The sequence below is a fragment of the Chionomys nivalis genome, chromosome X, assembly GCF_950005125.1.
Source record: "Chionomys nivalis chromosome X, mChiNiv1.1, whole genome shotgun sequence".
NCBI classification, from domain to species: domain Eukaryota; kingdom Metazoa; phylum Chordata; class Mammalia; order Rodentia; family Cricetidae; genus Chionomys; species Chionomys nivalis.
In genome coordinates this window covers 21,366,140-21,467,309 of record NC_080112.1, presented here as the reverse complement: position 1 = coordinate 21,467,309, position 101,170 = coordinate 21,366,140, and the positions used below count along the sequence as shown (strand labels likewise).

The 101,170-nt window shown below is 43.8% G+C and overlaps 2 protein-coding genes and 1 non-coding gene across 6 annotated transcripts; 1 reads left to right on the top strand and 2 right to left on the bottom strand.

The window, feature by feature from the left end:
* Window positions 1–6,924: 6,924 nt before the first annotated feature.
* On the bottom strand, window positions 6,925–15,098 carry Maged2 (MAGE family member D2). Of its 4 annotated transcripts, none has more exons than XM_057760403.1 (13): window positions 15,029–15,098; window positions 13,477–13,549; window positions 12,619–13,110; window positions 11,677–11,985; window positions 11,498–11,561; window positions 11,193–11,272; window positions 10,635–10,729; window positions 9,926–10,005; window positions 9,796–9,838; window positions 9,417–9,479; window positions 8,088–8,202; window positions 7,242–7,695; window positions 6,925–7,076 (listed from the first exon to the last, which is right to left on the bottom strand). In XM_057760403.1, the coding sequence occupies exons 2-12, from the start codon at window positions 13,519–13,521 to the stop codon at window positions 7,249–7,251; spliced, it is 1,833 nt and encodes a 610-aa protein (XP_057616386.1). In that variant the 5' UTR covers window positions 13,522–13,549; window positions 15,029–15,098; the 3' UTR covers window positions 6,925–7,076; window positions 7,242–7,248. The 4 variants fall into 4 exon arrangements, with proteins under 4 accessions (XP_057616386.1, XP_057616387.1, XP_057616388.1 ...); XM_057760404.1 differs by lacking the exon at window positions 15,029–15,098 and adding an exon at window positions 14,425–14,494; XM_057760405.1 differs by lacking the exon at window positions 15,029–15,098 and adding an exon at window positions 13,880–13,944.
* Window positions 8,375–8,501, bottom strand: LOC130868738 (small nucleolar RNA SNORA11). The gene has a single exon (XR_009056554.1). It is a non-coding gene; the product is annotated as a small nucleolar RNA SNORA11 (small nucleolar RNA).
* A 10,218-nt stretch (window positions 15,099–25,316) lies between the features above and the next one.
* Itih6 (inter-alpha-trypsin inhibitor heavy chain family member 6) lies at window positions 25,317–55,953 on the top strand. The gene is made up of 14 exons (XM_057760510.1): window positions 25,317–25,418; window positions 26,496–26,650; window positions 35,669–35,779; window positions 38,545–38,798; window positions 41,110–41,279; window positions 44,685–44,801; window positions 46,372–46,543; window positions 47,277–49,071; window positions 49,184–49,320; window positions 51,134–51,226; window positions 52,448–52,483; window positions 52,756–52,869; window positions 54,272–54,649; window positions 55,742–55,953. The coding sequence occupies exons 1-14, from the start codon at window positions 25,317–25,319 to the stop codon at window positions 55,951–55,953; spliced, it is 3,846 nt and encodes a 1,281-aa protein (XP_057616493.1).
* Window positions 55,954–101,170: the final 45,217 nt, after the last annotated feature.

Below are 101,170 nucleotides of genomic sequence, written 5' to 3'. Positions count from 1 at the left end.
TGTATCCTGGTAGATGGGGGTAAGTCACCCTCACCTGTATGGATGTTGAGGTGGCATGGAGAGAAAAGCCATGGAAGGGGGACAGTGAGAGGGGCACTGTGTGGAGGGTGGGGAGGCCATCCCTCACTCCCGCAGCTGCTCGAATTGCCTAGCGTGCCCTTCCAGCTCCCCATTGCCACTCTGTCACAAGCCCTGTGGCCAGCTCCTGCCCTTCCCACTCATCACACCCTGCCTGCCAGACCCAGCCCTCCCTCAGCTCCTGCACTGGAGGTGGAGGGTCTGTCCTTCACTCATAACCTCCCCTGCCTCACTTCGCACCCAACCCAAGTCCTGTCTCTGGAGGACTCTCTTGTCCCCAGCTCCACCAGGATCTCAGTGTCCTCCTCTAGAGGGACAGTGTAGTGGGTGGGGAGGACAGAGACAGACACAGGGCAGGGCTGGGCTCCTCTCCTGTCCTTCCTGCTGTGAGACAGGGCAGGATAGCAGGGATCTCCTCTGGGACACAGGCCTGGCTCTTCTTCTCCCTCTGCCCCTGCCACCCAGAATCATCATGTGAATGAGCCTTGTAGGGTCTCCTGAAATCACTCCTGCCTTTTGCTTCTGGATGTTCTCTGAACCAACTGCAAGATCAAGGCCTCTGGAATTTTCTTTCAAGATAAGTGTCCATTTAAAAATGTCTCCCTTTCTCCAGAAAATGGAGCCTTGGGACTTCTACCCCCCCTCCTTCCTGCTACAGCTGTCAGGAAGCTTAGGGGCAAACTGAGCCCCCATGCTCTGAGAAGCCTGCTCACATACATTCCCTGGGCTTCCTTCCTTCCAGGGCTCTTTGTTTTGTTTTATCCCCACAGGACTACTTCTATCCTCTGTTTTAACCTTTAAGGAGAAGGGGGAGGGAGCTGCCATTTATAGCTGGGGCTTAAGCATTCAGCCTGCAAGACTCAGCTGGCCCATGGGCCCAGGTCCCTGATAGTGCCCTGTTTGCCCAGGGCCACTTGTTCCCTTTCTCCTCCACTTGTTCTTTTTCTGAGCTCCAGTCTCCTTAGGAACAGCACAGTGGGGACAGTAGCTCTTTGATCAGAAGGGGTTACTGGAGGGTCAGATGTGAGCTCATGGGCAAGACAGTTGGAAGCACACCTGGACCTCCTTGAGTGTCAAATGGAACTGAAGGATAGCACCACAGCCAACATTCATTAAATCCCATGGAGGGAGGATTGGCCCGCATTTTCCAGTGGGTCTTCGGGAGTAGCTCTGTGGGAGAATGACCTCCTGCATCAGCACGGCCCTAGGATGCATTCTCAGCTCTGGAAAATAAACCTCTTCTTGTGGTCTTGGGTCATAGCTGTCTCTTTCATTCGACAGATCAACAAACTGAAGCCTTGATCACATGGCTCTGTCTTATGACAAAGTCCATCTTGGCTTGGAACCCAACTTGCACCAAGTGCACCATGTTGTGTTTCTGGCTGAGCAGGCTCCCATCAGTCAGATCTGTGCTTAAAATCTTTGCCAGGGTAGCTAGCCTCTTGAATTATGTAATTTCCCTGTTTCTGTCTACTCAACTCCCAGGGAAGTGCTTATATTGGTCTAGTGATACCCCAGCTTGGTGAAAAATCAAGTTTTTTTGAAGTGATTTAATATGGAAATTCTTAAGACAGGTGCCCCCATGTTGTGGTAAAAGGTGTTCATGGGCTGGGCATTGGTGGCACATGCCTCTAATCCCTGCACTTGGGAGGCAGAGGTAAGCGGGGCCTCTGTGAGTTCAATTCTAGTCTATAGAGCGAGTTCCAGGACATGCTCCAAAGCTACACAAAGAAACCCTGTCTCGAAAAAACAAAAGCATAATATATAGCTAAATAATAACACATGTTTAAAAAGCTCTTCCTGGTCATTGGTCATTACAGTGTTAGGAGTGCCATTGCTGGTCCCATATACCTACTGCTTCTGTTGCATGGTGCTCCAGGGCTGCACAAATCTGATTTCTTCTCAAGCTCCATCACAGTGACCACCCTTCCCCTACTGGATGTCTCTCCTCATCATCCTCACCACTCTGCCCTTTGCCCATGCCCACCTTGCTGTCCTCTTTGGTCCCTCTGTTAGCTGGTAACTGTCAAGTACATAGATAAGTCGCCTTTGGATCTCAGCCTGAATCCCTCTTCTTCATTGACTCAGTGTTGATGCTGCCCCCTAACTCATTTGAGAAACCCCACTGTCCTCACCCTCCTACTGCCTCTTGCTCACTCCATTCCTTCCAAGGCCCTGCTCCTGCTCCAAGATCTAGTCATCCAGGAAGTCCTCCCTATTCGTCCCTTAGCCTATGAGTCACTGGCCTTTGGACATCTCTTCCTTTTTTGTTCTGTTTCTGATTCTCTTATGTCATGAGAATCCCTTTCCCCCAGTCTAGTTCAGTAACATAAACTTTAGGTACTAGTTTCGTAAAGACATTCATTTTTCAGCATCTGATCCTTTGCCTGGGCTTGTGAGCATACATATTGCTTGAAAAGTCTCTGTCTGTGTGGCACAAATTGGGAATGGCTTGCAGGAAAGGCATTCGCTGTCCTTACTGTCTTTTACCAGACACCTATACGCAGTCATGGCACCATCAGCTTCCACGTGTGTGAGCCCATTTGATTGACATTGGCAATGTGAACTGGGAATAACTGCCATCGTTTATGGAGGAGTTAGCTGAGCCACGGAGGAACAGAGAGCAGCCCCAGGTCTCATGACCAGCACATGGCATCAGATGCAAAACTGAAAGCCAAGGCTTCATGCTTGACCTGGGCACTTCTGCTGGGTAGGTGGGAGATGTGCCGTCTTGAACTGCACCCTGAAGCCCTGTCTATGCTAGCCTTCTGCATCTCCCACGCTGGAGGTCTCCCCTGGAGGTATCCTCTGACTTGATTCTCAGCTCTCCCACTCTCTAAAGCAGGTAAAGAAACAACTTGACACATCAGTCTACCTCTCCCGGTCTCTTCACTGGAGCCAACCCTGCCCTGCCTATGCAACTCATTCTTCCGTTTGATGGCTGGCCATGCCCATATGAGTATATGAGTACCTCTTGAACATACAAATGTGTGCATGTGTACACACCAGACCTAAACCTTCAATTTACACTCCTCAGCACAGTGTACCAGGCCTGCTTTCTGTCTTTCATGTATGTGGAATGAGCATCCATGTCCATTCACAGGTGTGGCGGTGCATGTGTGGGAGCCAGAGGTTGATGGCAGGTGTGTTCTTCAATTGCTCTCTTCTTTATTTACTCCAGGTCTCTTCCTAAACCCAGCGTTTACTGATTCAGCCAGATGGCCAGCTCACCCAGAGGATCTTCTGTGTCTGCCTCTTGAAGCATAGGGGTTACAGGCGGGTTCGCATACCCATTAGGGTTTCTGTGTGGACGTTAAGGCTCCTAAGTGAAGATCTCACACTTAGACAGCAAGTGCTTTACCCACAGAGCCATTCCCACTGCCCCTCATTTCAAAACCCAATCATCTTCATCTGTAGAGTTCTCAGGTAAACAGTGCCGACTGTGACTCTGCTACACAAATCAGTGCCTGTGTGTATTTGTGTAGATGTTCCTAGCACATGCCACCTTTGCTTAATAATACCCTGTACACAGGAGAGCAGATCCCCCTCTGGGCTCCCAGAGTTCATGCTCTCTTCACATAACTGTTCTGTTTGAACTTAACCTGAAAATTACCTAACCAATTTAAATGATTGGATCCTAGTATATTTCAAATGCCTAATGCAGGAGCCCCCAAGTGACCATGCACTATAGACAACACATACAAATTTTGTTCTGTAATCCATCGAACATAAATGTGGCAGGCAGTGACCATGACCAGAGAGGAGTGGTGCATATGGGAATGGAGTAAGCCCTGAACTTGCTTGTGAATTACACTAGGCTCATGCTTCCCTGTTAACACCTACTTGTGCACTTCATTGTGTAGCTCACCCCTAGGGCCTAGTTCAGGACTCCTGATAACTAACTTCTAGGAGAAAAGAAGCTGGGAACGTGGTTTGTAGATGAAACATGACAAGGAGGACCCAGCTGGGGTTTGAGCTGTCACAGCCCTGCTCAATGTGACCCTGCTAGGAAGCACAAAGGAGCGATCCGTCTGGGGAATGCACATCTGCCTGGTCTCTTTATCTGGAAAGTACCCTGTTATCCCAGCACTTTAGAGGGTGTCAGAGGCAAAAGTATACGGAATTTAAGACCAGTCTAAGTTACATAGGGGTGTTCGAGGCCATCCTGGGCTACTTGAGACGCCGTCTCAAAAACTAACACAAAACAAACAAGAAAGCAACCTGGTCAGACACCCTAATCAATGACAGTTGAGTCAAGCTAGAGGGCCAGAAAATAGGGAGAATATTGGGAGAACCGACTGTGATGGTGACATTGGAACAGAATACTTCAAGGGCGCATGTTGTGTGCCAGGCAGAGTTCTAATTGCTTCGCCTGTCGATCTTTTGAGTAGTAAGCGAACAACTCTCTCAAAACGGGCTGTGTGGGAATATTGATGTCCTACCAACTTACAAACAGCTCTCTTCATACAACTCCGTGCTTGCTCACCAACTAGTGTACATATTGCCCCAGTGCGACAATAGTTGGTATGTATAATTTCTCTACGAGTTGTCACTCACGTTTACCTTTTCGCTTAAAACATTTATCTAATCATTATTAACCTTCTGTTGGATTTTTTTAAGTGGCGCTGGGGGTTGAAGCAAAGGCCTTGTACAGTGCCTACATTCTCTCCTCTTCTCACTTCTTATTGAAGACAGGTTCTTACTAATTTGCCCAGGCTGGCCGTGAACTCACTCTGTAAACCAGGCAGCTCTTGAACTTATACAGCCCTCCTACCTCAGACTCCTAAGCTGGGACTGCAGGCCATGCTTACTTTTTCTTTATACATGAATCATAACTATGTCACAATATTACAATCCACTATCAATATCTGCAGGCTTTTTAGAAGGTGAAATTGTTCAAAGAGCTCTTCCTACTCCTAGCCAGGGAGAAAATACAGGATATAATGTAGAATTTGGATTTAATTAATGATGCCCTAAAGGAAGGACTAGAAACTGCAGTGTCCACTTCTTATAATAATGGCATCTAGGCTGAAAAGGTGGCCGAAACAAGGTCTTCTGTCATTTTCTCTGCCATATCCTCTGCCATGCTGGAACCTCGCTTGCCAGGGATGATGTTTTTCTTCCTATCCCACCTGCCTTTAAGGCCTGACAGTTGGAAAAAAGCCAACCCTAAGTTTCCTGAGGAGTGGGGAACCCTACAAGCCCAGCACCCTGTGGAAGACACATAGCAAGGGCAGATTCTTCACGCTGACTCAGTCATAGCTTTGTCAAGTTCTTTAAAGTCCAGTCTTATTAGACCCGTAGTTCTTCAGCGCCCCCATTATCTGCTAGTCCCCATTTTTACATATGAAAGAACCTTTGACACAGTATCCACTGACTCCTTCCTCGGATGCCAAGGCTGACTCCAACTGCAGATCATAGGTACCATCCAGCCTTCTGAGAAGACCATGGCTTGTACCCCAATAGAAGGACCTGCTTCTAGTGAAGACCTCCCCGGGAGTGAAAGGAGATCTGAAGTGATGGTCATATAGGTAATACTGGTGCCTCTCTGCCTGGTGTTTTGTAGTTGGTTTCTTTTCCCCCAATCATTTTTCCTAAGCAATAAATGTTGCTTTAATTTTATATAGAATGGAAGAGGTGACGATTACAAGGGCCCCATTACCCACAAGAGTTTCTCAGTGACTGATGATCTATTATAGGGATTAGAGATGGTAAGTTTTCCCACAAAGAAAAGGACAAGACTCTTCCCACATTCACTCAAGTCAATCTCCACTAGCCCTTAGTGAGCAATGGCAGAAACCACCTTTAATCACAGGAGAGGATTTTGGATTTCCTGGTTCATAGTGGCCCCCTTCATCTGCACTCTTGTTACTCTACAGATGATCTGACTCCCATATGGATAACTCAGCTAATACCCTGGCCTCCAAGCCATCATATTCTTACATACAACTATCCTGTGTGACTAAGCTTAAGTTCTCTCCATACTCTTCCTCCCCACCCCCAACACCTAGAATGCCATCAGACATACAGCAGCCACCACGGATATTTATTTAGCTTGGTGCCCCATTCTTGGACTTAAGATTCCTAATCATAGACGCCCCCTCCCAACACACTGGTCCTTTTCTATCTCATATACTCATCTGTCTCCACATCTGTCTGGCTCCCACTGTCTAGCCTCCTCTGTCAGTCTTTGTAAGTACTGTTTTAAGTCAAGCACCAGAACACAGTAGCTAAGATGTAGATTCACACTCCCCTTGGTCCTGTGTTCTTATTCTAAAGCTGAATGACAAAACCCAACTCCTGGAGTAAATCAATACTTGTTTTCTTGTTTTCTATACCTGAAATGTCAGTCACACTGTTGTGTCTCCGCTGCTTCCCTGCCCCAATCCTGAGCTCTATGCACTATTAGGATCTTCCCATTCCTCGGCATCTCCTCTCCTGTCTAGACAGTGTACTCTCCCAGACTTCCCAGCAATCCAGGCCCTTTCATCTTCTCAGGGACTGGGACGCATGGATTTGTGTTCATCTTTTTCCTCTCCACTGGCTCCTAGCCCACTATATTACACTCTTCTTCCCCAAGAAAATAGTCTTTCATTTGGGTCTCTCTAACCACTCACCTTCCTCTACAGTTTTCAGTCACATTCCTCAAAAGAAGAGTCAGGCCTCTTTTTGAAACAGCATCTTCTGGAACCCCAAGCCCCATGACTCTACACCACAAAAATCCTACCTACTTTGGGGAGAGAAAAGCCTGACCTACTCCGGAGAGATGTACTAATTCTCATTCTCAGGAGTCCAACCACTGAGATGGAAACGTTGCCAATTGCTTTTAGTATGTGACAGTCTACCAAAAAAGGCAATAAACTGAGAAATGGCGAATAGATTTAATATAGAGTGTCAACTTCAAACGATTGATAGTAGCTGCCTAGAGTGCGGTGTTAAGTAGGTTTCTGAGAGCACACCCTAGCTTGAGAAGAAGATGCCGTGATTACGAGCAATATCTGCAAACACAAGTAAAGGAAAATCAGTCGATATCTAGCAAACAGGACCCAAGAAAATCACAGCAGTGTCTTTGTACATGCTTCATGCTTATCTCCAACCCAGGACTCAGCTCTCCATCCCACTCCCATGAGCCCCAAGTACTTCACTGGCACCATGACAGATACCTGCATCTCACTTGTAGGAGAAACCACAGGCACCAGAGCTGCTGCTGGTACTGGCCCCAGCTCCACTAAGGCCAGCGAAGAGCCCAAATGTGAGAGTGGCAGTCAAATTTGAGCTGGTACTGAAGCCACCACTGGCACCAGCACTGGCACTGGCACTGCCGCCAGTACCAACACTGGTACCGGTACTGGCACCAGCACTGGCACCACCACTTTCTTGGGCTTTGGCTTTAGTTCCAGCTCCTGCCTGGATCCGGGCCTTTGCCCAGGGTCCAATATCAGCTTCGTCCCAGTTGCAGGGTCCAGCGGCATTCTCAGAGCCGAGCCCAATGCCCATCTGAGCTCTAATCTCAGCTCTGGCCTTGGCTTCTGCAGCAGCCTCAGCTGCAGCCTTCAAATCTGCTTCCATCGCCTCTCGGTACTGAGCTGCCCATTCCTTAGGATCCTTCTTCTGCACCTGAAGTGGAAATAATAACCCTTAGAAAGTTCACAATCAGAGACCTGAGCATCTGCTGTTTGCAAGGCACCATACTATACAGTGTATGTCATGTATCAATACGGTTAGTGCTATCGTAATCTTGCACCACCTGTTTTATCCCTTCATCGACTCTTAACTGGCTCTATGATATGGCTATATCACCTGTCAACTTCTCTGAGGCTGTTTTCACATGTTATCACAAAGTCGTACCAGTTGTGAGGATTAGATGATATAGATACAGTGCTTGTCAGTGTTTGTCAGAAGCTTTAAAATGCCCAGATAAGAACATTGGGACACTCTGAACACAGAACACCCCATCCCAGAGCACCCTATAACCTTCACACTCCAAGTACAAATGGCTCCCCAATTACCTTACAAGCGAACTTGAGAACTTTCATCTTGCTGGTTTCATAGTAGGAGCGTAGGCCCCAGAAGAATTCATATTCAGGAGGATTGCTGTTGGGTACTTGGGCGTAGTCCAGGTACCTATAAAAGAGAGATTCAAAATCTATTTCGAGGGTCAAATGTGAACCACTCCTGAGTGGACTAGATGGGCTGCAAATACACATATTCCCAACTAAATACTTCAGCCTTTCCCCAATATTGAACCGCGTCCTATTGGTAATGCCCAGAACTCATGTGGAAGAATTGGGGAGAAACATGTAGGGCACTTGCTCGCAGGAGAACAAAGTGTTGTGCTCCTTGTCACAATGGCCCAAGATTCCTGTTGGGTGTGTTGTAAACAGAGAGGCCATTCTTCAGGGTCCCTGCTCTGAGCACACCACACTGCAAGGATTTGGAAGGAAGACTAGTCAAGCTCTGGAAAGATATGCTATTAAAAAAAAATGACTGGCCAGGCATAGTGGCGCAGGCCTTTAATTCCAGTTCTCAGGAGACTGAAGCAGGATGATCAGGGGTTAATGGTCATCCTTGGAGACATAAGTTTGAGGCCAGTTTGGAGTACATGAGGAGAAAGAGAGAAAGAACTGTTCTTGATTGACTTCCTTTAGTCTCTGTCTCTCATTTCTCTGTCTCTGTCTCTCTTTGTCTGTCTCTCCCCCCACGTGCATGTGTGTGTGTGTGTGTGTGTGCATGCTCATGCTTCTAAACACACCTGTTTCTCTATGTGAGCACATGCATAGTCTTCTCTGACACCCAATGATATAAGGTAAGCTTCTACTTACAAAGTTAACAGGTTAGGACTCCAGACCCAAGTGAGCCTTTTTAAAATCACCTGTGGGCCATGCTCAACCATCCCCTCTTAGGGATCAAATCCCTCACCTGTGAATGGTACACAGTTATGTAAATGAAATCAAATGCACAAGTCAGTACCCAGCACTGTCCTGGGTTGCTTAAGGGTACCACTTGAGGCCATTTTAATGGAAATTAATTTTTATGAAGCATTACTTAGCAGAGTAAAAGAAGCCATGTTCTAAACACAATTTTTATTTGCTACCTGTGTAACCAACCCTGAGCAAATGACTTTAATTCATTAAGACTGTTTCCATCTCTTTCACAGAGTTGTTCTGAAGCCATATTTGAAACCGAAATCTGTGACCGCTCCCGGAAATAATCTGTCAATAGCATATACACATGCACACATTCAGACCGCAAACACATGCACAGACTTGCAGGAACACATCCATTATCAAGAGAGACCAAATGCACGGAACACACCAACATTGGTCATAGGCACTTACTTCTGCTTCACAAACTCATCGGTAATGAGTTTCTTCACATCCCCAAAGAGTGAGTGATGGATGCTGAGGACATAGAAAGCTGAATGAACAAATTAATATATTCAGATCTGTTACACTTCCCAGGTACTGGCAGAGGCATTTCCATGAGAGAAAACAGATTTATAGTGCAGGGAAAGCTCAAGAGATGGTAAGAAGGTGAGGAGAGATGAGAGACACTTCCCCATCCATACAGGTCAGAACTCCGGGCCCACTACCCAGTCCAGTATTCCCCACCCCCACCCCGTGCTCCACCAGACCACCAGGTTGATGCAATCCTGGGACCGTCCTCTCTTGCCAAAAGACAACACGGACAGCAAGCGCTGAGAGAGCCCAATCATACCCAGGACGCAGCCCCAGCTTGCGCAGCACCTCCCAGATGACAGCTGCATGAGGAGACAAGGACAGAAAATGAGCACCTGGGATTCGGACACCAGCCACCTATTCAGCTGCATGCCCAGCCAGCTACTCACCCTCACTGGACCGATTGCCATTCATGAAGATGATGCTAAGAAGCACCATAAGGAGACCCAGCTTAGGTGAGTCCTTGGTTCTAAGAGAAAGTGTATGATCATAAGTCATCATCATAAGACACAGCTCATTAGACCAGCCTCTCCTAGATTCCCCAGATATAGAGAATTCAGCCTACTCTGTGGTCCCAGCTATCAATGACCCAAGGGAAGGTGCTTTCACTCTTGAGCCAAGGTCTCCAGTAAAATGGGAAACCATATACTATCCCTACCCAAGGTTACCAGGACATGGAAGAAGCCCTGTCCACCACATGGAAGCTCAGCCAACAGGAGTCTTTTCTTTCTCTCCCAAATTCCCCGGCCCTGAGAAGTTCTAAATGGAACCCTAGTGACATTCCTGCTCTCAAGCATCATGGTCCACACCAGAAGTCCCTCCCCCCTTTGAGGGACTTCCACAGCCAGGCCAGGCACTCCGAAGAAGAGATAAGTAACAAAAGGCTGATTCCCTGGGAGCTTGTTAGCAAGCAAACCTGACAGCAGCAAAGGCCACTCCAGGCTCTGAAACCCTTCTGCCAGTCATAATCTGGCACCACTACTGCTCACAGGGATCCAGCCATGTGTGGGAGCTGGGACATGGGCGTTTAGACCACCTTTCCTGAGCTTCTAAGAGGAAGCAGAAGCCCCTTCCCACCCTGGCACTGTCCCAGCTTACGTTCCCAGTATGCCTGCATCAGTGGGCTCTAAGGTACTGAGAAGAATATATAAGTGGTCACTCTTGTCGATTTCCTTCAGTTGAATTCCAAATACCTGTGGACGAGAAGAATAGCTTATAAACTCACAGCATTCAACTTTCCAGGCATCCTATAGCTCCTCATAATAGCTAAAGTGCTTTGGTGTGAGAGAAAAATGAATGGAATATTGTATATAAAGCGTATCGTGAAGTACATATTAAACAGATAACAGACATAGTGTAGTCATCCATAGTGTCTGTGGGCATTTGGGGAGACAGAGAGGTGAGCAACCGCAACACATGAGATGGTATATCCAGCAGCAGACAGAGGCCAGGGCTCAGCTGCATAGCTTTAGTACCAGCTCTGTTTCCACCAGTAACTTGTGATCAGTGGCTGCCCCTCCCTAGGCCACTGTGTGCTCATTTGCACAGTGATGGCAATGTATTCGGTCTCTGTGCTCCCCCCCAGGAGGGTGATAACATACCCTTCCTCTGTTTAAGGTTTCCCCAATGCACCCACCCCCAGGGCTGCCCCTTCACCTTCTCCAAGGAATAGCCTGCTCGCTCTATGATTTCAGGGTATACATCAGTATATTCTTTTATGATGTCCTTCAGCATATCTGCAAAAGGAGAGTGCTATAAGCATCTGCACTGTAGAGATACCAGGTGACCCTCAGGTCCAACCTACAGACCCTTTGTTGTCCACACCATGGGTGGGGCTTACCACTAAAGATGTCAGTACTGGGAGAACTTTGAAAGAAGAGACAGAAAAGAAGAGGGAAGGATGTCCCCCAGCACATTGCAGGGGAGGCAGAGCTCAGGCAAGGCAAAGTGTAGGACTCTACCTGAGCGCCTGATGGGAATCTTTGTCTGATCTTTAGCCAACAGGTACTTCACCAAATCATTTGCCTAAAAGAGAAGCAAATGGTGAGAAGCCTAAAAACTCCGCAGAGAACTTCAAAGCACAACAGAGACGTCGGCTGAGGCAGTGGGAAAGCTGGCATGTAGAGGGTGGAGTCCATACCCTTCCCTGTAAAAGGGCCACATCTCTAGGTGGGGGTGCTTCGGGTTCTTGGGATGACTGCAGCTTGGCAGCTCTTCTTCGGGCTTTGCCTCTCCGGGCTCTGGGTGACCTCAGAGAAAGCAAAGCTCTCCGAGCCCAAGCAGCCAACCGAGTCCTTGATGCTCTGCGGGCCCAAAAGGCTATGGGTCCCCTAGAAGCTCTGCGGGCCATGGAGGCCATGAGGGCCTTTGAGACCCTCCGACCACCTGTGGTCTCCGAAGCCTGACTCTGGTCACTGTTGCCGTCCTCTTCCCCATCCAGGTGTTTGGCCTGCATCAACAGAGAGGAGGGCCAACATCAGCAAATGAAGCAGGTGGTTCTTTCTCCTAATTCAGTCTCTCTGGAAATCACCCCTGAACCCCATCTCTTCCGGGATGTATCCCCGAACCCTGCCCTTTGTAGTAATAGTCTGCCTCACTGGACCCCAGCCATCCTGAGTCATGGGTTTATCACTGAGTACCAGTTGGCAATTTCCTCCCTGAGGGGATCAGGAACAACTCAGAAATAAGGCGTGATGCTTTTCTTCTTCCTATGCCCACCACTGACTCTGCTTATAGCACCCTGGTCTAGTCTGCTCTCTGGACATCAGTTCCCTTCTCTGGAGAAGAAAACCAGACCAGTTACTTTCAGATAGGAGACTACACATACGCATATGCCCAGCTCCAGGCCGAAAGTGGACAGCTACTGTGCACAGATAAACTGCACACAGTCAGATCGCAGCTATGTGTATTCCCACCTCACACCCCACCAGCCTGGGAGTTCTGTGGATTTAAGAACTACAGCACATTCCTCTGAGTGCTCCCTGTGTCTTTCATGAGCAGGAATCTCTTATATGTTTGCAGAGCAAATCAAATGGCATGATGAATGTGGGGAAACAAGGGTGGTTATGGCGGGAGGTCTTACCTTTTGGGTATTCTTGGGTTTGACCTTGGGCCGAGTATCCTGGTTCTCCTGAACCTGGACAGCTGCACCCTCAGGCTCCGGTTCATCTCCTCCAGCCTGAGAGGCAGCAGCCTCAGTCTCAGGGGCCTTTGTATTGACCTTCGGATCAGTAACACAGCTGACCTTTTTGGTCTGGGTTTCAGGCACCGTGGTAGCCTGCAGGTCAGCCTTTTGCGTCTTGGTGTCAGCTGCTGGGCTCTTCTTTTCAGCTGCGAGAACCTGGGTATCAGTCTGCTGTGTGGTAGGTGAGGCCTGGGTGACAGCTGTCTCAGAAGCCTCTGGGGCCTTTGAGACCTCTGTGGCTTTCGGGTTCCCAGAGGCTTTGGGGTCCTTTGGAGCCTCTGAGACCTCTGGTGTCTTTTCAGCCTTTGGTGTCTCTGAGACCTCCAAGTTCTGGGTCACGGTCAACAGGTCCTGCATCATGGAGCCGCTGTCCTTTTCTGAAGCTTTACCCTGCAAGGGAAAGCAGGGAAGTTCACTGACCTTCTCCCCACTCTCAACTATGAAAATGGTCCCCAAATTTGGAGGCAACACTTCTCTGACCTGTAAAGACTCCTATCCGCAGTGTGCTCTGATCACCTCATCCTAAAAAGGCCTCCCCTTCCCCTTAGTCAAAAGTAATGAGAGAACAAGGGCCCGCCCACCCTCTCCCCCTTCCTCCTGTTCTCCTGGCTTCCCCTCCACTGGGGAGAGGGGATGCACCCCGGCGAAGAAGTGGGTGGAGAATGACAATGATGGGAGGAGAAGCGCCAAGGGTTTGGAGCAGAAGCGGCTGGAAAGGCAAAGCAGAAAGAAAGAGGGGACAATTATCGGTCTTACCTGAAAGCGAGTTGGACCTGCACCACTCTCGCTTGTTTCAGACATGTCTCAAGTTCACTGGGCAAAGCTGAGTCTGAAGAGAAGGCCTGGGTCAAGTGGGGAGCCCGCTGAACGTCGTATCCCTTGCTCTGCCTAGAAGCTGATCCTCACCTTCTCTAGGGCCCCAATGCCCAGCCCCTCCCCGAGCCCCAACCAGTATGCTCTCAGATACAGAAATTCAGTCTCTAGGTCTCAGTTCTCTGCAGCCGCACCCTCCCCTCCTCCAGGAAGATGTGCCAGCGCGGCAGCTCTGAGGACCCCGCCCCCTTTTCCCAGCGCACCCCCCCACCAGCCGCAGGCCAGGAATGCGCATGCGCGTTTGTTGCAGCGCCCTTTCAACCCCGCCTGCTTTCCCAGTACAAACCCGTTCTTTGAAGTTCACCGTGCACATGCGCATTCAGCAGCTGGCCCTGTCTCCGTGCGAGCACTTCTCAACACGCCCCTTTCTAGCTATACATAAAGCGCCTGCGCAGTGGCCACGGTCTCAGTCCAGCACCCAGCCCCTACACACGCCCCTTTCTAGGTCCGCAATGCTGTTCGGCCCCGCCCCCTCCCCAACAAGTCTTCCTTCCAAATTGTCGCAGTGTCTGGTGGTCCCAGCCCCTCCCCTACTCACATCCACCCTATCAATTTCACAGAGCCTCCAGGTCCCGCCCTTTATCCTAACACGCCCCCCTCCAAACGGTAAAATCCAAATTGGTTTGGCTCCTTCCCTGTAACACCCCCTCCTCAACTCAGGACTGAACAAGTGATTCCATCTTGGGCCCAGCCAAACAGGGTCCAGTCCCCTCCCTTCCTAGATGGATGGATTCAGTAAGATTTGGCTCTTAAGGCAGGTTTTCTCCAGATCCCAGAGGGTGGGGCCGACCCCTAACAGGCTCTCATCCAACGCTGGGGCCCATGGCTCACCTCCTCCTCCAATTCCCGAGTGCAACCACTCTCTCCAAGCCCCTCCAAAACTCAGATACTGCCCTCCCCACTAAAGGCCGGAAGTGGTCCCGCCCCTTTCCGCCTCCCTAGGGGGCCTCCGTCCCAGCCCGTCTGCCCTTCCCCCCCCCCATCACTTCTTATCTCCCCCCCTCCTTATTCACTCTGCCTGACTCCGGACTCCCTATTTCCCATCGCATTTCCTATTTACTCTACAAAAATCTCTTCCCATTCCTTACATCCTCCTCTGTATTACCTATGCACACACACCCCCAAATGTTCCTTAACCCGTCTCTTCATACCCCTATTCTCTCTGGATCTCCTCTTCCCCCTCACATTGCCCCGTATTCCTCGTTCTCCTCCCAACATGCACAGTTCCCCTTTTTCTCTCCTCCACCTCCGCCAGTCTCAGCTGTCCAGTCCAAACACAGCCTACTACTTTCTTGGTCGTTCTCTTTCCCACACCGCATTAAATGCAGCACCTCTGCTCCAGCTACAGTAGTGAAATAAGAATTGTCCACCTGCCCAGCTGTAGCTTTCAGGGGGTTAGAACCACTGTCTGGTCTCCAGGAAAGTCCAGTCTTACCCGCACACCTTGTCCTCTAGGGAGTCTGGGATGCGTGTGACTGCTCTCAGTCCCTCTCGAGAAGTCTCAGCCTCCTGTACTAGAGCTGCAGACAGCCCAGCCCAGCCCCTTTCCGCAGCCCCCTACCCCCGCCTCCCTTCCTCGGGGGTGGGGCAATGGGGCCCTGCTCAATGCTGTCTGACGCCAAAGCCCATGTTTGTGCCTCTGTACCAGACTCAGTCTGAAGCCCTTCCAACCCAAACTGCCCCACGAAAAAGATTCATTCATTGAATTTATTTATTTTATATAGTTGTTTTTTCTTACTACAAGTAGTATGTTGTGTAAAAATCAAAAAAAATATGCGGAAATATGTAACGGACAATGAAAGACTCCCTTTAATCTCATTCCCCAGAAACAGTCATGATTAACATTTTGATAGACATTCCTCCGTATTTTTTTCTATTCATAGTCTGATTACTTGTGCTTTCTCTCCACACAGGCTACATACTATACCTACTGTTCCGTAACTGCTTTTTTCAGTTATGTATTCAAACCTCTTTTCCTTGGTGCATATTTTTCTTAGTAGCACACATTTTCTTGTATAACTGTCGTATAATTCATTTGTTTGATTCAGCTTGCATGTACTCCCTATTTTCGCACCTTTACAAACAATGCTACAAGAAACATCCTTGTGTCTATATTGGACTCTTGCGGTTTTATAATATTTTGCTGTGTTGAATAATTTGGAAAAACTTCCATTTTCAGTGTAAGTTAATTATGCAAAGTAATGAGTTTTATTATGGCATTTCCATACCCACCCTCATTAACATTTCTAGTTTGAGATGCCACTTGTCACCTAAGAAATTCACATAAAGAATTGGGTCTCTTCAAGAGAACAAGATAAAATATAAAAACAAAGAGAAGTAGACAAAATCATTATTAGGGATAGAGCATCTGAATGCTGACCCAGAAAACTGGAAACTGCAGACCCAGTAAAGTTTATTAGAGACTCCAAAGTACTACATGACAGTTAGAGAAATCAAATTCAAGACACACACTGGTTTGCTTCATGAGGTCACCTTTACCTTTACTAAGCAAAGCCCTGTGCTCTACAGACATTTGACACACCACCAAGGCAGGCTTATGGACTCCTGTTTCACAGTTTGTGAACTGCCGCTTCCCCAAAGTTTTTAATGTCGCACTACTGCTTTCTGGCCTCCTAGGCCCTCTCTCTGCTGACCACATTGGACCAGTCTCTCATCTTCTTCCAATTCTGGCACCCCAAATTCCTCTCCCTTCCAAATTATGACAAAGCTTCAATAACAAGATAAGAAAGTTCCCAAACCTGACAGACAGTATCGACGGTCTTTTAAGGAGCCCTCCAGCTGGAAACAGCATGGGTGTTATAGGTGCGTTTTAGCGAGAAGGTCTTAGATGTTGTGTGGGGATTAAGTGTCTTCTTGGAAATAGAGAGCATAGCTGTGACCTTGGAAGCCATCCAAGCAAGCAGTGCTTGTGGTTTGTCATAGAGTGCTAGCAGGGGAGATAGTGGGGAGATGGGTGGGGTGGGGCTCGCAGTGGGACTTGATGAGTCATTGGATTGTGTAGGGTTGGATTGGAAAGGGGAACATATTCAAATCTTAACAGTGTGAATGGTGACCCTTTCACTAAGACATGGAGGAATGGATTTAAGAGGAAATGAATGTTGATTTTTGAGGCACCCGTGGTACATCCAGGTGGAAAGGCAGTTGAATAAGCGTGTCTGGAACTCAAGAAAAAGATCTGAGTAGAGGCTGTCAATCTAGAAACTGTCATTATATAAAAGGGTCTTTCATTCACAAGAAAGTGCGCCCAGGAGGAAGAAACGCATCGAATTGGAAGATATTGTACCCAGAAGTGAGTCCTGTAGTCCAGACCCATGTATGGATGGTACGGATGAAGTAAAAGAAAAGCTGTAAGGAGTGACCAAGAAAAGACCAGATTTGAAAAGAATTTTTAAGATATGATTCTCAACCTGTGGGTCAAGAGGGTCGAACGACACCTTCACATGGGTCACATATCAAATATCCTGGATATCAGATGTTTACATTATGATTCATAAGAGTAGCAAAATTACAGTTATGAAATAGCAACGAATATAGAATTGTGGTCAGGGTCACTACACCTTGAGGAACTGTATTTAGGGTCACAACACTAAGAAGACTGAGAATCACTAGTTTACAGGATAGAGAGGCTGGGTTGGGGACAGTTTGAGTGTTAGAGCACTTGCCTAGCATGCATGGGGCCCTGGGTTTCATCTCTGTCACTGGTTTTTTTTTTTTTAAAAAAATACATATATTGCTGATTTTTTAATAGCTAGGCATGGTGGCACACAATGGTAATTCCAGAATGTAGGGGCCAAAGACAGTAGATTAACTAACCTGAGATACACAGGGGGAGAAGATGAGAGAAAGGGAGGGGGAGGAATAAATGGGTTTATGATGCAAATATTGCTGAAGTCTAGAAAAGCAAAGCATAGGAAAAAATCTGGGCATATTTACAGGTAAATCTCTGGTGACCTTGGAAGTAATATCTTTTGTAGAGTCAGTTGCTAAATGCATAACCTGATATCCAGTCTCTTCATTTTTTCTAGTCATAAAACATCTCATTTTAGGACACATAAGCTCTGCCCCAGACAAAGGCCGAGAAGACTATGGTTCTACTTTATTACGGCATCACAGTAAGTGAAAAGAACCTGGTTCCTGACAGATTTGAGGAACAGACTCTGGCTTTCTTCTAATGAGATGAATGAGTGTATGTCCCATGTAGCCACTGTTTCGTATGTATGTCTCATGTAGCCATCGTTATTTCAGAATCTGTCGTGCAACAGTTCCCTGTTGTTTCTGAATGTCTGGATGTTTCATATGTGGTATTCATGACAGTGAGTAAATTTTCAAGAAACACTTGAACTTGCCATCTATCCAATCTATTTGCCAGTCTTTTTTTTCTGCTGTTTTTTTTTTTTAACTTCTGAAAAGTATATCCAGTCGCCTATATTCCAGTAAACAGAGCACTTCACTGTCAACTCTTGCCTGGGAACTCCTCATGCAACTGCTCCCCTGTGCTCTGTCTACCCTCTCGTTCAGTTTCCAACATTTCAAGATCCACATTGCCTCATCCATGATCTCTAGAGGAACAGAATTAGAACTTTGCATATTATCAAATTTAATGAAGTAAGCTAAATCTCAGTCCAAGTTGGTCAGAAAGGTAATGAATGCCCTTCCTTAGTTTTACTGCTTTCCTAACACAATGCCATAAATGTCCTTATCTTAGGACATGGAGTTCAGAGAAGAGCAGTGGGGGGCAAACTTATCCGAAGGGACAGAAAAAAAAACAATTAGTTCCAAGTCTTTACTCTTTGACTAGGGAAGCTTCCTTCCAGTTCCTTCTTATGTACTGTAGAATCTTTTGAGCATCACCATTGATCTATAAAATCTGAAGAGCCTAAATCATTATGCCCAATGCCTGTTTTCAATAGCTACAAACCATCAGAAAAATACCTGAGATTATGGTCAGCAGGCTCACTCACTTGTCCTAGAGCTGATGACTCAAGTTTGATCCCAGGGTCCCACATGGCGGAAAGAGAGAACAGACTCCAGAAAGTTGTCTTCTGAAGAACTTCCACATGTGCACCATGGTACACTCACATGCACACACACACACACGCACACACACAACACAACGCACACACTCACACACACATGCACACACTCTCACACACACCACAACACACTCTCTCACACACACAACACACACACACTCACACAGACCACAACACACACATGCACATGCACACACACACACACACACAAAATGTGGAATAAAAAATGTTTTAAGAGAAAAGAAAAAGTAACTGAGATTACATAGGTCCCAATACCAACTTGGGGAAAACATGAAAAGTTGATTTACCGTTAGACACTTCAATTAAGGAAATGCAGAAGCCTGACTATGTTTGTTTAGCATAGACCAGCTCAATGAAACTGTCTTATGCCGGAACTCTGAGGGTCCAGAGCCCTGAAATTGAAAGAGGGAGTGCAAAAACGCCCTGCCGCCAGTCCTGCCTAGCAAACTCCTCTTCCCCTGCACTGTAGAGAATCAGTGTTTATGAATTTTGGAAAATTCAGAGACAATGCTGGAAAAGAGTGGCAAAAATTCCTTCCAGAGCTACCTATTATTTCTATTGTGCACAGCAAACTATCAATTAGTGATCAGACATTCTCAGTCTTTGGACTCCACAGCCTCTCTCAGTACTGGGGAAAGCCATGCTTGGTGGGCCTTTTCTGTCCTCTACCCTCATTGGCAGCTTACTCCTCTCCATTTCAAAGTCTCCCCCTCTCCCTCCCCATCTCCTTCTGCCTCCTCATGTCCCTCTTCCTCTCCCTATTCCCCACCTCCCAATAAGGTTTCACTGAGTAGTACTGACTTTGCTGGTACTCAGTAAATAGACCAGGCTGATCTTGAACTCACAGACACCTCTGCCTGTATCTACTTCTAGAGTGCTGGGATTAAAGACATCATGACACCGCTGTTCTCTCTTTTGATCTCCTGGGGGAATCCTGTTTTAAGACAATTTAACTCACTTTGTGTTGCTCTAAACTCTGAGGACTGTCTATGCAAAAGAAGAGAGAGGCAGACAGACTACCCTTTGTTAAACAAAAGGCAAATTCCTCATATATTTGAAATCCTGATATCAACTTCTAGACTAATACTTCTCCCAGGTGCTTTATTCAAAGAAGCCTCCTAAACACAAACCTGTGGGAAAGAATTGGGCCATCGAAAAGAAAACGGGGACCAACTATCTACTAGGCACCATCACAAAGGTGACCCTTGCTCATAACAGGCTTAGATTTGAGCAACTCGTTTTGAAGTCCTCTTCTGGCTACAGGGAGCTGTTTCTTTACTCCCCAGAAAACTTTGCAAAAGCACGAAGGCTTACATTTATATAGTGTGAGCACCAGCCTCATTGGATAGAGGACAGCATTGGGGGGATGAGAAATATAACTTACCAGAGGCAAATTATTATCTAATGGATATGGAGCACAGAGGGGATTTGAGCCCAGCTCAATGGATGTCAAATACCAGCATTTTAACCATGATACTACATTGCCTGTGAGCTGTTAAGTCTCATGTGCTTTCTAAGTACTGTGATTTGCTTTGTATGTTGTTTATCTCCCAAGGGTTCATGTGCTCAAAGCTTGAGACTCAGTGGAATGATTTGAATTAGTGGAATCTTTCAGAGATGGGGGCCCAGTAAAAAGCGACTATGTCACTGGGCTAATCCCTTTTGGGAGAAAATGGTGTCATTTTCTTGGGACTCAGATGAGTTTCTATAGTTGTGAATTGGTATTAAAAGCCTCACACCTTACCATTTGACGGCTCCTTGCTTGTACTTCCATCATGATGCTATTATTCGTGTTCAAATTCAGGCAAGGCTGTAAGAGATAGGTCTTGGACTTTGAACACGCAGCCCCAGGCACTTTGCTATAGCAATAAAAAACAAAATAAAATGCCAGCACCCTTCCTAAATATGTTAAAGGCATTACAGTATGATTTCCATCTTTGGAAGCAAGTCTAACTGGATATTTCCATTTAGAAAGTGTCATGAGACATATACTTTTCGAACCAGGCTCGATGGTGGAAACCAGTAATCACCATACTTGCGAGGCAGAGGCAGGATGATTCCTCCACGTTCCAGGCCAGCCTGGTTTCCTTGAGGAGGGGTGAGAACCGTGCTTATCTATAAGTACCAGAAGGCACAATGCCGGCTTCGAAGGGAAGGAAGCAACCAGTACTACTGCACATCCATGATGTCTATGAACACACAGCTGACACGGCACTATAACGCGTGCGATAGTAGCATGAACACATTGGCCGTCACCACCATCTCTCTGAGAAAATCATGCATGGTACTGGAAACCTAGCGAACTACCAGGGTCTGGTGAAGTCATGGATCTTGGAGGAGAACCTACAACCACCACTTTACAAAGCCAGTGTTATTCCTAACTGCCTAAAAACAAAGATATTAGCTGCACGTCACCCACCAGTGCCCTGCATTATCTCTTTGATCTTTCCTTTTACGTTATACATATTATTGACATTTGTGTTCTGTTCTGAAGTATTAATGAGATCTTCCTCTCTTTGTCTTCCAGGATAGCTCTTAAACCTAAAAACTAATAAACAATATTTACATTGTCTTGACTTTGTAAATATTTTTTCCAAAATTCCAGCTAAGCAGTGAGCCAAGAATACACTTCCTTCTTTACAAGTCCAGTGTCATAAACCGTGGGCCTCTTAGAGGAGATTTTGTTCTAGCATTATGTTCTCTTATACTCCATTAGTTGCTTATAACCATATTTATCTTATTTTATATTTGAATCACTACTTTCATATATATATATATATATACTTTATAACAGGTTTTATTCTTCCATAAATGATGTGCCTTTATTATGTTAACTCATTGAACAAATATTTGCTGAGTGTCTGCTAGGTGCTAGATGCTGTTCTGCGAGCTGGAGCCATAGCAGTGGAGAAGACAGACATCAATACCTGCTTCTCACAGAGCTGATTCTAGTATGGGAAAGAGAGGAAACAATCAGATCAAGAAATAAGATCTGAGCCAGACGGTGGTAGCGCATGCCTTTAATCCCAGCACTCGGGAGGCAGAGGCAGGAGGATCTCTGTGAGTCCAAGGCCAGCCTGTTCTACAAAAGCTAGTTCCAGGACAGGCTCCAAAGCTACAGAGAAAACCCTGTTTCAAAAAAACCAAAAATAAATAAATAAATAAGATCTGTAACAACTTAAAGTGTTATGGAGAAAACAAAATTCAGGTGTATTGGTGCACTCCTTAATTCCAGCATTCAGAAGCCTAAAGAAGGAAGATCTGGAGTTTGTGACCAGTTTGAGTTACATATGAGGTACATAGAAATGAGGAGCAGGGGGACAGGGAGGGACTAAAAACCAGGGTAAAAGAGAGAGGGGGGATATCAGTGAAGAAAGGAGGTTATTTCAGTTTTAAATAGGTTGGTCAAGAAGTAACTCCCTGAAATGGCAAAATGTGAACAAATCTTACTTAAGGTGAGAGAGCTAAGTGGATATCTAAGAAAAGGTTTTCCAAGCAGAAAGGTCAGTGCAAACACATATCCATGGCATCTTTGCCCATCCCTGGCATTTTGGAAGAACATGGAGCAATAGAAGGAGAAGGGAGAGAAGTAGCAGGCTGAGTGATGAGAACGGAAATGAGGGCTTGCCTGCCTGGCCCCTCACATAAGGCTCTCTCAGTGAACCTTGGTGGCTTCCACCATTTTAACAGAGAGACGAAAGGATGCGGATTGGGTCTTAAGGGGACTTGGAAATACACTGGTGGAGGACAGAAGAAGAGAACCAGCACGGGAGCTGCTGCAGGGCTGAGATGGAGTCGCAGGCTTCTGGATTCACTGTTGTGGTGCCTACTCTAGATGCCTTTCTTCAGCTGTAGGAAATTAACGTCTAATACATTTTTATTTTGGTTTGGGGGTAGAATTTCTCACTATGTAGCACTGGCTAACTTGACACTCACTATGTAGACCAGACTGACCTCGAAGCTGCAGCAACCCTCCCCGGCCTTGCCAGTGCTGGGGTGGATGACAGCTATGCAGCACCATGCCCAGCTCCTGATACCTTTAAAAAACTTGTTTAAAATTTTTTCCACCCCTTTTCCTCATCCTGGGTCGCCTTGTCCAGCCTTAATAGGAGGGGAGGCTTAATATGCCATGTTTGGTTGATAGCCATAGGAGACCTGCCCTTTCCTGAACAGAAACAGGAGGAGTGGATGCCGTAGGGGCAAAGGGAGGAGAGAGGGACTGGGAGGAGAGAAGGGAGGGAAATGGCAGTCTGGACATAAAAATAATAATTAAAAAAATTTTTTTCCATACAATATATTTTGATCATATTCTTTCCCTTCCCCAAACTCCTTCCAGATCATCACCATTCAGCTGCCCACCCAATTTCATGCTCTCTCTGTCTCTCTGTGTCTGTGTGTCTGTCTGTTTCTCCTCACAAAACCCAGGAAAAACAACAAAAAAAATTAAGAAAACAGATTTTAAAAAGGGAAAAATCAATATGGCAAATATACCAAAACAAAATCAAAAACCACATACAATGTTTCTTTAGTTTTCCTTTAGTCTGTAACTCATTTCTCTGAATGTTGTGTCTGCTATGTTGATCTGTGTTTTTGACATTTTCTTTCATATTTCCTGTCTATTTTGTTGTTTCACTTTACATTCCAAGAGTTTTTCCTCTAGGTTATTTTCCAATCTTTCTGTTGACATTTTCATTTCCAGCAACTTCTTTTCCATTTCTGAGGTGTCTTTCTTTTCTCTGATTGTTCTTGTTTTGTAGCATCTAATTCTTGTTTCATACATGTCATATTTTCTTGAATGATTGGCAGGTATAATTTTTCACCTGAAGTTATCTTTTGTTAATCAAATTCCTGACTTTCTCTGGGTTCATTTGTTCTATTTGTTTGTTTTGGCTTCTTGCTTTTATGGTTCAGGCCTTCTTAATTTGTCTGGGAACCCTTGGTTATCTGTTTGTCTTTAAGAGAGAGTGGGCACCTGATGGAGTTTTCTCTGTTGCTATACAACAAAGCTTTTCTGAAGCTAGGAATGTCCCCTATGAGGAAAGTTTTTTCTTCTTCTGTTTTAAAGAGATGGTCTCACATATTCTAGACTGTCCTTAAATTCCCTATGAGATTCAGGACAAACTTGAACTTCTGATCCTCCCGCCTCTACCTCCTGAGTGCTGAACTTAAAGACAAGCTACACTACATCCCATTTGTACAGGGCTGAAGATCCGACCCAGCATTTCATGACTGTTAGGCAGGCATATTCCACTTACTGAGTTACATCCCTAATGCCTGCACCTGCACTGGGAAAACCACAATGGGAAGCTTTGAGTGGCCTTGGAGTAGGTGGCAACTAATAAGATTTGGGACCCCCAAAAGCCAGAATGAGACTTTGTTGTGCTGTGCTGAATGTCATAGAGCAAATCCAGGTGTCTTTGTCATCTTTGTGCCAGTTTATGAAAAGTCCTCAAAGGCTTTTGCCCTTGTAGATAGATGCTGGATGTCTTGGAAATGTAATCTATGTTCATATAAGTGTAATAAAGGATCTGATACATGCTAATGGCCCCTGTATGGGGACACTACTCAATCCACCTTCTACAGGACCTTCAGATACTGGATTCAGAGCATCTCAGCTCTGCTTCGTTCTGCCCCTTTCAATGTCCCCAATGGGACAAGGGGCTTCCCGTGCTCTTTTGTTGGCATTTTTGAGACAGGATCTCACTGTGTAGGCCAACTTGGCACGGAACTCACCATGCAGCATAGGCCGGTGTCAAATTCATAGTTTTTCTGGAAAAGTCTCCCAAATGCTGGGCTTATAAATGTGTGCCATTATACCTGGCAGCTGTACTTCAAATTTTGCCATTCCTCATCCCAGCATGCATTCACTGAATACCTACCAGATGTCAAACATTCCCAAAGAGCCAGCTCAATGCTGACACTTTCGGAAATGGCACTGTTACCCTCATTTCACAGATTAGGGAACTGAGGAAGCAGAGTGGTTAAGTTTCCTCGCTGAATATTATGCAGCCAGAAAGCAGCCGAACTGCAATTCCAACCCAGATGTTCTCAGTCCCGAGCCTCTATTTTAAATGACTGAATGGTCCTCTTTCTCATCTCTAGTGCAGCCCATCTTGACCTCTGGCTGTTCTTGAGATTGGAAATCGCATGTCTGGAACCCCTACACCGTTATAGTCCCTCCTGTGTCAAGACTAAAGTGAGCAACAGAAAAGACCAATGCTGGGTACTTGCCTCTCCAACCCTCTTTAAAGGTTGCTACCTTTTTAAGATGATCAGTACTCAGTGACCTTTCTCTGGCTCCAGTTATTGAGCTCCAGTGGATGTTTATAGGAAAGAAAAACCCCACCCTGAGCCAACATAGCAAACAGACAGACCCAGCACTCTAGTATGCTTAGTTTCCATTCATCTTACAGCTGGATGAAGGGGAAAAAGGAGGCACCGAGCTGGCCTTTCTCCAGGCAAGATGCCAGCCTAAGCTCTTGGACAATCCTGGTTTGTGTAGGCCTCAATGCCACATTCAGAGACTTCCCCACCCTTCAGCATGGTCCCTCCCTCTCATGAGAAGGCTACCTGCAGATTTAAAAGAGGAAGCCCTTGGGGATCAGACATTCTGGATGAGAACAGCAGGCCCAGGCCAGAAGTGGCACCATGTCTGAATGGAGGTGCCTCGGCCATGCCAGTGTTTTGCTGACCATTCTCCTAGACCTAACACACCAGGGACCCCATGGCTCTGCCTCGCCAACCAGCAAGGTCAGTTCTAGCATGAGACGACAACGCTCTGGAGTGTGTGAGAAAGGCAGCTCCTCGGGGTGGGAGGAGCTGAAGTTTCGCAGTCTCTTTCTACAGGCTTGAGAAGCTAGGGCCAGAGAAAAGAGGTACTGATTGCTAAGTGCAGCGCAGGTGATGTGCCAGGAGGCTTGGTTGTTGCCGTGAGCCTTCGCAGCATCCCTGTGAGCCACACTCTCTTATCCGCATTAGAGAGAGGAGGAAGCACAGGCTCAGGGCCCAAGACGTAGGAAGCAGCGGAGCCAGAGCTTGGGCCTCGCCCAACTGATTCCGGATTACCTCTCTGACCCACTTCCCCGCGCTCAGAACAGACAAGACGTACGTGATGTGTGCGTGGACAGAGGGATCATAACTTCAGGGAAGATAGGGAAGGAGATAATTACCTCACTGCTCGGTGACCTCAGTGTCTGAGCCTCAGTTAACATGTCTGCAAGATGTGGGAGATACTAGAACTTAACTCCTCAGACCGTGAGGATTAAATAGGATCACGGGTGCTGAATACTTACCATGATTGCAGTATATTACTGTACTTAGGAGGCTTAATCTTTACAGCTGAAATCATAAAAAACTAAATATTTATCACATCGCCTTGTAATAATGTAGGGCCCGGTGAATACATCTATTCTGTTAGATTCTAAAGCTTTGCTAAGATGTTCTGTTCATTCTAGAGTGAAATCCATGAACCAGCGGTAGCCTCAGCAGTGGGGGCTTCCAGGGAATTTGGAAGCAAGGAGAACATGAACCTCTTCCTGCCCCAGGGTTGCTAAGTTAGAACCCATATTTAACAAGATCTGGAATCAGAGAAGTGCTTGTTCAGAGGTGCTTTGATTTGGGACCATCTGGGAACCTTTAGTTCTGAGACTCACTTACTGGTAGTCTCAGGCAGGTCCATGCACCCCGACAGCTCACTTTCCCTCAAGGTACCTCAGTTTCTCCTCCTCCACCCTGAAACCAGTTCAGGAACCTTGAGCTCTCAAGTACCTGGCCATCTTGGCCAATGAAGAACTCTCTCTAACCCGGCTCTCTTGTATTCTCTCTCAGTTGTTGATGACGAGCTATTCCGTACGTTCCACGGTGGTGTCGCGTTATGCGCACACTCTGGTCACCTCTGTTCTCTTCAATCCACACGATGAAGCCCATGAAGCCACCTTTGACCTGGATCTTCCTCGCATCGCCTTTATCTCCAATTTCACAATGTAAGTCCGCTTCTAAACTAACGGTTTCATTCATTTGTTCATACGCTCATTCAGCCTGCTTTCTGCTTCACTAGTGCAGAGCAGTTAAGAGGATAAATTTTAAAATCAGACTCCTTGATTTTGATTTCTTCCTCTGCCTGCTGTGGAACTCAGAACAAGCTACCTAACTTTGAGTCTCATTTTACACATCTGTAAAATGCAGATAAAATTAGAAACCACTTGCAAGGATTAAATAAGTTAAGACATGTGGACATCTATGCTAACGTAAGTGCCTGGTGTATGATAAATACTTGATAAAATTAGCTTTAAAAAACCTTTTCCTGATACTGAGGGCATGCCTGACATGGTTCTGGCTAGATATGATGGACAAATGGACTACACACAGTTCCTGCTCTCATTCCTACTGTCTAATGGGGAACCCACAAAATGAGGAGGAAATAGAAATCTGAATGCAAAATGGTGGGGACTCCAAGGTCCAGCAGAAGACAGGGATCAATTCTGAACTCCCACCAGTGGAAGAAAACCTTGGATAAATGACACTCAAACTGAACTTCAGTCATGAGATGGTCACTAGCCAAGCACTATGGAAGTAAGCCTCAAAAATTAAGGCAATAGAATTAAGACACAAATGTTCCTGGATGAGGAGAAAGTGCATGTACCTCTATGTCACTGAAGTGCAGGCAACAGGCAGAGGGTAGAAGAGTGGTCAGAAATGAGAGTTAAGAGGTAGGCAGAGACTCAGCTCTCAGGGGCTCCAATGTGAAACCAAGTCCATGGGACACACATAGATTAAATATACTATAGAACAAATGCATATCTTGAGGGATGTACATATAAGTCACCAAAGAATAATGGAAAGCTATAGAAATAGACTGTTAATATTCTCCCATTCCCTTTCATTTGTCCCCAGCATCCCAGTGACCTATACAGTCCATGTTAGAGATAGTTGGGCTCTTTAGTGAAGAGACATGGCGATGTGGTAAGCAAGGAGTGACCATACTGATGCAAGGCTAGGCTGAAAGAGGCAGCCAAGAAGCTGGGAGGTTGAAGAGAGTCCTGTGCTAGAACATGGAAGGAGAACATGACAGTGGACCTTGAGAGATGGTTGGAGGGAGAAACAGCCTGTTCATGATGGGAGCATAATTGGCGATTGCCTTTTTTTGTTTTGTTTTATTGGATGGTATGAGATGAGGAATGAAGGAAGAGGAGTGGGTGAAAGGAAAGCTTTGTGTGGCTGCATTAACCGACATGTATCATAGTGTGAGTTATGAAAAGGCTTCTGGATTTGGGGTGTAGCTAGGATGTAGATGTTGTCCTAGTATACCCAAAACCTTGGATCCAGTTCCCATCACAGGGTAAAACCACCGTGGTGGCACACACTCGTCATACAAGCACTTGGGAAGTGAAGCAGGAATATCAGGAGTTCAAGGTTATCATGCGCAGCTATGTATAGTGTGCTCGAGTTCAATGCCAGCCTTAGTTACAAGCGAGTTTGCTTCAAGAGGACAAAATGAAAGAAGACGTCTGTCTCAGAGTTAATAGATCAGGAAGTTCAAGTCAAACAGAATTTCTGCCCTTGCTCGGTCACTCTTGCCCCATGACTGGGAGCAGGCTCGTGTGCTATAAACATTCTTTACAGCCCTAAGCCCATGTCCTGCCATCAAGAACCTCCGGGCTGCACGTTGGAGAGTGGCTAGGTTGAAAGAGGTGACTGGTGTGAAGTCAGTGTAGGGAAGAAGAAGAACAGAGATAACGAGGGGGGAACTTCCCTGCAATAGGACTTCCAAGTGGGTAAGACTTGAAGCAACCAAGATTGCTGCAAGTAGAGGACCAATGAACCAAATACAAGAATAAAAGTGGTCCCCCAAACAAGCAAAGAAACCCTAGGTGTGATAGCAAGTGTGGGGGCCGACCTGAGAGGTTGGCAGTCAGCTGATGTAAAGACCCAGCAACAGGCAGAATGGGGGTTCGTTTCAATAGAAAAAAAAAACAAAAACACCGAAAGGATTTTTTAAAAAGTTTAGCAAAGCAGGCTGGAGAAATGTTCCTGGGCAGACTGTGTGGAAAGTATGCTGGCTGGAGGCAGCATACACACAGAGGCCCCAGTGTGCTACTGCCAGAGTCGCTCCACCCTACCACCCCAGCCCCCAGGAGACCTTGAGGCCCAGCCAGCTCTGTCCACCCCCACACTAGCCCAGCCTCAGCAATACTGTTTCAGCTGCCTTGAAACACTCCCTGCCTAAGTAGCCTCTTCTGCCAGCGGCATATCTGCCCTCAGCATTCCTGGAAGCTGCGACTATCTGTGCCCTAGTTACTCCACTTGAGAAATGGAGACAGCTGTTCTTGCCTCCCACAGAGGTATATTAATGTTCTCCAGGACATCAAATTCTCACGGCTCAAAGGTAGCTCTGACCCCATCGCTTTCTTCCCAGCTTGAGATATATCCAACACTTCACATTCCTCCTTGCTGCAATATGAGCCCTTTGAGTCTTGAGTTCAAAGCCCTGGATTCTCTAACCTTCTTTCTCTAGCTCCCTTCTCTTTGATCCACTAGTCCGTGAGACCCACGGGGACTTTTCTCACTGTCCTTCTGGGACGCTCGTTGGGAAGGGATGGAGTAAGTACTGCATGCCAGGCATTAGCAGCAAACCAGGCAGACGTTTCCTTCCCCTCAAGGAGTTCGGAGTCTCCTGGGCAAGACAAGACCCAAAAGACATAAACTAATATGCATCCGTTTGTCTAGGAGAAGGGCTTCCATAAAAGAAGAGTAGCAAATAGAGCAAAGGAGACAGAGACTGAGTAGAGGGACCGGTCTAGAGTGGTCAAAGACCAAGTGACATTGAGCAGAGACCTGAAGAGAGTGGTGTGCAGACTTACAAAGATCTGGAAGAGGAACGATGTTCTAAGCAAAAGGAAGAATAAACAAGTTCAAAGAAAGAGCAAGGGACACTATACACAAGAGCTAAGAGCTAAGAGTACAGACAACCTAAGGGTCTAACTCGTGAGTGGATACCTACATGCACCATAAAAAGAAGTGAAGTCCTGTTACTTGTGACAACATAAACGGACTAGGCGTGGTGGTCCGTGCCTCTAATCCCAGCATAAGGAAGGCTGTGGATAGACTATGGGAGCTCAAACCAGCTTAGACTGCATACCAAAACCCTGTTCCAAAACAGTTGTTTGTCTTTTGTTTTGGGATTTTCGTCTTTTGTTTGTTGGTTTGTTTTTAATCCAGTTTTGAGCTGGGTACAGTTGTTCATGTCTATAATACCAGCACTTTGGAAAACTGAGGCAGAAGGTTTGGGAGTTCAAGGCCAGCCTAAGGTAGAGCAAAACCCTGTCTCAAAAACAACAACAAAACACCCTCCTCAAATTTGGGTTAGAAAGATGACGTGGCAGCTAAGACCACTGTCTGCTCTTCCAGAAGTCCTGGGTCCAAATTGCAAGTACCCACATGACCGAACACAACAACCTGTACCTCTAGTTCCAGGAGATTCAACACCCTCCCTGGTCTCTACAAGTACCGAGCATGTACGTAGTGTGCAGTTATATGTGCAGGCAAAACATCCATGCACATAAAATAAAATAATAAATAGAATTGTTTCAAATTCTCAAACCCTGCCAAGTGGACAGAAGGGGAGATCTTTTTTTTATATATCTATTTATTTATTATGTATACAATATTCTGTCTTTATGCCTGAAGGCCAGAAGAGGGCGCCAGACCTCTTTACAGATGGTTGTGAGCCACCATGTGGTTGCTGGGAATTGAACTCAGGACCTTTGGAAGAGCAGGCAATGCTCTTAACCACTGAGCCATCTCTCCAGCCCAGAAGGGGAGATCTTTATGGTAAGTGAAGTATATCGGGCACAGAAGGCCAATGCCCATGCTGTCATGCACAGGTGGAATCGGGATGGCTAATTTCTTAGAATTTGAGGGTGGAATGATGGTTTCTCAAGACTGGTAGGAGTTGGTAAGGGTTGAGAGAGGTGGGGAAATCTGATCACTCTTAGATAAGGACCACAGCTCTAAGACATTGCTATACAGTGTAGGTGACCATTGTGCACTACCCTTCAAAGGGTCAAAAATGGATTTTGAAAGTTTGAACACCAGTGATAAATGTTTGAGGAAACACATGGTTATTCTGATTTAAACAAGGTATACATGTATGATATGGGTATCAAACATTAAATACTCTTTAGGACATACAACTTTTATGGGTTTTATGTGTATGCATATGAGTTTATATGCATATTTGCATATGTTATGGAGTCCAGGGGTTAACTTGCGGTGTCTCTCAGGCACCATCTAACATTGTTGTGAAACAAGCTCTCTCACTCACCTGGAATCCGCCAGTAAGCTAGGCTGGTTAGCCAGTGAATCCCAAGAATCTACTTCTTTCTATCTCCCAAATTCTGGTAGTCCAATAATGCCCCATTATACATTGCCTGTCTTTTTTAGCATGGGTTTTGGGATTTTACTTGGGTCTTTGTACTTACAAGGTAAACATTTTATTAACTAAGCTATCTCCTGGCTATCATCTTGAATACTTTCAAGTGTAAGTTAAAAACAATTTTAATTTTTAAAATCATCAAGCGACAGAGACAAGAATATTAAGTTCAAGTCCTTTTTAGCTGCGGAGTAAGCCCTGTTAAAACAAAATAAAACCCCAAAAAACGAAGGAAAAGAGGCAAGAAAATCATGCTACATAGTGAGTTCAAGGCTAGACTAAACTACACAGTGAAGCACTGTCTCAACAATATGATGATATAGTTTGGTCACATAGAACCTACATACCATGTGCAAGAACCTAAGTTCCATGCCAAGCTTTGCCAAAAGAGAGAGGGGGGAGGAGAAGAGGGAAGATGGAGAGAGGAAGAGAGAGAGAAGGAAGGAGAGGAAAGAATAAAAGGAAGGAAGGAAGGAAGGAAGGAAGGAAGGAAGGAAGGAAGGAAGAAAGAAAGAAAGAAAGAAAGAAAGAAAGAAAGAAAGAAAGAAAGAAAGAGGAAGAGAGGAATGGAGGGAGGAAGGAAGGGAGAGAGGAAGAAAGAGGAAGGGAGGGAGGGGAAGGAAGGAAGAGGGAGGAAGGGAGGGAGGGGGAGGAAGGAAGGAAGGAAGGAAGGAAGGAAGGAAGGAAGGAAGGAAGGAAGGAAGGAAGAGGGAGGAAGGGAGGGAGGGGAGGAAGGGAGGAAGGAAGGAAGGGAGGGAGGGAGGGAGGGAGGGAGGGAGGGGAAGGAAGGAAGGAAGGAAGGAAGGAAGGAAGGAAGGAAGGAAGGAAGGAAGGAAGGAAGGAAGGAAGGAAGGCAGGCAGGGAGGGAGGGAGGGAGGGAGGAAGGAAGGAAGAGAAACAGCATGACTAGAGCAGGATGAGTGGCCGAAAGAATAGGAAGCCGCGGGGTTGAAGAGGTAATAGTCAGCCATAATGTGTAGACCACAAAGAGCCTAGGGAAGAGTTTTGCTTCTATTCTCGGTTGAGATGGAAGCCTCAGAGAATTTGAGCAGTGAAGATAAAGTGCCTTGATTTTATCTTCATAACACGATATGCCAGGTATCATGGTGAATGCCTTAACTCTCAGCACTCTGGATGCAGATGCAGGTAAATTTCTGTTGCTCTAGGCCAGCCTGGACTACACAGTGAATTCAGACCAACCAGTAGTATGTAGTAAGACCCTGTCTCAAATAAACAAAACATTAATAGATGTTTCTACTGCTATGAGAGCAATGAATAAAGAGCAAGGGTTTAAAGAGGAAGACCAGTTGGTAGGTGTGATGATTAGTTTTCTGTCAACTTGACATAAGTTAGGCTCATCTGGGAAGAGGGAACCTCAACTGAGAAAATCTCTCCATCAGATTGGCCTATCAGAAAATCTCGCCATCAGATTGGCCTATCAGAAAGTATGTGGGTCCTTTTCTTGATTCATGATTGATTTAGAAGGACCCAGCCCTCTGTGGATGGTCCCACCCCTGGGCTGTTGGTCCTGGGTTGTATAAGGAAGCAGGCTGAGCAAGTCGTGCAGAGCAACCCAGTAAGCAGCTACCCTTCGTGACCTCTGTATCAGCTCCTGCCTTAGGGTTTCTGCCTTGTGTTCCTGTCCTGGCTTCCCTTCATGGTGCATTGTTAGCTCGAAGCTGAAATAAACCCTTATTATTCCCAGGTTGCTTTTGGTTGTGGTATTCATCACAAAATCAAAAGGCAAACTAGGACAGCAATGGCATATTGGTGACAGACCTGGCCACATTGTTTTGGGGAGGACTGTGGGAGATTTTGAAACTTTGGACTGGAAAAGCTATTGAGTGATCAGATGGGCTGTCCTGTGGGAGTGGGGAAGAGAAGAATCCTGAGAGCAATATAGATGATACAGACCTGGACCTTCAAGTTCCCTAGGGAAACAAAGACTCTATCAGGCTGTTACTATATTCTAAATTAAGAGTCTTTGTATTTTTGGTCAGCTGGGGCTGAAAAATCAGATGTGATTAACAAGAGACCAGTATCATTGAGGTTAGCTTACAGAAACTGGGGTCCAGGAATGCCAAGGCTGCATCTCAAGCTGGTAGCTGAACTTTGTAATGTGTAAGGGTCTCCTGCATAGTGCCGTTTTTGAAACTGTGAACGAGTCATGGAGAACAGCTAAGGTTCAGCCCTGTGCAAGCCGGGAGAGGCCATTGGCCAAGATGAAACCTCAGCTGCAGTGCAGCCCCAGCATGCAGGTGCCAGGACTATGGCGTGACAAGCAAAGACAGTAGCAAGTGTAGTGTGTAGCTGGCCTGAGTCTAAGAGACTAGCTGTGGGTACCGTCGATGGCAGAGCACTCTGGAGCCCAGGAGATTGTGAGTAAATCCCCGGTGCTGGATTTTTTACACTGTTGGAGTCTGGTTTTGCTTTGATTGTAGCTGTGCCCTGGTTCTTCCCTCTTGGGATAAGAAATATGTAACTTTTTTTTTTAAATTTTACAAGAGCTCATAGTTAGGGGCTTTGGATTTGTAGAGACTTTAAATATCTTAAAGAGGCTGAACTTCTTAAAAAGTGTTTGGATGTTTTAAAGAATGTGAGACTTTTAAAGTTGTTCTGTTTTATATTATGATATTAACATGAGATCTTGGAGACAAACAAGATCTTGGAAAGAAATGTCACAGTTTAATAGTTATGTATTTGTGTGTAATGTTGACAAGAGGTCCTTGTGGTGATTGGTTTTTGTCAACTTGATTCAGACTGCAGCCGCCTGGGAAGAGGCAGCTCATCTGATAAAATGTCTCCATAAGATTGGCCTCCAGGCAAGTCTGTCAGGGCATTTTCTCGATTAGTGATTGATGGGGTGCTGTGCACTGTGGTTGGTGCCATCCCTGGGCTGGTGGTCCTGGGTTCTATAAGAAAGCAGGTTAAACAAACCATGGGGAGCAAGCCAGTGAGCAGCACCCCTCTAGGGCCTCTGCATCAGCTCCTGCCTCCAGGTTCCTGCCCTTCCTGAATTCTTGCCCTGGCTTCCTTCACTCATTAATAAGTACGAACTAAGAGTTGTAAGGTGAAATAAGCCCTTTCTCTCTTCCACTTTCAGCATTCCTTAGTTGCCTGTATTTCTTTGTATAGGGTTGAGGCCTCATGACCTTTCCTTCCATGTTAAAATATCTATTGATGTCTTCCTTGTTCGGGTCATGGTTAGGCAGGCATATTGTTGAGACTTCATGGGTATAGCTTCTCTGGCATTCTAGGAGACTTATGGCAAGCTTCACGTTTCTCTGGCTCTTACAATTTTTCCATCTCCTCTTCTGCCATGGTCCCTGAGCTTTAAGGTGCAGGTGTCATATTGTAGATGTACTAGATGGGAGTGGACTGCACAGCTCTGCATTTTCATCGGTTGTCATTCTCTGTAATGAGCTCTGTTTGTTACAAGGAGAAGTTTCCTTGGTTAGGGAATAGAACTACACGTATATGTGAGTGTAAGAATAAATATTTAGAACATAGAGATTCTGCTGGTTTAGTAAAGTGGCAGTTGAAGGTCCTCCTCCAAAATCCATGGTCATTAGCCCTGGTAGTTGGCTAGGTTTCTAGTATCAGGCTTGATTTCTCTCTGGTTAAGAAGATCTTAAGTCCAATTAGAGAGCTGTTGGTTAGCACAGGTATGTATGCCACTACTGCACTGTTAGAGTTATTGTGTCATACTGGTCATTGTTGTGGCTCACAGGAGTCATAGCTGGGTAGGGCTGTTGGTCGCTTCCCTACTTTGGAAGTTTTGTAGGCTGCATTATGGTCCTATGAACACTAGTACCCAGGGAGAGGCCATTCAGGTCAGAGCCAGCTCAAGTCATTTAGGACCTGTGTCACCGACAATTTTAACCACTACATCACTCATATTATTTACCTAATGTGTTTTCTTTAAAAAGGCACACTTTTAGGTTGTTCATAACCCAAGCAGCAGTGTCTGTGAGTTGTTGGAGTAAATAGTGTGTGTGTGTGTGTGTGTGTGTGAGAGAGAGAGAGAGAGAGAGCGAGAGAGAGAGAGAGCGAGAGAGAGAGAGAGCGAGAGAGAGAGAGAGAGAGAGAGAGAGAGAGAGAGAGAGAACCTCACTAAGTTGCGTAACTTGTCCTGGAACTCACTAAATACCCCAGAATGGTCTTGAATTTGTGATTCCCCTGCCTCAAATTCCTGAGTACTGGGATTATAGGTTTGCACTACCATGCTTAGCTTGATGTTACAGCAAATATACAATTATAATAAAAATGTTCAGCTATGTTACAACTAAAAATATTGTGTGTTAAAAGGCAAGCATGATTCAATACTTGGAGAAACACAAAACTCCAACATGTCTACAATATGTTGTGTGGTCTCTCTTTCCCCAGTGGACAAATAGATTTCAGGAGAATATTTCCCTCTCCCTCTCTCATTCACATTCATTCTTCCCACTCGTTCTTGAGTTTAATGACAGTTTTATTCTTTCTTGATCCTCTTATTTGTATCTATGTTTTTGACCATATATTTTCTTTCTCTGTCTCTGTTACACCTTCTTTATTTCTGCCCCATCAGGACCATCGACAATAAAGTCTATGTTGCAGAAATCAAGGAAAAACACCAGGCAAAGAAAATCTATGACAAAGCCTATCAGCAAGGAAAGACATCAGCTCATGTAGGCATGAGGTAAGGCTCTAGCTGATCTGAAATGTGATTTAGCTATCCTAGCTGTGTGACCAGGAAAGATATTCCTTCTCTCTGGACCTCATTCTATACTTCTGTAAAATAAAAACAATGATTTCTACTTCATAGGATTACATTAAGATTATGTGAGTCACTAAATATCAATGCCTATAACAGTAGATGTTTAATAACTGGGAATTTACTTCCCTAATTCCAGCTGTCTTTTGCTAGAAAGATGGGGCTTATTTAATAACTGGTACTTTGTGGGAAGATTATGAACAACTGAGTTTTTTCTCTTCTTTTCTTATTTTTTGTTTTTAATGTGGTATTTTATTTATTCTTGGAAAATTTCATACATTTATACAATGTATTTTGATCATATCCAGCTTTCATCCTCCATCCAAGCTCTCATATACCCCTTCAATGGATCTCTCTTCCAACTTCATATCCTCTTCTTTTGTTCTTTGTAATGCTCCAAATCCAATTACTGCTTCCCACATGCAAATGGGTGTGGCCCATTCACTGGAGCGTGGGCAGCCTACTAGTGACTACATCTTCCCAATAAAGATGACTTTCCCTCCCCCCACAGAAGCCACCAACTAACTCTTCGGTAAAAAGAGTGGGATCTCATGGGCTCTTCCCCCATTTGTGCTGGGATTTTGATTGACTTCATCTCATGCAGGTCTTGTGCATGCTGTCATAGCTGCTGTGAGTTGTTCATGAGTACAAAAGCCATGCCATATGCAGAAAGCATTGTTTCATAGGATTTCTTCAAATTCTTCGACTTTTGCATTCTTTCTGCCCTCTATTCCATGATATTACCTGGACATCAGAGGCGATGACATGAACATCTTATTTAGGGCTGGGTCACTTACTCTGAGCATTTGACCAGTTATGGATCTCTTAACTAATCATTATTGAATGCAAAAGGAAGCTCCCTGATCAAGGTGGAGAGCATTTTAACAATATGACCATTTAGTAAGGCAACAATAGTGGGTTCTGTTTTGGGGCCTATGACCTCCTCAGGCATAGACTTTTGACAAGGTTTTCAGTACCAGGCATGAAATTCCTCTTGTGAAGCATGCCTCAAATTCAATCAGAGAGCAGTTGGTTAGCCTAGAACAGTCCTACTCCCATTCCATATCTTGCCTGGTACTCTGATATTATAGTGCACTAGACACAGCTCTGGGAAAGACCATTGGTCAGTCTTCTGCCCTGAGCAGCCTACATAAAACCTTCCAGCACTAGGGAAGCTAGCTAGCAGGAAGGAAGTTTCCTGGTCACTTCGAGATTGATTTATCTATTCCCTGCCACGAAAGTGTGTGGTGTCTTCAGCAATAAGGTTTTACCATCTTTCTATAGTGAGAAACTCAGGAAAATGGTAATGGTCTATAGTATTTGGGGGCTTCTGGACCTCTTTGAATAACAATAACTCATACGGAGGTATCCCCCACCTCACATTAGGAATTTAGTTTAATAACCCTTGGCTTCTGAGAGTAGCATTTCCACCTATGTAGGACACCTCCATTAAAACTACTTTTTAAAATGCTATTTTTAATTAGCTGGCAAAGTAGTGGGTTTCCATACATTCTTAATTTTGGTTAACCCATCTGCCATATCCTCATCTCCTCCATACCTCAACTCTCACCAGTATTAAAATTTTAGACTCCCAGCACACATACTATGATTTCTGTCCATCTTTGCTTTCCTCTGTAGGCCATGGCCAAACCTTGCTTCCAAAGTTCTCTTAATTGGGCCCCATGAACTCTGGGTTCCATGCTCCCATTAGCTTTGCTTCCTTCCAGTGTCATCATAGTCAGTGTGGATAAATGCAGCCACGGGGGTCCTCAGCTCCCCCTGTCACCTTAGTGCTTTCCCATATGCAAATGATGTCCTTCAGAAACAAGACCAGCAGTTATCCCTCTTGTGCAACATTCTTCTATCCATCCACAAAAAAAAAAAGAAAGAAAAGAAAACAACAATAACTTTAGATTCTGCTCTCCCCCACTTCCTACATATGTGCTACTCATATGTGCTACTCATCCCACTAAGGCCTCTTACCCCTTCCCCCACATCCATGGACCCTTTCTGGCTTCCTGACTTATGCAGACACTTCAAGGTAAACATGGATATCTAAAAGTTTGAAGTTAGGATCCGCATGTCAGAGCTAAAATGTAGTATTTGTCTTTCTGGCCTGAATTAACAAGTGAAACTTGCCTAAACTGACCCTTATTTCTTAAATGGGTCCCCTTTGTCTGGTATGCATACTATGTTTTTAATGGGTTCCCCTCAGCTTCTAAGAGATTTTCATCTTGCAGGAATACTTCAGATTTTGCTGCTAAAAACTGAGTCGTTGTCATATAAACAAGCTCGGTTTAACACAAGGATCAGGCAGATTTGAGAGACTATTTAAAGGGAGAGAGGCATTGTTTGTGTACATTGAAAACTCTTTTTGTTAAATGAAACATTAGCCCCGAATTGTTCTGTTCAGAAAAATCTCCGTTCAGATTTTTATCAACCATGTTTCCCCCGTAAGGGGGAGAGCTACCTTTGAGATCATTTTCCAGGTAGAATGTTCGGGGAGGGGGGGACGAGGGAGGAAGGGAGGTTGGTGAGTAAATACCTGGATGATGGACTGTGGTCCGGGGACTTAATTGATCAGGTCAAGTTGGTTAAGCATGAGGCTTAGCAGAAACCTGCCATCTAATGATTCTGCTATGCCACAGGAGATCCAACACCCTTCCCATTAATTTCTACTTCTTGTCCAGGGACCGGGAATCAGAGAAATTTCAAATCTCCACTAGGCTGGCAGCAGGCACAGAGGTAACTTTTGTCCTGGCCTATGAAGAACTTCTACAACGACATCAGGGCCGGTACCAACTGGTGGTAAGCCTGAGACCTGGACAGCTGGTGAGGAAGCTGACTGTAGAAATCACTGTGTCTGAGAGAACTGGCATTGCCTATGTGCATATACCTCCACTGAGGACCAACAACCAAACAGCGAGCACCAACAACCAAACAAGTATGTGGGCAGTGAGAGGAAACACTAAAGATATTTACATTCTGTGAATGGAAACCTTGGACATTCTATGGAACAATCTTTCAGTAATGTCCCTGTATCAATTTCCTTCCCAAATCAGAGAGAAGGGAGCTTGTTTAGAGTTCAAGATTTTTAGAGTTCACTATCATCCCAATGAGTTCAATATCGTCCCAATTCCTGAAGTCAGTATGAAATTGGCATGAAGTAGAAGCTTCTAGAAGTATAGATTCAATTACTAAAAATAATTAATGGGCCAGGGTTGGTGGCACATGGTCTTTATCCCAGCTATCATGAGGCAAAAGCAGGTACTACTGTGAGTTCAAGGCCAGCGTAGCCTACATAGTGACTTCCAGGTCTAAGCGGTGAGACCCTATCTCAAAACAACAACAACAAAAAAAATTGATCACCATAGTGTATTAACAGTCTTGAAGACTGCAGGAATCACGGAGGATGAATCCTGCTTTTTCCTAAATGACCACAAAGAACAGGGAGAAAGCAGAAAAGCAGTACAGGATTCTAGGATGCAAAGAAGTATCTTGACTAAGAGGCTTAAAACCAAAAACGTTAGTGGGGTTATGACAGATACGGCTATAGTACAATCAGGATGTAATTTTAAAAAAAGATATGATCTAGGACCTCACCCTACTGCAGCCTGGTGTAGGAGGCTTGAGTTAGGACCACAAATCTCCATGTTTAACCAGTCCCCGAAGAAGTTCATATCCAACCAAGCTGGGAGAATCACTAAACAAACTTAAAACTTCCCTGGGAGTTGAGTAGACAGAAACAGGGAAATTACATAATTCAAGAGGCTAGCTACCCTGGCAAAGATTTTAAGCACAGATCTGACTGATGGGAGCCTGCTCAGCCAGAAACACAACATGGTGCACTTGGTGCAAGTTGGGTTCCAAGCCAAGATGGACTTTGTCATAAGACAGAGCCATGTGATCAAGGCTTCGGTTTGTTGATCTGTCGAATGAAAGAGACATCTATGACCCAAGACCACAAGAAAAGGTTTATTTTCCAGAGCTGAGAATGCATCCTAGGGCCGTGTTGATGCAGGAGGTCATTCTCCCACAGAGCTACTATCTAAGACCCACTGGAAAAAGCGGGCCAATCCTCCCTCCATGGGATTTAATGAATGTTGGCCGTGGTGCTATCCTTCAGTTCCATTTGACACTCAAGGAGGTCCAGGTGTACTTCCAACTGTCTTGCCCATGAGCTCACATCTGACCCTCCAGTAACCCCTTCTGATCAAAGAGCTACTGTCCCCACTGTGCTGTTCCTAAGGAGACTGGAGCTCAGAAAAAGAACAAGTGGAGGAGAAAGGGAACAAGTGGCCCTGGGCAAACAGGGCACTATCAGGGACCTGGGCCCATGGGCCAGCTGAGTCTTGCAGGCTGAATGCTTAAGCCCCAGCTATAAATGGCAGCTCCCTCCCCCTTCTCCTTAAAGGTTAAAACAGAGGATAGAAGTAGTCCTGTGGGGATAAAACAAAACAAAGAGCCCTGGAAGGAAGGAAGCCCAGGGAATGTATGTGAGCAGGCTTCTCAGAGCATGGGGGCTCAGTTTGCCCCTAAGCTTCCTGACAGCTGTAGCAGGAAGGAGGGGGGGTAGAAGTCCCAAGGCTCCATTTTCTGGAGAAAGGGAGACATTTTTAAATGGACACTTATCTTGAAAGAAAATTCCAGAGGCCTTGATCTTGCAGTTGGTTCAGAGAACATCCAGAAGCAAAAGGCAGGAGTGATTTCAGGAGACCCTACAAGGCTCATTCACATGATGATTCTGGGTGGCAGGGGCAGAGGGAGAAGAAGAGCCAAGCCTGTGTCCCAGAGGAGATCCCTGCTATCCTGCCCTGTCTCACAACAAGAAGGACAGGAGAGGAGCCCAGCCCTGCCCTGTGTCTGTCTCTGTCCTCCCCACCCACTACACTGTCCCTCTAGAGGAGGACAGTGAGCTCCAGGTGGAGCTGGGGACAAGAGAGTCCTCCAGAGACAGGTCATGGGTTGGGTGCGAAGTGAGGCAGGGGAGGTTATGAGTGAAGGACAGACCCTCCACCTCCAGTGCAGGAGCTGAGGGAGGGCTGGGTCTGGCAGGCAGGGTGTGATGAGTGGGAAGGGCAGGAGCTGGCCACAGGGCTTGTGACAGAGTGGCAATGGGGAGCTGGAAGGGCACGCTAGGCAATTCGAGCAGCTGCGGGAGTGAGGGATGGCCTCCCCACCCTCCACACACATTGCCCCTCTCACTGTCCCCCTTCCATGGCTTTTCTCTCCATGCCACCTCAACATCCATACAGGTGAGGGTGACTTACCCCCATCTACCAGGATACAGAGGGCAGAGACCTGTGTCCGCATCACCTTCTCCCCAACACTGCAAGACCAGTCTGCCTTCTCCAGCTCAGGCATCATGGCTGACTTCAGAGTCCACTATGATGTGGTCATGGAGGACATCATTGGAGACGTACAGGTACCTGGACCTGGGACATGCAGAGTTCTTTGGTACATAGTCACTCGGGTCAGGGTCATGGTCTGGGCTACAGGAAATGTCCCTCTGAGCCTTACAAGGTACCTGTGAGAGCCAGTCATCAGGAACAAGGTGAGTGACTGCATTCCTTGGGAATCCTGTAAGCAGGCCACAGGGACTCAGAGCTGGAGGACTTGAAGCAGGGCCCGAATGGACGCCCCTAGCTGTGTCCTTCATTAGCCAGCTCAGAAGCAGGCAAGGCATTGCTGAGTATTCGGCCTTCCATGCTTTCTGTAGCTCTCAGACTGTCCTGTTGTCCTTGGCTTTCTTGCTGTGGTTGGCTTCTGAACACTTGTTCCCCATCATGAGGCCCTTTCCTGCACAGGAAGTGTGTCAACTCTGAGCCTGCACACCCCTGGAGAGAGGGGAGCTCCAGTGTTACAGATGAGCAGGGCAGCCCTGACCCAAGACCTCACCCTTTCCCCACCCCGGGCTTGCTGGTGAGGTTGGCCAATGACTGGGAAGTCAGTTCCCGAGGCCTTTCCTGCCTTTCCTCCTTCCAAGCACAACCCCACCCTGCTGAAAGGTTCCAGGGCACCCAGCACCTTTCCCTACCACTACCTAAGCCAGTCCCGCAGAGCACAGGAGCAATGATTTGCTCAGGCTCACTGATGCCCTGGGTGGGATTCCTCTACATCCTCCACTGCTCAGCATCTGCTTCTCCACCCTGAGTTCCTGGTAAACTCCTTCCTATCTGTATCCACTCCAGATCTCAGCATCTCCATCCCCTCCTCATCTCACCATCTCCATCCCCTCCTCATGTCACCATCTCCATCACCTCCTCATGTCACCATCTCATCCCCTCCTCATCTCACCATCTCATCCCCTCCTCATCTCACCATCTCCATCCCCTCCTCATCTCACCATCTCATCCCCTCCTCATCTTACCATCTCCATCCCCTCCTCATCTCACCATCTCCATCCTCTCCACATCTCACCATCTCCATCCCCTCCTCATGTCAGCATCTCCATCCCCTCCTCATCTCACCATCTCCATCCTCTCCTCATCTGATAATTTCCATCCCCTCCACATCTCACCCACAGTTGAACTCCCCCACCCCATACAGTGCAGGGGACAAGCCTGGTCCTTCATCCCTCTCTTGATACCCTGCAGCACAACTACTCCAGCCTAGGGACCAACTCATTGCCGCTGGACACTCAGAAATGATTGGACTGAACTCCCTATCTCTCTCTTGGCCAGCTCCTGATAGTGTAACAGACAGATCCATGTTGGCATCAGAGATAAATACCCTGTAGGTGCCATGCTATTCTGTGTTCCAGGCCTGGAGGCTCAGGACAGTCTGCCTGAAAGAGCTAACAATCACAGTTCTATGGCTAAAGTGAGCAGATCTTGCTCAGAGTACAGGAAATGCCTCAAGGGTGGGGTGGGGCATGAGAGCAGATGCAGGCTATGGTAGAGTCACATATGTAGACTCATGGAAGACATGACCGTTGCAAAGAGGCAGGGATGGAAGGACTCCAGTAAGACCAGGAATCTGACAAAGGTCAGTCTTCACTGTATGTCTTGGGGTGCCCGGATCCAAATTCGAAGGGCCTGCTCAGAGCCACTTGTCCCCAGCAGCTTCTTTCACTCTCTTAAGCTTCTCCTGTGAGGGAAACTATCTGGAAAACTTTGGAGAGCTGTATTGACTGGGCTGGGGATGAAGGAACCCAGAGAAATAGCTCTGAAGAGGTGGTCTGTGATGGCAGGAGAGAGCTCAGGGTCTCAGAATCCCGAGGTTACAGGTGGGCAGCACATCAGTGAGGTGGGGTCTGCTCAGAGCCCAAAGGCATCTACTGGCTCTGGAAACAAGCTTGTCCCAGCTGCCTTGGTGTCAGAAGCATGAGTCCAGGGTGGGAGTAGCACATGCTGTGGGTTCAACAGGAATGAATTATTGGTAGGGGATTCTTGAGGCTACCCATGTCTTCAGCCTAGGATGCTCCCAGTGGGAAAGAAGCTGGTTAGCAGTCTGAGGGCAACTGGGAGCAAGAGCTTGTGTCAGTGTGTGGAAAGCACACACTTGCCCACACTCTGAGGAAGACCTGGTGAGCTGCATGCCGGGAGAGCAGTTGACACAGAGATGAGTGGTTGGCCTCATGCAGGGTCCATGGCAAGAAGACATGGCCCTCTTCAGGAGGCACGTGACCTCCCACGATCCAGGTGCTTATGACCCGGTGCCCTTCAGAGTTCTCAGGGGCTGGGATCATGGCCTGGTTGACGAAAAGGGCTGTGGGAGTTGCTGGGCACTTTGTTGCACCCAGGCTACAAACTGGCCGCAGGAGATCTGGTTAGAAGGCAGGCCAGTATGGTGGGCACACAATCATCCCCCATGTATGCCAGGTACATGGGAGCCCCCAAGGATTCTGCCCATAGCTTGACAGCGACAGGGTCCTGAGTGACAAAATCCTTGGGGAAATGGAACAGGGAGCCAGGACTGTGGGAAACAGGCCTGCAGTGCCTGTGAATTAATTCAGAGGCAGGGATGGAGGGGCAAACATTTTCCTCTTCCCTTTATCCTGTCCTCTGGAAAAGAAGGGAGCTCCCAGGCTGACTGAAGGAAGACAGGAGCAAATCCTGCTTTCCCTGGGAGGCCTCAAGCCTTCGGCCGAGAGCTGTAGGCTCCGGGCTTGCTCAGACCCGACCCCTAGGCAGCCTAGGCCTCCCTGGCTGGAGAGGACACTGGTCCTGAGGGGCCTCCAGGCCCTTCTCCTTCCCTTCCCCTCCACTGACCCAGCCCTCAGGCTCTGCAGAGGGAAAGATGGAGTGTGGGGGCAGGGGGCAGGCAGCCAATCACATCAGGACAGCCCAAGGCATCTGTACCTGGTGCTAACCAATCCCCTCTGCACAGACAGCTCTGCTGGCCTCTGCTTCCTCCTCCCTCCCTGCTCTGCCCAGCAACAGCAGAAAGGAGTGTTTAGGAGGAGAAGGAGGCCCTGCAAGCTCCCAACCCTTGGCAGCAATGAGCTGGGCCCCCGGCTCACTGTGTTGAGGGAGGTTAAAACAATACTTTCCGTTCCTGGAGCCCAGACAAACGTCCCCGGGGACTCTCAAGCCTGTGCAAGTCCGGCTGTCTCAGGGACAGGAACTCACATAGTACAGAGATGCTGACCCTCGTAGGCCTGGGCCCCAAGCTTGTCTTCTCCTCTCTGCTGCTCTGAACAAGGCCTGGGATGAAGGGCTCAAGAGCAGAGGCTCAGTTCTGGTGTGCAGACCAAGGTTGAGCCAACTGACAACCAGGGAGAGGGAGCTGGCCTGGGAAGGAGAGAGCAGGGTGTTATGCAGGAGGGTGAGGGGCCTGATTTGGCCTAGCTTTCACCCTTCTTCTTGGCTCCTTTCTTTCTGTCCAGATCTATGGTGGCTATTTCATTCACTACTTTGCCCCCAGAGGCCTCCCACCAGTGGAGAAGAATGTGGTATTTGTTATAGATGTCAGCGGCTCCATGTTTGGAACTAAGTTGCAGCAGGTAACAGGATTTCCCCTGCGGCCTCTGAAATCCATAACTGTCTCCCGTTTTGATAGCTTCCAATGACTGTTAGTTCTCCTTTTTTAAACACCTGATGCTCTTTTTCTTGTACTAGCCCAGTCTGCCCTCAGTCTCATTATGTAGCTGAGGATGACCTTGAAATTTCATCCTCTGGCCTCGACATTCTCAAGTGCTGGAATTATAGGTGTGCACAACCGTGCCCAGTTTATGTGCTGCTGCGATAGTATATAGGGTTTCATGCCTGCTAAGAAGCACAATATTTAGTGAGCTGTATTTCCAGCCCTCTACCCCTTCAATGTTTGTTTTGTGTCTCTGATCCATCAACTCCTAATTGTTTGACTCTGAGCTACTTATGTCTTTGTGAGCCTCGGTGCCATTACCTGGAAATAAGAATAATATTAGTGCCTTCTTCACTATCCTTCTGTAAAACTTATATGAACTGATACGGGTAAAATATTCAGGAATGTCTGGAACATAGGAAGTGTTCTATTAGTAGTGCCTAATACTAGAATCTACTTTTTATGGAGCCTCTTATATGCCTAGCTCTCTGTTAAGTGTTGTCATGGGGGAAAAGACAGAGGAAGCAGCAGCATTATGTGGCCTGTTTGCAGAGTATTGGATATGAGACTGGAGAGTGCAAATATTTCCATGTCAGAGTCTTGGTGAACAGTCTAGGGTAGAGACTCTCTGAGTGAGAAGGATGAAAGCAGATGGCTCAAGAAAATGCTTCCCTGAGAAAGGGCAAGTGGAAGATCATTGAAGATATGGCTACATAAAGAGAAATGACGTGCTATCTAAAGGGCACCAGGGTAGAGTTATGCAGTTGAAATAGAATGTGGGCTCTCCAGGGTCTGATGAGAATGTAGGCATGGAGGAGACAGAGGGGCTGAAGATCAGAAGCAGATCTGAGCAGATGGAAAGCAAGCCGAAGTCCCGCAGCCAGATACATGGCTCTGTAATCATAAGGTCCTCCTACTTGGAAGGGTTAACTCATTCAGCCCAGGAGCATATGCTCAGAATCCATTGACTGCAGAGACTGTAGAGCTCTGGGAAGAACAGACCTGGGAACTTTGAGAGGGAAGCTGTCCGGTAGACCTTTCTTCTGTTCATTCGTTTTGCTTTGCTTTCTGAAACAGTCTCTATAGCACAGGCTATGTTGGAACTTGTAATCCGTCAACTTCAGCCTCCCGAATGCTGTTTACCGTCATGCACCACCATGCATGTCTCCATTGGAACTTGCTTGATGATAATCTCAAACTCTGTACTGTCTAAAACAATAACCACTGGCTACATGTGGTCATTGAACACTTGAAATATGACTCTTGCAAGTTAAGAACTGATTTTTTTTTATTCTTCATTGGAGAGTGAACTTTGAAGCCTACAATAAAGCCTTGCAAACATTTTGACCTAATATCCTCAACTCGCAAAAGGAGAGGTCAAATAGGGTTAAAACCGTGAAGCACCCAGAGAGAGCTAAGTGACGTGAACAGAGCCTTTCAAGTTCGTGGCACTCAAGTTTCCTCTCATCTCCTTCATCCTTATCCCACAGACTAAAAAGGCCATGAACACAATCCTCAGTGACATGCAAGCCAGCGACTACTTCAACATCATTTCCTTTTCTGACAAAGTTAACATCTGGAAAGCTGAAGGCTCAATCCAGGCTACTGCTGAAAACATTCATAGTGCCAGGAACTACCTGAGTCGCATGGAAGCAGATGGCTGTAAGTGTTTTACCCGCCTCCCCAAATGGACAAGCTGTGGTGACAGAAGAAATTTCTGAGCCCTTCTCTTCATTCCCCCATGCTTCTCATTTCTCACGCTGCCAGAAACATCACTTTCACATTTTGCATAAAAACCATAACTTTTCCTCCTTTTGGTTCCCCGCCTATTTCCCTCTCCTGATGGTAGGAACATGGTTGATTTCCCCTGTATCTTAGCCTCTTTTTCTTTGGACCTCAGTGATCTCTTCCTTAAAACAAACAGGAAAATTGCTAAGACTTTTAAAATCAGCATTGTAGGCTTTATTTCCAAGCTTTTGCCCTGGTTGTGACTTTTGTTCTCAAATAATTACTCCATTCTCCCAGATCTACTGTCTCTCTCATCTAAGCCATCTCTTCCCCTGTAGCACGAAGGCGGTGGTGCTGTCTTTGGGTGGTTGTCATCTGACTAGAAAATGAAATGATCCTGTCCCCCCACATACACACACACCCTGGGGAATAATCAAAGGATAGTCTGAGACAGGGAGCGATAAGGACAAGGACATATGGGCTCCACTATCAGGTCACATGAGCCAGGGCGAGAGTGATGGAGTTTGGAGGGATAGGCAGCGAGAACAGTGTGAGAAAAGATCAGGTGGGGAGGATGAGCCTGGAAGCATGGTGCAGTACCAGTGTGTCTGCAGTGGGGGTAAGAAATGGCCTGAGAAAGTGATCTCACAGTCTGCTCCCCAATTAGGGACCGACATCAACGCAGCTCTGCTGGCAGCTGCTTCAGTGCTGAACCATAGCAACCAGGAGCCTGGAAAGGGCCGTGGTGTGGGGCAGATTCCTCTTATCATGTTCCTGACAGATGGGGAGCCCACAGCCGGCGTGACAACTCCCAGTGCGATCCTTTCCAACATCCGTCAGGCATTGGGCCACAGGGTATCTCTTTTCAGTTTGGCCTTTGGGGATGATGCTGATTTCTCACTACTGCGCCGGTTGTCCCTGGAGAACCGGGGAGAAGCAAGACGCATACACGAGGACGCTGATGCAGCTCTGCAGCTAGAGGGTCTCTATGAGGAGATTTCCAAGCCTCTACTGGCAGATGTGCGCCTGGACTATCTGGGTGGTTTGGTTGGGACCTCCCCTAGGGCCCATTTCCCTAACTATTTTTGTGGTTCAGAGCTGGTGGTGGCTGGCAAGGTGCAACAAGGTGAGCAGGAACTGGGCATCCACCTAGCAGCCCGTGGCCCCAATGGTCAACTTCTTGTGGCCCGCCATAGTGAAGAAGCCACCAACAGCAGCCAGAAGGCCTTTGGTTGCCCCGGGAAACCTGCCCTCAATGTGGCCCACTTTATCCGCCGCCTGTGGGCCTATATCACTATTGGGGAACTGCTGGAGGCACGCTTCCAAGCCCGGGACCCTACCACTCGCAGACTGCTGGCTGCCAAAGCCCTCAACCTATCCCTTGAATACAACTTTGTCTCACCTCTGACCTCACTGGTTGTGGTACACCTCGAGAAGACCAATGAAGTATCCAGGAGCCAGCCATCCACGACAGCTGAGGCAAGCAGAGTCACACCCTCACCCAGCAAAAGCCTTGGCCTGGGAGTAGGCACAGCTCAACCACCCTCGGTCCTCAAGGTCTCTCCCAAATCAAAGCCCATGAAGCCCAACTCAACTGTTACTGCCCCTAAAAGGAAGTCCAAAGAGCTGGGGGCACTAAGCCAGTCCTCTAATGCCCTGCCAACATCAGTACAACCAAAGCCCCAAATTCCAACCCAAGATTCCAGTACCTTGGCACTGCCAACTTTGAAGATGAAACCTATTGCCCCTGTGCCTTCAAGTTCTAATGCCCCGTTACCTCTGAAGCCCAGCACTCCATCACACCAGAATCCTGGTGTGACATCACTTATTAATTCTAGGACACGTGTCCTACCTCTGAACCCTGTCAGCCCCACCCAGCCCAAAGGTGACACTATGAAGCATTTTAATCCGTTTACTCCTTCTGAATTTCCGGCTTCATCAGATGCTCAGCCTACACCTGATTCCCCATCATACCCTCAACCTGGGGAACCCATAGCACAGTCACCACAAAGCCTGCCGCAGCCCAAGTCTGTCTCCACATTTCAGATAACCAAACACCCATTACAACTCAGCTCCAAAGGTCTTGCTCCCAAGACTCCTTCAAATTTACCAGACCCTAGATCTGGGATCATCTTGCCCAAGTCTCCTAAAATCCCTTCACCTCTTAAACCTAATATCTCATCTCACCAAACTTCTACTAGCTTACTACGTTCCAAGTCCAGAACCCCAACTCCCCATAACACCCAAATTCCACTACCCGCCAGGGCCAGGGCAGTAGTTCTTCAAAGCCTCGACACATCCTCAAGCACACTCTCAAGTTCCACAAGTCCCAGCAGTACTGTGGCCACGTCTCTTCCTGGGGAACCTCTCCCTTCTCCCTTTACCCCTACTCTGACCTCTCTGCTTCCTGCTGCAAGACTCTGGCATCAGCAAGACTCACTGCTGGGACCCAAGAGCACCAGGCAAGTTCTGGGACCATCCCTGCCAGGGATTCTACTAATGGCCCTAAACCACTGCTCTGGTCCTATGCTAGGAGGCATCTCCCCGAAACCTCCCGATCTTGTTGCCTTCCAGCACTCTCCCTGAGGCCTTCAGTCTTCATCTTCTCCCAGAGAAGCTCCAGCTGCTGCCAGAGTCAGTGGTAGAGTCCAAGTTCATGGAGTCCTTGAACCCACCAGTCTTCTATACCTTCCTCACTCCTGACAAAGACGGTGAGTGCTGAGTGCTGCTGGCAAAAGGCCAAGGTGGAGCAGGGGAGGTGTGGATGAAGAGAGCAGAGCGTGGAGGAGGTATATTCCGAGTAATGCTCCAGAAACTTCCTTGGTTGCATTGGAACTTTGAACTAGTTAACATTTCTAGACCTCAGTACATAGGCAGAGAATCGGAGGCCTTGGCAGATAAGGCTGGAGAGGCTAAACAGAAGCAAACAGGCTAAACCAGAGTTGACATTTGTCTTTTTGAAAAAAGAGAATTGTTGCTGACTCCCAAGCAGGGGAGGAATGTGGTGGTAGAAATTGAAACGTCACTGGGTAAGGCAGGTCTGCTTGGTTGTTCTGGGCTCTGTGAACAGTCCCCTTAACAAAAAGGGATATACATTTTACAGAAAATAATGGCATTTACCATTACATTACCCAAAAACTTGAAACATTCATTTCTAGTTCTCCCTATGTGCAGGTACTTCTCTTCATGTTTCTAATCTACCATTTCATTCTCCATGAGAAACTATTGATATATGCATTTTATACACAAAAAAATTGAAGCACAGAAAAGTAAAACAACTTGTTTAATGTCACACAGCTAGTTAGAGACTAGACCCCATACATTCTGGTCCCCAAAAATATGTCTCACCACTCCATTATTTATGTTTTTTTATTTTTAGAAGAATTTCTTGAATTACATTACAGCAGAGGATTCGAAAGGGTTAGGGGTAGCAATAATTCACAAGAACACAAATTTGGGCAACATCTTTGACATTACCATGCCCTCTCTTCCCCAATATCCCACCTGCCTTTCCATCTTAGTGATGTTACCTCTAATCTATTTTCCAAATTTACGGACTTCTCACGATCCCAACCACCACAATCAGGAATCAGACAAACTGCCATCCCATCTGAAACAGCTCTTCTTGCCTGTTTCCCAGGCTCTTCTTGCCCTCTTGCAGGCCATGGCATTTTTCAAAGAACCAAATCAGTTCATGTTCCTTTCCTACATAATGCTTCTCAAGGATTTCCCACCACGCCTAGAATAGAGTTCAAAGTCTTCTGTATGGTCTGCAAGGCCTTGTAGTGCTGTGCTCTGTGTACCCACACCACATTGACTTCACCTTCTCCCATTCCCCCATTTCTCCTCAACTCTAGACCCCTAGTTTCTTCCCTACTCCCCACAATGGCCCTCCGCAATCATCACCCAGGGACGTCGTTCTTTCTACTGTTTCTCCTTGATTCACCTGGCCCGCCCTTTCCTATAGTTTCCATCCTTCCCTTGCCCCTAAAACTCCAGCTGGTGCCTTGGATCTCAGACCAGCTTTCTTACCCACCTTCCTCCACAGGCCACTTTAGGCCTTCCTTCCTTGATCAGTCCAAGGAAGGAAAGCAAATTTTTTTTTGTATAGCATCCACCACCTTTGATAATCTTGACTCTGATATTTCACCAGGTGAGAAACCACACATGTCTTTGTCACCATCATAGCCTGATGCCTACCTAAGCAGTGCCTGGAAGAATAAGTGAGTGAATGCACACAAATGAGAATATAGGTGTTAGGAGAAAGGAATTGGAGTGTCTCTGAGCTTGAGAGGGGCTGTGGCAAGTATAGACACGAGCAGGTTAGTTTGAGTAGCTGGTGAGGACTCTCCCAGTCAGAAGGAAGAAAGGGCCAGACATGGAGGTTACATAGAATCTTGGCACTTGGGAGACTGTAGCCTTAGGATCAGTAGCTGGAGGCAAGCCTGGACTGCACAGTGAGACCCTGTCTTCTCTTCGATCCAGGCGTGGGAAGGATTCCTTTTATTTCTCTGTGTTTGGCAGGAAGTCCACACTGGGATGGCAATTCTGAGGGAATCCCGGGAGGAGCTGAACGTGATATGGACTCTAAGGAAAGTTCCATGGAGCTAGTAAAAGGTAAACCAGGGGTTCCTCTGGCAAAGGCTCCTCTAAGCCCCCATGTCTAGTCAGTGTCATTTGAAGCTCTCATTGACAGTATGGGAGCCCAGAGGAGGGGCAATATATTCCTTTCCATCACCGTATAACAAATTACCATAAATTGAGCAGTTTAAAGCAACACATTGTAGAATTAGTTTTCTTCAATGGAGTCTTATTAAATTTATCAGCCACACATCAGGGCAGGTCCTATGCCCATGTTAGCCAACAGAATGAATTCAATGGTGTTTTTGTAGACTATTGTCTCATATTGCTTTGTTTGGACAGTTTTTATCTTATTGGTCTTTTGATTGTTTTTTAATTTTCATTTTGTATTTTTCTGTTTCTTTTTTGTTTTTGTTTGTTTTAAAAGAGAAAAAATATAAAATTGGATATGTAGGGAGGTGAGGTGGATCTGGGAGGAATTGGAAGGGAGGGAAACGTGATCATAGCATATTACATGAAAAAAATGTTTCCAATAAAAAATAAGACAGCCCCCATTCCCTTCACCCATGTTCTCCTGCTGTAACAGAATGCTACAGCATGGGCAATTTCTAAAGAAGAGACATTCATTCATCTCACAATTCTGGATCCTGGAAGGTCCAAAGTTGAGTGACTGCATCTGCTGAAAATATCCTTGATGGTAGGAACTCTACAGAATCTCAAAGCAGTGCAAGTCATCACTCAGCAAGACAGAGCAAGCCAGCCCAAAGAGGCTGCGTTTAGAACAATCACTGGCTAATAATCAATTAGTCAATCAATTAGTCTGACCTTGAAGGATAACCAGAAATTGACTTTGATTAGCAAAAGAAAAGGAAAACATTCCAAATGGCAAGAAAAACAGGAAGCAGCAAAAAGAAATTGAAAAAGGTCATAATAACTGTCAGTTCAGGGTCAAGTGTGATAGTCATGTGTGATCCTAGAACTCTAGAGGCTGAGGGAAGGAGGATCAAGAATTCAAGTCCAGCCTGGGCTATACAGTGAGACCCTGACTCAAAGAAAAACAATAAAAAAAATAAGTCAATTTGACTAGTATAGAATAAAGCATAAAGAAAATATTGGGGAAATAAATTCCAGAAAAAGTTTAAATACTGAGCTCAGGAATTTGGCCCTTACCTAGGACTCAGAAGTCAGAGGGTCCCAGGGTTGTTAGGGATGTGTTAGATCAATTGCTTATCAATGTATGTCCTCTATCCTTTGCAGGCACATTGCCAGGCATCTTCACCTTCTGGTCCTTTGGTAATCCACTCACATCCCCCCACCACTTTGTACACTGATACTGACACCGGGCTCTTTCTCCCTCTATCTTTCCCTCTCTCTCTCCCTCTCTCCCTCTTCTTCTCCCTCTCTGCCCCTCCCTCTCCCTCCCTTCTTCTCCCTCTTCTTCTCCCCACTCCAGTACCTCTGTCTTGGGAAATAGACATCCTTCCGTTCTCCTCTTCTCCTTGCCCTCTCCTTTCTCCCATTCCTTCAAGACTCAGAACTTCAGAGTTTCTTCTCCTGCCTTTCAGTGGATGGGGATCCCCACTTTGTGGTCCACATTCCTCACTCAGGAGAGAAGATCTGCTTCACACTGGATGGGCGCCCAGGGGACCTACTGCAACTCATAGAGGACCCTAGGGCAGGTGAGAGCCCCAAGGACTCCATTCTCAAACAACCACAACTGAGTGTTCTCATGTTAGTAACCCTAGATATTTAGCATTTTATTATATATATATATATTATAGTAGAGTATATAAAATAATAGCATATTTTATATACTGGGGTATTACTTCATAAAGAGTTTTATTGGCTTACAGTTCTAGAGGTCTAGAGTATGTACATACATACATGTAATATTGGTCTAGATAATATAATGTTTATAATACATATATGTGTAAGTATTATGTGCTCTCTATATTTATATGCCTTATATTTTATACCATATAAAATAATTATATATAATACCTTGCAATAAGCAGGCATACAAATGAAAACAAATATATGACTCACAAACATCTGTAACTCCAGTTCCAGGAGATCTAACACCCTCTTCTGACATCCACAGGCACCAGGCATGTACATGGTACACATACATACATGCTGGTAAAGCATTCACACACATAAATAATACATAAATAAATCTAAAGATAGGTGTAGTGGTGCACGCCTTACATCCCAGTTAGTTCTCAGGAGGTACAGGCAAAAGGATTCTCTGTGAATTCAAGGCCAGACTAAGCCACATAGTGAGTACCAGGACAGCCAGAGCTACATGGTGAGTTGCTGTCTCAAAAATACATAAATCAATAAATAAATTTTAAAAGTACCCCCCAAAGAAAACAAGCACATTAGTAAAAATCACTAAGATAGTCAGAGATACATATCAGGGCACATGGTAAATTATTTTGACATTCTGCATACCCATAAATACGTAAATATGTACCACACAGTAACCATATACATCAACACATTCTGACTTAGAAGCCCTGATGCTTCCAGATTGAGCCCAATTCCCAGGAATCAAATGCACAGAAGTAGCACTTATTCTCTGCCACATCAGACACATGAAATAGACTAGTGTACAGAAACAGTCACCTGACACACAGTGATATGCATCCAGATGTGTGCATACTAACACTTTATACTTGTTGGCGTATCTTACAGACAGCCAAGACATAGAACACCAACACATCCAGAGGTACAAGCAAAGATACACATTGTAACATACCATCTTCTTCAAACATGTCAATGTACTGATATTCCAGAGATCCTCATCGGAAAATAACCAAACACACAGATTTATAGAGCAATAGGCGAGCATGCGAATAGCCACATAAGAGTGAGCATGTGTACATGCTCCTCCTACCTGTAGCTCAGGGTGGACCATGGTGGAAGCATTCCCACAGGAGAGATAGCATTCTAGCCACAAATCTGAATTCTGTCATGGGAACCCTGGGACCTGAGACCTCAGCCCTGCCTGTGCAGTGGGTCACCATGTGCATGCTAGGGCGACAGCCTGTGCTCTGTGCCTGCATCTTCCCTTTACAGGGTTGCGTGTGAGTGGCAAGTTGCTTGGAGCACCGCCAAGACCAGGCCACGAGGACCAGACCCGTACATACTTCCAGATCATCACAATCACTTCAGATAAACCCCGGGCCTACACTATTACAGTAAACCGCAGTTCCATATCTGTGCATGGTGAGGGCACCTTGATCTTACCCTGGAACCAGCCTGCCCTGGTGAAGAAGCCCCAGCTGAAGCTCCATGTGGCTTCTGCAACCCATCTCACCATCCAACTTGGGCCCCACCTCAACTTCCTCATCCTTCGCCACCACTACAGACACCCTAGCATACTACAGCTACCCCATTTGGGGTTTTATGTGGCCAATGGCTCAGGCCTCAGCCCCTCAGCCCGTGGCCTGATGGGTAAGTGCTGCTGAGGTTGAGAGAAACCACAATGTACCAGTCCTAATAGAAACCTCTTTCTTTTCCTTTTTCTTTCTTCTTTCCTTCCTTCCTTCTTTCCTTCCTTTTTTTTATTTCCTTTTATTTGTGTGTATATGGATGTTTTGCCTGCGTGTGTGTGTGTGTGTGTGTGTGTGTGTGCTGAATAGCCCCAGAGGCCAATAGAGGGCCTCAGATTCCCTGGAATGAGAGTTAAAGAAGTTTGTGAGCCCATGTGGGTGCTGGCAACCAAACTCAGGACTTCTACAGGAGCAGTAAGTGCTCTTAACCTCTGAGTCTTTTCTTCAGCCAAGAAACCTTTTTTAGGATGACGGTCTAGCGGGTTCCCAACTGTGCAGAGAAATGAAAGTCAGGCTCTGCCTTTAGGAAGCCACTGATACAGAAAGAGGAAAGAGTCAGCCATAGAATAGGGATCATGAGAAGGGGTAAGTGTGAAGGGAGCTGCCCAGGAACCTACAGTGACCCAAAGTAGGAAAATGTCCCCAGCCTCAGAGCTCAAGAAAAGGCTTTCAAAAGAGGAAGGGCATTGCATCTGGAAGGCTGAGAAGTGTGGGGACAAGGGACAGAGACTGGCGGAGCTAGTGCTGGCGTGATCCCACTGAACGTCAGCATGAGGAATCAGACTTTATCTCAAAGCCATGGCGGGGGAGCCGTGAAAGGTTCTAAACAGAGAAAGACACAGCAAGATCTTAGTATTATAAAGCACCATCTGCGTATTTAGCCTTCTGTGAAAGCGGATTGTAGACTATAAGAAGTTAGAAGACCCTGACAGCACCCGAGACCAGCCAGGATAGGTCGAACAGATAGCTTCACCTCCCTAAGGCTCTTTGAACGCTTTCTCCCCTGTATCTTCCTGTCTTCTCCAAGCCCAGCTGTTCTCTTTCTCTCTGCGGTCTTGACTCTGCACTTCCATGCCACACCCTTGTCCCATCTGGCTTTCTTCAGTGTCCAGCCTCTCCCCTCCTGAGCCTCTACCCTACCTCTTTCCTCCTAGATTCCCTGCTTTCAGACCTCCCCAGAGCTCTAATCGGTGCTGCATCTTCTCTTCCACAGGACAGTTTCAGCACCCAGGCATCCAGCTGGTAACAGGACCTACTGGGTCTTATTTACAGAAGCACCATGGCCCAGATGTGCCAGTGGTACTAGGCAAGAAGCTGCTGAAAGAATCATCAAGGCTTCGTCCTCGCTGGACTTCATGCTGGCTGGTGAAACGCTCTCATGTCGAACAGCTGCTGGGCCAGCCCTACCTTGCCTATGTTCTGTGATGACTCTTGTACCTAGAGCAAGGAGATATGAAATATGGAGATCACGTGGCCAGGGCATGGAGTCAACCAGGACACAGGCCTGGGTACATGGAGGTACACATAAAGACTGTGCTAAGGGACGAATCTGCCAGGAAGCCCAGAGATAAAAGCTTTAGTAGCCTCACCTCGTAGTTCTTGTTTATACTCTCTGCTCCCTCCAAATTCACATTAGCCCTGGGAGTGACTTTCCTTTTTTATTCATTATTAGAGAATTTCACACATGTATACAATGGACTTTGATCTCATCAACCCTCCCCCCACATCCCTGTCTATTCCTCTCAGAATCCACCATCCCACCTCGACTTCACCCTCCCATTCACTTTCTCTTTTCCTAGGCCCCAGACTGTCTTCCTTACAAGCAAAGCCTCGCTGGGTCACCAGTCCCGCTCATAGTAATCCCGTATTTCTACAGTGTACTCACAGCTCTTGGATTTACCCAATAAGCTATGATCGACCCCGCCGTTGGCCTTCTATATGTATTCACCTTCTGTGCGAGATACTCTTCCTTTACCTAGGTAAACTTGATTCATTTTTCAAGTCTTAGTTGTTTCTTCTCCTAGAAGACATTCCCTGGGCCTTCCATGAGGTTGAGTTTGGCACCTGCATTACGTCTGGTTCAATCTTAGCACTTTTCATACTGAGTAATAATCATCTGGATCCTGGCTAAGCCTGTAAGCTCTCTGAGAACAAGAATCTGTTCTGAATCCCCCCTGTAGCCACAGTTCATGGCAATGGTAGGTGCTTAATAAATATTTGCAGAATAAATGAATGACCAAGAATAACCATTAAATAGCAGTAGGCATGCAACCAAAGATATGGGTCACATGCAGAAAAATAGCCAGAAAAGCATGAAAAAAGTAGAAACGTGGGAGTATCGTGACCCTCTGATCTGCAGACATAGGTGGGGATGGAGTGATAACATAGAGACACACAGCCAGAAACATGCAGGTGTGGAAACAGACATTGCATGGCAAAGATTCAGTGACACCAGCACATGCAGAAGAAGGCTGAGCCAACAGCAGAGATCCACATACTCCAAGATCTAGAAACAAAGAAGGGAAAGCCCTAAACAATGCAAACCACCAAAAAGAGATAGAAATCAGACCAGATAGCACAGACATAAGGAAAAGTCGGGTGCCAGCACTGTGATGAAATGACATAGAGAGGCATAAAAACTCGGAGAAAGAGAAATAATAAACATGGGCATGCGAACCCACAAATGTAGTCACATAAACATGGGGTAGATTTGGAAAAGAAGTCAATATGCCTGGAAAGGTAGAGATGAAAGAAAGAAAGAAAGAAAGAAAGAAAGAAAGAAAGAAAGAAAGAAAGAAAGAAAGAAAGAAAGAAAGAAAGAAAGAACTAGACCCAGAATGTGTCAGGCGGCAGAAGACGATGAGAAAGGTAGGGATGCAAAGACATTAAATCAGAATATACTTGAGGACACCTTCAACAGTGACATATAGCAGGCACCAAACCAAGGCTACAAATAAAGGGATAAGAGCAGTGGTTTTAACCTAAGGACAAAAAGGTAGTGGGTTATGATTAAAAGGCATGGCTCCAGGCTATAATAGGGAGGCAAAGACATAAAACCGAGGACAATGAGACAGAAAGAAACAGATGCAAAGAAACAGTCAGACAAATAAATTCACAGAAACAGTAATGCCATCATGTGGAACCCGAGACAAAGAATAGGGGACTAGGAGAACATAGGTTCAGTCCTGTAAGTAGTCACGCAGAGACACTGACAAAATGCGGGAGAGACAGGCAGAGAAGAGAACTAGCAAAGCACAGAGATTTAGACATGAGAAAGAAAGTTCTGGAGATGTACAGACTTGGGTGCTCTTCTATAGTGGGCACACAGAGGACAGTATATGCAGACCATTAGCATGCAGACGCTACCTGGAACAAAGGAACTCAGGGACACAGACACAAAAATGCAGGAACACATTGTTGGATCCCAGAGTGTCCAGTATGTGCAAAGAATTAGGGTCACGCAGAAATAAGAGCAAATTGAGAGTGGAATGCAGAGGCTGGTGGGTACCCAGCCACCTTGTGTAGTCAGTAGGTAGCATGCGAACACACTCAAAGTCATGTAAAGATTCTGCATATACAGACTCAGGGATGTGCAAAGATTCAAAGACTCTCTGAATGTGGCTGACAATGATGGCAGACTGAGAAGCCAATGATAATGACACCGGATTTTGATTCTACTGCATGTACTGGCTTTTTTGGGAGCCTAGTCTGTTTGGATGCACACCTTCCTAGACCTGGGTGGAGGGGGGAGAGCCTTGGACTGCCCACAGGGCAGGGAACCCTGACTGCTCTTAGGACTGGAGAGCGAGGGAAAGGGGGAGTAGAGGGAGGGGGAAGGAAGTGGGAGGATGGGAGGAGGTGGACATTTTTAATAAATAAATAAAATTTAAAAAGAAGAATTACAAATACAAAAATTGAGAAACATGTAAAGAATCACTGGTAGATATAATCAGGAATGCACAAAAACTAGGAGCTACACAGGAAAGCGGACACACACGCTCATGTCCTCAAACAATGCCAACTCACTAGATAAGCAGGTAGTGAAACACAGAGCTACATGGGCACATAGAGACACTAGAAAAGAAGCTCGGGACATGCTAAACACATACAAGGGTAAGGATACATAGGCATTTAGACATACAGCCAAGGCACATAGACATAAGGTCAGAAGTAAATAATGCAGTGTCATAGGGATACCCAGAAATAGGGCTATGTTGGTACTGAAACACAGACCATAGAATTTATGGCATAGGAAAGTATTAAGAGTTGGAAACAGACACTCATTGCATGCTCTTGGTTGACTTACTGACAACCAAGAGCATCAGACACTCGATGACAGCATACCAGAGAAACTACAGACACCAGGACACAGAGACCTTGGTATACAGAAATCTTGGGAAACTGAATTATGTAGATATAACTCAAGTGCTCACCATACAGATTTTATGATTCATACAGACAAAGGAAAACATAGGTGGCCACTAAAGCACACAGACACACTGGCATGAATAAATATTTAACACACACATAAGCTCTATTACAGGTGTCAGATACACAGAAATGCAGAGGCAATAGTACCAAATACTGGTACACAGAGACACTGGTATACACACACAAAGGAGCACACAGAACCTGAGATACTAGAACACGAAGACCTGGCACAGAAAAATGCAGCATATGGAAAACTAATTTCAGAGACAGAACAAAGTACTAACACGAGAGCAAATAAATGCTGAGGTGAATAATCAGGGGCTGTAAGATACCAGCGAGACGCAAGGATACAGAGACTGGCGAACATTGGGGAAAGTAAACACTACGATACACATGCCAAGGTAAACTGGCAGTGATGCGCAGGAAAACTGGCACGTTGTTCTGGGGAGTGGAGTCCATGATGAGGTATGCACATACAGACATAGAATTAAATAGAGCTGGTATTTACAGACAATGTGACAATGGCACTGGAACACAGATACACAGGTGTAGAAATTGTAAAAACTAAGAGGCACACGCTGGTCAGGAATACACATGAGCTAACTGTAAACCTTCCCCTCTCCCTTTGCTCCTCCAAGTCCAATCCTTCAGTCTCATCCCCAGATCTGCCACAGAATACCCGTGGCAGCCTCCCTTCTCCTCCTGTACCCATCTCCAGGGCATCACACATATCTTCACCTCCAAACTTCCTTACTCCCACTCATTGCTTTGTCCCAGCCTCCAAGGTCAGCAGGAACTCCCTTGAAAACCAGAGGCCACTCCAAAGAGGAAAGCAAATAGGCTAATTGCAGATCTTCCCCAGTCTCCTCCCCAGCTCTGGAGCAGACCTTCTGCTGTAGCCTCTCCACACTCTGTGCCCTTATTCCCAGGGGACTAACTAAGCAGATACTGGTGGAACACTGTGCCTTCTTCCCTTCACGAACCCTCAGCCCATCCCCATTCCTTTTTTTTTTTTTTTTTTTTTTTTGGTTTTATGTTTTTTTGAGACGGGACTTCTCTGTAGTTTTGGAGCCTATACTGGAACTAACTCTTGTAGACCATGCTGGCCTCAAACTCACAGAGATCCACCTGTCTCTGCCTCCCAAGTGCTAGGATTAAAAGCGTGCGCCACCACCACCCGGACCATCCCTATTACTAAGTCTCAGGTCCCAATATCCAGAAACACATCTTAATTGGAACCCGCAGTTCCAATACCTATCAGGACACAGGAAGATTTTTTGATAGGCAGCACACAGTCACCACTCTCTTCCTAAAAACTAGACAGGACAACAGAAACCAGAGAGTAAAATACCCACCCAACAAAGACAAGACCAGATATTAGCACCTAGAATTACAGTCTTCACAATCCTGGATGCCTAAAGGCCAGCATAACAACACAATCAATTGCAGCCAGGACAATATATCTCCACTAGAGCTCAGCAACCCTGCCACAGCAGGTCCTGTGTATTCCAACATAGTTGAAGCACAAAAAGAGACCTTAAATAGCCTTTATACCTATTATAAAGGTCCTAAAAGAGGAAATGAATAAATCCCTTAAAGAAATCTATGAAAACACAAAAACAGTGGCAGAAAATAAATAAAAACATTTAAGACTCAAGGCAGAAGTAGAATCAATAATGGAAACCCAAAATGAGGGAATTCTGAAAATGAAAATTTTAGGAACTCAAACAGGAACAATAGAGGCAAGTTTCACCAACAGAATACAACAGGTGAAAGAGATACTCTCACACATTGAAGAAACAACAGAAGAAACAGATACATCAGTCAAAGAAAATGTTAAATCTAAAAAATTCCTGGCACAAAACATCCAGGAAATCTGAGACACTGTAAAAAGACCAAATCTAAGAATAATAGGGATAGAATAAGGAGAAGAAATCCAGGTCGAAGGCACAGAAAATGTTTTCAACAAAATTATAGAAGACAATTTCCCTAAACTAAAAAAGGAGATGTCTATCAAGGTACAAGGGGTATACAGAACACCAAATAGATTGGACCAGAAAAGAAAGTCCCTTCGTCCCATAATAATCAAAGCATTAAACATACCTAACAAAGAATATTAAAAGCTGCAAGGGAAAAGGACCAAGTAACATATAAGGGCAGGCCTACTAGAATTACACCTGACTTCCTGATGGAGACTCTAAAAGCCAGAAGGGCCTAGACATATGTGCTGCAGACTCTAAGAGACCACAGATGCCAACCCAGACTAATATACCCAGAAAAACCTTAAACCACCATATATAGAGAAAATAAGTCATTTCATGATAACAGCAAATTTAAGCTATATTTATCTACAAATACAGCCATACAGAAGATACTAGAAGGAAAACTCCAACCTAAAAGAGGTAACTAATACCTCCAAGAAAACACAGGAAATAAATAATTCCAGATCAGCAAAGCCAAAAGAAGAGTAGCACACACACGTACACACACACACACACACACCACCACCACCACCAGCAGCAACAACAACAACAACAAAATAACAGAAATCAGCAACGACTGATCATTGATATCTCTCAACATCAATGATCTCAATTTCCCAGTAAAAACACACACTGCCAAAATGGGTGCAAAAACAAGATTCATCCTTCTGCTGCATCCAAGAAACAAACTTTAACATCAAAGATAGACATCACTTCAGAGTAAAAGGATGGAAATAAATATTCCGAGCAAATGGACCGAAGAAACAAGATGGTGTTGCTATTGTGATATCTGACAAAACAGACTTCAAAACAAAACTAATTAGAAGAAGAGTTATGGAAACTACACTACATACTCATCAAAGGAAAAATCAAGAGCACATTTCAATTCTTTTTTGTTTTACACCTTTATTGAAAACAAATTCTTTTCTCATACAATATATCCTGATTGCAGTTTCTCCTCCCCCTACTTCTTCCAGTTCCTCCCTACCTCCCCTCCCATCTAGATCCACCCCCTTTCTGTCTCTCATTGGAAAAAAATAGACTTCTAAGAGATAACAGCAAAATGTAGCAAAATAAAATATAATAAGATAAAACAGAAACCATCACATTGAAATTGGACAAGGCAAACAAACAGAACGGGAAAAGTCCAAGAGAAGGTAAAAGCATCAGAGACCCATAAGCTCATACATTTAGGAGTCTAATAAAAAAAACTAAACTGAAAGCTATAGTTTATAAGCAGAGGGTCTGGTGCAGACCCGTGCAGGCCCTGGGCTTGCTGCTTCAGTCTCTGTGAGTTCACATGAGCCTTGCTCAGTTGATTCAGAGGACCGTGTTCTCTCCATCCCCTCTGGCTCTTACACTCTTTCTGCTTCCTCTTCCCTGGGGATCCCTGAATTCTGAGGGGAGGAATTTGGTGGAGACATCCTATTTAGAGCTGTGTGTTCCAATGTGTGTGTCTATCTCCCCCGGCCCACCCACTGTGTCTGTAATGGCTGGTCGTGGATCTCTGCATCTGCTCCCATCTGCTGCATGAAGAAGCTTCTCTGATGATGCCTGCTGAATAAGGTACTGATCCATGAGTACAGCAGAATGTCATTATGTTATTGCTCTGTTCCTTTAGTAGTATTTGGTTTTACCCTGGATCCCTGGGCTATCTAGTCTCTAGCTCTTGGTGACCCAAGAACTGGGAGGTTTGGATTCCATCTTAGGAAGTGGGCCTTAAGTCAGAGGACATCACAATTTTTAACATCTATGCCCCCGAAACAAGTATCCCTAAGCTTGTAAAAGGAACGCTACTACAGGTGAAATCACACATTGAGCCTCACACACTGATAGTGGGAGACTTCCAATACCCTACTCTCACCAAAACAGGTCATCCCGACAAAAACTAAACAGAGAAATTTTGGACCTAACAGATATTTGTAGAACATTTCACCCAAACAAAAAGAACCTTTTTCTTAGCACCTCATAGGACTTTCTCCAAAATTGACCACATATGTGGGCACAAAGAAAGTCTCAACAGATACAAGAAAATTGAAATAATACTGCGGTTATTTCGAAAGAAAATGTCCCCAAAGGAGTGGCACTATTAGGAGTTTTTGTTTTATCTTACTGTATTTTGTTATATTTTGGAGAAGAGAATGAATCAATGAGCTAATGAATTAAAGAATCAATGAAAACTTAGCTAACCATAACTTGTACCTGTTGGGAGAGGCAAAATCAGTTTTATCCAATAGAATGACAGTGGGTATGTCAACCACTCCAGGACAGGTCTCATGTTCAGGAATAGTTGACCGACATATAAAGGCCTGAACAGTTGTGTGTGTGTTTTATATGGCAACAGTTTGGTGTTTTATTTTGTTTTGGTTTTGAGGGGCTTTAGTTTTGTTTTTCTTGGTTTGGAGATTTTTGTTGTTGTGTTGTGTTTTGTTTGTTTTGTGAGAAAGAACTTAAAGTTGGGTGGATAGGGAGGGGAGATGACCTGAAGGAGGGAAGAATATGATCAAAATATATTTAAATTTAAAAATTGTTTTAAATAATAAAAAAGCAATAAATAGAAAAATAAATGAAAAGAGAAATATATGCCACCTGTATGAGGTATGAATAAAGAGCTATTTTCTGAATTAATTAGGTAACCTATGAAGGACATTTCATTAATTTACTGCTTAATATTAATAAAACTCATATAACACAACTTTCCAACTATCCTAGCATTTTTTGAAAATACTTACTGTCTTTTTAGTTATGTATCTCTGTGTATGTCAATGAATGTGAGTAAAGGTGCCCTTGGAAGGCAGAAGAAGATGTCAGGTCCTCTGGAACTAGAGTTACAAATAGTTGTGAGCCCCCTGATGTAAGTGCTAGAAACCAAATGAAGGCTCTTCATACGAGCAAAGGGTGGTTTGAGTGAGAACAGCCCATAGGCTTGTATGTGTGAATTCTTCCTTCCCGGTTGGGGGAACTGTTTGGGTTTTAGCTGGTGTAGCCTTGTTGGGGAAAGTGTGTCGCTAGAGGTAGGCTTGGAGTTTTCAAAAAACTGGTGCCATTCCCAGTGTGCCCTTTCTCTGCACCCTGCTTGAGAATCTACATGTAAGCTCTCAGCTGCTGCTTCAACCGCCTGCTGCTGCCTGCTATGTCTTCTCCACCATCATGGGCTCTAACCCTATGAAACTGTAACACCCAAATAAACTCTTGCTTTTATGTAAAAAAAAAAAAATCAACTCGGAGACACAATGCAACACGCAAATAGCCACCAGAGTCTACAGACACTAATCTACAGAGACTCGGGAACCTATGGTCATTAGGACAGGAGCAATTACAGAGTCATGAAGACATACAGTAAAGAGAGGCTTTATAATCTATAGATGGTGGGAAACAGACACTGTGCCACACGATCTTTGGGTTACATAGACAACGAGAACAGATTCTGCAACTCAGAGACACTGGGACACATAGACATTAGCTCATAGTCATAGGCAAAGACAGTCATTTGAGCTTAGAGTGCACAGGAACATTAGAGTGCACAGATGTGGAATACAGAAATGCTGTGATTCATAAATGCTGAGATGTAGCCCTGACATAGATACTTGAATGTGCAGACATTCTAGGGAATATAGCCAATAGAGTACTCAGACACTAGGAAACAAAGATACTAGCTGAAAGAAACCAACACCAGCAAATGCTGGGGCACACAAGGATTAAGATAAAAGTGGCAAAATACAGACATTGTGGCACTCAGATAAAGAAACACACAAACTGAGCTCAGCCTGTTTGGGCTCTGGGATGGGGTGCTGAGGGCAAAGAGGCCGGCAGGAATTGCTTTGCTTCAATAGCCTGTCTGCAGCAAGGTAGGCCCTTTGTTAACGAGGTTCCTGGCCACCAAGGGAACCTAATCCTGTTCCATAAGATCCATAGGATAGCATTTGAAGGAAGAGATGGGCAGGCGCCAAGGCAAGAATTCCTCCACCAATCTGAAAAACAACATGAAAACACCAGAACCCAGTGATCAGACAACAGAAGGTCTTGAACACCCTAATCCAGAAGAAGGGGAAAAAATTGACATTATGAAAGCGATAGAGTGAGTACATCCCATGTTCCTCTTTTTGGGTCTGGGATACCTCACTCAGGATAGTGTTTTCTATTTCCATCCATTTGCACGCAAAATTCGAGAAGTCATTGTTTTTTACCGCTGAGTAGTACTCTAATATGTATATATTCCACACTTTCTTCATCCATTCCTCCATTGAAGGGCATCTAGGTTGTTTCCAGGTTTTGGCTATTACAAACAATGCTGCTATGAACATAGTTGAACAGATACTTTTGTCATTTGATGGGGCATCTCTTGGGTATATTCCCAATAGTGGTATTACTGGATCTTGGGGTAGGTTGATCCCAAATTTCCTGAGAAATCGCCACACTGATTTCCAAAGTGGTTGCACAAGTTTGCATTCCCACCAGCAATGAATGAGTGTGCCCCTTTCTCCACAACCACTCCAGCAAAGGCTATCATTGGTGTTTTTGATTTTAACCATTCTGACAGGTGTAAGATGGTATCTCAAAGTTGTTTTAATTTGCATTTTCCTTATCGCTAAGGAGGTTGAGCATGACCTTAAGTGTCTTTTGGCCATTTGAATTTCTTCTGTTGAGAATTCTCTGTTCAGATCAGTGCCCCATTTTTTTATTGGGTTCATTAGCATTTTAAAGTCTAGTTTCTTGAGTTCTTTATATATTTTGGAGATCAGACCTTTGTCTGTTGCAGGGTTGGTGAAGATCTTCTCCCAGTCAGTGGGTTGCCTTTTTGTCTTAGTGACAGTGTCCTTTGCTTTACAGAAGCTACTCAGTTTCAGGAGGTCCCATTTATTCAATGTTGCCCTTAATGTCTGTGCTGCTGGGGATAAACGTAGGAAGTGATCTCCTGTACCCATATGTTGTAGAGTACTTCCCACTTTTTCTTCTATCAGGTTCAGTGTGTTCAGAATAATATTGAGGTCTTTAATCCATTTGGACTTGAGTTTTGTGCATGGTGATAGATATGGATCTATTTTCATTCTTCTACAGGTTGACAACCAGTTCTGCCAGCACCATTTGTTGAAGACGCTCTCTTTTTTCCATTGAATACTTTTAGCTCCTTTATCAAAAATTAGGTGTTCATATGTTTGTGGGTTAAAAGTATCTGTTCAACTATGTTCATAGCAGCATTGTTTGTAATAGCCAAAACCTGGAAACAACCTAGATGCCCTTCAATGGAGGAATGGATGAAGAAAGTGTGGAATATATACATATTAGAGTACTACTCAGCGGTAAAAAACAATGACTTCTCGAATTTTGCGTGCAAATGGATGGAAATAGAAAACACTATCCTGAGTGAGGTATCCCAGACCCAAAAAGAGGAACATGGGATGTACTCACTCATAATCGGTTTCTAGCCATAAATAAAGGACATTGAGCTTATAATTTGTGATCCTAGAGAAGCTAAATAAGAAAGTGAACCCAAAGAAAATCATATAGTCATCCGCCTGGAGAGGGGAAGTAGACAAGATTGCAGGGCAATAACTGGGAACTTGCGGGTGAGGTGGCAAGGGGCAAAGGGGAAATGGGATGAGAAACATGAGAAGGGGAGGATGGGAGGAGCTCGGGGGATTGGGATGGTTGGGATATAGGAAGGGAGGATACGGGAGCAGCGAAGTATATATCCTAACTAAGGGAGCCATCTTAGGGTTGGCAAGAAACTTGACTCTAGAGGGGTTCGCAGGTGTCCAGGGAGATGTCCCCAGCTGGTACCTTGGGCAACTGAGGAGAGGGAACCTGAAATGACCCTATCCTATACTGATAAATATCTTACATATCACCTTAGAACCTTCATCTGGCGATGGATCGAGGTAGAGACAGAGACTCAATTTGGAGCAACGGTCTGAGCTCTTAAGGTCCAAATGAGGAGCAGAAGGAGGGAGAACATGAGCAAGGAAATCAGGACCACGAGGGATGCACCCACCCACTGTGACAGTGGAACTGATTTATTGGGAGCCCACCAAGGCCAGCTGGTCTGGGACTGAATAAGCATGGGTTGATTCCGGACTCTCTGAGCATGGCGGTCAATGAAGACTGATGAGAAGCCAAGGACAATGGCACTAGGTCTCGATCCTAATACATGAACTGGCTTTGTGGGAGCTTAGCCTGTTTGGACGCTCACCTTTCTGGACGTAGATAGAAGGACCTTGGTCTTCCCGCAGGGCAGGGAATTTGGACTGCTCTCCAGTATCGAGAGGGAGGGGGAATGGTGTGGGGGGAGGAGAAGAGGAGTGGGGATAGGGGGAGGGGACTGGGGGGAGGGGGCAATATTTGGGAGGAGGGGAGGGAAATGGGAAACGGGGAGCAGGTGGAAATTTTAATTAAAAAAGAATAAAAAAAATAAAAATAAATAAAAAAAAAGAAAATGGAGAAAGCACACATTGGAGACTTAACAGCACACGTGAAAGCTCTAGGAAAAAAAGAAGCAGACTCACCCAGGAGGAGTAGAAGACTGGAAATAATCAAACTGAGGGTTGAAATCAACAATATAGAAACCCAGAAAACAATCCAAAGAATCAATGAAACAAAAAGTTGGTTCCTGTAGAAAATCAACAAGATCAACAAACTCCTATCCAAACTAATCAAACAGCAGAGAGAGAACACGCAAATTAATAAGATCAGAAATGAAAAGGGGGACATAACTACAGACACAGAGGAAATTCAGAGAATCTTTAAGTCTTAATACAAAAGCCTGTATGCCACAAAACTGGAAAAAGCAAAAGAAATGGACATCTTTTTAGATAAGTACCAAATACCAAAGTTAAACCAAGACCAGGTGAACAATCTAAATAGACCTGTTAGTCGCGAAGAATTAGAAACTGTTATCAAAAACCTCCCTTCCAAAAAAAGCCCAGGACCAGATGGTTTCAATGCAGAATTCTACCAGAACTTCCAAGAAGAGCTAATACTTATACTCCTTAATGTATTTCACAATATAGAAACAGAAGAGTCATTGCCAAATTCCTTTTATGAAGCTACAGTTGCCCTGATACCAAAACCACACAAAGACCCAACCAAGAAAGAGAATTACAGGCCTATCTCACTCATGAACACCGACGCAAAAATTCTCAATAAAATACTGGCAAACCGAATCCAAGAACACATTAGAAAAATTATCCATTATGATCAAGTAGGCTTCAACCCAGCGATGCAGGGCTGGTTCAACATACACAAATCTATCAATGTATTCCATCATATAAATAAACTGAAAGAAAAAAAACCATATGATCATTTCATTAGATGCTGAAAAAGCATTTGACAAAATTCAACATCACTTTATGATAAAGGTCTTGGAGAGATTAGGGATACAAGGGTCATATCTAAATATAATAAAAGCTATTTACAGCAAGCTGACAGCTAATATCAAATTAAATGGAGAGATACTCAAAACCATCCCACTAAAATCAGGAACATGACAAGGCTGTCCACTCTCTCCATACCTCTTCAAAATAATGCTTGAAGTTCTAGCAATAGCAATAAGACAACATAAGGGGATAAAGGGGATTCGATTGGAAAGGAAAAAGTTAAACTGTCGTTATTTGCAGATGATATGATAGTGTACATAAGCGACCCCTAAAACTCTACCAAAGAACTCTTACAGCTGATAAACTCCTTTAGTGATGTGGCAGGATACAATATCAACTCCAAAAAATCAGTTGCCCTCCTTATACACTAAGGATAAGGATGCAGAGAGGGAATTCAGAGAAGCATCACCTTTCACAATAGCCACAAATAGCATAAAATATCTTGGGGTAACTCTGACCAAGGAAGTGAAAGATCTATTTGACAAGAACTTTAAGTCCTTGAAGAAAGAAATTGAAGAGGATACCAGAAAATGGAAGGACGTCCCTTGCTCTTGGATTGGGAGGATCAACATAGTAAAAATGGCAAATCTCCCAAAAGCAATCTATAGATTCAATGCAATCCCCATCAAAATCCCATCAAAATTCTTCACAGACCTTGAGAGGACAATAATCAACTTTATATGGAAAAACAAAAAACCCAGGATAGCCAAAACAATCTTATACAATAAAGGAACGTCTGGAGGCATTACCATCCCTGACTTCAAACTCTATTACAGAGCTTCAGTGTTGAAAACAGCTTTGTACTGGCATAAAAACAGAGAAGTTGATCAATGGAATCGAGTAGAAGACCCGGATTTTAAAGCACAAACCTATGAACACCTCATTTTCGATAAAGGAGTTAAAAGTATACAATGGAAGAAAGAAAGCATCTTCAACAAATGGTGCTGGCAGAACTGGTTGTCAACCTGTAGAAGAATGAAAATAGATCCATATCTATCACCATGCACAAAACTCAAGTCCAAATGGATTAAAGACCTCAATATCAGTCTGAACACACTGAATCTGATAGAAGAGAAAGTGGGAAGTACTCTACAATATATGGGCACAGGAGATCACTTCCTACATATATCCCCAGCAGCACAGACATTAAGGGCAACATTGAATAAATGGGACCTACTGAAACTGAGAAGTTTCTGTAAAGCAAAGGACATTGTCACTAAGACAAAACGGCAACCCACTGACTGGGAGAAGATCTTCACCAACCCCACAACAGACAAAGGTCTGATCTCCAAAATATATAGAGAACTCAAGAAACTAGATGTTAAAATGCTAATTAACCCAATTAAAAATGGGGCACTGAACTGAACAGAGAATTCTCAACAGAAGAAGTTCAAATGGCCAAAAGACACTTAAGGTCATGCTCAACCTCCTTAGCGTTCAGGGAAATGCAAATCAAAACAACTATGAGATACCATCTTACACCTGTCAGAATGGCTAAACTCAAAAACACCAAAGATAGCCTTTGCTGGAGAGGTTGTGGAGAAAGGGGTACTCTCATCCATTGCTGGTGGGAATGCAAACTTGTGCAACCATTTTGGAAAGCAGTGTGGCGGTTTCTCAGGAAATTCAGGATCAACCTACCCCTGGACCCAGCAATACCACTCTTGCGCTGTGTGTGACCATGTGCTTAGGGAGTTTTTTGTCTGCAAGAGAACGGATGAAGCTGCCACTTTTTGTATGGCTAACAGTTTACTGTGATGAGAACAGAGAAAGCAAGGGTGGGAAGAGAGGTTGAATCAGTGAAAGAGGAGACAGAGTCAAGTCAGGATGCTCTTGTGGCCCACGGAATTTGGACTAGGGCAGAGGCTGTAAGTTAGAGAGATGAGGGAGAGCTTCAGAGATAATAAGATAGCGCCATTGTGGTGGACGATTTGATTGGCAGTCGGGAAGAAAAGGGAGTACAGTGTGGTTGCCATGGTTATTTGTAGTTTACTCAAGTGGGCATTGTTGGAGCCAATTCCTGACACACAGGAGCATAGATGTAGACTGTAATAAAGAGAGAACATCACAGTATCTGGGGGCTTCTCACCTCTTCCCCTAAACCTTCTGAGATTTCATAGCTCTCTTAGATAGAATCATTGTAGCTGCAAACGGCAGAAAACCCTATTCAAACTGTTTTAATAAAGGGAATCTATTGGTCCTATAACTGGAAAGGAATTCAAAACTATACAGATCCTAAATGAAAGCTGAGCCAGTCTATCTGCTTAGTGTCCCCAGGGATCCAGCTTCTTGCATTCTCTCTCCTTTCTGCCTTGCGCAGAGCTCTGCATCCTATGCTCAGCTCTTCTTGTCTAGTGATGACTGTCACTGGAACAACCACTGATCAAAAGTCCTGAGCGGCACTGTTATTTTAGCACCCCCACCACAGAAATCAATCTCCTGAAATATGGGATTGTACCAATTAGCCTAAGCAAATCTGGGAGCATTTTTAGATGGCTCCATGGACAGTGCCAACACCACCCAACCATACGGTTGCATCCACTCTCAAAACCAATTTCTCCACGTCAACTTCCTAACATAGCAAGCTAGTAAAAATAGGAAGGAAATGGGATTTAAATAAAAAGGGGGAAGTATTTTCCCTTTCCTCCTCCGAGGCTGGAATGCTTTACCTACATAGGAGCTTTTTGAAAACTAGCACCAAATTCTTTAAAGCAAGGTTTCAGATTGGAAGGGCTTACACCAGAAGTGACCTTAGAAGATAAGACTTCGGAAAACAAGAGAAGGGGAAGAAAGCATTGTGTCGTAGTTGATATCTGTCCTGGTCAACTTTCCTCTCTCCCTCTCCACACCCCCTACCTTTCACATATTTTTTTTTGTTTCTTTGAGAATGTCATGCTGGACAGTGGTGGCGCACGCCTTTAATCCCAGCACTTAGGAGAAAGAGGCAGGAGGATCTCTGAGTTTGAGGCCAGTCTGGTCTACAGTGTATGTTTCTGGACAGCCAGGGCTACACAGAGAAATTCTGTCCTGAAAACAACAACAAAAAAGAAGACCTGAAAAAAAGAGAATGTCACACATACAACATATCTTGAATACCCTGCACTCCTCCCCCACCTCTTCCCAAATGCAACTGCTCCCCAATTTCATGTCTTTTTTGTTGTTGCTGTTAGAAGAGACTTTATTGCTGCAGATGTCCTGGTCCTGGTCCTCAGGGTCTTAAATTTCCCTACCCCGTGTCTGGAAAGTTCCCCAAAACGAATCTCATACAGTGTATTTTGATCATATCCACCCCTCCTGTAAGTCCTAGCTCCATTCTTATTCTCTGTCCACTCAACTTTGGGTCTCATTATTTATCTATTTATTTTAATAATTTCTTTTCTTTTTACATACCAATCCCAGTTCCCACTCCCTCCACTCCTTCCATTCCCTCCACCTACAGGATGATTCAACATACGAAAATCTATCAATGTAATCCACCATATAAATAAACTGAAAAAAACAATATGATCATCTCATTAGATTCTGAAAAAGCATTCAACAAAATCCAACACCCCTTCGTGATAAAGGTCTTGGAGAGATCAGGGATACAAGGAACATATCTAAACATAATAAGAACAATATACAACAATCTGACAGCCAACATTAAATTAAATGGAGAGAAACTCAAAGTGATTCCACTAAAATCAGGAACAAGGCAAGGCTGTCCACTCTCTCCATATCTCTTCAACATAGTTCTTGAAGTTCCTGCTAGAGCAATAAGACAATAAAAGATCAAGGGGATTCAAATTAGAAAGGAGGAAGTCAAACTTTTGCTATTTGCAGATGATATGATAGTGTACATAAGTGACCCCAAGAATTCTACCAGGGAACTCCTATAGCTGATAAATACCTTCATTAATGTGGCAGGTTACAAGATTAACTCAAAAAAATCAATAGCCCTCCTATACACAAATGACAAAGAAGTGTCCTCATTTTTTAAATGAACAAACAAAACCATCATGTCCAATTTGTACTGCCCGTATACTCTTGGATATGTGACCAAACACTGGAGCATGGTGGACCTGACTTAAAGAAAACTGTGCCTCTCCCTCTCCTGCCAACCATCAAATGCCAATAGCTCCTCAGCTAGAGGTGCAGATTCTCTCTCGATGCCGGGATTCTGGCTTGAGCTTGTTCCAGTCATATACATGTGCATACTAACTGTTGTGAGTTTGTGCGTGCCTTTGCCCTGCTTTGTCTGGAAGACTGCTTCCTTGTAGTCATGGACTACCTCTGGCTCTTTTTTTTTTTTTCTTGCTGATTTTTTTTATTAATTAATTAATTTAATTATTAAAGATTTCTGCCTCTTCCCCGCCACCACCTCCCATTCCCTCCCCCTCCCCCAATCAAGTCTTCCTTCCTCCTCAGCCCAAAGAGCAAGCAGGTTTCTCTGCCCTGTGGGAGGTCCAAGGACCACCCACCTCCATCCAGGTCTATTAAGGTGAGCATCCAAACTACCTGGGCTCCCACAAAGCCATTACACGCAATAGGATCAAGAACCCATTGCCATTGTTCTTCAGTTCTCAGTAGTCCTCATTGTCCATTATGTTCAGCGAGACCGGTTTTGTCCCATGCTTTTTCAGTCCCCGGCCAGCTGGCCTTGGTGAGTTCCCGATAGATCATCCCCATTGCCTCAGTGTGTGGGTGCACCCCTCGCCGTCCTGAGTTCCTTGCTCGTGCTCACTCTCCTTCTGCTCCTCCTTTGGATCGTGAGACTTCAGTCCAGTGCTCCAATGTTGGTCTCTGTCTCTGTCTTCTTTCATCGCCTGATGAAGGTTAATATTCAGGGGGATGCTTATATGTTTTTCTTTGGGTTCACCTTCTTATTTAGCTTCTCTAGAGGCTACCTCTGGCTCTTGCAATCTTTCTGCCCCATCCTTCATAATGATCCGCGAGGAGAAGTTGGGCTATAGATGCCCCCATTTGAGGCTGAACATTCCAGTCTCTTATTCGCTGCGCTTTGACTAGTGGGTCTCTGTGTTGCTCATCATCTGCCGCAAGCAGAAACTTTTATGATAAGGACTGAGAATGTGCTAATAGGTCATTAGAAATCTGTTTAATACTATGTCCGTTGAGCAGAATAACAAAAATGATAATTCTCCCTTAGGGTCTATGACCGGTCTAGCCACCGTCTCTTGGCCCCAATTATGGATCCATCTTGAGTTTCATCCTGTGAATCAGGTATGATGTCCTAGTTAGCACTAATTGTCAACTTGGCATGTCCCACAGTCATCTGAGAGGAGAGCTTTAATTGAAGGATTACCTACATTAGATTGCCTTGTGGGCATGTCTGGCTGGGGTGTCTCTCTGCATCACTGATTGATGCAGAAGGGCCCATCCTCCTGTGGCCAGCATCATCTCTAGGCAGGTAGTCCTGGACATTTAAGAAAGCTATGTGAGCCAGTCGGTTAGTGAACTGGGAAACAGTGGTTCTCCCAGTTCTTGCATCCAGTTTCCTGCCTGAGGTCCTGTCCTGACTTTCATCAATGATGGACTGTGACCTAGAAACATAAACTAAATAAACCCATTCCTCACAAACTTGCTTTTTAGACAGAGTATTTTATCACAGCAACACAAAGCAAAGTAGGTTGTGTGCAACACCTAGGACAGAAAAAACCTGAAGCAGATTTTAAAACTAGCTAAACTTTGAATTCACTTCTACCACATACACAGGTCCATTAGCAGAAACAGGAAGATATATTGACTCATCAATAGGTGATGCAGCCGGGCAGTGGCGGCGCACGCCTTTAATCTCAGCACTTGGGAGGCAGAGGTAGGCGGATCTCTGTGAGTTCGAGGCCAGCCTGGTCTACACGAGCTAGTTCCAGGACAGCGAGGGCTGATACACAAAGAAACCCTGTCTCAACACCTCCCCCCCAAAATAGGTGACGCAGAAACAAGCAAAGCTGCTAGGAAACCAATACTTTCCTTGAAAAAACAAATGTTTTAAAGAGACAAAGCCGCAGGGCATGATGGTGCACACCTTTAATTCCAGCACTTGGGAGATAAAGACAGGAGGAGATTTGTGAGTTCAAGGTCAACCTGATCTACAAAATGAGTTCCAGGACAGCCAGGACTGTTATACAGAGAAAGCCTGTCAAGAGAGAGAATATACAACATAAACATCATTTTAAATATTGGTTTTTATGATTTTTAATTATATGTACTTGTGGGACAGGTACATGAGTGTAGGTGCCTGAACAGGCTAGATCCATGGGTTCCACCTGGAGCCAGAGTCACAGGCTGTGGATGTGACTCAAGTCCTCTACAAGAACAGTAAGTACCTTTAACCACTGAGCAGCCTATTCAGCCCCTAAAGATACAAATTACTAAAACAAGCCGGGCGGTGGTGGCTCACGCCTTTAACCCCAGCACTCGGGAGGCAGAGGCAGGCGGATCTCTGGGAGTTCGAGGCCAGCCTGGTCTACAAGAGCTAGTTCCAACCTGGATGGAGGTGGGTGGTCCTTGGACCGCCCACAGGGCAGAGAAACCTGCTTGCTCTTTGGGCTGAGGAGGAAGGAAGACTTGATTGGGGGAGGGGGAGGGAATGGGAGGTGGTGGCGGGGAAGAGGCAGAAATCTTTAATAATTAAATAAATTAATTAATAAAAAAAATCCTAAAAAAAATAAAATAAAATAAAAAAAAGAAAAGAAAAAAAAAAAAGAGCTAGTTCCAGGACAGGCTCCAAAACCACAGAGAAACCCTGTCTCGAAAAACCAAAAAAAAGAAAGAAAGAAGAAAGAAAGAAAGAAAGAAAGAAAGAAAGAAAGAAAGAAAGAAAGAAAACACAGATATTTACAATACAATTCATAACAGTAGCAAAACTACAGTTATAAAGTAGCAATGAAAATCACTTTGTGGTTGGGGATCACCATACCGTGAAGGACTGTATTAAGGGGTCGTGGCATTATGAAGGTTGAGAACTGTGCTGAAGGAACAGAGCAGTTACATGACTCTTAATGGCATTCTTCTATCCCCATAGATCCACGTCTCACACAACTGTCATTAGAGAAGCTTCCTTCTACAGTAGACAGGACCTAATCCAGAGACCCACAGCTGGAGAATGTGCATAGAGTGAAAGACTAAGTCAGTTGTCCTCATCCTTCCCCCTCAGGGCTCAGGGAGCTGTGCAGAAGACGAGGTAGAAAGGTTGTAAAAGCCAGATGGGATCAGTGACACCAAGGAAACCGTGCCTTCCAGACACAACAGTACTGACGCACATATGAAGTCATAGAGTCTGTGATAGCACGCACAGGGCCTGCACAGTTTCAAGGAGACACGTCCCAGCAGGGGAGAGGAAAACAGACACAGGCTCTCACCTCTACTCAAGAAGCTACCTCCAATTGGTACCTGCTTGCAAAGGAAAAGTTAAGTTTTCTCCAGTGGAGTCTCACTGGCTGTATAAGGCACATTTAAGGGTAGGATCCATGCCCAGCAGTAAATAGAAAACACAAAACAAATGAAATGGGATTTGTAGATTTCTTTTTATGTCTCATATTGCTTTGATTGGGCATTTTTTTACACTGCAGGTCTTTTGCTTATATATTATGTTTTCTGACTTTACTTGGGAGGAGATGAGAAAAGGCGTGGAGTTGAGTGGGCGGGGAAGTTGGAAGTACCTGAGAGGAGATGAGGGAGGGCAAATCATGATCAGAAGAATATATTGTAAGAAAAAAATATTCTCAACAAAAAAGTGGGAAAAATAAAATAGGGTAAAGAAAACATGGTTTGTATAGCTTCCTGGGAAGCTATAGGATCCAGGAGAGCTACCCTGCGAAGGCGGCATTTCAACTGAGATCAGAGTATAAATAAGGGCCCAACCATAGGTGTATCTGGAGTCTAAATGTTCTAGGCTAGAGAGAAAGACTAAAGCATAATTGTAAGCTAGGAACATATTGGACTATGAGAAGCTTGATTTGTTGTCAGAGTCAATGCTCAGTCAACACTCAGTCTGCGCCAAATGGTCTACCCAGTGAGGTCCAGGACAGCCAGGCCTGCTACACAGGAAGCCTGCCTCAAAATCAAACAAAAAGAAAGAAACAAAAAAGAATCAGAGTTACAATGTGATAAAGCCTGAATCTAGGGCGAGAGCAGTGGGTGTTGAGGAAGAAATGAATTCTAGGGTTTTTAAGGATAAATAACAGCTCCAAAACAACACAATAGACTTTAAGCCAGTTGTAACTAAGGAACCAGCAAAAGATCATTCATAGGCTACCTAGGAGAGTAAGTGGATCACGTGTGACTCTTGCAGGGAGTAAGTTCTGCCCTAGTAGTTTGGGGATGAAATAAAGTAACTTCAAGCATTCTAGAAGCAACACATATGAATCTCATGTAAAAGTAGGTATGAATTGCGATATAGGTCAGGTACTGGCCTATGTGTTGCTTGATATAGGTTGGGTTCTGTCCTATTTGTTGGAAGCAACAGCAGTAACAAGACCCCTTCGAAAAAAAATGCCAGCTCTAACCAAGAAGGTATTTGCAATCAATACCTGTTGGAAAAGGAAACATCAGTTTTATCCAATAGAGTGTTTCTGGGGATATCGACCATAAATTTGTGTCCATAAATCTACGTCTTCGCTTCGCTGGCTCTTTCCAGAATTCCAGGGTTACACTGTTGGCAATGATTCATTGTTGAACAGTTCTGAGCAGAGGCAGGCTATGGTGTAGGGGTGGGGCTTTAGGAAATAAGGTAGTGTTATAGAGGACAGGAAGGAGGAAGTTAAGGTTTTGAGATGACAAGTCAACTATGAAGATCTATGGGAAGGAGTTCTCTGTTCACAGTTTGGATTCTGAAAACTAAGTCCCTGTCAACTTGGGGCTTTGTGCCCTAGAATGATGGAGCTTGAGAAGAGACTCTCCAGACAGAGGAAACCTACCAAGCTGAAGCTCCATAGGTGCTTCTGCTTAGTGCCCACTCATTCCTTCCTCCTGGGAAAGAATCATGTGAGAAACTAAGCTCACTAGGAGGCTGATGAGTCTTAGTGGTACTGTGTCTATGAGAGATTAGTCTCTCATCCACAAAAATGTTTCTCACGAATGGTGAAATTTTAGACACCAGGAAAAAACGACAGTAAGAGAAAATTTTATTTTAGGTTGAGGGCTTGGTTGTCAACCCACCAAATTAGAATGAGTTCTTCAAACATGGAGCTGTCCAACGTATGTATTCTTCCTTGACAAGCATTCTGACAGAGTGGGAAATGATGTTTCTTGGAGTGAACGTTGGTTTCAGATGAATTCCAGTGTCTTTTCCAGTCCTGATGTACTAGGTTAAGGATGGCAGTAATGAGTCTTCCCTCTTGACTACCTCCAAAAATTGTTGGAATCTCTACTCTTTATCTTGGTGGCACCTACGAACCTATAGGAGTTGACTCAGGCTTGTTACTTCTCTGGGCAATACCCTCCCTGGACCCCTGAATCATCTTACGACACTATCTGCTTCCATTCCAGCTACTGATGCTGCCTGTCTGCCTTGAGCAGAGCCTAGAGAAGGCGAGGAATACAACTATATTGGTGTTGGATGCCCAGAAAACTGCTAGGATGCACCACTAGAGCACTGGAACAGGGAAGGCTGGGCCAGGGGTGGAGCGCTGATCTACTTGAAGCTTGATTTACCTGCTGCCTGATCTAGAATAAAAATCCCCCAAAGGTAGCTAAATATTGTCATCTTCTCCAGTCAACACATGGACTCAACTGGAACCTAAGAAATGGTAGGTTATTTGTGTCTAAGGTTAATTAAAGATTAGATACAGTTACATAACACATCTGTATGGTAAAAACTGGAGGTGATTCTCAGCTATAAACAAGAATCAGTATAAGGGATGCGTAATTTACTGGACCTATCTACATCTTTACTCACTACAATAACCTACTTACAATACTCACAGAATCTGTGGTTAGTCAACTGTCATATATTCCCCCCAGGTTGGTAGCATACACACTCCTTCAACTCTCTCTCTCTCTCTCTCTCTCTCTCTCTCTCTCTCTCTCTCTCTCTCTCTCTCTCTCTCACACACACACACACACACCCTTACATGCTACCCACACTTATTGAAATGTCACACACATTCATTCAAATTTAGTCATCAAGTCTCATGTCTGCCTTATCCAGCTGTTAGTTCTGATCACCTAAATGTCACACATTCATACTTACTCGGAGGCTACACAATCCTCAGACAATGCTATTGCACACACTGCATGTACTATCCATGGTTCTTGGTACATAATGCATGTAGGCATCTTCAGATATCTTGCTATTCAAAGTGTGGTCTCTATATCAGCAGCATTAAAATTATTTGTGAGACTGAAAAAAAATGCAGAATCTCATGTCCCACTCAGCTACGATGGACTAAAATCTGCATTTCAACAAGACTCCTAAGTGATTCATGTTATGCACATTAGAAGTAAATCTCATTAACCATCATATTTCACGTGCCTATCAGGTGCTCAATAGATGGCTTTTAAATAAATTAGTGACACCATGCTCATCAAAATGTCAACCATGCTCATCAAAATGTTCCTTCTTGTAATTACCCTCTGAAGTACATTTCTGAAAGAAATTCTTGTTCATGTGTATATAAGGAGAAATGCAAAGGAATTCTCACCAGGAAAAATAAGAAACCAGAGCAATGACAAATAAAGTATTTATTATCTGCTCTGTGATCATAATTAATGAAAAAACAGGCACTATTATAGATGAAAGTATAATCAAGTGAAAAACAATTAAGTTATAGGATGATAAATTTACATGAGACTATTCATACTTCATTGGAGAACAACACACAGTATTACTTATCGGATACATTAATATGCAATGAAAATATAAAACTTATGAGAAAATAAAAAACAAGTTCAGGGTAAAAGAAAAGAATTAGGAGCATCAGGGGTTTAAACATGTTATTTTCCAAGAAGGACAATATCTGAAGCAACTCAGGTACACTATTAAAATTTGGCAAAAGCCTGGCAGTGGTGGTGCACACCTTTAATCCCAGTACTAGAGAGACAGAGGCAAGTGGATCTCTGTGAGTTCAAGGCCAGCAAGGTCTACATCGTGAGTTCCAGGACAGCCAGGGTTGCTACACAGAGAAACCCAGTCTCAAAAACCACAAAGAAGTAAAATTGGTGAATCCGAGGGTAGGAGTGGGTGCAGTACTATTCCCTGGTTTATGAATATTTAATTGAATAAGACAAAAACATGAATGAGAAGAAAAGAAGACGCTCTGCTAATCTTTCATGTTTCATCTCCTTAAAAATTCAGCATTTCTTCTTCCACTGTATTTCCCAGAAAATTTTCACTTTCTCAAGTCGGTTGGTCACTCTTCATTCATAGACTGGCACCAGCTCCCACAAATACTTGATTCATGTGGCTTTGAGCTTAACCCCAGGTGGGGCTTCTTAAGGGCCTCCTGTGGGCTAGCATCAACCAGGACACTTAATAATGACTACAGGAAAGAGACTCCAGAGGCTGCTCTTTCCCAGACCACTCTTGCCTCACTAATAATTCATATTCACACTCGGGTTTCATGCTCATTCAGAAGGCAATGCCCAAATGCTTTGACTGAATTCTTCTCTAATTCACATTCCTCTAGTCCCAAGTCTGTTCAACACTACTTTCTTTTGGTAGTTGTCTTACAGTGTCTCAAAACTGTGTCCTGGCAACTCTGTGCTTCTTCCACAGTGGCTTGCCACATGCCTCTAGTCACACAACTTCATCTCCCACATATGTTCACATGCATTTTATTGAACAGGCAACTTTCACTTGTCCTTAAAAATTGTTGGAGAACCCCAGCTAATAATCTAAGTAACACAAGCAATAGTGGAGAGGGTGCCTGAACTGGCCTTCCCTGTAATCAGATTGGTGACTACCTTAATTGTCATCATAGAACCTTCATCCAGTAACTGATGGAAGCAGATGCAGAGATCCCCAGCTAAGCACTGGGCCAAGCTCCTGGAGTCCAGTCGAAGAGAGGGAGGGGCGATATTATGAGCAAAGGGGTCAAGACCATGATGGGGAAACCCACAGAGACAGCTGACCCGAGCTAGTGGGAGCTCACTGACACCAGACTGACAGTTGGGGAACCAGCATCAGACCAAACTAGACCCCCTGAATGTGGATGACAATTATGTGTCTTGAGCAGTTTGTGGAGACACTGGTCGTGAAACCAGTGTTTATCCCTAGCACATGAACTGGCTTTTTGGAGCCCATTTCCTATGGAAGGATACCTTGCTCAGCCATGATACAGAGAGGAGGACCTTGGCCCTGCATCAAGTGATATGACAGACTTTGTTTACTCCCCATGAGAAGCCTCACCCTCTCTGAGGAGTGGATGGAGGTGGAGGGGAAGGCCATGAGAGAGGGAGGAGGGAAGGGAGAAGGAGAAGGAACTGGGATTGGTATGTAAAACAAAAAAGATTGTTTTTAAAAATAAAATAAAAATATTTAAAAAATTATTGGAGGAAGGATTTACCCCATCTGTGACCTGCTAGAGCTCATTAGTCTTATGGACCCAGGTTGCAAGATCTCCCTGACCCAGGGCAGCAATGGATGTCTAGGAAGATCGTCTAGCAATGACAGTGCAACAGAAACCAGGGGCCTTGCACCACACCAGTGATTCTTGTCAATAAATGCCTGCGTGTAAAATATATGGATAAAGGGGTTACTGTGTGACTCACTGTGTCACACTGCAGCTTCCATGGCGAGATTTTCCCCTTCTTTTTTCTTCCTTTTTTCCTATCTTTTTCTATTAAATTTTATTTTGGGGTGGAGAGGAGATAGGTGGGATTGGGAGGCATGATGTGAAAGACACAAAAAATAAATAAAACATTTAAAAATGTTGGAGGATGGTGAGATGTTTCAGGGGTTGAGCATTGCTGCTCCTGCAGAGAATCCACGTTAAATTCCCAGCACCTACATGATGGTTCACAATTATCTGTAACTCCAGTCCCAGGGGATCTGAATGGCCTCCCCAGGCTTTGCAAACACAGGTGCACAGACATACATGCAGGCAAAACATCCGTGTACATAACATAAAAATGAAAGAAATAATTTATTTTTATCATATTCTTATGCCAATGCATCTAATGCATTTTATTTTCATGCTTCCTGGATTTAACTTCTCTATGTTAGTCAACTTAATAGTATCTAGTATTTGCACATTAACAGAAAAAGTGAAGTTTTCTATCTAGGGTTTTTGTTTTTATTTACTAAGTTTAGATTTTGACCCAAAAGCTCATACATATATAGCTAACCCTATATTAGAAATATGTTCACTTTTACATAATGGTCAAGATATTAGATTGACGTGGTACCCATCAACAGATAAATGGATACAAAATATAGTGCATCCTCACGGTGGAGTATTATTTAGCCATGAAGAGTGAAAGCCTGTCATTTGTAGAAAAATGCATGGAGCTAGAGAGAGAGAGCATCACACAAAGTAAGGGAAGTCAGACTTAGAAAGACATGTGGACATATTTTGTTTCACATGTGGAAAATAAAAACAGAAAAATGACCTGAAACAAGAGGCAAGACTAGTAAGGACAGGGAAGAATTCAAGAGGCAGCAAGGGATTCAAGGATAGCATAGACTGAAGAGTGGGCATTCAATGTGTGGTACATACATGTATTAAAATGACACAGTCGAGGCCATTATTTGTAAAATGAACATGTGTCAAATAATAAAATGGAAAATGGACATATGTATTTTTATATTAACATCTATATAGTTTCACATTGCTCAAACAGTATGTCAGCATCATTCTAGGGGCTAGATCTTGGATTGCCTCCAAAGCACTATGGTATTCAGAGTTACTGTCATACCATTGTGATATGCTTGGTAGAGCAATGTATATAGTATCAAGGACAAGTCTGAACATTATTCTCACTGAACCTTTGATAGCTTTAAGCATAAGTTTCCATCTTGAATGTGTCTTCTGTATCTTTGATGTTCCACATTGGTAGTATTCAGTTCCCTTACCTTATGTACTCTCTCCTGCTTGGGCCAATTGAGCAATCTTACACAGATCATCACTAGGCTATGAACACTGAGAACGGGAATCCTAAAGTGTGTGGCATGGGGGTTCTCCCAGGACTGCTGGAGCAAGCCTGAAATGCGCCACTGCTGCTTTTTCTCCCCTTGTCCGTCATCTTCTCACTAAGTGATACAGAAAGGTTTTATGTGATGTTTTTTAATACTGAACATATGCACAAAGGAAATCTGCAGGGTAAAGGGCCAAGTTATGACTTAATCTAATGAAACAACAGCAACACCAAACTGAAATCCTAACTCCTCCAGAGTCCTCAGCGGCAGGTTACGCGTGCCTCTCAATCCAGTTGTGCGCCATTACATTTGGACCATACATGGGCTTCATGTCATGATGCAAATCTACGTAGCCACCATGCAATACAGAAATGGAAGTGATATTTAAAACTTTCTGAAATTTTTCATGTTAAAGATTTTTTTTAAAGCCCCTTTTACGGGCAACTTACTTTGGGTTATGTCGGGTTTCTACTTATTCGAAACTGTTAGGTCAATTGAGTTCAACTGTTGTTCTGGTACCACATTAATCCAAAAGAAGTTTGTAAGAAAATGTAAGTATGGCTTCCAATAGGCCTGTGATTCCTGGTCTTGGTACCAAGCTTACAGATTTGAGTTTGCAAAGAAAAACAGGCTTTCAAGTTAAATCCTTTGCCACCAGAACTTTAATCCCCAAGATTCTCTCACACATTACAAACGACAGCATGGAGAGGGAAGGAGAAGTCTGTATACCACCTAGCAAAATCAGGTCCACAACGACCCTCAGACTGGCGTTTGACAGAGATGTCTCCTATAGGCGCATGTATTTGAATACCTGGACCCTAGTTGGTGATGCTTTCTAGGGACCTTTAGGAGGTGTGGCCTTGCTGGGTAAAGTACCATAGCTTGGGGCAGAACATAAAGCCTCTTGTCCCTTCCAGTTTACTCTCTCTGCTTATGCTTGCCCTTCGAGATGAGAACTCTCGGCTTTCTGCTCCAGCAGTCCTGCTTGTTGGCTGCTGCTTCCCCACCATGATGGACTAGTATCCTTCTGGAACCGTGTCTTAGACAGTGTTCTTTTGCTGTGAAGAGACATCTTGACCACAGTTACTCTTATAAAAAGCAAGCAGGCAGTCTGGGGAGCTGTGCAGTCTGAAGTCAGTCTGAGGAGGCAGTCTGAGGACAGGATCGCCCTTTTGGTCTGAGCAATGGTAGAGATCAAGGCTTCTGGAGAATTCCCTGGTGGAACACATCATTGAAACTACCTCCTATCTTCCCCAGCACCTACCTCTGGCCTCCTCGTCCTCTTCGTGCATTTCCTGGGACTCCTGCTCCTCCAGCTGTGAGATAAGCTTCTGGATGTAGAGGTGGAAGTTTGAAAACGGGATGTTGTGCCACAGGTAGAACAAAAGCTTCTTCAGAATGACATGGTCTGGACATTTCCTAAAATCTTGTCGCATTTTTTTTTTTTTTTTGCCTCCAGAGTGCCAGAAAGAATTGTATGGCGCTGCAGAAGGAGCAAGTCAGTGAAAACTAGAGTCAGAAGTCCAGCCTCCCTTCTCCAGCAAGCAGCGGTCCCTCTGATGAGAAAAAGGCTTCTCAGACCACGTGCTTCTGGGTATAGTGGTCAGGAGTGAGGGGTTCTTTGGAGAGGGCTCCAGACACTTTCCGGCCCTTGGAGGATAGAATGGGCAAACTGGGCTGGGCTGTGGTGGGGATGGATTCCCCTTGGGCCCTTTAGCTTCATCCTCTCCTCTGCTCCTCAGAACCAAGGAGATCACTGGAGATCTCTGTTTTTCTCTACCTGCACATGAAGTCTCTGGTACCAACCTGTATGGGAATCCTAAGAGGAGGGTGACGGGTAAGGGCTTAGTCCTCAACCCTAGCCAGCCTAAACATCCCACTGTGTACAGATGGACTCTTACCGCCCTCTTTACCCAAGCCCACTCACGTCTTTGTACAATGATCCTCTATACAGTCATCCTGGAAAGCTCCGTACCTGTGGCATTTCATGACAGTGTCAACACTAATGCTATGTGTCCCCAACCCACTCAGAGGTCTAGAGGGAGCTGCTAGAATCTGGTATAGGAATAGAGCAAGCTAGGGAGGGCGTTGGAGTGCAGGGGGCTCTTTGTACTCTTCTGATTTCCATGCTGAGGGCCTGGGAATGAGCCTCTGGTCACGGATGTTCAAGGGCATGAATGCAATGGGAGGAAGCCAAGCTGCTCCTTTTCAGGTTTTCTTTTTTCTTTTTTAAAATTTTCTTTTGATGAACAGGATACTACAAGGGTGAATGATGAATATGGATGGACTGGGAAATGAGTGGCATTGGGGTGCATGAGGTGAAATTCCCAAAGAATCAATAAAAGATACTACGTTTCAAAAAATTCCATACAAGCTGTGGAGTGGCACGTGCTTTTAATCCCAGCACTCGGGAGGCAGAGGCAGGCGGATCTCTGTGAGTACAGGCCAACAAGGCCCACAAAGTGAGTTCCAGGACATTCAAGAAGTTTCATACTGAAAAAAAAAAAGTCAATGCAGAAACATACAAAGGAAGGAAGGAAAAAGAAAGAAGTGAGCTTGTAGTTCTGAGATTTATAGAAATATACAAATCCATATGGGTGTATATGGCACGAAACTCTAGGGAGTTAAAGTGACCAGTGGAGTTTGAAGGGACTTATGAGGACAGAAGGATGTATTGGAGGCGAGATGCTCAATCTATTTTTCTGACAAAATTTTCATGTTACACATTATATAATTAAAAACAACTATCATTTGCATAATTAAAATGCTTTAGTTCTTAAAAAATAAAAAAGAAAGCATTTAATTGGGGCTTGCTTATAGTTTCAGGGGGTTAGTCCCTTATTATCAAGTCAGGGAGCACAATGGCATATAGACAGGCACTGGAACAGTACTGAGAGCTACATCCTGATCCATAGTCAAAGAGAGAGGCTTGGCACCGGCTTTTGAAACCTCAAAGTCTATCCCCCAGTGGACTGGCTGGTTTTGTGTCAACTTGACACAAGTTGGAGTCATGGGAGGAAGGCGCCTCCTGGAGATCCAGCTGTAAGGCATTTTCTCAATTAGTGATCAATAGGGAGGGCCCAGTCTATGTGGGTGGTGCCATCCCCGGGCTGCTGGTCCTGGGTTCTATAAGAAAGAAGGCTGAGCAAGTCGTGGGGAGCAAGCCAGTAAGCAGCACCCCTCTATGACTTCTGCATCGATTCCTTCCTCCAGGATCCTGCCCTGTTTGGGTCCCTGTCCTGACTTCCTTCAGTGATGAACAGCAGTGTGGAAGTGTAAGCCACATAAACTCTTTCTTCCCCAGCTTACTTTTTGGTCATGGTGTTTCAGCAACGCAACAAAAACCCTAAGACACCCAGTGACACACTTCCTCCAACAAGGCCTTTCTCCAACACACCTCCTAATCCTTTCAAATAGTGCCACTCCCTGGAGACCAAGCATTCAAATCTATGAGCCTCCAAGGGCCATTCTCTTTCAAACCATCGCAACTGTACGCCAGAATAAATTCTCTCTTCTACAAATTGTCTTAGTCATGGTGTTTTATCACAGCCAAGAAAAGTAACCAATACATTGATCTTTGGAAGTCTTCAATTTTCAAATAAAGAATATATTCTAAAGAGTTATGTATTCTCTATCGCAACCATGTAACCTTTTCATTCAGAGAATCCTTGCCTATGCCTATATCTTTTTAAATTTTATTTCATTTTAATTTAATTTAATTGTGTGAATGTTTTGCTTGCATGTATGTATTGCAGCACATGAGTGCCTGGTGCCCACGAAAGTCAGAAGACAGTTCCAGAGTCTCTGGAACTGGAATTATGGACAGTTATAAGCCACCACGTAGATGCTGGGAATTTATTACAGATTTTCTGTAAGAACAACAAGTGCTCTTCATCACTGAGGCATCTCTCCAAACCACCTCTATCTTCTGTTTTGTTTTGTTTCATTTTGTTTTGTTGAGACAGGGTTTCTCTATGTAACAGCCCTGGCTGTCCTGGAACTCACTGTAGTCCAGGCTGGCCTCAAACTCACAGAGATCTGCCTGTCTCTGCCTCCCATGGCCTGGGATCAAAAGCATGCACCATTATCCCCTGGTACCTATATCTTTTTTTAGTTAAATTACATTGTTTATTTATTGTGTGCAAATATGCACATGCCTGTGCCACAGCATGTATGCGAAGGTCAGAACAATTTTCGAGAGTCAGTTCTCTCCTTCCACTATATGGGTCTTAAAGCTCAAACTCAGGTTTTCCAGATTTGGCAGCAAGTGCCCTTAGCCACTGAACCATTTCATCAGTTCACATGTATTTAAGTCGTTTACTATTATATATGTATATGTATATGTGTATAAGTGCCATCGAATATGTGTGAAGTTCAGAGAACACCTTCGGGACTCTCCTTCCACCATGGGCTCCAGGGGTAGAATTCAGCTTGACTTTGCATGGTAGGCATTTGACTGACTGAGTCATCTCTCTGACCCTCTATGCCTATAACTTGAATTGTTTTACTTTTACCTATAACTGACATGGGATGTCCTTCTGTATATGTCCTGTTCTTATTAGTTAGTGAATAAAGCTAGAACATGGCAAGGCTGGAAGAGACATAGAGAGAGAGTAGGCAGAGTCAAGGGGACACCGTGTAGCTGTCAAAGGAGACAGACACTGGAATTTTACCAGTAGGCCACAGCCTTGTGGTGATACACAGATTAATAGAAATGGGTTAATATAAGATGTAAGAGCTAGCTAGAAATACGCCTGAGTCATTGGCCAAACAGTGTTGTAATTAATATGGTTTCTGTGTGATTATTTGGGTATGGGTGGCTTGGAAATGAACTAGCAGTCTCTGTTTACATATAACAGCTTCAGGGTTTCAGGTATTCATCAAGGTCTTCGGTCCATTTGGAATCGAGTTTTTTTTTTTCATCATTCTTTCTTTATTAAAATTGAAAACAGTTTCTTTATACAATATACTCTTATCATGGTTTCCTCTCCCTCATCTGAGTTTTGTATAAGATAAGAAAAAGAATCCAGTTTCATTATTTCACATACATTCTGTTTTTTTCAGCATTATTTATTGAAAAGTCTATCTTTTATGCATATTTTGCAATTTTAGGAAATTCAGGAGGCTGTATCTGCAAGGATTTGTATATGGGTCTTCTATTCCTTCTATCCCATTGAGCATTTTTTGTGCCGGCGCCATACTGTGGCCTATTTCAAGCTATATTATGGCTCTGTAGTATAACTTGAAATCAGTTATGGTGATACCACAGAATTGTACTTGGTACTTTTTGCTCAGAATTGCTTTGTCTATCCAGGGTCCTTTTATGCTTGCATACGAATTTTAAGGTATCTGCCCGCTCTGAAGAATGAGACCAAAATTTTAATGGGATTGCACTGTATCTGTAGAGATTTTATGGCAAAATATCCATTTCCACAATATTATTTCTTCTGATTCATAAGCATAGGAGATCTTTCCATCGTCTAGTGTCTTCTTCCATCTCTTTCTTCAGTGTTTTAAATTTTTCATTGTAGAGGTCTTTCTTCTTCTTCCATGATGAGGCTTATTCCAAGGAAATTTTTGAGGCAATTCTGCAACTGTTTTGTTTTCTAATTTCTTTCTCAGTCTTTTTCATATTGGTACATATCTTAGTCAATGTTCTATTGCTGTGAAGAGACACCATGACCACAGCAATGTCTTTTTCAAGACAGGGTTTCTCTGTGTAACAGCCCTGACTGTCCTGGAACTAGCTCTTTTAGACCAGGCTGGCCTCGAACTCACAGAGATCCACCTACTTCTGCTTCCTGAGTGCTGGAATGAAAGGCGTGTGCCACCACCAGCCAGTGGTTTTTCTCTATTTTTTGTTATGAAGACCTTTCCATTGATGAAGGAAAGTTATTGGAGTTGTCTGCTATTATTGTGTTGAGGTTAATCTTTTTAAAATATTTTCACCCTTTGTTTATATTTGTCTTTGTTAATAGAATATTTTTCTTGGAGCAACAAGTAGATGAATTCTGTTTTTTAATCAGTTTGCTAGTCTGTGTCTTTTGAATGGGAGAATTTAGTTAATAAATATTCAAAATTATTATTAATAAGTGTATATTAATTCCTGTCACTGTGTTGATTTTGTAGTGTTTTGTGTCTTTCTAGTCATCATTTGTTTAGTTCTTGTAATATGGTTTAGTCTATCCTGATGTCTCCTGAATCTTTGTCTTCATTCCGAAGTATTCTTCTAAGTATCTACTCTACTGTTGGTTTTGTGATCATGCATTGGTTTATTTTGTCTTACTGATGAAAAATAATCTTTCTCCTTTAATTATAGTAGATAGTTTTGCCCAATATAGTAACCTGAATTGACAATTATTCTCTTTCAATACTTGAAATGAGTCATTCTGTATTCTATTGGCTTTGGGGGTTCTATTAAGAAACCTACTATGATTTTAATAGGTTTGTTTTATATATGACTTGGTGATTTTTTTTCTTGTAATCGTCAATGTTTTTCTTCGTTCTATATGCTTGATGTTTTAGTTATAATATGACATGGGGAGGTTCCTTTCTGGTCTTGTGTGTTTGTTGTTCTAAATTCCTTCTCAATCTGGATTGTCATCTCTTCCTCTAGATTTAGGAATTTTTTTCAGCTGTTATTTTTCTTAATATATTGTTTATGCCTTTAACCTGAAGTTCTTCACCCTCTTTTATTTCTATGATTCTTATATTTGGATTTTTAATGATGACCCATAGATATAATCTATTGTGTTTATACTTTCTTATCATTTATCTTTGTTGATGTTTGAATGTTGAACCTTGTTTGACCTTGATGACATTATATCTTCCACTTGATTCATTCCATAAGTGAGGTTTCCATGAGGTTTTTACTTGAATTACTAAGTTTTTCATTTTTAAAATGTCAATTTGATACTTTGGTATTTTTGTCTCTTTGTGGAATTCCTGTTTCATATCCTGTATTTATTTACTTGTCTATTTGTTTATATTTTGTTTTAATTCATTTAGAAGTTTAATTGTGTCCTTGTAACTTTATCAAATATTTTCATAATCATTCTTTTAAATTCTTTGTCTAATTCATTCTCATTGAGATTCATTACTGTGAAATTGGTACTTTTAGGGGTAGTCATAATGCCTTGACTCTTTCCATGTTTTTTATATTTTGTCATTTGAGTAATTTCACAAACTTGAATTTTTTACCGTCTGCCTTTTTTCAGTTGAAGGCAGTTTTCAAATTATTTAAAGATTATTAAAGGTATGTAATATTATAATTAATTAGTAAAAAGAGAAGACAGGGAAAAAGGAGAGACGTAATGAAGTACAAATGAGAAGGAACGCATATGAGTTTAATGTAGGAAAATAGTAGGCAAGTACACAACAGAATGAGTACAGAAACATACAGAACAATCCAAAAGAGATGAACAACATACAGACTAAAACAATGTTATTATGAGATATTCATACAAGAGTGAAGATTTAAAAATTATGTAAAAATTACAAAAATTCAACAATATCAGAAAAACAAAGTTTACTAAAAGAATAGTAGATTTTAAAATCACATCAGTCTACATCTGTGATGGCTGATAAAGCAAAGTGGGCAAATAAGGAGGGTAAAATTTGCAATCCCAGTTCAAATCTATAAAACCAATTTTGGAGAATATGTTGCCACCGTGAAGTTTACACACAGTGCTCTTTAGATTTGGTTTTTAGTACCACTGTGCTGAATAATGTAGTTCTTCATTCGCTCCTTGATGCTCTTCATGGGTTGGCAGCAGCATGGTATTAGGAGAGGAAGGAGAATCTTGCTGAGGCTCCTGCTGACCTCAGCAAAAGTTGTTGCTGGGAGACTACATATCACACTTCAGCTCTAGGTCCAAACTAGGAATGAACCCCAGACTCTCTGACCATGGAGATGTATTGGACTGTTGGTTCTTCCAAGGCTCTACAGCAGCACTCCTCTCTAGCTGTCATAGGAGTGTTAGAAGATGTATTGCTTGGTGTTGTGTGTCAACCTGACACAATTTGGAGTCATCAAAGGAAGGAGTCTCCATTGAGGAAATGCCTCCATGAGATCCAGCTTTAAGGCAATTTCTCAAATAGTGATTGATGGGGGAGGGTTCAGCCCATGGTAAGTGGTTCCATCCCTGGGCTGGTGGTCCTGAGTCTTATTTAAAAAAAAAAAAAAAAAAAACAAAAAAAAAACAGGTTGAGCAAACCACCAGAGCAAACAAGCCTGTAAGCAGCACCTCTCCATGGCCTCTGCATTGATTCCTGCCTCCAGGATCCTGCCCTGTTTGAGTTCCTGTCCTGGTTTCCTTTAGTGATGAACAGAAATGTTAAAGTATAGGCTGAATAAACTATTTTCTCCCCAACTTGCTTTTTAGTCATAGTGTTTTGTCACAGTAATAGAAACTCAAACTACGATAGCATAGGAGAGGATGCAAGCCATTGCCTTGCTGTTGCCATTGACTTTAGGGAGAACCCTACATGCTGGGACTGAACCACTGCTTCAGCGTCTTCAGTTATGAAGGATAATCATCAATAATGTGTCCAGTCCTTGGCCATCAGTGAATTATTTCTTCAGTGCCAGTGTGTGTTGGGCATCACTTCCCCTATAGTTTCTATTGATCTCAACTCACTGCTTGGTACATGGGCACTGTTTCATGTCTGCTTCTATAGGCTTCTCCATGGAGATATCACCAGACTTAATAAATGTATCTGTACCTATTATCTCTTGCAGGAATAAATAATAGTGTGTATTATTCTAACTTGTTTTCTTTTACAAAGTCAAATCAATGGGGGTTTTGATCAACCATTCTTATCCTGAAGTCTCCAACTAAAACATCTTTAAATTGCGCAAAGCTTATAAAGTCTCAGAAAACCTTGAATTTTCTGTACATGGTCCTGTCAAATAAAGTTTTCTTCCTGTATACCACTTGTTTTGCAAACTGGTCTTCTATTTCCTTTCATTTGACTTAGATAGGCTACCAGACCTAGAGAAGGGTATGGAGGTAGTGTTCACACTCTTCTCTTATCTCTGGCTGCAAGAGAAGTTTCCCCTTAGAGTTTTCCACTGAAGTGGAGACTCTGGCTATAATCATCATCTCTACAGCAACAACCCCTGGAAGGAAGTTGGCTATGATTTCAGCTTCTTTTTTCATTACTAGGCAGTTCTACTCTTGGGTTTCAGCCACAGTGTCTTTCCATCTGCTCTCGGACAGCATCAGCTGAATCTAAGAGAAAGATCCTCAAATTAAACTAAATCAAAGCCAAGAGGGTTTCTAATAACTCACATACTTCAAAATTATTCAAATAGACCAAAGCCCATTCAGTTCACTTTTCTTGTTATTGTTTCTCAAATTATCTACATTACCTGCACAACCTACATGAGCAGGAGCCATTGAGAGACCCTAAATTAGAAATGTGGAAGCCCAAATCCACACATTCTGACAGCCTTCCTGTCCCTGTCCCTACTGGCTCAGTTCTCTTAGATGCCCCTGACTTCCTCATAGCCACAAATTACCTAAATAGGCTAACTTAAGAAACTATATCTATTGAGAATTTTTATATCCATTATAATTAGGAATATTGAGCAGTAATTTTTGTTATTTGTTCTGTCTTTACTTGGTTCTTATATTAGATTTATACTGGCTTTATTGAAGGAGTTTGGATATGTTCCTTCTCTTTCTTTTTCTTTCTTTCTTTCTTTTTTTTTATTGGTTTTTAGAGACATGATTTCTCTGTGTTGCTTTGGAGCCTGTCCTGGTACTAGCTCTTGTAGACCAGGCTGGCCTTGAACTCACAGAGATCCGCCTATCTCTGCCTCCCAAATGCTGGGATTAAAGGCATGCACCAACACCACCCGGCTTTTTTATTTTTTAATAATTTAAGAAGTATTGGTTGTAGTTCTTCTTTGAATGACTAATATAATCCTTCTGTAAATCTATTGGGCCTGGTTTTGTTTTAGCCTAAAGGCTGTTATTGCTGTTTCGATCTCCTTATTTATCATGGGTCTACTTAAGTTGTTGATCTCTTCTTGTGACTTTGGAGGTTTAGATGGATCTAGAAATTGACCCTTTTCTTTAAGATGTTTTAATGCTGTGGGATAATGCTCTTGTACACTGTAAAGATTTTTCACTCATATTGGTTTAATAAAACAACTGATTGGCCAGTAACCAAGCAGGGTAACCAAACTAAGAGAAATCTGGGAAGAGGAAAGGCAGAGACGCAGCCACCAGTCAGACACAGAGGAAGCAAGATGAGAATTCCTTACTGAGAGAAGGTACCAAGCCATATGGCTAAACACAGATAAGAATTATGGGTTAATTTAATTTTTAAGAGCTAGTTAATAGTAAGCCTTAGCTAATAGACCAAATGATGAATAATCAATATAAGTCACTGTGTGTTTCTTTGGGACTGAACGGCTGCAGGACCAGGTGGGACAGAAACTTTTGTCTACATTTTAATTTAATATAGAATAGGTTTTTAAAGTATTTGCTTATAATATTCTGAATTTCTAGCATCTGTTGTAATGTTTCATCTCTGATTCTGTTAATTAATTTGGGCGTCCTCTCTTTTTTGCTAACTGTGCTAAAGGCCTGTCAAACTTGTTTATCTTTGCAAAGAATCAACTTGTTAGATCCTTTGGTTATTAGTTTATACATCATTAATTTCTGCTCTATCTTTCATTATTTCATCCTGTCTACTGGATTATTTGTATTTAGTTTGTTCTTGTTTTTCTGAATTCTTGAGTTGTCTCAATAAGTCATTTCAAAAACAAGCATATAGCCGGGCGATGGTGGCGCATGCCTTTAATCCTAGCACTCGGGAGGCAGAGGCAGGTGGATCTCTGTGAGTTCGAGACCAGCCTGGTCTACGGAGCTAGTTCCAGGACAGGCTCCAAAGCCACAGAGAAAGCCTGTCTCAAAAAAAAAAAAAAAAACAAGCATATAATAAAAGCATTCTTCACCAAGAAATTGACTTTATCACAGTGGTGCAGGCATGGTTGAACCTATGTAAGCCAATAAATCATAAATAGACTTAGAGATGGAAATTATATGATCATCTCAATAAATAGAAAAGGGATTTAACAAAACCTAATATGCCTTCTTGATTAAAAAAAAAAACCTCTAGAGATTGTAAAACTGGAGGGAATATACCTCAAAATGATAAAGGTGACTATGAGTCAGCATCATCCTAAATGGAGAAAAACTTGAAGCAGTGGCATTAAACACAGTAACAAGGCAGGGCTTCCCACTGACCCCACTCCCTTTCAATATACTGTTTGAAAAACTACACAGCACGATTATGCAAGAGAAGGATTTCGAAGGGATACAAATAGGAAAAGAAGTCAAATTATCCCTGTTTGCCAATAATGTGATATTAAACATAAGAGACCCCCAAAAGTCCATCATAAAACCTCAGGAATGACCAAAACATTTGGACAAGTGAAAGGACATAGACTCAATTTATAAATGCCAGTCACCTTCTTATATATCATTCATAAGTATGCTGAGAAAGAGGTCATGAAAACACTCCCAATCACAATACCTTTAAAAAAATTGGAATAAATATAACCAAGGAGGTCAAAGACATAAACAGGAAGCTCTTAAATCTCTAAAGAAAGAGATGGAGAAAGGCACATGGAAAATGTAACAGCATCCCATGTTCATAAATTTGTAGAACTAATTTCGTGAAAATGACCATCTTACAGGTCCCATGTAATGCCTGTCAAAATCCCATTATACTATTTATATAAATACAAAAGAATTGTAAAATTCAAATTGAAGCACAAAAGACCCTGGATAGCCAAGGCAATCCTGAGGGGAAAAAAAAAAGAAAAATAAGAAAACAATTCTGGAATGATCACCATACCAAATTTCAAGCTATGTTATAAAGGGGAATATTAAAAACAATGTGGTACTGACACAAAAAATATACATGTAGATTAATGAAATAAAACATCTCAAACATGAGTGCCCAAAATTGTAGCCATCTGACATTTGACAAAGATTCCAAAATACACACTGGAGGAAAGGCCGCATTTTCAACTAATGGTGCTGGGGAAAATGAATGTCCACACACTAAAGGATGGGATTAGAGCCATATCTGTAACCATGCACAAAACAACCAGTCCAGATGAACAGAGACTTCAATTTAAAGCCTGAAATGCTGAGACTGCTGAATGAAAACATACCCAATACCCTACAAGACAGAGGTGCAGGGAAGGTACAAGATATAGGTGCAGAAAAGGGCTTTGCAAATAGGACACCACTTACTTGGGAATTAAGGCCAACAACTGGCAACTGCAAACTCAAACTAAAAGCTTTGGTACAACAAAGGGAACAGTCAACTGGGTAAAGAGTAAGCCCACCAAATAGATCATCTTTGCCAACTATACATCTGGTAGGGGACTGATACCCAGAATATTCAAAGGACAACAAAGAATTTTAAAATGATCAACTTTAAAAACGGGTTGCAGGAGGACCCCAGGAAAACAAGGCCCCAGGAATCAACTAAGAAGGTTCATGGGGGCTTACAGAGACTGAAGCAGCAATCAGGGAGCCTGCATGAGTCTGACCTAGAGCTGATTCAGTTCTGGTCTGAATCACAAGTGAACAAACTGAGACCCACGGAGTAGAAGGAGGTTGCTTGCATTGAGCAGAATCAGAGAAATGTCCTACTGGAGTCACCTGGAGAAGGCATGCCTGGGTCCTGCAGTACACGCACAATGGCTGCGATCCTCACCATGGACTCCCCACACACCTAAGCATAGCCCCAAGAATTCTGCGTGGTCCTCTGCATCAGCAGCTCCTCATATCTCATCACCCCATCACCAGCTGTGAGGCTGAGGCTTCCCAGCCTTTGCTGGCACCGCTGGGAAAGGGCAGCCCTGGGACCCTGCTCCTCTCTACACACTCAGCGCTCCTGACCTTGGTGCCCCATGAGCACTGTGCTGGTGTGGGAAGAAGTAAGCCAGACCTCGGTCTTCAGGGATTCCTCTAATCCCAACACTCTAACCGGAAGGCCTGGAAATTGGAACAGCTCTCCAGCAAAGTAGATACTTTGCAGTTAGAGTAGTTACACAACCTAGTTACTCATAAGGCTCAGTCTTTACCCAGCACTAGACAACTCCCTTTTTTTCCTTTAGAGTGCTACGGTCCAATACAGTATCTACACATCATATATGGCTATGTCAACTTAATTCAAGTGAAAGTTTTAAAAAGAATGGGCTACAGATCTGAGCAGAGACTTCTCAAACAAAAAAATAAAAATAGTTAAGAAAAACCTTTAAAACTGTTTAACATTCTTAGCAATTGGACCAATGGCTAAAGTCGGGAGAACAACTAACAAACGCTAGAGGAAACACTGGGAGAAGACCCTCACTCACTGTCGGAGGGATCACACATTGGTGCAGCCACCGTGGAAACCAGTGTGGAGAATTATCGAACTGCTTTAAATATGACCAAGCTATACCACTCCTTGACATATGCTAAAGGACTCGGCATCTTACTCCACAGATACTTTTCAGCCATGTTCATAAGAGCCAGGAAATCATAAGCATGGTATTTCAGAAAGAAAAGTATATCCAGCAATCTTGTCAAAATGTGTTGCAGGAAGCTTAAATTTAATGGGAGCCTTGGAGGCATTTTTCTGTTTGAAGAGGCGTGGGACAGTCTCCAAAAGTTAAGAAACCCCGTCGCCTGAGGAGAGCTTACTGTGGGCCTGACTCTGACATTTAAGAGACTCCTAAGCCCCAAGCAGGCATGACATTCTGGAACTTTTCACTTACATATCATCCAAAAGGATTTCGGAAAACTGTGTGTAATCCTGTGTGTGTTTGAACTGACATCTCAAATTTTTCTTGACGTTTAATTAGTTGCAGCTCATGGTAAACATTTCAAAACAACTGCCACATCTTGTAAACACCATCAGGCATTTAAAACCATTTCTTCTTGAACTTGGTTTACATTCCACTTCCCCTAAAGAATTTTATCTTTGTGACTTTCTTTATGTGTGATATCATTTCTTGCCTCCCTATCATAGTCTTTGTAACAGAAATATATATACCGAAAAGCCCCCAGTAACAAAGTTTTCTTCAAGATTAAATAATTACTGTGATAACTATTGTGTGAAATGGATCAAAACAACGTAGATTAATAATTTACAGAATGCAGTAAAAAATTGTTATTGGAAATGTAACCCTTAATGAGATAAACAGCTGTTTTGAAAGACCAGTTAATGCATCCACGGCACAGGATGTCTTTTACTTACAGTAAGACAGCATTAAGCAGCACTGAATTCCTTGTTTTCACCCAGGGAGATTTAAGCACTTGGAAATAAATGCGCATATGAGAATGAGGAGCACTGTTATCACAGTAGCACTCAGGTCTATGGATGCCTTCAAAATGTCCTAAAATTCCTGTGATTGTCCATCATCAGAACTTTTTATATTGACTTCGCAACTGCCAAATACACTGAGCTGCTTTTTTTTCCATTTTGTTAAAAACAAAGATTTGGAAAGTATGTGTCTCACAAAACGGTTTCTTTCCCAAGAATAAAATCACTCACTTTCTCAGCATTGAACCCGGTCTTTGGCATTTCCTCGCCGCTGAATGTTCAGCTGAAGGTTTTTGACACTGTGCACTCAGGTCAAATTTTGGTTTGCTGTAAGATTTGCTTTTCTTTTATGAAAAGAAAACAGTTTGTAAAATGTGTAGTGATGAAGGAGAACAGGTTTAGGAAAGAATAAACACAGAAGTTTGAAAACATAAAAATTGATTTCCTTAAAATGTACCCCATATTCCCATGAACTGTATGGGAATAAACATAACATAAACACTTCAAAACAACTGACATGTCTTAGCAACACCATTAAACATTTTATAGCACATATATATGGCTATACTCTCAATACACTCAGAATAACTCTCAGATGACCAGTATACTGACATCAAAAGTACACTTGATCTTCCAAAATCTCTCCTGCATTTCTTGCCACTATTAAGAGAACTATTCCTGGGTGGTAAGACTAATGGTCAGAGTTAGCTAAACAAACTGCATCCAAGAAACAGAAAAGGGTGGTTTGTCGAAAGCATGTCAGCCAATAATATAGTTCCCTATTTTCAGGGTCAGAGATTTCAGGGCCTCTCTAATTTGCCTTTTGGTCAGGACCAGAACATGTTGACCCTCAACCCGGATGCAGTGGCAAAAGCCATTAATCCCAGCACTCAGGAGGCGGGGTGGGGCGGGGGGGGGGGGGCAGGCAGATCTCTGAGTTCTTCCAGTACAGCCAGGGCTACACCGGAAAAGCCTGTCTCAAAAACCACAAACAACAAAAAAGTCAGTCCCTTGGTGCTTTCACTTGTCAATGTCCACCAGTCCCTTCTCAAATCTTCCTAGAGCTGCTGTGTTGTTCTAGAAGACTGTGCATTAAGCACAGACAAACAGCGTTTTCAACATGTTTGTATCAGGTATCAAGATCATTTTACCAGTTCACAGCCCTTTCAAGACTCTTTAGTTACAGTTAGTTAAGAGTTGGGATTTTTTTTCATGGTAAGTAAGAATTCTCCTGCCATCTACACACACCACAAGAGGTTAATTGTGTTAGGTAATAGATATACTCATTTACTTTACAATATGGCTATTGTTGTCTATATGTATCCTACAACATTATGTTATAGACTTCACAATGAAAAATTTAATAAAGAAATTGTGCACATTGTGAGTGGGTAATTGCACTCCATTGTTTTGATAAGGGCAAGACAGAGTCTTAGCAGTTTGCTTCTTATTGTATGTGATGGCTGTGATTTTTTATTTTTATATATTTGAATCTGAAAATGTCAAAACACAAGTTTAAATGTCATGATAAATGCTATCAACAGCCCACATTTCTTATATATGGGATAAAAACATTCTTTTAAGAATCTTAGTACAATGTGCGATTGTTTATTTAATATAAAAATGACAGTGAAATAGATATAAGCCAATGTGTAGCAGCTCAGTGGGAGATATAATTTCCCAAACTAGAACCAAAGAAAGTGAACAAATGCCAAATATTTGGTTAATATAAATTCCAACAGAGATAATTCATCACGGCAGGCATTATAGTTGTCTTTGACCCGGCTTATCATCATCAGTCTTCAGGCTCAAGTGACAATTTGAAAATATTGCTACCAGAATTCTTTTCTGATTCAAAAATTGAAATCAATTTCCCAAGTGGCAGGGTGAAATCTACCTCAACAGTCTACAAGAGTGATTCTCGACCTTCCTAATGCTAAAACCTTTTAATGCAGTTCCTCATGTGACCCCAACCATAAAATTATTTTCATTGCTATTTCATAACTGTAATTTTGCTACTATTATGAATCGTGACATAAATATCTGATATGCGATCGCTGTGGAGATCACGAGCCACCCATTGAGAACCAGTGTTCACAATGTAGCAGCTCTATCTGATATTACAAAAACTACCCAACATCTAAACATGTCAGGTCCTCAACAGCAACGCCCCTGAAACACTCCCCACAATGCAGACAAAACTCTGCCTTCACTTGTGCACCACTTTTCTTGGGATAAAGCCTATAAGGAAAGTCTCTTCCAGCTCAGACTTCAGAAACAAGAACAAATTGTTGCAGAGACTTTCTTATTCAGCTAGGACTAATGAGGAACATGTTCTGCTTTCCCCCCATATCGTATAAATACAAACTTCGTGGATGTGAACAATAATCAAAGGTGGAGCAAAGCACTCAGACTTCTGCAAAAGTGGTCCTGTCTATACTCCTCATACTAACCCTCAAATAGCTTCTCATGTTCTCTCTGTTAACTTGAAATGATTGCCACGCAATTGTTCTCTTCCTTTGGTATTTATGCAAGTTAAATTGAGCAATTGAAGGATTTTAAGATTTTTGTTGGCATCTGGTATTATTCATTTCTCACACATTCAAAAGTCCACTGGCTCTTTTTAACAGATGGAGTTGAGAAAATCCTTAGTTTATCTGAAGCAGATTAATGCTTCAATTCTGAAACTGAGGACTCCAAAATTCTGGACTATTTTTAAAATCCATTAAGCAAAGCCTACTTATTTCATGTTCTTGTCAATATCTCTTTAACAATAGAATTGCAAATGAAAGAAGACGTGTCATTTAAGTAATTTTTGCCAGAAGGGCTTGATCACATTTTAAAAAAACAATGAAAAATTTATTCATTTATGTGTCAAAGCTATTCTTGGAAGAAACATTTCTTACAAACAGGGAAAATCTGACTTGAAGCGGATAGGTGTTTTGGCACTTGACATGACTGTCTTTTAAGGGAGATTTTATGTCTTGACAAATTTGATAATTCCACGTGGATATTAACTCTTGAACAAGTGACATCACCATATGCAGTCATGAGGAAAGGCGTAATAATCGCTGTCTCACCAATGGGCAATATAGAAAAAATAAACAACATTGATCAAGAAATGCAATGTAAAATTCAGGCCTGATGATATATGTCTAGAATCCCCAAACTCAGCAGATGAAAGCAGGAGAATCAGGAATTTAAGGCAAGCCTGGGCTATGTGAGATGCCGTCTCAAACAAACAGGGACTGGAGATCTAGCTCGGTTCCAAGAGCATTTAACTAGCATACGTAAAGCCCTGCACTTGATCACCGACACTCCATAAAGCCGAGTGTGGTGTGCATGCCTGTAATCCCAGGGCTGGAGACAGGAGGGTGGGAAAGTGAAAGTCATCCTTGGATATACAGCAAGTTCCAAGCCAATGGGCTACATGAAAGCCTGTCTCAAACAGCAGGGGAAGAAGGAAGGAAGAAAAGAACGAAGGGAGGGAAAAAGCAAAATGATGCAATCCCGAAGAATGGAAAACAAAGGCTGTTACTGTGCGCTTTACTAAAGCAAGGCTTATGAACAATTCTTAGAGTTGTTAGTTTTATGGAGTTCATGTCCAGTATAATAACTCATGATGCTACTAAAATCTAGCATGTTTTTCTCACTTAGGAATGTCAATTGAATAAAATAACAAAATGAATTAGCTATGAATAAGGTAGCGCTTATTTCACAATGTAAACGGAACACAGGCTATAACTGCAAGGCATTTTACAAGCAAATTCTTCAAAGCTAAAACTATTTTTTAAAAAGTCATTGCAGAAAAATAGTTAAAGAATTATGCACTTTAGAGGTATATAATTAACTTAGGTAATCAACAAATAATTTTTCCTGTAGTGCATACATGCAAGCATTTTTCTTTTATATCAATACAGATATGCATAAGCAATAGGAAATCAAATTTAACAGGATAACTTGTATGTTTATTCAATAAATTTGACAATGCCATTCATAATGAGAATGTGTCCCATTCTAGCTGTCATTGTGACAGGGAGCACACACTTGAAGAACTTTGGTATGAATGTAGTTCTGAGAAATTCCTTCCTTTGCCCTCTTGGAATTTTGAAAGTGACTTAGGATCACAATCAACACAGTGCATGAACGTAGTGGGTTTGACTTTAAGGCATTGAAAAGTTTACTTTCATTGAAAAGAAACACCTCTGTGGAAGCACATTTGAATGAACTGATGCAAAAACTCTGGGGTGAGCAAGACTAGAAAAAACCATTAGGTTGGGGAGGGCTGAGAAAGTCATTGGCTCCATGCAGAGCAAGGAGGAATAAGGAACAAAAGCCAAGGGAAGCAGGATTTGAATGAAGAATTCTTTCTTCTATCAAATTAGAAATGCATGCGGGGGCGCTCGGAGACATGCAGAAGGCTGTGAGGTTTATATATTTGG

Coding starts and splice junctions, on each gene's coding strand:
- Maged2 (XM_057760403.1), bottom strand. CDS start 13,521: ATGTCTGAAACAAGCGAGAGTGGTGCAGGTCCAACTCGCTTTCAG. Junction 13,111..13,476: donor CAGGTCCAACTCGCTTTCAG/GTAAGACCGATA, acceptor TTTCCCTTGCAG/GGTAAAGCTTCAGAAAAGGA. Junction 11,273..11,497: donor GATTCCCATCAGGCGCTCAG/GTAGAGTCCTAC, acceptor CTCCTTTTGCAG/ATATGCTGAAGGACATCATA.
- Itih6 (XM_057760510.1), top strand. CDS start 25,317: ATGTCTGAATGGAGGTGCCTCGGCCATGCCAGTGTTTTGCTGACCATT. Junction 25,419..26,495: donor CTGCCTCGCCAACCAGCAAG/GTCAGTTCTAGC, acceptor ATTCTCTCTCAG/TTGTTGATGACGAGCTATTC. Junction 35,780..38,544: donor TCAGCTCATGTAGGCATGAG/GTAAGGCTCTAG, acceptor CTTCTTGTCCAG/GGACCGGGAATCAGAGAAAT.